This window comes from Durio zibethinus, chromosome 15 (assembly GCF_047325235.1).
Source record: "Durio zibethinus cultivar Kanyao isolate XHJ-2024 chromosome 15, ASM4732523v1, whole genome shotgun sequence".
Classification (NCBI taxonomy): Eukaryota; Viridiplantae; Streptophyta; class Magnoliopsida; order Malvales; family Malvaceae; genus Durio; species Durio zibethinus.
The window spans coordinates 18,401,701-18,515,698 of NC_143176.1; the positions used below are offsets into that span (position 1 = coordinate 18,401,701).

At 31.1% G+C, this 113,998-nt stretch overlaps 7 protein-coding genes and 1 pseudogene across 16 annotated transcripts; 4 read left to right on the plus strand and 4 right to left on the minus strand.

Moving 5' to 3' along the window:
* The first annotated feature begins 10,568 nt into the window (after window positions 1-10,568).
* LOC111301176 (rhodanese-like domain-containing protein / PPIC-type PPIASE domain-containing protein) lies at window positions 10,569-16,616 on the plus strand. 2 transcript variants are annotated; one of them, XM_022896652.2, is made up of 8 exons: window positions 10,572-10,876; window positions 10,962-11,078; window positions 11,566-11,657; window positions 12,627-12,727; window positions 12,811-12,921; window positions 13,581-13,689; window positions 15,351-15,401; window positions 16,239-16,616. In XM_022896652.2, exons 1-8 carry the CDS (start codon window positions 10,639-10,641, stop codon window positions 16,317-16,319), a joined length of 900 nt encoding a protein of 299 aa, XP_022752387.1. In that variant the 5' UTR covers window positions 10,572-10,638; the 3' UTR covers window positions 16,320-16,616. The 2 variants fall into 2 exon arrangements, with proteins under 2 accessions (XP_022752389.1, XP_022752387.1); XM_022896654.2 differs by lacking the exon at window positions 15,351-15,401 and having other exon boundaries at window positions 10,569-10,876; window positions 16,239-16,451.
* A 1,561-nt stretch (window positions 16,617-18,177) lies between these two features.
* Window positions 18,178-21,409, plus strand: LOC111302024 (calcium-dependent protein kinase 17-like). The gene is made up of 8 exons (XM_022897968.2): window positions 18,178-18,981; window positions 19,085-19,228; window positions 19,353-19,505; window positions 19,676-19,791; window positions 19,960-20,127; window positions 20,221-20,348; window positions 20,456-20,555; window positions 20,788-21,409. The coding sequence occupies exons 1-8, from the start codon at window positions 18,279-18,281 to the stop codon at window positions 20,878-20,880; spliced, it is 1,605 nt and encodes a 534-aa protein (XP_022753703.1). The 5' UTR covers window positions 18,178-18,278; the 3' UTR covers window positions 20,881-21,409.
* A 2,233-nt stretch (window positions 21,410-23,642) lies between these two features.
* LOC111302423 (flavonoid 3',5'-hydroxylase 1 pseudogene) lies at window positions 23,643-26,003 on the minus strand (annotated as a pseudogene).
* Window positions 26,004-61,998: 35,995 nt separating this feature from the next.
* On the plus strand, window positions 61,999-62,620 carry LOC149514735 (splicing factor 3B subunit 6-like protein). Its single transcript, XM_089744660.1, has one exon. The coding sequence runs from the start codon at window positions 62,069-62,071 to the stop codon at window positions 62,441-62,443; it is 375 nt and encodes a 124-aa protein (XP_089600786.1). The 5' UTR covers window positions 61,999-62,068; the 3' UTR covers window positions 62,444-62,620.
* A 137-nt stretch (window positions 62,621-62,757) lies between these two features.
* On the plus strand, window positions 62,758-68,263 carry LOC111301177 (uncharacterized). 3 transcript variants are annotated; one of them, XM_089744662.1, is made up of 5 exons: window positions 62,758-63,285; window positions 63,548-63,630; window positions 65,658-65,773; window positions 67,454-67,657; window positions 67,989-68,263. In XM_089744662.1, exons 1-5 carry the CDS (start codon window positions 63,245-63,247, stop codon window positions 68,034-68,036), a joined length of 492 nt encoding a protein of 163 aa, XP_089600788.1. In that variant the 5' UTR covers window positions 62,758-63,244; the 3' UTR covers window positions 68,037-68,263. The 3 variants fall into 3 exon arrangements, with proteins under 3 accessions (XP_089600788.1, XP_022752393.1, XP_089600787.1); XM_022896658.2 differs by lacking the exon at window positions 65,658-65,773 and having other exon boundaries at window positions 63,543-63,630; XM_089744661.1 differs by having other exon boundaries at window positions 62,758-66,143.
* Window positions 68,264-74,915: 6,652 nt separating this feature from the next.
* On the minus strand, window positions 74,916-82,897 carry LOC111301179 (dihydropyrimidinase-like). The gene is made up of 12 exons (XM_089744673.1): window positions 82,641-82,897; window positions 82,371-82,547; window positions 82,006-82,057; window positions 78,779-79,046; window positions 78,167-78,380; window positions 77,500-77,620; window positions 77,059-77,146; window positions 76,892-76,970; window positions 76,575-76,662; window positions 76,293-76,490; window positions 75,984-76,170; window positions 74,916-75,299 (listed from the first exon to the last, which is right to left on the minus strand). Exons 1-10 carry the CDS (start codon window positions 82,725-82,727, stop codon window positions 76,405-76,407), a joined length of 1,260 nt encoding a protein of 419 aa, XP_089600799.1. The 5' UTR covers window positions 82,728-82,897; the 3' UTR covers window positions 74,916-75,299; window positions 75,984-76,170; window positions 76,293-76,404.
* Window positions 82,519-87,578, minus strand: LOC111284832 (ABC transporter F family member 4-like). 6 transcript variants are annotated; one of them, XM_089744667.1, is made up of 3 exons: window positions 87,407-87,578; window positions 84,357-86,557; window positions 82,519-82,538 (listed from the first exon to the last, which is right to left on the minus strand). In XM_089744667.1, exon 2 carries the CDS (start codon window positions 86,542-86,544, stop codon window positions 84,370-84,372), a length of 2,175 nt encoding a protein of 724 aa, XP_089600793.1. In that variant the 5' UTR covers window positions 86,545-86,557; window positions 87,407-87,578; the 3' UTR covers window positions 82,519-82,538; window positions 84,357-84,369. The 6 variants fall into 6 exon arrangements, with proteins under 6 accessions (XP_089600793.1, XP_089600792.1, XP_089600794.1 ...); XM_089744666.1 differs by lacking the exon at window positions 82,519-82,538 and adding an exon at window positions 83,046-83,429; XM_089744668.1 differs by lacking the exon at window positions 82,519-82,538 and adding an exon at window positions 83,115-83,432.
* A 729-nt stretch (window positions 87,579-88,307) lies between these two features.
* LOC149514736 (protein CLT1, chloroplastic-like) lies at window positions 88,308-97,195 on the minus strand. Of its 2 annotated transcripts, none has more exons than XM_089744670.1 (10): window positions 96,507-97,195; window positions 93,052-93,197; window positions 92,445-92,482; window positions 91,681-91,796; window positions 90,656-90,755; window positions 90,525-90,560; window positions 90,351-90,401; window positions 90,100-90,226; window positions 89,255-89,380; window positions 88,308-88,870 (listed from the first exon to the last, which is right to left on the minus strand). In XM_089744670.1, exons 1-10 carry the CDS (start codon window positions 96,938-96,940, stop codon window positions 88,704-88,706), a joined length of 1,341 nt encoding a protein of 446 aa, XP_089600796.1. In that variant the 5' UTR covers window positions 96,941-97,195; the 3' UTR covers window positions 88,308-88,703. The 2 variants fall into 2 exon arrangements, with proteins under 2 accessions (XP_089600796.1, XP_089600797.1); XM_089744671.1 differs by lacking the exon at window positions 96,507-97,195 and adding an exon at window positions 94,481-95,160.
* Between the last annotated feature and the right edge of the window lie 16,803 nt (window positions 97,196-113,998).

A 113,998-nucleotide genomic window follows, 5' to 3' on the forward strand; every position in this document is an offset into this window, starting at 1 on the left:
TGTTTTAATAAGTTTAGATTTTTTTTTTAAAAGATTCTCATTCCCCAGACGTGGGAACATAAAGTAAGAATGATGGATTATTGAAGGCATTTTTTACTAAAAAAAGTTTTGAATAATCTTTAGAAAATCTTGGCATCTGGTTATTCATGATGTTTATAGTTAAAAATACATTGAATAATCCCTTTCAATTTTTATGAAGGGATTATTAAAGGCTTTTTTTTTTTTTTGCTAAAAACGTCTTGAATAATGCCCAAAAATTTTTTATAGAGGATTATTAAAGGCGTTTTCTACCAAAAACACCTACAATAATCCTCTTCATTTTTTATGAGGGGATTAATCAAAGCATTTTAGCCTAAAAAACATCTTGAATAATCTCTTACAAAAAAATTGAATAGGTTATTAAAGGCATTTCTAGCCAACGACGCCTTGAATAATCCACTTATATTTTTTTGAATGGATTAGTCGAGGCTTTTTTACCAAAAACACCTTGAACAATCTCTTTCAATTTTTTAGAGAAAATTATTCGAGGTGATTTCTGCCAAAAAAGTCTTCAATAATTCCCTTTTTGTTTTTAGATCATTCCAGGCACTTTTGTGATAAAATACCTTGAATAATCCCTTTTAGGCCTTTATGATGAGATTATTGAAAGCTTTTTTGACAAGAAAAATGCCTTAAATAATCTCTAACAAAATATTGAATGGGGTTAGTGAATGCGTTTCTGGCAAAAAATACCTTGAATAAATCTTGTATTATTCAAGATATTTTTTGCAAAAAAACACCTTCAATAATCCCTTCTCATTTTTTTTAGGATCATTCAAGGCATTTTTATGATAAAAGCACCTTGAATAATCCTTTGGGGTTAGTCAAGATGTTTATGACCAAAAACGTATTGAATAATCCTTTTCAAGCATTTATGAAGAGATTATCGAAGGTAATTTTGTTGAGAAAATGCCTTGAATAATCTCTAACAAAATATTAAATGGGGTTATTGAAGGTATTTCTGGTAAAAAATACCTTGAATAAATCCTGAATTATTGAATGTGTTTTTGGTCAAAAATCCTTTAATAATCCCTTTTAAGTTTTTAGAGGGAACTATTCGAGACATTTTCTATCAAAAATACTTTCAATAATCACCTCTCATTTTGTTAGGATCATTCAAGGCACCTTTTAAGGCGTTTATGAGGAGATTATTAAAGGTGTTTTTGCCCAAAAAATACCTTGAATAATCCCTAAAAAAAATATTGAATGGGGTTATTGGAGGTATTTTTGGCCAAAAATACCTTGAATAAATCTTGGATTATTGAAAGCATTTTTTGCTAAAAACGCCTTTAATAATCCCATCCAATTTTTTAGAAGGGATTATTCAAGGTATTTTTTACAAAAAAATACCTTCAATAATCACATCTTTTTTTTGGGATCATTTAAGGCATTGAAGGCGTTTTTCTGATAAAATGCCTTAAATAATCCCTTGGGGTTACTCAAAGCATTTATGGTCAAAAATACTTTGAATAATCCCTTTCAAGCATTTATAAAAAGATTATTAAAGGTATTTTTGCCCAAAAAATACCTTCAATAATCCTTAACAAAATATTGAATGTGGTTATTAAAGGTATTTTTGGCAAAAATTGCATTGAATTATTCATGGATTATTGAAGGCATTTTTGGCTAAAAATGCTATCAATAATTTGTGATTTTTTTATTAGGATTATTCAAGGTGTTTTTGCCCAAAAAATACCTTAAATATTCCCTTAAAAAAATTGAAGGCATTTTTTTGGTAAAACACCTTTACTAATCATTTTTAAAATTCATTTCCCTGTTTTGAACTTTAGAATCTCAAACTGCTATTATAAAGAATGATTAAAAGCTATATTGCAACCAAACCAGAACTCCTAAACCAATTTAGTTTGCCTTTTGGTTTCTTTATTTCTCTCATCGTTGTCGACATTTAACAACTAAACGCCGTCGGACATATCTTTTTATCGGTATGTCCTTATTTTATTTGTTTTTTATATTATTTATATTCTTCGATATAGGTTTTTTTGTTCTTTACTATATATATTTTTTATTCATTCTACTATCATCTTAGTCATCCAATTTCCCTTCATTGCATGTATGGTATTTTTTTTGTAGTTTGGTTTAAATATTGTGGTTTGTTGAATGGTATTATGAAAATTATGTGTATTTTTTACTCATCATTTGTTTTACAGGGAACTCTTATTTAAGATGAGAATCATAGTATGTATTGTACTCTTAAAATATTATTGGTTTGAGGATGTTTTACATATATTGGTGTAGTAACTGTAGTATGATTATTATGTACTGTGTGAAATTTAGAGAGACAGTTTAGTTTGTTTCATATAATTATGATCAAAATTGTAGATATTATGAAATCCAAACAACATACTTTTTCTGCTACTAAGCATGAAGATACACCTATAGTGAAAAAAAAAAAGCAAGGGGACGAAATAGACAAATTCAAGTGATTGACATGAAAATTCATGTCAACTTCAATCAAAGTGGGTAACTTGTGCCTGATGGAGCTACCAAGTTGGATTGTCATATTGGAATGGTCGTTCATTGTAGCATTTTTATTACGTATCATAATTGGTTATGAGTCCCTGATGATAAAAAAGATTGTATATGGGAGTCGGTTGTGGTATACTTATTTAACTATTTCATAAAATTTATTAAATAATCATTTAATTGAAATTCAATGTGTTCATACTAATTGTGTTAAATTTATTAGGATTGGTTTGACATCCCACTTGAGTGTAAAAAACTTGTATTGCAATCAATTGGAAAAGTATTTGAAGACTTTAAAAGTATATTGACAACCCAATATATTTTACCGTTCACTGATCATAATGATGTCTTGGTTGTTCTATCTTCGTCATATGCAGATGTTATAAGTTACTAAGATTGGATAAATTTTGTTTGAGATAAACTATCAGAAGAATTTTTCTTAGACATACCCGTTACAAAAAATTGTTTATAAGATTTTATGTAATATATTCGATATCTTAATATGTGATTTACGTAATTACGTAATTTCTTTCCTTTCTAGAAAATCAAAGAACAACAAAAGAACATTCAGACAAATAAGTATATCACCATCGGACATCGAGATAGGGTTATGCAAATGTTAAGTATGAGCTTATAAGTATTCACATACTTGTTTTATACTCATAAATGAATATTTTTAAACATTCATTTAATAGATTTTGATTCTTATATATTGTTAATTTATTAGCAATCATCTAGGTCAAGCACTGAAGTTTCTAAATGGGATATGTAGAAACAAAGACATATGCAAAATGATGGATTCTTTGTAGATAAAGTAACTGAAAAACTAGCTAAAAAGATTGTATGTATAACTGCTCATTATATCACGTATAATTGGTTTTGTACTTGGCATGACTCTATACTTGTATAGATTTGTTGTTATTGCTATCTTATTATTGTCTTTTAGGATGATATTACTATTAGAATTAAATTTGATAAATTGGCAACCCACTATGGTGAATATTCTTTGTCTTTAGCATTAGAAGTGAAAGAAGAACATGATCAAGTTCATAAGGTTGGCAGATTTGTGTTGCCATTAAAGCTCTTCAATAATCAACCCAAAACCCCTCAAATGACAAATGAACAATATAAAGTAATCATTGAGCAACAACAGCAAAGACTTGATGATCAAGAGTAATGCCTAAATGATCAACAGTAACGACTTGCAGCTTTGGAGGTGATGTTGGTAGCAATACAGCTTAGCATGCCTGTAGGCCAGATGGATAGCATCATCCAGCTAGAACAAGCTTCCATTGTAAGTTAGGTAGGAAACCCAACCTCCGATACTAACCATAAAGTATTATTTTTTTTATTCACTTAATTTTTATTTGTTTATTATATTTATTGATTTAGTTTTAATACTTATATTTCGTTATATATTGTAGCAGAATATTGAGACTCAAAGGATGACCTTGCTTAGGCTGCCATTGATGTGTTATCTAATTATATACTTGATCATTTATTCGGAGAAAACTATATTACCATTGAGTCCGATGATGGGTTATTTGATCATTCATCAGTTTTTTACATTGGAAGGCTTAAGATTAAGAAATTTTGTGCCTTAAATGAAATATCAACTGCTGATATTATTGTCTATATGAGGTTAGCTTATAAATTTAAATATGCAAAATTAATATGTATTAATCTATATTACAGTGTATTACTAACTAGTATTATTGATTGTTAGTATGCAGCTTCATATATAGAGAGATCAAGGTAAAACAACTGACCCATGGATTCAGATTCGTTGGCCCGAATTTCCTTAGTGAAGAGAGTGACACTATCGTTTTTTGTGATCATCATGTGGGTCAATGCTTGCAAAATTGGGTCAATTATTTATTGGTATTGTATAATGCTACGTAAGTTATATTCATACAAATAATTATTCCAACCTTACTCGAATTTGAAATGATGTCTATTCTGAGTATATCATTTTTATTATTTTGCACTCATCATTAGTAACTTATTGTGATTGATACTGATTCCTTAATGCCATACTTATTTAATTCTACTTAACCAATGGTGAAGCCTAACCCTGATATTCAAAATTTTATAAAGAGGTATTACATGTTATTCTATTATCTTATGTTTCTTCAAAATTATTTTTATTTTTGTGTTAAGTATTTTTTTTGTTCAATTTAGGGGAATGTCTACAGTTGATAAGAAAGCAAAGATAAATTAGGTGTCATTACTAGTAAATGTGAAATTTATTCTTTTATGCTGAGTTTGTTTAGATAAATATTTATTAAACCCATTAAATTTATTTTTCAGGTGCTTCCTTAACCAAGATATACTAAATGTGGATATTATGTCCTTCATTTTATGAGGGAGATAGTTTTATATGATTTTATGACCACACCATTCAAGGTTAGTATTAATTTCATACAATCATAATATCTTCCAAAAAAAAGCTAAACTATATTCTCGTTTATTAACATTTACTTTTGATTTTTTTTTTATAGTGGGAGAGTAAAAGAAGCTTCACGATAGATGAACTTGATGAAGTTCATAAAAAGTGGGCTGAGTATATATTATCGTTTGCTACACCTTGAGGTTGGAGATTGTTGGTTAGGTGTAAATATATGCATTTAATTTTTTATAATGTTTTTAACATGCCATGTTGAATGGATAATTAAAGTTTCTAGATTGGGGTGTTGGTTTAATATTAATGGTATATATTTGTTTTATATCAATTGGCAGCTTATTTGCATACACCTATATTGAGTACGATTATTTGAAAAAAGTATATTTATATGACAATGTTATCAGTTATAAATTGGATGTGTGGTCAATTTATTGAAATACTGCAATGTTCGTAATGTAAATTCCAAAATGTAATTCATAGTATCACATGTAAAAATCAAATGTTTTATGGGCATAAACCTACAACAGACTTGCATTCATTTTCAGAGGTGCCTTTCAAAATGCTAACAATTATTTTTCCATGTTTTAGTCAAGTCAAATGACTTAAATTGAATGCATTTTTGGTTAGAAATGCCTTGAATAAGCCTTTAATTTTTTTTGAGTAGATTATTAAAGGTGTTTTTGGCAAAAAATGCCTTGAATAATCCTTTAAAAAAATTGAATAGAGTTAGTTAAGGCATTTATGGCCAAAACCACCTTGAATAATTTTTTACAAAATATTGAATGGGGTTATTGAATGCGTTTTTAACTAAAAATGCCTTTAATAATCTACGAATTATTCATTTAGAGGGGATTGTTCTATAAAAAATACCTTCAGTAATCCCAACATTTTTTTTTAAATATTCAAGGCGTTTTTACTTAGAAAATGTCTTAAATATTACCTTAAAGGCATTTTTTTGCTAAAAATGCATTGAATAATCTATTCAATGCATTTTTAGCAAAAAATGTCTTTAATAATCTACGAATTATTCATTTAGAGGGGATTGTTCAAGGTGTTTTCTATAAAAAATACCTTCAATAATCCCAACGTTTTTTTAAAAAAATATTTAAGGCGTTTTTGCTTAGAAAATACCTTAAATATTACCTTAAAAAAGTTGAAGGTATTTTTTTTGTCAAACGTTTTGTGATCATTCTTAAAATTTATTCTCCTTTCTTAAACTTTGAAATCATAAACTGCTAATACAATTAACGATAAATATTATTTTATAAAAACAACTTTTACAAATAACATAGAAAAATATTTATATGAATATAAATACTACTATATATGTAGATTATTTATAATTTGACTTTCGATCTAGAATGATTTTAAAATTTTATGAAACCATATTAAAATTGAAAAATTAATTAAAACCAAATTAATGTAATATTTAAATTTAAAAAATTTTAAGTTTAATATTTAATTATAAATTTATAAATTAATATAACACTTACAAATTTTATTTAAAACTTATTATCATTTAAAATTAATTAAGTTACAAATTTTATTTATTAATAATTATAGCTTTTATCAAATTATAGTTTTTGAAAATTTTTATTAGCGGGAAATATTATGAGCTAATATTTTTTAAAAAAAAAATTAAGAATAAATTTTTTTTAGCTTATACTGACAATTATTATAACCATCAATATATAACATATTTATACCGATAGATATTTATATACCATCAAAAAAAATTTACCTATACCGACGGATTTATAAAGTGTTGGTGCATGCATTATCTATAGTGACAGTAACAAAAATCCGTTAGTATAGATTTTTTTACTTACATAATTTGACCATCAGTATAGATAAGTGTCAGTATATAACATATTTATATTGACGGATAATTATATACTGTCAAAAAAAGTTTATCTATACCGACGATTGTATAAAATGTTAGTAAATGTGTGGTATATTATGACGATATTAAAAATCTGTTAGTAAAAATCTTTTTTACTGACGTAATTTGACTGTCAATATAACCAAGCCTCAGTATATGAAAAATTTTTTGTAGTGTCCTTAGACACACTTCTCCCTTGCCTCTTTTCCTAACTTCTTTAGTTTATCAATTATTATATCATCTTCACAATTTGCGCTCATAACCAATAGTTTACCTATTTTCCATGTAGATTCTGCATCATTAGCACATAAAATCCTTCTTCTATTCGGGAAATCCCTGTCAGATAGAGACTTATTTACTATCAAATTTTTCTTTGATCTACTCTTACAAGCTTTTAATTCTTTTCTTAACTTCTTCCCTTTTCTCTTTCTTCCTTCAGGTAGTCTATTCCACAATTCCTTTTCAATTTCAAAGATTCTTCTCATTTTTCTCGATCTATTCACTCTGTTGTTAATGCCATCTACATTCGTTCCCATACACCTTAGTGGACTACTACTTCTTGATGTTGTGATTTCATTCTTCTCCTAACTCTACTTGCTTTCAATTGAAAAGCCACCCTCTATACCATTATTCTTGTTAATCGTTCCTAATAGTATTTCTTTCGTAGATTCAGCCACCACTGTTTTTTCCTTTTCATTTAACTTATTAAAATTTTCTCTTTCTTTCTCCATGCTATTAATTTCCAAATACCCAACCCTTTCAAAGAGTTGTCCCCATTTAATTTAACCTCATTCCTCTTGCAGCCTCTATTAATCCCCATGTATGCTTTCTTGTAAATATTAACATTTTTAGTAATATCTCTGCTTTCTGCATGAAATCCAGCTTTCACGTAGTCCATTTCCTCTCCTACCTTCCTAGTCTTTCCACGAGTCCCATTTTCTTTTACAATCACTGCTCTTTCCTTATATACTTGCGTCTTTTCCATTTCACCATCTTCTTCATAGTTTCCTTCCTCTTTTTCACTGCACCCTACATATGAAGCTTTGGGTTTGGCATAGCTCTGACTATTACATTAGCATATCACGATGACTTCAGTTCCCAATTCTGTCACCTTAATTGGATATTAACTTCTTCCACAATCTAACATGATTATCTCATCAATAGATTCCATTTGGTCTATCATTATGAACATAGCTCCTTTACTAAACTCTTCATTCCTTAGAGTGTTTTCCTCCATGTAAATCAATTCTCCACAAATACCAGCAATATTTTGAAAGTACTGTGATTCCATGCATGCAGAGGAATTCCATAACACATTACCCATGTTGTCCTAAACCTATACTCCAATTATTCTGGCCACTGTTTTCCAAATTTTTTTTAACTAATATATCATGCAACCCCTTTCCTTCTAAATTCCGTCCTTACAGACTTTACTTGATAATAACATCTACTAATACCAATCCTACACTTTTCCAGATTATGCATTATCTTCATGTCCACTTTTCCCATACAACTTCTACCTTTTTTCCTTTTTTGTATGCTTTCATGTCTCCTCTTTTTTACTCCTATATGTTGGGATTTACCTTGAATCTCAAAATCCCACATCGAAAGTTAAGTAAGTTTGAATTTGTCTTGTATCCCACATCGGGAGTTTAGTAAAGGTATAAAGGGTTTCACCCTTATAAATAAGATGTTTTGATTTTAGTTTAGTAATTCCAGAAAGTTAGATACCAAGAGAATAGCTAAGTGAGTAGGCTATTAAAGGGTGTAATTGGGTTTGGGGGTTAAGTTTTGAGTAAGAAGTTTTATGAGACTTTTCTCATTCTAAAAGTCTCACAATTGTAAAGATTTATTTGTTAGTGGATTGTGTTTGGAGTAGGCCATTTTGAGTTGAGCCAAACCAAATATATTTGTGTGTTCTTATTCTTGATTTGAGCTTACTATTTTGTGTGTGGTTGCTGCGCGTGGGTGTTGTTTTTCCCAACAAGTAGTATCAGAGCGATGTTCGAGGTTTAAGGTTCGTGGGTCCAAGAGATCGTGAAGCAATGTTTGAAGATGTCTGAAGAAGGTATGTCTGGTATGGTATGAATTTTAAATTTTAAAGGTATAAAATAAAATAATATGATGAATAATATTATATTAAATAATATCATCTTATTTTATATTTGATATATATATATAAATTATGATAGGATAATTTATTTATTAGTTAAAATTATCATTCGTAAAAAATGATACAATTTAAATTATTGATATAATTTTTAAAAGTATAATAGGATATGTAAGTTCAATTCCATGAATTAAAAATAATCCTCTCTACTTTGAAAGGATTGAATGAAACTATACTAAGAAGATGATTATTTTCTTTAAATACAAATCAAATATAATATAGAATGATTATCATTTTATCCTATTTATCATTTTATGTATAAAAAAAAAAACCTAAATCTATTAAAATTAATGATTAAAAAAATAGAAAACTTTTTTATGTAGGTTAATTCCTCCCTTTAATATATATATATATATATATATATATAATGAATTTTAAATTTTAAAGGTATCAAATGACAACGCCATTGCTTCCATTAATCCCGTCTTCCTCCTAAGTGTATTACAATTTATGTTTCTACGTACTATATAGATTTTTAATCTTGTTGGTTCTAATTTTTATTTATTTTTATTGTTCGTGTTGGACATATATCCAATAGACATGGATATAAAAATTTGATTCTTCATATAGACGAAAAATTCAGAAAAAATTGCATATATCCCTGTTAAAAAAATTCATATTCAAGCTCGGTCACCTTCCAATCCAAGTAACATAGGTTGTACTTGTATAGTTAAATTCAGAAGAAAAAGAATAATAATTATAATTTTTTACGCATCTTTTTCCCTCCTGAAAAATGAAAGCACAGTATATACAATAAACGTCGGGTCAAAATGAGAGTGAAATGAGAAAACCTGTAAGCCACTATTCATTTTCCAAGACATGTTGCTGATTGGAACCTTTCGCTTCGTGGGGTTGATGCAATGGAAGGCTTTTATTATTATTATTATTATTATTTTTGTGGAAACAAAAATGTGCTTTATTATAGACCCAAGAGAATAGCTTTTTTCTTTTTTCACCAGGGTAAAGATAAGCTTACGGATCAAACCTCTGCAAAGCTTTCAAAAAAAAAAAAAAGATGGTGCAATTGAAAGTTCAAGAAAAAAGTGGGATTTAAATGTTCGACTCAATAATAAATATACGTATTTCTGTAAAATTTTCCAAATGAAAAGAGAATGGAAAGAGCAATGTCATACATATCAATTCCCCTTTATCACCATTACCATGCATTTGCATGCAAAACTACAAATATTTTCTCATGGCACAATCAAGCTGACTTCACTTATGTTTTAGCTTTTTTTGTTTCTTGAACAAAAAAAATTTAAAGTTTTGTTCAAAATAATTCATTTAACATTTCTAATTTTTATTTGATAGATCAAATTCAAGATAGAAAATTACCCAATTTAAACCAAAAGAGTTTAGATGGTTTTTACTTTGTATTTTATACACAAGTGAGCTGACCAGCATCAGCCCGATTACCAAATGTGGCCTGTTCAGATCCATAACGTCCGGTTTTTGAGTCCAATTTGAAACAAGTCGATGTGGGTAAATCCATTTCTAAGTCCGCGATTCGGTCCACTCGATTGAATATCCAAAAGCCCAAAACCTATAATCCCTTCCTTTTCTTGTATAACAATCTGCCAGTTAAAACCGGTCTGCTCCTACCAATCCGATGAATCAGGAACAAACAAGTAAGCAGCAAATTACGAAAAGAGTGAAGCAATGTTAAGAGCAACTCATTTCCCACTCACAAGATACCCAACTGTCTTTGCTCTCAGGCAGTCTTTGGTTCCAATTCTCAGCATCTCTTCCTTCCCTTCTTCTTTTCTTCAGAAACTCTCCACATTTTCTGCTTTTCACTCATTCTCCAATCCCCTCTCACCCACCCGCCCTTCTCTTGTAGCTCTTACTCCCAGGCAACTCTCTCCCATGGTGGGTCATCCACAACTCAGACCATCAGGTTAGTGATTTTATAAAAACCCATGTTTTTTCTTTTCTTTCTTTTTTTTTTTCCTCTAATTTGGATTATAATTATTTTATTGTAGCTTCATTTAACTCTGAGAGTAGCTCTGGAGGTAGCAGAGAAATATTGGTTCAGCACTTACTTCTAAAAGAAGATGATCAGAAGCTCTTGTTGGAGCTTCAACAGAGAATTGCAGAAGGTTTGTCTTGTCAGATTCTAATATTGTTAACTGAATTTTAGAGTTTATAGTATGCTATTTCATGAATATCTCATTTAGGGGTTTGCTGATTACTACCACAAAAGAGGACTATGATTTTATTAAAGTAACTTAGACTGTAAAAATACAAAAGTAAGTAAATATTTTTGAAAAATAAATCTTAACAATTGATTTGTAAGATTAAAGTCAATTTTGTTGTATTAGAAAAATGTGTGATTTTATCTCTATATAGAATAATTGTATTAGAATTGGTGTTGTATTTAGTTGTTTGTTCAATTTTAATTAATTATTAATTTAACTTTCTATTATTTGCTTTTGCTTTATAGCAACTTTTTAGAAACAAAAAACCTATGTGCTCAAAGCAACAATCGAATACATCATAGAGTAGAGTCAATTTTGATGCTATATGTATAATATTTAATTGTCACAAATGTTTTAGCATTGATTTTTTGTTGTTTGTTTGGTGAAGGAGAGGATTTAAGTGATCTTGCGGTTGAATACTCAATATGTCCATCCAAAGAAGAGGGAGGAATGCTTGGCTGGGTGAGAAAGGGGCAAATGGTACATCAATTCACCAAATTTATTTTATTTTGTTTTTAAACATTTATTCTTTGAAGAGTTAAAAATATAGTAAGAATCTTAGCTAGTTAGTATTAAATTTCTGGTAGCAACATTCAAACTTTTATTTTTAGTTTAAATTGATGACTTTGTTTTGTTAATTCACTTAAAAAGGAAACAATTTTCAAGCTGTCAATAGACAGACCTGCTTAATTTTGAAGATTTTACAAAATTTTATTCTTGCATATATACCTGTGTAGTCCTATGAAGTGGATTTTACTGATTCAAAAATTTAGTCGGCTTATATTGAATTTAAGATTGGAAAAACTTGGAGTTAACTATGCTGATAATATTGGCCAAAAACTATGCTAATAATGCCTTTTTGTGTGTGTGTGTGTGGGAAAAATGATCTGTTAATTTGGGTTCTAGGATGCAATCTTATAAGGTAAATTTTTGTGCTGTATCTCCCCCTTCTGGTTCTTCTTGGACTCTGTTAATTTCTTGCATTTGCCATAAACTTCAGATAGAACCTTTCAACTATGAAGTGTTGTTCATGTGAGGGCATAGTTAATGGTCTGCTATTCCACATAGCAGGCATTTTGCACCAGATTTGCTTATGCATGATAGAGCCTCACTTACAAGAAATCTCCCCTAGATTCTGTCTTGATTGCTTCTAGATTGACCCCTTGTGATGCTTTGTGGGCTTTCTATGCATTTTATTGCCCCTGTAGCCTGTACAAAACGCTATCTGTTATTCGGATTTTGGTTCAGTTTAGGTTCAATGATAAGTCTGCTTATTGAAAATTTAACATTTATATGATTTAATTCTTTTTGATGGAATTTATGGCACGGTTTGTGAAATATGTTTATTCACATTTCTTTATGCTTACTGCAATTTAGACAAGAAGGCAAAAGTTTAAATTTACTTGCAAACATGTTTGATGGATCTTTTCTCTTGGTAAAATTGATCAGGTACCAGAATTTGAGGAGGCTGCATTCAGTGCACCTTTAAACAAAGTTGTGAAATGTAAAACTAATTTTGGATGGCACTTGTTACAAGTTCTATCTGAGAGGTATGCCTTGGAACACTCAGCCCAATTGAAACCTGTGCTTGATTAAGCAAAGCAGATTCTAACTCTCCTTTAGCTTGCTTCAGGGAAGAATCATTGCTTAAAGACATTCAACCAGAGGAGTTTCATGCAAAAATGCAAGATCCCAGTTTCATTGAAGAGGCACAGTTGATAGATGTCCGGGAACCTGAAGAAGTGTATGCCTGTGTATTTTATTTTGTGTGCTTCCATAACTGGAAAAAGAAAAAAAATTATGTGGATTTTCCAATTTTACATGTTTAAAAGATGAATGAGATGGACATCCACAGTTACTGTAATTACTTTTTCTTCTAGGTATAAAAATTATAGCAAAATTACAGCATAACAACTCTAAATGCTCAGAGTTTTAGGCGATATGGTAGGAAAGAATTTTAACTCTTAATTCATTAAGCATTGATATGAAGCTGTTAAGCATTAGGCCACGAGATAATATGCAAGAAAAATGGGATGGCATGAAGAGTTTAAAAGTTATAGTATTTGACATGGGTAAGAAAACGTTCCTGGAAATTTTCCTATTTATTACTGTACTAGAAATTGGAATCATTTTTGAAGTCTCTTTAATGCTCATAATTCTATTGTAGCATTTCAGAAAGCAGAATCTTGGTTGTTCCCGTTAGCTATCTGAAGTTTTATCTTTAGTAATGTTAGAAAAATCATGTAATACAATATTTACCAATAATTCAATTAGTGAATTATATCACCATAAGGCACTCTAGAGCTGGAACATTTCACACAATGGTCGTACACCTTGTTTTACCTTTGATGAGGATGATATCTGCTTTAAATTGATGTCTCAATCTTTTTGGCATCATGATAGGTCCCAAGCTTCTTTGCCAGGATTCCAGGTTCTTCCTCTCCGCCAGTTTGGAATTTGGGGACCAGAAATAACTAGCAAGTTTGATCCAATGAAGGATACATATGTCATGGTGAGTATTTTCTTGTCAGTCCCAAAGATTCAACCTTTTATTTTTTCTGCATTTAGCTAAGAAAAATGAATGGCATCTAAATCTGATTATAAATTATGAACAGTTTGTCTTGCTGAAAAGAATCTTTATCATTATTTCTTTAATTTACCTTTAAGCTGTTTTTTGTTCTTGGCAGGGTCATGTTTATTAGTATAAATGGAGTTGCTGCTTGGTACTAAATGATGTTAGTAGATTTGGCATTTGGTGCATAACCTGTGTCCTTGCATGTGTTATTACTTGGTTTCCACTCGTTTGAACTTCCTTGGAGAGGCATTGGTGGAAGAATAGGCTTGAATCTCCCATAGAATTTTCAAATTTTCTTAGTTTCAGCACTCCTTTTTCTTATAAGGCTATCGATGAATTGAAAATCTATTCTTCCTAGATTTTATAGGTTCCTACTTAGTTTCTATAGGTTAATTTTTTGGTGGGCCTGTGAAGCTAATTTTCTTGACTAACCAGCCCTGGAGTCTTTATTTGGATTAGCTAGTCTGTCTGACTTTCTTTCGGTGTATTGGATGGATTTTAAGTACTTTCTTCCATGATCACATGGTCGTTTCATGCTTGCCTCTAAAAGCCAACTCCAACCAGAAATTCAACTATTCTTCCATTGAAATTTGGATAAGCTGCAGATTGGGTGTGTCTTTGTTGAGGAGCTCAAATGTAGTTTTAATTAATGTGTCCATGGAAGTAGGGTAAATTGTCAGAGATCCTAAGCTTTAATTTTTGGACTTCTGGAAGCCAAGTACAGGAGATCTTATTGTGGTTGTGGTAATTGTTCAACTGAAAAGCCTTTTGTTGGAGCATCCCTAGGTTTTTACATCTCTTAATCGGAGGGGACTCTCTTCTGATGCTATTGGTTGAGTGAGATCTGGTTAATTATGTTTCTGGCTATACGCAAAGAGGATGTGCAAAGATAAAATTAGAAATCAAATAATCCTAATAGTAGCTGATCAAGAGAGCTGATTTTCTGGGCAAAGAAGGCACAAGAATCAGTAATTCTTTTGTGTTAATTTTTTTGTTCGTGTTTTATAGCTGTTTTCTGGATTTGGAATATTTCTCTGGTCACAGCTAGTCAAGGTTTTTCTTAGTTGATGCAATTACACTGGCTGGCTTCTGTCATATTGCACTGTGTAACCACTGATATATTACCTTTGAATGTACTAGATTGTTTATCTTTAAGCTATTTGTTATGGATTTCGGCAGGGGAGATTAATAATTGGTATCTATTATAGTATCTGGTTGCAGTCTTGCCCATGAATAGTTTGTTTCCATTATAAAAGGAATCTTCCAGCCATGAGCTTCTGTACCTGGTTTTCCCTTATTGTTCTGTTTTCAAAGGCACAATTTGTGCAAGATCTTCACTGTGTAAATTCATGGGATAAACTCCTTTCATTTCTATAAATCATTTTAAGTTTTGCTTTATAGATCAATAAAATGATTTTTCTTCTGATTGGATGCCACTGTTCTAAGGTGAGTTCTTTATTCTACTTGTAAGGATGCTTTTGACTGCAGTTAATTATGAATAGCATTTAATGTTCAATAGTCTCTCCTGTCTTTTCTTCTTGTTTCTTGCTTCTTTCCTTTTGATGTTGCATTTTAATATGTTAAAATTTATTATCCAGTGTCATCATGGCATGCGGTCCTTACAGGTTGCCAAGTGGTTGCAGACTCAGGTTAAGCTTATTATCATACATTCTCCCTTTTGCTTTACTTCTCTTTCACAGTTCTTGTATGTGTTTCTTTGGCATTCACATTCGCTTTCATGGGTTTCATTAGGACTCAAAGCTCCTCATTCCTCCACCCTCCCTTTTTAGAAAAACCAATGACCAGTTAGCCACTTGTTCTGTGCTGTAATTATGATATCATTGAATGCTTACATTATGCTTCTTATTGGATGCAATGTAAGTTTGTGGTATAGCATTGAGGGAGGTTAGAGAGCAACAACAATATTTTAACCTTGTCTTTATTCCATTCTCTAGATTTTAAAGCCAATATGGTCAGAAGGATAGGCAAATCACTCAATAACAGAAAAGTTAGTGTCTGCCTTATAGATGCAGCCTGTTTTTCCAGAGGGCCATCTTGAAAAAGGTTAAGCGCATGCAAAACATTTATTAAAAGGTCTATTGTCTTTCAAACAGAAAAGGTTGTCCTTTTATTGGGTTGGATTTGTTGTTGGGGTGGAGAATTTGAAAATGGTGGAAAGGGGTTACATTGTTTTCTTTACTTCTCCTTTCTACTGACTAGTTGGTTCGTGTATACATCACAAGATCATGGAGAATAAGTTTAGATGAAACAGAAATTTTTATCTGATTAAATCCACCATCTGGTTATTATTCTCTGCCTTCTTGTGCGTACATTTTAAGTTTCAAGTTGAGACCATTCCAGTTTCTATTTCCTGACCGGTTTATTTTGTTTGCGATCATCTGAGGTTTCTTTCATGCCTTTTTTTTCTATTTTGCTGGTTCTTTCTTGACTAAATTATTTATTTATTTATTTATTTTGTTGCTCAGGGATTTAGGAAAGTGTTTAATCTATATGGGGGAATACATGCTTACGCGACCAAGGTGGATCCTTCAGTTCCTACTTACTGAGATTCTCTCACGCAACCCCTGCTCCTCTTTTTCCAAATGTTTTATTCACAAAATCTTAGCTTTATACTTGGAGTCAAATTGCATATTGAGGCTGTAATAACAATGGATCAATCTGCTTTCCCTTTACAAAATATATTAGGTTCCTTGGGAAACATGGTTTCAGAAGCCATATGCAGATCTGAAATGGATTTAGTCCATATTTTTGTCTTTGCACTCCCTGTATCGTAAGCACTCCGAGATATACAGTTTCATTGACAATAATTATCAAGTGGAATAAAAAATGAAACTTTAGTTATACTTCTATTGTTGCCTTTTCTTTCCCCTCGAAATACTTCGTTATTGCTTAATTATAATTATTCTACTATAATATTTGGAGTGAGTTTTACATAAAAACTTATTACAGATACTTGGTTTTATTCATAAAACCTTTATCTCATTCCTTCTATTGTTTTTTTTTTTTCCATTTTTTTAAATTTTTATTATGTGTGATATAATTCTCATTTCTTATTCTATATTTTTCGTAAAAACATACACCATGACAATTATAACTGAGTGTTGCTTTTTCATAGATGGAAACGTTAGAAAGTACAAGGAAAAAAAATAAAAAACACCTGTTATACTGTTACAAAATAGATTTCGATAATTGTAAATATAATAAAATTTTGATATAAAAAAGGCATAAAATTGTTACTGTTTGAAATTGACAAAAATTGTATATAAATTTGATAAAAAATAAAAAAAAAAGTGTTTTGTGTTTAAGTGTTGATATGAAAATTATATATAAATTTGATAAAAAAAATGTGTTTTGTGTTTAAATTTTGATGCGAAAATTGTGTATCAGTTTAACAAAAATAAAAAAAAAAATTTTTTATTTAAGTGTTACACAAAATTTGTATATGAATTAGGTGAAAATAAAAAATATGTTTTGTGTTTAAATATTCATACAAATTATAATATGATAATTTTTAAATTTAATACATATTTAATATAAAATAAACATGAATATATACATGAATATATAGAAATTGTCAAATATATCCAAAAAGCAAGGAAAATCTTGCTATTGAAACAACCTTTACAATCATTGGAAGCTAATGCTTGCTCCCAAGTTCCATATCCAAATTTTTACATGGTAGCTGACACATTTGATAAGTATATTGGAATTATTTAGTATTTGCAATGAAAATTGTTTTAACTTATTTTTTAAAAGAATAAATATCACCTATTCACATATTAAGTTTGCCCCTACTAACCATAAATACCGGATGTTGGATCTGCCCCTAGATACGAATCCATGTATGTTTTGAGAAGACAGGAAAAACTGGTATTTTTTTCCCCATAAAGATAGCTAGCAGTGTTCCTGGAAGATGCCAAAGCAAGCCGGCTTAATTGAAAATGGGTTTGGGTTTGCCTGAAATAGATTTGATCATATTGGGAATGGCTTCACGTTTTCAAACAATAACAAAAGCTCGAATATATTTCTAAGTAAATTTGACAGTCCAAAACAAAACCCAAAAGTTATGTCATGAAATGACGGGAGGGGAAATCTAAAATCTTGTCATAGCAAGAATGAAGGCAACTCTTAACAGTTGCAGTCCTTTTCTCTTTTTAACCGTTGGTGGAAGTCCCTAAAAGACAGGAAAACAGTTTTTCAATATATGGCCGAGAAGTCCTCTGGACCTTTGTCTCAAAAAAAAAAATGCATTTCCAACAGCTTCAAACAATGACTTTTAACAAAATTTAGACACGCTTAATCCTAAAATCCCTCACTATCAATCCCCTTCAATTTCTACACCAAAATCCAAGCTGGTGTACTAATCTTTCAACCATTTTTTCTCACTCTATACATTGTCTCTCTCTTTTTGTAGCAGGTTTTTCTTCAGCCTTAATCAGAATTTCTAAAATTCTCCCTCTGCTTAAGGCCTTCAAACCCCCACCTATCTCTAGCTCCCTTCCACAATGGGGAATTGTTGCTCTCGAGGCAACCCTGCCGATGCCCCTGACACCAATGGAAAGGGAGACACCACTCTTGATAGTGGTAACAATCCTAGCAGTTCTTCCCTGCATGAGAGTTCCGCCCAAAACCAACCAAAGCATGCACAAGCTTCACCCTCTCCAGGAGCCTCCTCCAAGCCTTCCAAGCCTACCCCTATTGGACCAGTCTTAGGCCGCCCCATGGAAGATGTCAAATCCACCTACAACATTGGCAAAGAATTGGGCAGGGGACAGTTTGGAGTTACGCATTTATGTACCAACAAGTCAACGGGGGAACAGTTCGCATGCAAGACAATTGCGAAGAGGAAACTTGTTAACAAGGAGGATATTGAGGATGTTAGAAGGGAGGTGCAGATCATGCACCATTTGACGGGTCAGCCTAACATTGTGGAACTCAAGGGAGCTTACGAGGATAAGCATTCGGTTCATTTGGTGATGGAGCTATGTGCTGGAGGAGAGCTGTTTGATAGGATCATTGCTAAGGGCCATTACACCGAGCGTGCAGCTGCTTCTTTGCTGAGGATAATTGTTCAGATTGTGCACACATGCCATTCTATGGGGGTTATCCACAGGGATCTCAAGCCTGAGAATTTCCTGTTGTTGAACAAGGAGGAAAATTCCCCTCTCAAAGCCACAGATTTTGGTCTATCAGTCTTTTACAAGCCAGGTTGACATAATTTTATTCATCTTCGCATTTTTTTTCTCCTTAGTTTCCTCAGTTTTGATATGTATGACAATAAACAATATGATTTTGCTTGCCTTCCGAACAGGTGACGTATTTAAAGATATCGTTGGTAGCGCATATTATATTGCACCTGAAGTCTTGAAGAGGAAATATGGACCAGAAGCCGATATATGGAGCATTGGAGTTATGTTGTATATTCTTCTATCTGGTGTTCCTCCCTTCTGGGCAGGTAAGTAATTATATTGTCAGTCTCATTCCCCTCCTTTTTTTATTCAACCTTTTGACAAAAGTAGACAGAATCCTAATAAATGTAATACTGAAGCTTGAAGCTTGATTATTTTTCCTGACCATAGAATCCGAACATGGAATATTCAATTCAATTTTGCGAGGCCACATTGATTTCACGACCGATCCATGGCCTTCAATTTCACCACAAGCAAAGGATCTTGTCCGGAAGATGCTAAATTCGGATCCCAAGCAGAGGTTAACCGCCATCCAGGTTCTAAGTAAGTATATGCCTTCAAATTCAGTATGTAGGATTATCTGGAAATATCCGTATGCATCCATTCTATTTGCTTGGGAAAAAAAAACAAGAAAGAATATCTGATAGGGAATGAACATGTCTCCCCTATCTGGACATTATGCATGACATGTTTCTGTGTATGGCCATCAACAGGTCATCCATGGATCAAAGAGGATGGTGAAGCCCCTGATACACCTCTTGACAATGCAGTACTAAGCAGGCTCAAACAGTTCAAAGCAATGAACAAGTTCAAAAAAGTTGCTTTGCGGGTACTGAATCCTTACTAACATCTCATTGATTAGACTTCCCAAAAAATTCATAACGATTTAATGAAGGTCTAACTGCTTCATTAGTAATCAAAAAAATGTACGAGTATGCTTGATAGATAACTCCAGGAAATTTTGTTTCTCATCAAATTTTCCTGAAATTCTTGGTAGGTCATTGCGGGCTGTTTATCAGAGGAAGAAATCATGGGATTGAAGGAGATGTTCAGGGGCATGGATACTGACAACAGCGGAACAATAACACTAGAAGAATTGAAGCAAGGTCTTGCTAAGCAAGGAACGAAGCTATCTGAATATGAAGTTAAACAACTAATGGAGGCTGTAAGTCTTTTCCAAAGATGTATACCATCTTTCTTTTTTGTCAATAAGATAAATATATGGTGCTTTTCTTAACTTTTACATCTTAAAAAAAAGGCTGATGCAGACGGAAATGGAACCATAGACTACGATGAGTTCATCACGGCTACAATGCATATGAACCGAATGGATAGAGAAGAGCATCTGTACCATGCCTTCCAGCACTTTGATAAAGACAATAGCGGGTAATGGTAGTAATAAAACTCAGCAACTGCAGCTAATTTCATTTATGTTCTGCATTTTTTTTTTTTTTGGTTTTAACTTCTGCATAACTGTGTAAGCCTACTTACAGTTACATCACGACTGAAGAACTAGAGCAAGCTCTCCGTGAATATGGCATGCATGATGGCAGAGACATAAAGGAAATCCTTTCTGAAGTTGACTCTGACAATGTAAGCAAAATATATATAATCCATTCCATTTTCAAACCAAAAACAAAGCAAATTCATCACCATTAAATCAATAGAAATGGTCATAAGCGCTTATGTCAAAAGGTTCCAATTTCCTATTTCCTCTCTTTCCCTTCATTTCAAGTTAAAAATCATGATGAATACACACAGGCATGACACTATAAATTGTTAAAACAAGTATTGCATAAATTATAAATGTTTGACATTTTTGCAGGATGGAAGGATCAACTATGATGAGTTTGTCGCAATGATGAGAAAAGGGAACCCTGAAGCAAACCCGAAGAAGCGGCGTGACGTATTCGTTTGATTTTGGTGTTGGTTTAAGGAGGGTAAAACAGAGAAGGAGATCATTGTGAATATTCCCTTAGAAGGCTAATGAATGGCGGAGCTGATGTGAAAATATGCATGCATGAAAATTTTTAATACAAATTCTTGCAAAGGGTAATGCATATTTTTACATTAACTATACAAAATCAAGAGAACATTGGCAGATGATATGGTTATTGAGAAGATGGCTAAAAAGAAAAGAATGTTTGATGGCAATTTGAGGATTGTGAAATTCCGTCACCGTTTTATGAACATTTGCAACTGTGTCCACAAAAAAAGTCATTGTTTACTAATTTTTAGGAGATTTGAGCTTCATTGATGTCCACTTTTAGGAGTACGCGCATTACAATTTCTTATCTGTCTAACTGAAAATTACTCGAATCTTTTCATGTGTAACTTTTTAAATTTTTTGTTTGAGAAACTTTCAAACTATACTTTGCTGTTGCATTGTATTCATATACAAAATTTAATTAATGACAGTGATATAATACAATGGTACATGTTTTTGTTTCCTTTGGATGAATGGTTGAGTACTTTTGAAAAGAGAAGTTAATACTTTTTGGTTTTTACCAACCTTAAATATCTGTATCATATTTTAAATCCATAAACTTTCTTTTTAGTGTGAAGAAAAATTTGAAGTTGGCTCTTTGAATAAAGGATACATCATACATGCCCTTACAATTAAGTTGATCGAATGCTCGTGCTAAAGAAACATTTTTTTCGAAGAAAGAAGATATATGCATGCAAGTATACCATGCATGGTCAGCGATCAACACGTAATTCGTTGTCAGGTGTGATCTTGGTGCCAAATACTGACACATTCGGGATAGACTACAGAAATAAAGAACATCTTCTCTGAGCAAGGCAATCGGCTTCCTTTTTTCTACCATTAAAACCTAAAAGTTTTTCCTAATTTTTAAATTATGCTTATAAATTTTCCAAACAATAATTGACAGATTAGTTTGAAAATATTTCTCCAAAGTTGAGTCAAGTCAAAGAGGCCCATGTTGTTTGGCCCCACATTTAATCTAGTATATAGAGCGAAAAAGGAGGAAAAATTGGAGAGAATTGGAAGTTTCCCTGAATGGATTTCCAAATGACAGACTGCCAGTTGAAATTTTTACGAAAAAATTCTAATTGGTATTCCTGTACTCTTAACAGTTATTTTTCTTGTACAGATACAAAATTTTTTTTCTTGATTGTCTATACACACGAACTCAATTGTTTACCACGGTTTCCGACTACGAGGAAGGAGAAAGAGAGTTTTGCTGCTACCCATGGAAACGGCAACCGCTGCAAGTACAGTCTCCATTGAATCAGCCTGATCATGCGCTATCCAAAATCCTTGGATGAGCATTGCTGCTACAAAATTAACCCTCTCCATAATTAATCTTTTCTTTTTCATGAGGCACCAATAAATATGGCCATGGTGCTCTCCCCATAAATGTTAACTGCCTGATCATCAGAACGTATCGTATTTTGGGATCAATTCAATATTCTGATCAACAAACGTTATCGATATTCCTTCCTATTTTGGGATGAATTCACCAACTGACTAATGCCAAAGGCATTTAATACTCTATTCGTGCTTGTCTCACGACAAGTCCGCAACCTGTGGAAGAATCACCACCCTGGCAACACTTCTCCTGCTTGTTTTAGGATGAATCCATAACTTGTCCCTAGATGAATTCAATACCCCCCCCCCCCCCCCCCCAAAACTTCTTCCAATTTTCCAGGTAATTAATTAATGGTATGACTCCTCTATCTGAAAACAATAGACGAAGAGGAGAAAAGAAGAGCTTGATTAATCTCAAGCTTTGAGTTATCATATTTCCATTTACTTGACAACTATAAAAATTTCTTCTGAGTTGAAACGTAGATAAAAAATTTTACACATGATACGATACAATAAAAAAATGAAAATGAATTTAATAAAAATTATATATGAATTTTATAAAAATAAAAATATATATTTAATATTTCATATATTAACAAATATCATAATTTTGTAATTTTTATATTTTACACATGTTTTATATAATATAAACATAACACAAATATATAAACTACTACATCTATTGAAAAGGACACGAGTCAAGCAGGTGACGAGTATGTAATTAACTTTCTATCAATAATAATAGATGATAGATTTCTGCTTAGCATTGTGAAAATACACTCTGTAGTCCGTAGGCTTCTCTATTTGTTCTAATAGGCCTTGAACATCACTATTAATTTCATTTTTTTATTTTACCTTTAGATATTTACAATATGCAAAGAAATATAAATATACCTAGCTACTTAATTATTTGATTCAATAAAAAATACATAAATCGATACTGTAATAAAAATTATTTATTAAAATTTCTCAATCATTTCTTGCAACTGCTTCATGGCAGTTTAAAACTTCAGATCGTTTGATTGTCAACTAAACCCACTTACCTCCATCATTCCATTTAATTCAGAGGCAAAATGACAATTTATATTTTCTAAAAAAAAAAAAAAATTAGCGTTTACTCATTTCTATCGGACAATCAGACTGAAGTTTACATGATACCCATTTTATGAGAGCTTAGAATGGAGCTTAGCTTACATACATGGATTTGACTGTGAAACTTCGCCTAATATGATCACAAGAAGGAAAGTACTATTATTCATTGTAATAAAAGTACAATATAAATCTTCAATTTCAGATGCCTTAAACCAAAAACTATTATGAAAACCATATATAAAGTTGACTGCAGGTCAGAATTTGGGGACATAAGCAGTTGGGGCGAGCCGTGGGCGAGCCATGGCTGAAAGAGGCACAGCCTTTTGCAAGGCAAGCCCAAAGGCCTCGTCCATGTTTAATTCCCCACCATTTGGTAGCATCCACTCGAAAGAGTGAACCAACGTGCCTAAAATGTACCCAACTAGCACAATTCCCATCCTGGTTCCAGCACAAATCCTTCTTCCAGCACCAAATGGAATTAGCTCAAAATCGTTTCCTCGTGGATCGATTTTTGCATGTTTCCCATTCAAAAATCTTTCAGGTTTGAAATCTAGTGGATTTTCCCATACATCGGGGTCACGACCAATTGCCCAAATGTTGACACTAAGTCTAGTGTTTTTGGGGATATAGTAGCCATTAATCTCACATGCTTGGGCGGAAACTCGGGGTAAGTTCAAGGGAGTTGATGGATGTTTCCTGAATGTTTCTTTGCATAAGGCTTGAAAGTATGGAAGTTTTGGTATGTCAGATTCTTGAAGCCTTCTGTTTCTGCCAATGACTTTATCCATCTCTTCATGAGCTTTCTTGAATATTTTAGGATTTTTCATCATTTCAGCTAATGCCCATTCGATGATGCTTGAAGATGTGTCGGTTCCAGCGGTGAATAGATTCTTGCAATAGAAAGAAAATTAAAAATGAATTAGAAGATGGAACTTTTTTGGTAATTAGATTGTCTGGTTTTAAATTACAATATTGTCTCAACGGCAAAAAACATGCTTGTAATATAAGTTTTTATCTTCAATTAAATTTTGTCTTAAAACTTAAGTTTTACTCTAGACTTTTTTATAATTAACATATATGGTCAACGAACATGAATTTAAAGAAGTTAGAAGAAGTTCTATAAAATTTTTTCTTAATTTTAATTATATGATTAAATGCTGGAGAGGTTTTAGATGAGTTTTCTAATTCAAGTTTTTTAATTTTTTTCATTAAAATTGATTAAACAAAAATTAAATTTAAAAATTAAAGCTAATAAATTAATAGTTTAATGAAAATAAAGATATATAATATGTAAAAAAAATTATTAAAAACAGTATTTACGCAAAAAATTTCTTTACAGTAAAAACTTTTTATTAAAATCTTTAATAAAATATCAAAACATATTCAAATTATTTAAAATTTTGTAAATTTTATCTACATAACATGATCTTTCCATATATTGATTTTGATTGTGTTTTAATTTTTAATTTTAATTTAATTATTTTTAATAAAAACCTCACAAACCTCATTTAGAAAATCTTATTTCAGGATATATATATATATATATATATATATATATAAACACCTTTTGTTTTTCCCGAATATACATATATTCAATGGGTGACTAAACTTTCAGAGCCAAAGAAAACTTAGCTCTGCGGGGACGACTCACCAAAAGAAGGGCCTTGACATTGGTCAAATTGAGCTTTTCTCCCCCAGAGTTTTCTCTGCTAGCCATAATAATATCAAGAAAATCAGGTTTTCCCTTCCGCTCTTGAGCTGTTTTGGCATGCTCTTCCATCATCTTCGTCAACAGCACATCCCATCTTTTATTTAGTTTCTTCATCTCACGTTCAATCCCTTGCAAATCCATCCATGCAATGGACGGTATAAAGTCACCGATATTGAAAATTCCGGCAAAGGTCATGAGCTCCACCACCATGTCTTTGAATTCATTGGACTCTGACCCTTTTGTCACGAAAACACGCCGACTGAGGATCACTTGGCCGATCATATTGGCCATGCTATATGTTAACATTTCTGGCACAACCACCGGCTCACCCTTTTGGCTAGATTCACAAATAGCTCGAAGCACATGGCCTAGCTCAACAGCCCGGACTTGTGACCAATCCTCAAGAGCTTTACCACCAAGCAAGTGAAGATTGCTTAATTTACGAAGCAATTTCCACCTGGGACCATAGTCCGCAAAGACCATGTCTTGAGAGTTATAAGCTAAGTGGGTGGCACCAGCGTTAGCGGGTCGATTGGAAAAATTTAAGTCGACGGTCTTAAGGAAAGCTCGAGCAGCGTCTGGAGTCGAGGCCACCACCATGTTGCATGCTCCCATTTTCAGATACATAACAGGTCCATATTTTTTGGCTAATTTGGCCAATGTGACATGGGGCATGGATCCTAAGAGTGGAAGAGCACCGACAACCGGCCATCCTTTTGGGCCTGGAGGAAGCGTTCGGTTTGATTTTTTGAGAAGAGCACGAATGAAATACCGTGTAATAAAGAAGAGAACAGCTGCTGCTAAGAGCTCCCGGAGGAGGAATATGTCAAGTGCCATTGTGAAACGTCAAAATATTGCAAAAACTAGTGTTTGCAAAGTGTAAACAACAGCTATGCTGCTAGCTTGGGGCAACGTAAATTTTTATACACAGAACAAAAAGAACTTAGAATAAATTGAAGGCAAATTTGGGTTAGAGAAACCACGTGAAATTGAGCTCCGCCTACCAAACATTGTTTGGAATGCACATGAACAAGGCAATTAGGAGTGATGTACTCTTTGAATTTGTTTGCACCTCTTTCATAGCTTAAATTGGCCTTAGTCTACGAAGCAAATTGGAATAAATCGGATTTGTATCTTTTGTCAATTTGGGATGAGTGTGTCAGACGGAATTATTCAATGAGCACAGAGCTTAAGATTGGAAACTGTATGTATATATTTTAATTAAAAAAAATGTCTTGAGTGGAAATTCAAAATGCCTCTAATTTTTTTCTAAATATTGACCTTAATTTTAAATTCAAACATTACTTTAGATTCAATTTCAAACAATGTATTAAATTGTTAAGATTTTTTTTTTTTAAATAAATACATTCTATTCATCAAAGAAGTAGACTAAGTTTGTTAACTAAGCTCATTAAAAACTAAAACATTACAAACTTAAAAACACTTAATTAATAAATCCCTAAGAATGGAAGAAACTATTCCTAAAGGATATAACTAGCTGAGGCCGGGGAAAGAAAATTTGTTAAGAGTTATATCTTTGGTTCAATTGTTATCTCGTTTCCTAAAAATCTACTATTATTAGTTTCGCGTTGCATTTTCTAATGGCAAGCTTGAATTGAGAAATGAATGTTATAAGGTTGAAGGAAAGTTTTGGCTTAGTGATAAAGAAAAGATCTTGAAACTTTGAGGTATTATTCAAGTTTCAACATGGTTTGATTCAATTTTATTTTGAATTTATTTAGTTATGTGCTGATTTGTTTGTTAGTTAGTCTATTTGATTTAATTTAATAATTTTTTTATGTAATGTTCAATTATGATTGTAATTTTTCTTGCATTTGTAATTTAATACAAAAAAAATTTTTTTTGAGACCTCAATTTGAAAATCTTAGAAAATGAAAAAAAAATCCTAAATTTTACCAATTTATTTAAATAAGCTTTTATATTTTTATTATACTCAAATAAATTCGTATTCTTTGATTTGTATTAAAGTATGTCATTATTTCTAATAAAAGATTGGTTTATGTTAAAAGTTTATTTAAATACAAATTAAAGTATAATGATTTATTTAAATATAAATTAAAATTTAAGTGTTTATTTGGGTACAAAGAAAATATTAAAGATTTATTTAAATATAATAAATATATAAAAATTTATCTAAATAAAATAATAAAATTTAAGAATTTTTTTATTATTTTAAAAATTTTGAAATAATATAAGATTATATTTAAAATCATATTCAGCATTCTCAACAAAAAGGAACAGGAATCCATTTATAGACTATAAAAGTTTTTTTTTTTATGCATGTAAATATTTGTGCGCAAGATTATGAAATTAATGCCACAAGTAGAACATCAAAGAAAAGTACGTCTAAACACTTTTTCTACGAGTTTTTCTCCCGTACGAATTACGCTGAATTTAATGGACGTAAATTGCGGATGATATCTACATCCCTAATAGATAAAAGGGAGGTGAATGTGCAGGTTAAGAGAGTTGATCTTTCGGGGGTTTTCGGGTTGGCATGTGGAGGGATTTTTTTATTTAAATATTTATTTTTTAATTTAAATAAAAATCATAATACTTAAAAAAATATTTATTAAAAGTTTATTTGCTCCAAGTTTATTTTATTTTTTCTTTTGATTTTTTTGGGGTATAAGAGAATTTTTTATTATATAAAAAATATAGATATAATTTGGTTAAGTTCAATATTTAGATTTTATTTAATTTTTTATTTTGGATAAAATTTATTATAATGACAATTTTTGATATATTTAACAAATTTTAATGATATTATAATCACAAATTAAAGTTCAATAATTTATTTAAAAATTAGGTAAAAGTAGATGTGTCACTGATGTGACTAATGAAATAGCAATCATATCATTTTTTAATATACTTAATAAAATTTTTGTGTTCTAGATGCGATAAATTTTAAAATTTACTATTTTAAATAAAATTTGAGTATAACTTAAATGGTTAATGATGAAATTTATCAAATGTTTTGAACATTTGGAGGGTTTTAGGGCATGAGATGTGGCTAGACTTGATAATTCATATTTTTGTATCATTTTCGTATTGTATTTGATACATATAATAACATGAATTATTAAAATATGAATATAATATGAATTATAAAATGTATTTAAATCTTAAACACGAACATGATAGATTTATTATACATATTACACGTGACATAACATGACTAATACATATATAATTAATCTGTTTAAATATAATACAAATAAATACAAATAACATTAATTTACATAAATAAACATGATATACATGAATAACACTGCTATACACAAATACATAGTAGATACAACATATCATCAAATTTCAAACTTTAAATATCATACCCAATTCAAGACATACCAACCTACTAGTTTCAAAGTGTTTAAAAAAACAACAATAATTTAAAAGTTATTCAATGAGTCAGTACAACTCAATAGAATTAACTTGAGATGAAGTAAAACAATTTATTGAAGAAAAACCTTATTTGCTAAGATTCAAGTTGATGGTACCATCTATCATCTCATCTAAAAGCTTTCATCAACAATTTCTCCAAATAAATAATTCTTACAACAAACAATAACCTCCATAATTTCTAGCTTAAGTGAGCTGCAATATTGGTTGTGAACATTACCACCAACACTAAAAGCAAATTCAAATGCTACCGTAGAAACAAGAATGCTGAAGATATCTCTCTCCATCGCAATAAGCTTGGGATACCAAAATTGGTTTTCCTTCCAAAATTGCAAAATATCCAACTTTGATGTCCTATCAAGCTTTTGTTCTTCCAAATACAACTTTAATTGAGATTTTTATATGGTAACACCATTATTAACGTCAAAAGTGTCAAACTCCTAATTAAAAATTTTCAAATGTATCAGAATTTATAACAAAATATTACAAAAAATTAAAAAAGTAATAAAAAATTAAATTTTAAAATAAGCGAATTACCTTTCAAACATCCTTTTTGCATGAACTTATAGCTATACTAGATCCCTCATCAACAGTTTGGTCATTAGAATTATTAGAAATAACCAAGAAAGAACTACAAATAAAGCCTTGATAGTATCAGCATATTTATCATAAAGAGAGAATAAATTATCTTTGATTGTTCTGAACTCTATTGAATTATTCCCATAAAGCTTTTTATAACTCCGATACATAAACTGTAGCTTGTAACGACGATCTAATATCACAGTTATAGCTAAATTCAAACTAATACTTCTTAAACTTATCAAAATCATTAAAGCCATATCTTTTACTGCACATCATTTCCATTCATGTGTTCATTCAAGGTTAAGCATGCCCAAAAAATTGAAAAGAAGAATAAATTGGTAATAAGGTACTTTGTTCCAAAAAACACAAATGTCATAAAAAATACTTAAAAATTGGCTCAGTTTCTCAATTTTATCCTACTTAGATTTAGATGGACAATTATTATAATTTGAATAACCGATTTCCAAGTGAAAGAAAGTCATACGAAAGTAAAGGGCACTTTGAAGTATAAGATGTGTTAAGTTCCACCTAATTGGAAAATCTTGTCTTAATCATCTATTTGCATTTAAATTAAGTAGGTTCACATATTTCAAAAATTTTTGTTTTTTAACTTAAGGCCCTTTCACTTAATATTTTCCCTCTTTTTTTTTGTAGACTCATCAACCTTTTTCAAGCCATCTTCGACTATCAAATTTAGAATATGAGCACTACATCTTAGATAAAAAAAATTGAACATTTCCTACAAATGCTTTATGTACATTCAATTGTAATTTCAACAAATCAACAAAAGTATCATTAGCAGTAGCTTTATCTAATGTCACAGAGAACAATTTATTTTCTATTTTCCATTCAGCCATCAATGAATACACTTTTTCACTTAATGCAACACCATTGTGTAGAGGTGACATAAAAGAAAAATTCAAGATTTTTTTTTTTGTAAATTCCAATCATGGTAAATAAAATGAGTAGTAACACATATATACCCATCAGTATTGATAAAAGTTCATAAATTAGAAGTCAAACAAATCCTTCCAAGTGTTTCTTTCAGTAGTTATTTCAACTTACTTCTTTCTTTTTTATGCATTTTCATGATATTAAACTTTTCAATGTTCCTAGAGATTAAAGTCACATCATCATACAAATAAGAAAATAAATCCCTAATGCCACTATAGTTCACAAATTACTAGGACAGATTATGCATAACCATTACAACAACTAACTTTTCACAAAATTTTTTAGAATCATATTTGCTAGATCTCACTATCATAGACCAATGGTCTTTAGAAAGTATCATTTGACCTACATCACGCGTGTCTCTCTTAGAATAATTATTCATATGACATTTGAGATTACCATTCCCAAACTTGGAATCGTAGTTCTTAACTTCTTCACCATACTTGCACTTTACCATTTTAATACCGTTAACTTCCTTTTTAAGCAATACTTCAAAAACTTTTCAGGCATCTAAAATTAGTTTCTTATTTCTTTTACGCTTCATTTTGCTCTTTCTTGTCTCAACATTATCTTGTTCTAGTATATCCATAAAATCATTATCTTCTACCAAATTCGTAATAAGAGAATTTGATAGAAATATAGTGTTGATATCATCAAATTTCATCTACTAATTATATCAATAAAACATTAAAATTGTACATACGTTAAACATATATTAAAAGTGTATAAGTCAAAAACCTATTCAAACATTTTCTTAGGAATTAACATAACTAAACAATTATTAAATGAAAAGTTCCAACCACAACATATAATAGTTTTGGCTCCAGCATTGACATTGTAAACCAAGTAAAATGCATGACATGCTTGGTATAATCACCACAAGATAATGACTCTTATCTCATCAGACATAATCCTTTGCTAGCTTAGGCATATGACCCAGAAGCCAAAAGCTAGCTAGAGATAATGGACTACCAAGCATCAAATGCGTAATTAAGTTATTTCAGAATCCACAAGTCATGACAGCTAAACTATAGCTACTATAATATAAGAATTCACATTAATTTACATTAAAAGATAAAAGAAAATGTTAATAATTATGCAAAGATCATTTTGATTTTGAGTGCAGTAATAGAAATTGCTTTAAATTAACCAACATTTTAATTGCTCAGGAAATTTGAGTGCAACTTATGAGAATAATAATGCTAATTTTAATGAAACCTAGCTGGCATTGCAATGCTTATCCTTCCAAAATCCCAAAATCCATAAATTCCAAAGATCAATTTCAAATTACTTCTTTTTTCTTCAATAATTAGACTATTTTTCCTTTAATAATTGGCCTAAATTAATAAAAAAAAAATAAAATAGAATTTTACTTCAAGTCTTTCTAAAATTCTATAGTGGTTTAGCCAACAAGATCTTGTGATTCCAGAACCTAGCACTTTAAGACTTTCTTATGTCACATATTTGGAAGAATTAACAGAGAAAAGTGCCAAACTTTTCTTGTCTCATTTCTACAATATATATTTTTCACACATAGCTGATGTTCAAGTAATAATAAGATAGTTATGCTCAGTGTGACAAGAGAAAAAAAATTACCTTAGTTTTCTAGCAGGAATGGTACAATGGAAAGGATACAATGGCTATGTCGATTGATGGATCAATTGCTGTTGGTGGGTTAAAGATGAATGGTAGCTACCTGGCTTGCTAACTACCCGAGGAAAGAGGCAAAAGTGGGTGAAAGGTGAGTGGTGACTACTTGGTTGAGAAAGGAAGAAAGGTTGTTATTTGGTGTCTACTTGGCTTGTTACAGCCGAAAATCTAAAATGAAAGAGTGAAAGAGGGAAAAAGAGTTTTAAAGTTAACCGGTTAGGTAAAAAAGTAAGAAACTTTAGTAATTTTTAATTAAAATAAATAAATAAAAATATGAATATAAAATTATGAATATATAATAATCATTGTCATGACATATAGATCTGAAAATCTATAGCTAGACTTAACAAACGGAGTTGTAACCAATCTTTTTACTAGGTGTGATTAGCTACCCAATAAATCTATCCCTTTAAAGAATTTCTAAGCTTGACTAAGGGTCCCTAAACGAATAGGTTCGAGTTTACTAATCAGAATAAGGTTCAAGAGTTTGGTTATATATGAGAAAGGTTATAGCACCTCCACATGTCCATTTGAAAGATGGTACTATTTTATTTTAAATTTATCTTAAGGTCTTGATTTTAATGGCCTTAAATTATTATGTTGAATATTGAAAATAATTCTTTAAATTCTCTATCAATCTGGTAGAATTCTTAAAAATATTTTCTCACCTCAAAAGTATTCAAAAATTCCATTTGTTTTCTTAAAGAGGCTCCATCGTCAGAAAAAAGTTTAATATTTTTTTTTATTTTGGTTTTTTTTGTTTTTATTGAAAATATATCTAATTATTTCACCATTTGAGCCAAATTAGAAATATCTTCTTTTTTAATTTCTAAATTTTTTATCATTTGGGCTTATTTAAAAATTTTTCTTTTTTTCTTTTTATCTTTGGAAAGAAAATAATATGACAATTATTTTCATTGAAATTTCATTAAAATTTTTCACTATTTGGGATAAATTTAAAGAAATTTCTCACCTAGAGATTTCTTAGGAATTTACCATTTCAAATTTCTAAGATTCTTATCATTGGTTAATTGTCAAATATTTTCAACCAAAAATTTTATTTTTCTTATAATTATTTTTTCTCTTTTTTTTTTGTTTGAAAATAAATATTAATTATTGTTATTGAAATTTTCTCTAAATTATTCTACCATTTGGGACAAATTTAGAAAAAAAGTTTCTCACTTTGAATTTATAGAAATTTACCATTTGAAATTTCTAAAAATTTCATTATTGGATAATTAGTATTTATTCTCAAAAAAATATTTTTTTTATTTTTTATTTAATCATGTAAAAATACTCTTTTAAAAAACAAATAAACAAACAAACAAACAAACAAATAAATAAATAAATAAAATACCAAAAACAGAAATGGCTCAGCTCAGCTTAAGGAATAAAACATGAAACGGCTTGGGATGATGGCTCGGCTCGACTTAAGACAAAGGCTGATCACGGGTCAAACACAGGTCAATGCTCTGGTTGGATTGACTTGAATAGAAACACGCGGATCCTAAGAGGTTGCTTAACGCCAAAATGATGTTATTTTGACGAGATATAAATAGTAAGAATCCTTTTTTCTCTTTAGATCTTCTCCTCTCGATGTTATTTTGACAAGATATAAATAGTATGAATCTTTTTTTCTCTTAAGATCTCCTCTCATTCTCTTTCTTTTTTTTTTCTTTCTCTCTCTAAAGTTGAAGAACTCTAGTTGAATCTTTGCCAAATTTTGGAAAATCTCATCAAAATCTAGGTTTGTTTGCCTAAAGTTCATCAAAAAATTCAAAGTTCATCGAAATATTCAACCAGATTCTAGAAAACCTGCCAAAACATTCAACCAATAGCAAAAAATTCACCAAAAAATTCAACCGGCATCAAAAAATTCACCAAAAACTAAAAATTTTTCAAAAAAATTTCTAGAAAAAATCTTATTTTTAACCTAAAAATCTCTCAAACTTTTTTGACTGCCTTTTGGCTTCCTTTTGCATGATTTCCTTTATGTTTTTTTTATCTGTGTTTTTCTATTCCTCTCTAATTCTTGTGTGTTTCCTGTATGATTCAGGTCTTATATTTATAAGGCAAAAAAATTAGAAGAGTTTCCTTTCGATTATGAGTCCACAATTGATAGGAATTCATAAAACCTAAGATTTATCTATTACAAATTAAATCGATCTAGAACTCTACCAACATTTATCCACGACAAAAATTATTTTTATTATCTTTTTACCTTTTCTTTTGTTTATTAAATGTGTTATCTCCTAACAAAAAAACTAAAGATAAGTCAATTGAAAAAACAAAGATAAATAAAACAAATAGTTGAATTATAAACAAAAAGATAAGACCCTAAATAAATAAATAAATAAATAAAATAACTAAAATATAAAATAAAAAGTAATTGGGCCTAAAATTTTCACACTTTCGGGCCAAGCCTAATGAGTTTGAGCTAGGATCAAATAAGGTGTCTACAGCTGTTTCTTTTTACACATTTCCTATGAAATAGGAATTGTACAAAGATGTAGACACCCCTATTATCTAGATAGTCATCCTAATACTTTTTTTTTAATCAATCACTCAAACTTGCTGAATAACATAAAACTTCCATAAGCAGAGGCTCACAACTTTTGAAAAAATAAATACGGCTCTTCTAAACAGAGGCTCAACAATTTTGAAAAATAAATAAGGCTCTTTTAAATGAAGACTTAACAATTTTGGAAAAATAAATATTGCTCATCTAATTAAAGGCTTAACAACTTTGGAAAATAAATAAGGCTCCTCTAAACAAAGGCTCAACAACTTTGGAAACTAAATAAGGCTTCTATAATCAGAGGTTCAACAACTTTGAAAAATAAATAAAGCTCCTCTAATCAGAGGCTCAAAATAAATAAAGCTCCTTTACAATCATGTCTAAAGGAGTCATAGATCATGTCTGAAAAACTTTGTAATGAAAACTCAAAGATTCACAATTTAAGTTTGAAATTCAAATGTGGGTAATCAAAGATTCACAAGAACTTTTCAACTTTGTAAGAATTCACCAAAATTTTGATTCTAAAAATTTTAGTTTCACAAGAATTTGATTCACAAAACTTCAAATTCCTAAGATTTTTCAACTTTGCAAGAATTTAGACTAGCAAGATTTCAAGATTCGCATTTGTGAGTTTCATATCCAAAATTTTAATTCAACAATTCACATGCAAATTGCAAGGCTCACATCCAACATTTAAAGATTCAAATTCTAGAGATTCACATTTGAATTCTAGTGATTCTCACCTAAAAGTTGAAGATTTTAAAAAAAAAAACTTCAGGATTCTCTTTCCAAATTTCAAAGATTTTGATTCAAAACTTTCTCATTTAAAAACTTCATTATTTCATCCAAAATTTCAAGACTCCACATTCGATTTCAAAGATTCACATTCAATAAAACTTAGAGTTTCACATCTAAGTTCAAAGGTTCTCATTCAAAAATTTGGGGTTCACATCCAAAATTTCAAAGCTTTTCATTCAAGTTCGAATATTCACATCCAATAAATCTTAAGGTTTCACATTTTAAATATTCCCATTTGAAACTCAAAGATTCTTATCTGAAACTCAAAGATTCTCATTTGAAAACTCATAATTTTATCTTTTAGAGACTTCATAAAAAAATTTAGAATTTCTTTTTCAGATGACTTTCAAACTTTTATCAAAGTCAAAATTTTGTATGTAATGAATGTCATGATCAATGATGCAAATGTAACAATCTGGATTCTGACAATAATGTAGATGTCATACTCTAAGTCATAATTCAAATGTTTGTTGGCTAATGCATGTCTACAGAAAGTTTTAAATACTCATCGAATTATGCCAAGCATTATTCAAATGACGATGCAAATATAATGCATGTAATGCAGATAAATGTCCTAAAATTCTAATTAATTATGGTAATATGGTTCTTAAGGCTCTTCCATCCCATATTTTCCCTTTTCAACTACTCAACACTAGCTATCCCAGAATAAATTCTATCAACTGACTCACATCATTCGCATCAATTGATTGTAACTTACAGGCTTTTTAGCACTAGTAATTTCAGCATAAATTTCATTTACTGATCCACATCATTTTCATCACTTGACCACAATTCTCAAGTTATATCAACCAATTCATCATTATATTCATCACTTGGTTATCTCATATGTCTTTTCAAATCATCTTTGAGATTCTTGCCATCTCTTTATTTTTTTTCCCTCATCATCTTAGATTTCTTTTCAAAGAAATACAAGAATCTTTCATGAACATCATCATTCATTATCATTTCAAATATAATGCAATCATACATTTTCTCAAATTATTCTAACGATTCAAAAATAAAAGAATACAAGGTGAATTGAAAGAAAGATAATCAATGAAGAGCAAATCTAGTACAAAAATAAATGAAAAAAGAAACAGGTTCGATGCATGTCATTGGAATGAATGGTATATCCAAACAATGAATATTTGATAATTCTGAATATTAATCCAGAATTTTTTTAAAAAAAACTTATTTCATTGACTATCAAAATCATTTTGAGCTCATCAAAATTTGCCTCAACTTTGGAGGATTTCAAATTAATTTTTCATATATTGAACTATCATTTGTCTTTCAGCTTAGATATTTTTTACCCAAATTACTCTTTTAGGTTTTCAATTTGAGTATTCTTTTTCTCTCATTTAACATTTTTTCGTTCTTTCATTTTTTATTTTTTTATCTTTTTTTTATTTTTATCTTTATCTTTATCCTTTTTTTATTTTTTTTATTTTTTTTTCATTATTGATATCTTTCACATATCAATCTCTAAAACACATAGTATAGCACAATTTCATTGCTTCATCATAAGCAATCCTTAGCCCAACATATGATCATTCAATTCGAGCATTCATACTTGATCAAAATGGACTTTTAAAGGTTGTAATGTAAGCTATGGTGATGGGTCATGAAAGAAATAGATAAAACAGGCTCAAAACACATGTTTAAAGGGTTCAAAACCCATGTTTAAAGGGTTCAAAACCAAATGATCATTTTATGTAATTTGGTACTTTGTCCCATTCCACATCATTTCACTACTTTTTTCTTTTCTTTTTTCCATTTTATTTCTCTCAAAAAGATTCTCATTACTTTGCCCCACATCATTTGTGGCATTCTTTTTTTTCCTTTTGACACTTTATTTTTAAGACCCTTTATGATCTTTTACCTTTTTCCATTTTCAAGTATGTTTTTCTCAAAATTTCCCCCCTAGTATGGAGGGTAATCCTTGTTTGGGGTTCTTTAAAAAAAAAAATCTTAATAGGCTTAAAAAGGGTAGCAACGGATGGTTTTCAAATGGTAAAAAAAATATAATCATTTTTCATCTCAAATGTGAATGCTTTCTTTGAAAATCATCTATTAAACAAAAATAAACTCATGAATCTTTATAAAGGATTGCATATTTCACATTTACCAAAAACTTGCTTCTTTTGCTCAAATAGTCTCCATAGATTGAACTTTATCAATGTGAATGAGTTTCTAAAATTAAATCCTAAAATTATTGTTATCATTATCTAAACATTCATCATTTAAAATTTGTAAAAATGGGAATAAAAAGATGTGGCAAATAGCAAAGCATGGAATAATGGCTTGGATGAAAGAGAAAATGAAATGAAATACATCCACTTGTCTTTTATTAAAATGATAACAAATGAATCTTATTACATAAAAGAATTCCTAATATTATTCTGAAAGAAATCTTAAAATGACAAGCAATTTTCAACCAACCTTAACATCTTTCTTAAAATTATGTCGCTATGTGATTAGGTGAAAGATTTTTATTGACATCTTGCCGCTCTAATTCGTCGAAGCTCACTAAGCCTTTTCAGATCAAATTTTACACCTTGTGTTTGAAAGCTAGGTAGGTTTCAATAGAATGACCCACATTTCCATTATGATAATCGTATATTACATTAGCATCATACCATTTTGGATAAGGTGGCTTCAATGGTTTTAAAATAACTGAAGATACCAAGTTGTTCATAAGCAGCTCTAGGAATAACTTAGTGTAAGTCATGAGGATAGGATCAATGTGTGCTCTGTCTTAGTTATCTCGAGATCTCCTTAAACCACTCGCTTGGTTGTTAGGCTTTAAAGCTAATGTAATGATATGACTAGACCTATATGTAGGTATTTAAAAAGCTTATTGGTAGGTTAGTGGATAAATTGGTTGCGAATATGGTTGGTAAGGAGCCTACACAATACTATTAACTGTGGGATAGTAAACAGAATAAACTGATAGTGGATGTGGAGCATGGCTTCTGTATTATTGTCCATTAAATTCATAGCTTAGGCTTCGACTTCTTTCTTTTTAGGCAACCCTCATTTCTTGGTGGTTTCTCTTTCCTAGAGCTTGCCACTCTTAATGGCATTTTCATTAATTTTTATAAAATTACCATATTAGCAAAGTTTTTCATTGTATTTTCTATCATCTTTTCATAATAAATAGATTTCAAAGTATTTACAAACAGCATTGTGGTCTTTTTTTCAATCAAAGGTGGCTGAACTTGAGTAGCTATATCTTTTCACCTCTGGGTATACTTTTTAAATGATTCAGTCGTCTTTGTCTCCTTATTTAGTAAGGATAGACGATCAGGAGTTAAATCATGATATGTTGATACTGACTAATAAAGTTACGGGCCATATCACTCTAGGACTGAATGCAAGTCCTGTCCAACTGGACATAGCACCTAGTAGTAGAGTCAGTAAGGCTATCTTGGAATACATGCATTAACAATTCTTATTATTAGCATAGGTAGTCGTTTTTCAATAGTATATGGTAACATGGGTCTTTGGGTATTTTGTACCATTAAAAATTTTAAACTTTGGCACTTTGAATTTTAAAGGAATAATAATATTCAAGACTAAACAGAGCCCAGCAGCATCCATAAAACCATAAAAACCAATTCCCTCTACTGTTCGTAACCTTTTTTCAAGCAAATTAATCTTCTAGTCAACTTTTTAGCCTTCTAAAGTCTCCTTCCCCTTAAACCTCAACTTCTCTTTCTCTTCTGAATCATCCAAGTTGGGGATTGGTATCGATTCTACTATTTTTTTAGTAAAAATAAGATTTACATAACACTGGTAAAGCCTTAGATTTAAAGTTGGTGACATTCTGAGATATCTATATCTTATAAGATATGTGAACTATTGTGGTGCTAGATCTTACGTGGATTAGGGTTGATGCGGTTTAAAACCAAAAAGATACAAAGGGTCAGCCATCTTTTGTGAGAGATAGTCTTAGGGCTAGTATTTTCTTCTATACCTTTTTCCTTGTTCAATTTATTCAAGGATTTCAAAATCTTACTCAACTCCCTTTCTAGCTTTTCTTAAGCTTTCTCTATCCTCTCGAGACAATTGAAACTTTCTTGTTCCATTTGTCTGGCTTGAGGTTTTGTAGTGTATTGGTGAGTCAATTGTGTAGGGTTTTTGCTTGGTGGAGCTATCTTTGAATCTTGAGTTCCATAATTACATTATTAGAAATGCTATGCTTTGTGTTTGATATTTCAATGCATGCATGGAATGTAAATTTTCATAGATGAGATCTAATAAGTGACAAATATTTCATATATGAAATGATGCAAATACATAATGTGAAATATGACAATGAAAATGATGCATGATATGATAATGTAAGCACTAATTGAACTGATGCAAATGCACAAAGTCAAGCAAATAAACTAGTTAGATCATAAATTGTTCCTTTTTGTGAAATAATTTTATGATACATCTATCAATGGGTAGGAAAGGTTTTATCTTAAAACTGGCCTCTTAAGTGTTGATTAGATGTAGGGTTAGGTGATTTTTATCACTAAAGGTTCTTAAATTGTTCCTTACATCATTGTCCATCACAAACTACTAAAGCATTCCAATCCTCACCCATCACAAGTTACTTACGGAAAGGATTCAATTTGAGTGAGAGTATTTTGCTAGCCATTATGGAGATTATCTTCTCACGAGAGCATAAGTACTTTACTCCCTTCTAAGAAGGATAGAGCCCGGGTATAGAGCTCATGTAATGCAAATGCATGTGATAGTGTGTGTGTGAAAGAACATATAATTGTCAACCATAATAAATCAAATGAGAGACAAAAAAGAAAAAAAATTAGTAAACAAATAATTACAATTCAAAACCATTATATCAAAGGATAGGATAAAATTAAAATGTTATGGCCTGACTCTCTATAGCAGTCCCCAGTGGAGTTGCTAAACTATCATGATATATAGATCTGAAAATCTATAGCTAGACTTAACAAATGGAGTCGGCACCAATCTTTTTACTAGGTGTGATTGACCACCTAATGAATCTATCTCTTTAAAGAATTCCTAAGCTTGACTAAGGGTCCCTAAAAGAATAAGTTCGGGTCTATTAACCAGAATAGGGTTCGTGAGTTTGATTACATATGAAGGAGGTTATAGCACCCCTACATGCCCATCCAAAGGATTATACCATTTTATTTTAAATTTATCCTAAGGTCTTGATTCTAATAAATTTTTATGTTGAAAATTGGAAATAATTCTTAAAATTCTCCATCAATCGGATAAAATTCTTAAAAATATTTTGTTACCTCAAGAGTATTTAAGAATCTCATTTGTTTTCTTGAAGAAATTCCATCGTCGAAAAAAAGTTTAATTTTTTTTTTGTTTTTATTGAAAATATACCTAATTATTCCACCATTTGGGCTAAATTAGAAATATTTTCTCTTTTTAATTTTTAAATTTCTCACCATTTGGGCCTACTTAGAAATTTTTCTTGTTTTTTTTTTTTTTATCTTTGGAAAGAAAATAATATGACAATTATTTTCATTGAAATTTCATTTAAATTCTTCCACCATTTGGGACAAATTTAAAGAAAATTTTCACCAAGAGATTTCTTAGAAATTTATCATTTGAAATTTCTAAGATTTTCATCATTGGATAATTGTCAAATATTTTCAACCAAAAATTTTATTTTTCTTATTATTTTTTTTTCTTTTTCGTTTAAAAATAAATATTAACTATTGTTATTGAAATTTTCTCTAAATTATTCCACCGTCATAACGTATAGATTCGTGGATTTATCGTTAGACATGGATTAAAGGACTCACCACCAATCTTTTTTGTTTAAGTGTGATTGACCACCTAAAGCATATTTTGATCCATGAAACCAGATATTAAGTTAGGGAGTTGGTTACGCATGGGAAAGGTTATAGCACCCCTACAATGCCCATCCGAATAATAGTACCAGTTTGATTCCAAATTATCCAGGTCTTGATCATATTTGTAATTTATCGAATTAATTTAATATTGAAAATCAATCTTAAAATTGTCTCAATAGTTTGGTAGCAATTTAAGATAATTTTCTCACCTCAAGAGTATTTATAGAGACTAGTGTCCCACTATGAAAAGGCTCCATCGTCGGATTTATTAATATATTTTTATTAAGAAAAATTAATAAAGTTTCTTAATAGTTTGATAAGACCCAAAAATAATCCTCCAATAGTTTAGAGGATAAAAAAATATCTTTCATTTTTTATTTTTTATTTTTTTGAAAAGAAAACAATTTATAAAATTTTTCAATAGTTTGATGGATTCCATTTAAAAAATTAACTCATGAAAATTCTTTAATAGTTTGGTAGAATTTACTGTGTAGGGATTTTTATTCGAAATTTTTTTTTGAAAGGATATTTATTTTTTGAAGACTTTATTTGAAAAGATTTTCCTTTTTTTTTACTTGCTTTATAGAATCACTTTTCTTTTTCTTTTTTAGAAAATTTATTTACTTTTAGAAATAAATGGCAGAAATAGAATTTCTTAAAAATAGAACCCGAAAAATAATATATAAAAAAATAAAATGGGTTAAAAATAAAATAAAATCAAATCAAAAATAAAATGAAAGAAAAAAACATGTGATCAGGTCGGGTCAAAATATGGGTCAACGCGCAGGTTGCCGAGTCAGAGCACAGATCTTAGGCTACCTAAAATGACATCGTCTTGGCCTTGTATAAAAGCTAACCCCAGGGTTTTTGCTACAGAATCCCCTCTGCTCCCTCTCTCTCTAGACCGAGAAGCTCTAAGTTCTCTATAATATTCCCCTAAGAAATCCACTGAAAACTTTAATTGAAAACTAAGAATTCCATCGATTTTTAGAAAAATCGTCGAGAAATTCAACCGAAAACTAGAAACCTATCGGTTTCTAGAAAGTTGGCCGGAATATGGCTACAAAATTCAATCGGTCATCGAAAACTTCGCCAAAAAATTCAAACCTTTATAAAAAAAATTCATCTCAACCCAAAAAAACCCAAAAATATCCATAAAGACATAGATTTCTTCCATTTTTTTTAGATTTCTCCCAAATTTTGCTCCGATCACTCCCATAATAGTCTAGAAACCTAAAATCAAACCCACAACTTCATATTGAACCCAAAATCCCAAAATTAAATTCTCAGAATACCCTAATTGCCCAAAATTTTCCAAACCCTTTTCCCTTAAAATTTCTGTGTGTTTGTCCTCTGTAAATCTAGTCCAATTTATAGGCAGTTTTAGGATCAATTTTAGGAAACGAACAGAATCAACCTCATGCTTGAATCTTGGGATTGCATTCTATCTAATGTGATTTTTGGTCCAAAATTTTTGCACTTGTGTTGATTGAACTTTGACCAAGGGATTCTGATCTTAATTCCCTTTCCTGTTCATGTGCTGATCAGAACAAAAAAGGAAAAAAAAAGAAAAAAAGGAAAAAATGAAAATAAAATAATAATAATAATAATAATAATCATCATATAGTAATAATAATAATAATGACATTAATAATGATATAACACAATACCATATAATATATACTATAATAACAAAAATATAAAGGAAATAAGTCCAATTAGGCCCGAACATAAATGGGAATCTACAGCTCCCCCTCTTTGCACATATTTATTAGAAAGGGATATTGCAAAGACCTAGATACCCCCTATATTCGAGTCAAATCAGAAATGATCTGTAAATCCAAAAATGATCTGGACTGAGTTAAGATCGGATGACCAGGACAAAACCACAAGTCAAAGTGAAGCGATCAAGACTAAGTCGAGGCAAAAAATGACTGGAACGAAACCACGAATCATGAGAAATAATCTAGACTGAGCCAAGATCAGATGATTGGGATAAAATTATGAGTCAAAATAAAGCGACCAAGATCAAGTCGAGGTAAAAAATGTGAAATAAAATCACGAATCATGAGAAATAATCTGGACTGAGCTAAAATTAGATAATCAAAACGAAACCACGAGTCGAAATGAAGCGACCAAGATTGAGTCGAGGTCAAAAATGATCTGAACAAAATCACGAGTCGAAATAAAGTGACCAAGATTGAGTTGAAGTAAAAAATGATCGGGATAAAACCAAGAATGATCTAAACTGAGCCAAGATCAAGTGACCTAGATAAAACCACGAATCGTGAGAAATGATTTGGAATGAGTCAAGATCAAGTGACTGAGATAAAATCAAGAGTCAAACTAAAATGACCCAGACCGAGTTTAGATCGACTAGGATGAAACCATAAATCATAAGAAATTATCCGGATTGAGCCAAGATCAAGTGAATGATATAAGTGCATGCCATACCTAGGATGCAAATGAAATATTAATTACGGTACTAAGGCTTCTACATTTTCATTTTTGCACACCTTTGGCAAAGAAACCATCCTTCATTAACCTGAATATTTAACTTTATCCTAAGGAAAACTATGGAAACTATTTTGCTTTTATTTTGAAAGAATTCATCTTTGGTCCTTATCTCCTTTAATCCTTCAAAGTAACACACAACATCTTATGACTTTGTTCAATTATTAATCATTATCCCAATTTCAAAGTGTGTGATGCAAGTTATGTACTTATTCCATTTATGGTAAGGTATAAAGATAAAGGACAAATTAGCAACATACAGAACAATAAGATTTATTCGGATAAATTATAAATGATGGTATATAAACAATAAGAAAATGTACAAGAATGGCTATTTAGGGTAACAATGCCCTAAGAAAAATGATCAAATAACTGTGATAACAACTCTTGGATCTTCTTCAAAGACTCAACCAAAATACGATGCCCCGACACTTCAAAGCTTTTTAAAATTCATTGTCTCTGGTATGCCTTCCAAGTGATGTTGTATTTTATTCATCCAAGTCTACTTTCATTCAATTTAAGTTGCCTCTCAAGGTTTTCAACTCAAAGCTTTTTCTTTGGGTCCAAGTCACATTTTCAAGTTTTCAAGTTGAACTCTTTTTTTTCTTGGGTTCAAGCCTCCCTTTCGGGTTTTCAACTTGAACTCCTCTTTTTTTTTTTGGGTTTAAGCCTCTTTTTTTAGTTTTCAACTTGAACACCCTTTTTTTTTTTTAGGGTTAAGCAAAGTACTTCTTCACAGTATCAAAATTCACAAGATTAGGAAGTTTAATTCTATCTATTTCTGACAAAATTAAGGTTCCTCTCAAAAAAGCTCTCTTTACCACATATGGTCATTCTCAATTCGAAGTCCATTTTCCCCTATCATCATGCCAACCTAGAAGAATTATTTTCAATACTAACTCTCCTTCTCGAAATTGATAAGGTCTGACCTTCTTATTGTGAGCTTTCATCATTCTTTTTTGGTATAATTGGCCATGACAAAGTGCCACTAATCTTTTTTCTTTAATGAAGTTTAATTATTCATTTCACTCTTAGACCCGTTCAACTTCTTTTAATCCCACTTCCCTTAGAACTCTTAGGGATAATATCTTTACTGCTATTGATAATATAGCTTTCATCCCATAAACCAAGGAAAAAGAGTTGCTCTAATAAAAGTACACATGAAAGTTTGATATGCATATAGGGCAAAAGGTAATTTCTCATGCCAGTTCTTATATGTTTCGATTATCTTCTCTAGAATCTTTTGGATGTTCTTGTTAGCAACTTCCACTACCTCATTCATTTTTGGACTATATGGAACTGAATTTTGGTGTTTAATCTTGAACTAAATGCATACTTCTTGCATTATCTCGCTATTCAAATTTTTTGCATTATCTGAGATGATTCTTTTTGGAAGCCCATATCTATAAAATTATTTCTCTTTTGATGAATTTACAAACCATTGATCTAGTCACAATTGCAAAACTCATTTAGTGAAGTAATCAATCATCAAAAAAATAAATCTATTCCCATTTGAGGCCTTTGGGGTGATGGGACTAATGACATCTATTCCCCACATGAAAAATGGCCAAGGTGGTGCTATAACATGTAAAGCACTAAGTGGAGCATGAATCTTGTCAACATAATTCTAGCATTTGTGGTATTTTTTAGCATAATCGATGCAATCTTTTTTCATTTTCAACCAATAATATCCAACTCGTATAACTTGTCTTGCCATTATATGCCCATTTGTATATGCTCCACATATGCCATTATGAACTTCCTTAATGATCCTTTTAGCCTCAGAGGCACCTACACAATGTAATAATACTTGGTCTTTGCCTCTTTTATACAAAATTTTCTCATCTAAAAAGAATCTCATAGCCAACCTTCTTAAAACTCTTTTATCACTGTCTGTTGCTTGATTTGGGTATTGCTAATTCTTTAGATATCGCATAATATCATGATACCAGGGGGGGCCATCTTCTTTCTTTTTCGAGTTGGCACAATGTACTGGTATATCCTTGATATCTAGTTTGATAGGCCAAATTTCAATAGTATCACCAATCTATACTATTGTAACTAAAGTAGCCAAGGCATCTGTAATTGATTTTCTTCACGAGGTAAGTGTTCAAATTGAATTTTTTTGAATTGTTTGCACAGCTCTAAGATGTATTTATGATAAGGGATGAGTTTTGAATCTCTTATTTCCCATTCACTTTTTACCTGATAAATGATGAGAGCTGAATCCTGAACACCTTTAACACTTTAATTTTCTTATCCAAAGCATCATGCAGTCCCATAACACAAGCCTCATATTCAACTACATTATTTGTGCAATTGAAGTTCAATCTTGCTGTAATAGGATAATAATGTTCTGTTGGAGATATTAAAACTACTATAATCCCATGCCTTATGGTATTGGCAGTCTCATCAAAATACATTCTCCATATATTTTCCTCGTCATTATCTTTTTCTGACCTCAAGATGGCCATTAATTCTTCATATGAAAAATCTAACTTCATAGGTTCGTAGTCATCAGTAGTTCTATCTAACAAAAATTCAGCAATGATGCTTCCTTTGATTGCTTTTTGGCTCACATACATTATGTCATATTCTGAGAGCATCACTTGCCATCTTGTAATTCTTCCTGATGGTGATGACTTTTCAAAATGTATTTGATGGGATCCAATTTGGCTATGAGCCAAGTTGCATGGTAAAGCATGTATTGCCTGAGTCTTTTAGTTATCCAAGTCAAAACAAAACATATTTTCTCCAGTGATGAATACTTGGACTCATACTCTGTGAATTTCTTAATCAGGTAATAAATAGCTCTCTATTTCTTACTAGATTCATCTTGTTGGCCCAGCACACATCTAATTGATTCTTCATGTACCATTATGTATAGGATCAATGGTTTTTTCAAAACAGATGGTGCTAATATTTGAAGGTTTGATAAGTATTGTTTAACATTATCAAAAGCTTCTTGACATTGTTTATTCCACTCACCGAGATTATTCTTTTGAAGGAGTTTGAAAATGGGATCACATTTAAAAGTGACTTGAGAAATAAATCGAGAGATATAGTTCAATCTACCTAAAAAGCCTCGAACTTTTTTTTGTGTGCGTAGAGGATACAAGTTTGAATGGCCCAAATTTTATCTAGGTCAACTTCTATTCCTCTTTCACTAACTATAAATCCTAAAAGCTTCCTTAACTTGGTTCTAAATGTACATTTAGCTCGATTCAGTTTAAGCTGAAACTTTTTCAACTTCTTAAATAATTTTTTGAAATTGACAACATGATCTTTTCCTTTTTGAGATTTAGTAATCATGTCATTCACATATACTTCAATCTCCTTATGCATCATATCATGGAAGAAGGTTACTATTACCCTCTAATAGGTTACCTCAATATTTTTCAATCCGAAAAGCATGACCTTGTAACAAAATGTTCCTCACATAATGATAAATGTGGTCTTTTCCATATCATCTTGGGTTATTTTTATCTGATTATAACTAAAGAATCCATTTATAAAAGAAAACACTACATGTCGGGCTGTATTATCTACTAGTATATCTATATGAGGTAAAGAAAAATTATCCTTTGAACTAGCTTTATTTAGATCTTGATAGTCTATACACATTTATACCTTTTTATCTTTCTTAGGGATAGGTACTATATTAGCCACCTATTCAAGATATTTGGCCACTTGCAGAAAGCCTACATCAAATTACTTTTTTACTTTCTCTTTGATTTTCAATAGCATCTCTGGTTTCATTCTTCTCAACCTTTGTTATACTGGTTTGCATTCTGGCTTCAATGGTAGCTTATGCTCCATTATTTCAGTGCTAAACCCAGGCATATCTTGATAGGACAAGGCAAATACTTTCATAAACTCTTGGAGTAAATCTTTTAACTGCTATCGGTTAACCGCTAAGAATGAAGTACAAATCTTGACTTTTTTCTTATTTTCAACATCACCTAAATTGATCAATTCAATAACTTCTTAATGAGGCTCAATAGACTTACTTTCCCACTTAATTAGCCTTATTAAATATGAAAAAAAAGTGTATTCCTCAGAATCTTCTTCAGTATCAAGTTCATCGGTATTAATTGAATTTTTAAAATTAAACCTTGGATCATTGTCATGGTTACCTTCACATTCATTTGGGGACCCAAAAGTTAATGGAATAGGAAATATTGGCAAGAAACTTTGATGAGATAATGAATGGAATGGAAGAAATTAACAAAATACATGCTCCTACTTTTATTGAAATAATGAAAAATAAAAAGCCTAAATATAAGAGTTCATCCCAATGCTTTTGGGCATAAGCAATTAGGAGATGTGATTACATTAAAGAAAGATTAGAAACAATAGGCATCCGAATGACCCTTCAATTTTAAAATTCATATCCAAGTGGGTAAGGGTAAACCAAAGGTTCCTCATTTTGACTTTCATTATCCACTGTACGAATGGATAACTTGGCAAAAGCTTCCTCATATTTTGGTTCTTATTTTATGTCCTCTTTAACTCCAGGGTTTATGTACCCTTTAAGAATGAAAGTTTCATTTAAGTAGGGAAAAATCATCAGTCCATTATTTGCCCTTCTGCTATTGTTTTACATTGCCTTAGTTTTATAACCTAATCCTGATCTACAACTATAATCCTCAATCTGCGGGAGCTCTCTTATCCTTTGAAGGTTTTTGCCCAAGCTGAACCCAATACTCCAACCCTTGTTGATTATCTAATTTATCATAATCTGATTGAATTTGAGTCATTCACCTACTACATTAATAGGCTCAAAAGATTTGTAAAAATATTCTAATTACTCTTCTACTACTTCCATATATGGGGCATTTATGGCTTGGATCACCAATAAATTTTTTTCTCCAGCCACAATCACTAGTTGTCCTTCTACATTGAATTTGATCTTTTTGATGCAATGAAAAAATAATGGTGCCTGCTTTGTGGATCTATGGCTTTCCCAATAAGCAACTATATAATAGGGATATATCCATGACTTGAAATTTTATGTTGAAGACACACGGCCCAATTTGTATAGGCAACTTAACATCCCCTAAGACTTCTTGCCTAGTCCTATCAAATGCTCAGACCACCATCTGACTATTTTGGATATGGGCCATGACAAAAAGGTAGTTTGGCCAAAATGGACACAAGCATAACATTAATTGCTGATCCATGACCTTAGCTACTATATGGCCTTTACATTTAACGGTGATGTGTAACACATTGGTGCTACTCTTACTTTTAGGCAAAATCTCATCATTGCTAAAAGAGATGTGATGTGGTACTACTAGATTTTCTACCAAGTAATTCATATACTCTACGGATACGTTATGGGCCACATAAGCCTAATTCAATACCTTTAACAAGGCATTACGATGTGGTTCAGAGTTCAAGAAAGGTGATAGTAGAGAAATTTTAGCTGACATCTTATTTAGTTACTCCACCATAGAATATTCACTATGCTTGATTAGCTTCAAAAACTCACAGGCTTTTTTTTCAGGTACAAACTTTGGGATTTTTTTTTGGGATCTCTAATTTAGTCTGCTTCTTTTTTTTATTTTCTCTAAAGTTTTTAGAGTATAACATTTTTTACTTTTAGTTATGCCTTTTACACATATTATATTGATAGTTTTACTTTCAGTATACCCTTTTGCTTTCTTTAAATCGTTACTTCACACTCATATCTCTAAGGCATTACTTTTTCATCTTTGTATAAAATGGATGTGAGACTTTGAAAGCTATTAGTTTGGGAACAAACTTATTCCCAACTGATTGTGGTTTCTTTTTATAGTATATGGTGATAGGTTTTGGCACCCATATGTCTGTCATAGCCACCCTAAAGTCTTTTAAGGCTTCTGACTCTTTATATAACTATATTTGGTAAGAGTTTATTAGCTTTTGAACTTTACCACAGAATTGCTTACAAACGTCAATTGAGTGTCCTGAAGCCCCGTTGTGATACTTACATCTTTGATTAGGGATGTATCTTTCCATACAAGTGCATGAAGCTATTGGATGTATGATTCCAACTTTATATAGGGCTTTATATAGCTGGTCAAATGGCATATTAACATTTTCTACCTTTTTTTTCACATGTTTTTCACCCGTATCGAAAGTATTGACTGTATGATTGACAAGGGATTACTGCTGACATTGAGTACTGAACTTTCACTAGTATCAAAGCTTATAAACCCCTTCTTAATTAGACTTCATACCCTATGCTTGAAGGATACATAGCTCTCAGTAAAGTGTTTTGCTACTCCAAAATGGTAATCACAGTGAGCATTAGAATCATACCATTTAGGGTAAAAAGGTTCAAGTTGTATAGTAGAGACTAAAGCAATTAGGTGGTTTTTATAAAGTTCTTAGTATAACTCAGTGTAACTTATGGGGATAGGGTCAAATGTAGGTTTTTCTTTATTTTGTGGTTCTCAGGCACCACTTGTTGCATCAACTGGGTGAGCAAGTGATCGTGGTGAAGACGGATAAAAAGGTTATATAGTCGGTTGATAAATAGATGCATGACTTGCTGTGTGATGATATGTGGGATAGATTGGTTGAGGGTAGCTTTTGAATTACTGCCTTTCAAGATTCCTAACTTGGGCCTCATTTTTTTCTTCTTATTTGCTCTTTTCGAAAGTTGTCCTCCTTCAAGCTTACCATTTTTAATGGTATTTTCAATGATCTCTCCCAAAATCACCATATTAGTAAAGTTCTTAGTCGTATTTCCTATCATTCTTTCATAATATGACAACTTTAAAGTACTCATAAATAGCACTATAGTTTTTTTTTGTCAAAGAAGGTTGTACCCGAGCAATTACATCTTGCTACATCTGGGCATATTACTTGAAGGATACAGATGTGCTTTTTCCATTCTTTGTAAAGAAAGATGGTCTGGGGCCATATCGATAATGTGATGATACTGATTAATAAAAGATCAGGTTAAATCTTTTGATGTTTTTATACGGGTCTCATCTAACTGGACATATCATCTTGCTGTAAACCTAGTTAAACTATCTTCAAAGATATGCATAAGTAGCTTTTCATTATTGGCATGTGTCACCATCTTACGATAATACATTGTGATATGTGTGATAGGGCACTTAATGCCATCATATGTTTTGAATTTTGGCACTTTGAATTTGGGCGGCATCATCACATTTGGTACTAAGCAAAGTCCTACTGTGTCTATGGATCTGTAGAAATCAATTTTTTTATGGCCTGTAATCTTTCTTTGAGCCTATTCATGGCCTGATTAGTTTTAAAATTTTTCAAAGGTGTAGCTATCAGTGGCTTTTCTTTCTTTTTTACTTCATCCAAAATAAGGAGTTGAATGGGCTCAACTGTTTTTTTTACAAAAACAAGATTATCATAACTCTGGATGTTCATGATTATGTGCATATGTCATTCCTGGATAATTATACTTTGGAAAAACTGCTTATAGAGGTTAGAATATTGGCTAGTTTGAGTTTGTTGTGGACCAAAATCTAGAGGATATGTTGACTTAGTAGCTTTTGATAAGGTATTTTCCTCTATTACTTTTCCTCTATTTACCTTTTTTAAGGCTTTCAGAATCTTGCTCAATTTTCCTTCCAGTACTTCTTAAGCCTTTTCTATCTTTTCAAGATGATTTGCATTGTCTTGCTCCATCTTCCTGGTTTTAGCCTGAGTATTGTATGGATGTGTAGCTATTTTTGCACTTTTGTACCATAATTAAAGATCAATAATGATGCTATGATAATGAATGAATGAATGAATGTGATGCAAATGCATGAAAAAGAAAAGAAAAGAAGGTATTTGCCCCTTAAAAATTTAATAAAATAAATTTTTCATTTATTCCATAGGAGTCTATTTTACATCAAATATAACACTGTCCCCCTATAAAAATGCTTAACTTGCTCATATTAGTCTTTAGCCCCCTCAATGAAGTTTAATAGTCTCTGTCTATGCTCTTCTACTAGTGTAATCGAAGCTCTCAATGCCTCAACCCTTTCTACCATCTTACCTGATTTGATCATTGTTTTGCCTATTTGAGCTGTGAAGTGCTTTATGTATCTTTATCTTTCTAACCCTTCTCTTTTGCTACACCACACCTGAAAGATAACTTTTGTGCTTTTTTATGAGGGTTCTGACACGATCTTCTTGTTTATTCAACTTCAGTGTCAGAGTTAGAATATATTTTAAAAGCATTTCTTTTTCTGTTGAACTTCTTCAAAATCATCTTCTATTTGTGCACATTCTTTTTTTAACTCTTCATTCTCATGAGTTAGATCTGTGTTGTTTATTTCTTTGGCTTACACTTGTATACACAACCTTTTGTATTCTTATTATAGCTTCTTCAATTCCTTAAGGGCATCATCCCATTTTTTGATAACTTTCTGGGCCCTGTTGTATTCCTTAAAAATCTTGTGGACTTGAATTTTTGATCTTTATGCTTTGTTCTGCCATTGGTCTTTTTCTTTTTAAAGCTTCAAAATTTCTTATTTTATTTTTTTTCTACTTTATATTCTTTTCTTGCATATTTCGATTCTAAAAGCACATCATCTGTCCCATGGTCCACTGACTGGCAATGGTCTTTAGGTATAAGCGCCACTTTCTAACCTCTTTTTGCTTTTCAAATTAAATATTTCTAAGTGGCCTTATCAGTAAATGATCTAGGGCTTATCTTTTTAGGCCTCTTTCAGGCTTTGATCACACTATCAATCTTCTAAAAAGTTTGGGGCTCCCCATATGAATAATTAAACTGGTTAAGCTTATATGTCCTAGGAGTAAACTGTTCAGCTTCATATGTCTCGTTACCATCAGCAGTGCAAAACTCGTTGACCTTCATAATCCTAAAAGTGGAACCTCTATCTCATTCTCACATTGATATAACATTGGTTCCTTGTTCATCTATGAAGCTAACCATTTTACTTGATCAAATGTGAGTTCTTGCAACAGATTTGTCCACTCCTTCTAAGTCTTTGCTTTTGGCCAACTACTCCGATAGAACTCTTTAATCAGGTTTTGAATGTAGAAATAAAGCTTGGAGAAGGCACTCTTTTTACATTCGAAATGGCTTTTCATCCTCAAATATAGTAGTGGTATGTATCCCATAAATCTTGCCTTGTCATTTTGTCTACAAAAGCTCAGAGATCTGATGGTTTTTGCCCAAATAGCTAGAGAAAGATTACACTCTTTTTCAATCTACTCAGAAAGATCAACCACTTTTATCTCAATGTGGCCTAAAATCTTGAGAAAAATGACTAACCCATATATGGCTAGAATAAATACATTCATTCCTTGATCATTATTTGAATGCTTGACAATGAAATCTTAGAGAATCTTTTATTGGATACCTTTATGCTCTCTTTTTTCTTAAATGTAAGAATCTATGATCTCTTTTCCCATTTTTAGAATTTGGCTCAATTTTCTGCGATTCCTCGATTTATGTTTTTTCACATGTATTCTGTCTAGATATAGTAAATGCATGCCTATTAAAGTTGAGGACTCCTCTATTGTTGGCACCAAATGAACCTCATTAAAGATGAAGCAATAGTGGGAAGGATCCCAGAACTATATCATTACCTTAATAAGCGAGTTATCAATATTTACTAATAAGAGATATGCAATATACCCAAACTTTTGATAGAAAGCTTCTTACCTTGGAAGAGTCATGTTGTTCCATATATCTACTAGGCTTTTCAAGTCATTTTATTTGAGGAGCAAGCGAACTTCTTTTAGTAGTGTAGAGATATGACCAAGCAGCAAACAATCTCCTTCTTCTAGCTGTTTCTTCTCTGATTCTATCTTTACATCTATGGGAAAGTCACCTTTGAATAGTATAGATAAAGCATAAACCTGACACTCTGTAAAGTCCATGAGAGCTTTTTTTTAAATAACTTTTAGGGTAAGAATACTATGCAATATGTAAGCATGTTTATGAATATGCATAAAAGGAAAGGAAACAAAAGAAGACAAAAAAATTAGTTAGCCACTTCAATAAAACATATAGTAAACATCATATAGCAAGTAAGATAACAACGTGACCTTGAATTTTGGATTGACTATAAAGGGTGAGAAGTAGTGATGGCAACGGGTCGGGTCGAGGCGGGTTTTTACTCTTCCCGAACCCAACCCACTTTAAACATATAAAACTCATACCCGTACCCGATCCGATAAATTTTTTTATTTTTAATATCCGAACCTGATCCAATCCGACATTGTATAAAATCAAATTCGACCCGCGCCCGACCCGAAATTAATAAAATATTATTTTAAATATAAATATAAAATTAAAAAAATAATTTTTTTATATATATCAAGTCAGGTAGGGTCAGGCCTAAAATCCGACCCCGACCCAACCCGAACTTTTTTTATGCTACCCGACCCGATACCCGATTTTCAAAAGAAAAAAATTGACCCTAAGGGGTCGGGTCAAAACCCGTCGGTTTCGGGTATTTTTGCCTTCCATAGTGAGAAGTAAGGCTCTATCAATAGTTGGGCTCTTAAGGTTGACTATATGTGACTTTGGTCAATTCTAAAAGGTTTCCAAATTGTTCTTCACATCATGGTCCATCACAAACTAGTAAGACACCCTAATCCTTGCCCATTATAGGCTATAAGTGAAAATGGTTCAATCTGAGTGGGAGTGTTTCACAGACCCATGCGGAGACATGAAATCTCACGATGGCATAGGTATTTCACTCCCTCTTAAAAGTAAAGCCTAGGTGGAGGGTTTATGTTATGCATATGTAAATGAATGACAAATATATATACAATAAATAAATAATTAAGCAAATATAAGCAATGAATAAAAAGAAAGACAAATGAATAAACAAGTATACACAATGAAAAGGAAAATAATAAAGCAAATATAAGTAATAAAAGGGAATAGAATAATTTCAAATTTATTAAGCGAGGCTTGGATAATAAGAAATCATTTACTGACTTAACTCTCGGGATTTTCGACGGAGTTACCAAACTATCATAATGTATAGATCTATAAATCTACCGCTAGACATGGATTAGAAGAGTTACCACTAATCTTTTTTGTTTAGGTGTGATTGGCCACCTGAAGCATATTCTGATTCACAAAACCAGATATTAAGTTCGAGAGTCAGTTACGCATAGGAAAGGTTATAGTACCCCTACAATGCCCATCCGAAGGATGGTACCAATTTAATTCAAAATTATCCAAGCCTTGATCATATTTGTAATTTATCGAATTAATTTAATATTGAAAATCAATCTTAAAATTGTCCTAATAATTTAGTAGCAATCTAAAATAATTTTTTAACCTCAAGAGTATTCATAAAGACTAGTGTCTCATTCTGAAGAGGCTCCGTCATTGGATTTATCAATATACTTTTATTAAGAAAAATTAACAAAGTCTCATAATAGTTTGGTGGGACCCAAAAATAATCCTCCAATAGTTTAGAGGATAAAAAGAATATCTTTCATTTTTTTATTTTTTATTTTTTATTTTAAAAAAATAATTTTATGGAATTTCTTAATAGTTTGGTGGATTCCATTTAAAAAAATTAACCCGTGAAAATTCTTCAATAGTTTAGTAAAATTCATAAATTTATTTTGTAAGGATTTTATTTTTCGACAGTACATGATAATATGAGTTTTTGGGCACTTCGTACCATCATATTTCTCAAATTTTAGTACTTTAAACTTTAAAGGAATGACTATATCCAGGACTAAGTAAAGCCTAGCACCATCGACAGAATCATAAAACCCAATTTCTTCCATAGCCCGTAACCTCTGTTCAAGTATACTAATATTTGAATCTTCCTAAAATTCCATCACTTTTGCCTTTTCTTTCTCTTTTTCTTTCAAGTCATTCAGATCAAGAACTTGGATCGGTTCTACTACCTTTTTAGTAAAGACAGGATTCACATAACTATGGTAATACATTGGGTTCGAAGCTGATGGTATTTTAGGGTATACAGGATATGTGAACTACTGTGGCGGTATATCCTATGTGGACTGGGCTTGTTATGGACCAAAATCGAGAGGATATAGAGGATTGGCCACTTTTTATGATGGAGGGCCCTGTTGGCTTGTGTTCTCTTCTATCCCCTTTCCCTTGTTTAACTTGTTGAGAGCATCTAAAATCTTACTCAACTCATTCTCAAGCTTTTCCTGTGCTTTTTCTATTTTTTCAAGTCAATGAGAGTTTTCTTACTCCATTTGTCTAGCTCTGGCTCTTATGTTATATCTGTGAGCAAGGTTCTTACTGGATGGAGCTATCCTTGAACCTCGAATACCATATCTTAGAATTAGAAAGTTTATACGACTATCTTATGGTTACTTTGTTAAATGTACTGAATGAGAATGCAATGAATGAAAATGCATGCATTAAAAGAACATTTGCCTGAAGACAGTGCTCAACCAAAAGATTTCATTTATTCCAAAGAACTCGATTTACATAAAATTTATCATCCTAGAGTTATAACCATAAAATCGTTTGATCTGCTCATACTGATCTTTTGCTTCATCAATGAAATTCAATAGGTGTTATCCATATTCCCTTACTGGGGCCATCACTTACTTCAATGCTTCTGCCTCTTCGATCATTTTTCTTGTCTTACATACCTCTTTGTAAATTTGGATTGTTAAGTGCTCAATATACTTCTATCTTCTCAGGTTTTCCTTTTTACCATACCATACTTGGTATGATAACTCTACGTGCTCTCTAACCAATACAACAATATAGTCTTCTTGTTCATTTAACCTTTATCTCAACCAGCTTAGGAAGCTGTTCAACATGTTATTCTCTATCTGTACCTGGGTACTTTCTTCTTTTAATTTAGTATATTTTTGCTTCAATCAGTCATTTTCATTGGTCAGCTCAGTGATTGTTATCTCTTTGGCTTTTACTTTCACACACAACCTCTTATATTCATGGTATAGCTCTGTTAGGTCTTTAACAGTTGTATCACATTCTCTAGCAATCTTGTAAACTTTGATTTCATGTTTTTCAGCCCTATCTTTTCACTGATCTCTCTCTTCTCAAAGTTTCTGAATCTCTTACCTTAGCCTATCCTTTTCTATCTCAAACTCTTTTGTCGTTAGCTCTAATTCTGATGGTGTCTATTCAAGCTTTCCTCTTGTTGGCAGTTGAAAGCTTTCATAAATGAATACCACTTTCTATCCTTGTCTTGCTCTTCAAACCAAGTACCCATAAGTGATCTTATCATTAAATGGTCCAGGATTCACCCTACGGAGGTTTTTCCATGCTTTAATCGCCTCATTCATTCTCTGAAATGCTTTTGGCTCACTGTAAGAAAAATCTTATTGATGAAGCTTATACGTCATAGGAATGAATTGTTCTGCCCCAAACTGCCTTCTCACTAGAGGTGGCACATAACTTGTTACTCCTCATAAACCTCAAAGTGGGATCACAGTATTATCTTCACACTGATATAGCATAAGTTCATGATTCATCCACAGGACCAATCATTTTACTTCGATACTTGTCAGCTTTTGTAAGAAAGCTATCCATTTTTTTTAAACTTTTGTTCTGGCCACTCACTTTTGTAGAATTCCTTGATTGAAACTCAATTACGGACATAAAGCTTTGAGAAAGCACCTCTTTTACACTCGAAGTGACTTTTTATCCATAAGTACAATAACTGTATGTAATCTGTAAAATGCCCACTATTTCTACAATAATAACTCAAGGATCTGATAGTCTCTGCTAATATTATTATTGAAGGGTTGCAGCCATTAATCACACTTTCGAAGAAGTCAATCACTGCTATTTCAATATAACCTAATACCTTCGAAAAAATCACCATTCCATATATGATTAAGGCAAACACGTCTAACCCTCATTTTTTATTGGTATGTTGTATTAAAAAATTATGAAAAAACTTTCAAAATAGACAAACTTGCCATTGTTTCTTCTTTGCATAAGAATCCACAATCTCTTTGTTTATCCCTATAAAATGGGCTAGATTCTTATGAAATCTTGTTTTATGTTTTTTTACATATATCTTGTCTGGAGCCTCTAGAGCTTGGAGGTGCAGACCCAATAAAGTTGAATATTCTTCAATGGTCGATGTCATATCAACTTTATTGAAGATGAAACACTTATATGAAAGATCTCAAAATTGCACTGCAGCTTTAATTAGTTGATTCTCAACATTCACTACAAAGAGGTGTGCTACATGTCCATGCCTCTGCAAAATTCCTCTTGTCTTAATGGACTCATCTTCTTCCATATATCAAGCAAATCCTCTAAATTATTTTTTTTGAGGAGGATGGATGTTTCTTAAGACAAGGTGGAAGCATAGCTAATTGGTAAACAATCCCCTTCTTTTAGTTAAATCCTTTCTGATTGGACCTTTACTTCGTTGGGTGACTCACAATGAGCTAATACAGACAAGAGCAAACTAGTCATCCTGTGGAATCCATGAAGAACTTTTTGTTGGAGACCGTCTTTCAAGCAAATGTTCTTTATGTAACTTTATGATATGAGCATGAATCAATGCAAAAATGAATAAGAGAAAATGTTAGTATACCAAATAAGGAGAAATAAATAAATAACTAAATAAATTAAAACATCACACAAAATAAGAGAAATGAATCATATGCTTTTGGTCAATTTTAAAGGGAAAAAAATGGCTCTATCTATAGGTTAGGCATTTCTAATGTTCACTATATGTGGTTCAAGGTTAAAGTCTAAAGGTTCTCAAATTACTTTTTACATCGTTTTCTATTATAAATTAGTAAAGCACCTCAATCCTTACCCATTACAGGTTGCAAGCGAAAAAGATTCAATTTGAGTGGGAGTATTTCGTTAACCACTACAGAGGCATTAAAACCTTACGAAAGCATAAGTGCTTTACTCCCTCCTAGAGGGACGGAGTTCAGCTATAGAACTCATGTCATGCACATGCATATGAATGACATAATTATCAAACAAATAAACAAAATGAATGCATAAAAAATCTTTACAAAAAATTCAATTTTATTAGGCTTTTGGATAACACAAATTTATTTGCTGGCTTGACTCTCAGGCCATTCTAAGCAGAGTTGCCAAGCTATCATAACGTTTAGATCCGTAGACCTATCACTAGACATTGACTTAAAGAGTCACCACCAATCTTTTTTTTGTTTAGGTGCGATTGGTCACCTAACTGAATCTATCACTTTTAAAGAGGGATCCTAAGTTCGACTTAGGTATTTCTAAAAGGTAAACTCAATGTCCGTGAAATCAGAACTAGGTCCGGAAGTATGGTTACGTGTGAGAAAGATTATAGCATCCTCACAACATCCATCGAAAGATGGTACAAGCTCAATTCTGTGTTATCTAATAAGCCTTAAAAATTTACCAAGTAATTAATTATTGAAAATTATTCTTAATTGACTCTAATACTTTTGACAAAAAAATTAAGAAAATTCTCTCACCTCAAGAGTATACAAGAAAACTATTATTTCTCTTGTAAAGGCTCCGTCGTCGAATTATTTAATATTTAAAAATTATCCAAAGAAAGAAAAAGGAAAAACAAAAATGATTCGACTTTTGATATAAATCTTCTTTTTGTTGTTTTATAAGAAAAAAATTCATTGCTTTTATACAAGAAAAATCGATACTTTTAACTTTTCCTTAAAAATATTTTCTTGATAATTTTTATCTTTAAGAAAAACTGATAATTTCAACTTTTTCTCAAAATATTTTGTTTTTGAAATTTTAATTTCAAGAAAAATTGATACTTTTAACTTTTTCTTAAAATACCTTTTTTAAAAAAATTTTTGTTCTAAAAGAAAATTGATACTTTTAACTTTTTTCCAAAAATATTTTTTTAAAAAAAATTATTTTTAAAGAAAATTGATACTTTAAACTTTTTCCCAAAAATATTTTTTTTTTGGAAATTTTTATTTTAGGAAAATCATTGACAAAAAAATAAAAATAAAAATAATTAACGAATACCAAATAATTCTAATTTAATCAATAAGCATAAATAATAATAATAATAATAATAAATAAATAAATAAATGAAAAAAAAAAAACATTGACACAATTAAGCTCAGCGGTTGAAAGGGCTCGGTTTGAGGCACAAAAACAGCTAGAAGGCATCGTTCAGGCGGTTCAGCTTGGCTCGGTTGAAAGTTTGGTTAGAATGTAGGTAAACCAAAAGCGGGTTACGCCTAGGTTGGGTTGGACCAAATGGAAACGCGCGATCCTGGGGTCCCTTAACGCCCAAAACGACATCGTTTTACAATAGTATAAAAGGCTAAATTTGACCTTTTTCACTAGATTGCTCATCCCCCTTCTCTCTTTTCCCCTTCTTTTCTTTCCCTCTCTCTCTAAGATTCAAGAACACCGATTGAATCCGTCATCGGATTCTAAAATTTTTGCCAGAATCTGGGTAGGGTCACTGAAATCTTTGCCTGAAGTTCACTGATTTCTAGAAAATGGTTGCCAAAAACTTTGAATTTCGTCGAAAAGTCATCGAAAAATTGCTTGAAATCTAAAAATTTTTCAAAAATTTTTCAGAAAAAAATGCCAAAAATTTCAAAAAAAATTTTCCTAAGAATTCTAGAACTACCTCTGCTCTTCTAAACATTGTTTTTACTTCTATTTTCTCCCTGTTTCTTTTTGTGTCCTTCTACTTCTGATCAATAGGTATTTATAGGGATCAATTCACAGAGTTTTTGATTAATCTGGATTCCTTTTTTGATTAAGTTTCTAGATTATTAGACTAATCATTGAATCTATCCTATACTGGTTTAATCCAATTATGATTCTCTATTGGCCTTATTCACGGCAGAATTCATTCCTATTTTTATTATTTTTAATTATTCTGATTATTATTTTCTAACCGAAAATTAATCTAAAAAAGAAAAGAAAGAGGAAAAAGAAAAACAAATCAATAAATCAATAAATTACATAAAAAAATAATTAAGCTCAAATCTTTGGGTTTGACTGGCCCTATTGGATCAGGCCCAATTGATTCGAGTCTGAACCAAATTGAGTGTCTACAAATACAATTTTATCTTTTTCATTTAGTTTAAATTCATTAGATTATTTTACATTATGTTTATTTGCAAAACAATATCATATTTTCTAACTATGTTTTGATCATATTCTTTAAAAAAACCTGTTGCAATGTAACATCAGTTAAAATCTAGTATACAATCTATAACATCAATATAAAGCAAATTGGAATTGGGCTATCTAGTTAACACATCATAAATTATTTATTAGTCAAGTGACAATTTTTTATTTAAATTTCTTATTTTATTTTCTTTATTTTTGGCATTTTCAATACATGGCAAAAAAAGAAAATTAAAAAAAAAACAAAATGTTAAAGAAAAACGAGTCAAAAAAATATCATCCTTCTTTTTAGACTTTCCTCTCCACTTTAGCCTTTTTGACCAACCCCAAAATAGCATGAAATAGCATGAATTGATAGCACAATACCATCTAGAACTCCTTTACCATGACTTTTCCTTTGTCTACAACATTTTAGCCATTCAATGGCTTATTTGTGAACAAATACAAAGCAATCAACAAGCAACCTAGAATGTTAAATGCCAAAATAGTGGTTTAGGAAAGGGAATTAAAGGTTAAGGTTTTGTATTTTCTTTAGTGGGGTTCAAATTTAAAATTGAAAAAAGAAAGAATAAAAGTCACTACCAACACCAACAATGGCAGCATTAAGGAAAAGGACAAATTGAAAGTTTCAATTAGGTCTTTTGGATGAAAAAGAAGGTTTTCACTAGAAACAATTGATAGAAATAAAAAAGATAATGAATGGAAAAAAAAACGATGGAGATAAAGGATTTTCCAATGATTACATGTAGCTTTCAATATCGATGGACAACGGAGACAAAATTAAGCCTATGAAATTAAAGATAGTGAGAAAATTTAAAATTAAAAAATTAATGAACCGAATTGAATGAATAAAATTTGATTCGAATCAGATTAAATAAAGTTTAATTTGAATTAAGATCAAATTTTAAAAATTTATAATTTTATGTATTATTCAAAAAAATTGAATAAAATTCAATTTGAACCGTCATCACCTTTACTACTACTTTTTAGTCTTTAAAGAGGGGGAGTTACAAGATTGGATAAAAAAGTAAATAAAAAAGAGAAGATGTAAAAAAGAATAAAAAAGAAATACATACATATATATATATATATTATAGTGAGGGTTTAAATCTTTTGATTTGATAAAAATATCTTGTCAACAAATAAAGAAAAAAGAGAATATACCTAATACAACTCAAGTGTGACCCATATGAACCCAATAAGCAAATATTTTCTTATATTGTTTTGTTTTTTTTTTTAATGTGTTTAATTTTTTATATACGAGATTGTTTAAGAATGATAATGTTTAAATAACTTACAGGTTTGACAAATTAAAATAAAAAATATATTAATTATTATTTAAATATTTTCTTTTTTAATACGGACATTAATCATAGGATTCCACCCTAAAAAAACTATCAGGGCTTTACAAGCCCACATACTTAATGGATTCCATCACTCAATTCTAGTCCAAGCCCAAACTATTAGACATGGGCCAAAACCAACCCTGCCCAACAATTCCACCGCCCTCAAGATGCATAAAATTCCTCCAATCCCTAGTCCTCTCAATTTTCTTTCAATCTCTGAAAAATCCCCCAAAACACCTTAACTCTTGCTTCTTCTCTTTCTTTCCAATGACGACAATCACTCTCCGCAAGGGCAACACCCGGCTTCCCCCAGAGGTCAACCGGGTCCTCTATGTTCGAAACCTTCCATTCAATATTTCCAGCGAGGAGATGTACGATATCTTCGGAAAATACGGAGCCATTCGCCAGATACGCATTGGAACCAGCAAAGAAACGCGCGGCACGGCCTTTGTTGTCTACGAGGACATCTACGATGCCAAAACGGCTGTCGATCACCTGTCGGGTTTCAACGTTGCCAATAGGTATTTGATTGTGTTGTATTATCAGCAGGCTAAGATGAGCAAGAAGTTTGATCAGAAGAAGAAGGAAGAAGAAATCGCTAGAATGCAAGAAAAATATGGTGTTTCTACTAAAGATAAGTAAAATATATTATTTTAATGATTTGGAATTTTAGGGTTTTGCGTGAACATTTTAATTAATGACTTAACATAATCGTATATGTTGCTACTTAATGTTTGTTTAATAATTATATGTTGTTTTGTGTTGTGAGAAACAGATGATTTCTAATTTCTGAGTTACATGCCTTTTTAGTTTTGGCCATATTGAAAGTGGTGATGTTTGCTGAATTTTTGCTTATTGATAGGTTTTTTTTTTAAAGCTAATGATTTTATTTATCTAAAGAAGCAGGATTCTGCTGCATCATAACTGGTCTTACAATTTAGAAAAAAATTAAAGTTAGCTGAAACAAGTGTGAAGAAGTACACAATTTAAAGCACACAATAGTCGTACTTGGATCATTACTCTGTTTTCCTTTTCGGATTTTAGCTAGGTATACTGCGTCGCAAAATCCCTCAAGACCTTAGGATCCTAGGCCGCTTGAACCTAATCCCAGAGGGTGAGCATAATACTCCTTAATGACCCTTTAGGATTGTAGGCTCATCAAAAGCACATTTTTCTTGTACAAAGAAGACTTTAATCTGGGGAAAAGAGAAGAGGTTGCAGTTACTGGGATTTGAACCCTAGGCTTGTTGGATGCTACTTTTCAAGGATGGCTGTATGAACCAGCTGAGTAAATTTCAGGTTCACATCAAAAGCACATTGAAAATTAAATTAAGTACACTTGTAATCACACCTAATCTTGCTCAAAGGTATTTGTGGAGGCAATGAAGGTAGAGGAAAACTTGGAGATATTTTGGAAGGAAATTGAAGTCATGAAAGGATGCTATGTGCTTTCTCAAGTATGTTTTCGGCTCTGATTTGAAGAGGTAAGAAACCTTTTTAAATAAAGAATGGAGGTAGAGAGATGTTATAAGTGTATGATGGAATTGCTTTGTAACAGCATATTCCAAAAGCAAGATCTTTTAGGTCATAGGTGAGAACATTATTTATTATGGTGGTCCACTTGTCTTCTATAATTGTTTAGAAAGTTCAGGTATTCCTGGTTTTCTCTGTTTACACTTTCAAGTGGCTCAAGCTTTTGTTAAAATTACTCAAACCTGGCTTCCTTTTTGGCATATTGGAGGGAAGGAGTTCCTGGCTTAAGTTGGAAACAAGAACAGAGGAACAATCTAGTATTACTCAAACAAAAAGTAAAAGCTACACCCATCAAGGTAATGGTCTCAGGAGGCAAGCCAAGTCAAGTAATCTTTTATAAACTGTATTTCAGATATTTAATGTAAAAGATAGGAAATTTACTGACGATGTTAGAAGGAATTTTAGAGATTAAAGAAATACAAGAAAAAGATTTTTAGAAATGCTAATTACAGAAATATACTTCAAATTAGGAAAACCAAGTATAAAAGATGAATAGGGAACCATGTTAGCATCTCTCTAGATGTCCTGAGAAAGGAAAAAAAAAAACAACCAAGTACTCTGAAAAATAGAGTGAGAAACTGATGAATAGAAGAAAAAAGAAAGATGATCCTCTGTTAATTTAGAAATAAACAGAGTGGCAAATAGAAACCTAACACTTGTTTATAGCCCTCCTTGCTACTATTATATAGTTAAAACTAATGCCTAATCCTGATGAAGTGTTTGCCTTTGCCAAATATGATGTAGAACTATTGTAGAAAGACAAATGAACTAACAGAAAAACATAATCCTCTTATCTTATTTACAGAAATAATCAATAAAGTAAAAGCAATACATCCCTTTTCCTCTATTCTCTATATATGGATGATTTTTCCTTATTCAAATTAGAGCTGAATATAATATTTAGAGAGCATATAGCATCCTTCCAACTAAGCAGTTTTGCTTCCCGAAAATCTCCTACCTATCCTTCCTCGTCCTTTTCTAATATTGTAAAGCAATATTTGGGTGTGCTTAAATGTGATTGTACACCAAGTGGAGTGGTGCTTTCGCCTTTCACTATGCGCAAATATCTTAAACTTGAAGAACACCGGAATTATATATATGTTTGTGTGAGTGTGTGTGTGTGTGTGTGTGTGTGTGTGTGTGTGTGTGATGAGAGATTCACTTTAGTATAATTTTTACATTGTTTGGATTCTTTGATCAAAATTAAATCTGTGATTTATTTGAATCATTTTTACCATTTATATATATATATATATATATATATTTGAATAATGCTTTTGAGAAGTTTCTATGTATGAATCAGAGGTAAATGCCCCTAAAATATGCGACTGGTTGATTGAAAATTTTAAATGTCTCGATGAGAAGGCCTTTTTATTTATCTACATTTTTTTTTTTTTGCAAGTGTCAAATTTTTAAAAATTGCACAATCGCATAAACAACTCATGCATGTTCCAATGGTTTATATATATATATATATATATATATATATATATATGTTATATGATGATAGATTCAAATAAAATTGTCTCCATTCTAGAAAGGTTTCCGTTCTTTAATTGGATTTTTTGTTTTTGGGTAAAACTGCAAACAAAAAAAAGTAAGGCATTGCCAAAGCAAAGGTCCACATGCAGTGACAACAAGGGCTTAAACCCTCAAAGCTCAAGCCATGAAAATTACCAACAAGATGAAACCTGGAGAGAATCCCTCAATGAACTAAAGTGTAAAAGCATATTTTAATATGGACTTAATTTAATTTTAACTTCCATCCCAACCAAAGCCTGAAAGTACCAATGGTAAGCCGACACGCCCAAGGAATGCTAGTAGATTTAAGCAAAGCAAATTTTCATTATGCACCAAAAAATTAATGGCTACCATTTTATGATTTTCCTTGAAAAAAAAGTTTTGATTGGCTACCATTTGGCAACCAATTAGGGCCTTGATTGAGGCCTTCATTGAAAAAACTTATAGACGCGAGCGCGCATATATATATATATATAAATAAATAAATAAATAAAAGTTATCCTCATTTTACCATGATAGAACAGATAACTAATGTCTTCCAAAAAACAAAAAAAAAATCATGGGTAATTGTGGAATAATTTGTCTCCCTCTTTTAACAAAAGCTCACGGTTGAAAGGTTCATAAATTAATGGGTTGGGTCTTGATCCACTTCTTGCTTTTCTTTTTTAATCTTTAGATCTTGCGATTGGCCTTTCTCTGCTTTAATTTTTCTCATTATAATTTTACATTAATTATAAAATTCCTTATTCAAAATGTATATAAAGTTTTTTTATTTTGTTAAATATTAATATTTTTTATCCAGTGCATTGTGTCACGGGTCGAGACTTAAGCTCCGAACCCGCGCGGCTCCGGGACTCGGGCATCCACTCTTCCGACGTCCCGAATCAACTTAACTGTCACGGTTCACACTCTTGTGAGGTATTGTCCGCTCTGGCTCCCCTGGTCTCACGGTTTTATCCTACAAAAGGCGCCTCACAAGGCAGAGGTGATGTGAACCCTTTTATACCCCAATAACTCTCCTATTATGTTCGATGTGGGATTTAGGACTTCCTTTAGGTTCGTGACATTCTTCTGCACCCAACATCGTGATGCCTTCGTCACGGAGGCTGACCACTCTACCTACCTCCCTCGAGACGCTTGGCGTGGATCGAATGGTTTAGGGTTGGCTCTGATACCACTTGTCACAGGTCGAGACTTAAGCTCCGAATCCGCGTGGCTCCGGGACCCGGGCATCCATTCTTCCGGTGTCCCGAATCAGCCTAACCGTCACGGTTCACACACTTGTGAGGTATTATCCGCTCTGGCCCCCCTAACCTCACGGTTTTATCCTACAAAAAATACCTCACAAGGCAGAGATGATGTGAATATTTTTATACCTCAATTACCCTCCTATTATGTTCGACGTGAGATTTAGGACTTCTCTTAATAACTTCCTATAGAACTTTAAGATTTTCAATTATGTTTTTTAATTAAGAGAAAAAACTTGAAAAATTAAAAGAGAAAAAGACAACTTAAAATAAAAATATTAAACACAAATCTAAACATTTAATTTAATATTAGATGCATGTATTTTTCTACTCAAAAAAATTCAACATCTACTTATAGCCTACACAGCAAAATTTCATTTTACATTCCTACTTCTATTAGTTTATGTTCGCTTTATGGTAGGAACCTTCATTAACAGTTACTTGTTTCCCAATTTCTTTTTTTTTTTTTTTTTTTTTTTTTTTTATTTTTTTGGTAATTAACAGTAATCCAATTTAGGCAGTCCTTTGACAGATTAATTAAAATATTCTTAATTACCATTGGTTTCTAACTGAAAATGGTTTAATTAGTTTTAACCAACCTGCTTGCACGGCTGGAATAACACACAATGTATCCAAATGATGCAGAGCAGCATCTAACCGAAAAACAATTCATAATTCCCACAACATACACATCTATTAATTAATTCTCATCTTAAACATTCCTGCTCCCACCATCTTCAATATTTTTTGCCACCATGGCCCACCCGACAGAGGTAACAAGCCTCAACATCAGTGTGTCATGCAATATTTTTGTTCATGTCGATATGTTGCTTTTGATTTTTGTTGGCTTTTTCCGTTTGCCTGGCTAACATTTTGAGTTTCTTTTCCGGTATATGAAATAATGATGTTTCATAGATTTCATTAGTCTAGAATTGTTCCAAGTTTTCTTGCTGATCACACCCATTTGATTTCCTTTCACCAAAAATCATGCTATGTTTATGATTAATGAGAGTCATAATTCATAATTAGTTTTGCAAAATCATGCTGTGCTTAGAAAGAAATTTGAGAGAGTAAATTTAGATTTTATTTGCTATATAAATTGTGAGAACTAAATGCACGCACTAAATGCATAAATTATTTAAAATTCAGTATGATTATATTTGAAAGGTATAAAAAACATGCATTTCAAATTCACAAATACTTATAGGTATTTCAAACAAATCATTAGGTCGATCCAACCTAGGACATAGTGTTATTAATTGTTACATGTATGTCTAGTTAAACTAAGAAACAGAAGATAGTTTTGAGCTTGTAAATAAACATATAGTAAGTTATTGTTTCAAATTGACAGAACAACGCATGGATGTCTGTTCCTCAATTTGGAGGGTGGGATCAGAAAGGTCCAGGAGCTACGGACTATTCGATGGTCTTCTCGCGAGCTCGGGAAAACAGGAAGCAACAAAAGACTGATGCTAGGCGTAGCCTAGGAAATGAGCAGGAGTTCATTGCTGCTTCACTACCTCAGCAGCGACAAGAGGACGAAGATTCTATCACGGTAAGATTTCCATTTCACTAATTGATCCCTGCTTGGGTCTCCTAACTTGAGTGATTAGTAGTGCGTGAAACACCCACATTCTGCCGATGAGATTAATGGAGTTAGTAAGATTGGAATATTTCATTTGTAAAGCCTAGGTTTGAATCTCACTACGAACAGTCTTCCTGGCGATCTTAAATCTAATGCATGTAGACATGCGATCTGTTCTGACTCTCAACTAGAAAAATCTCCCCACCACTCTAAACTTCATGTTTGTTTCTGTGGCAAAAAAAAAAAAAAAAAGAACACCCACATTCTCATTTCTAATGTCGCCAATTCTATTACCATGCAGAAGAGAAAGAAGATCTTGACCTACATTAACTGCTGTATCAGGCCTTGACCCCAGCCATGCATTCTGCACATTTCCAGTCATTTGGCGTTGTAAACAGAATTAAACTTCTGGCATATTTAGATTTACAGGCGCTCTGCCGCTGGGGAACAAAGCTGAAGTTTCCAAGCTTTAACCATGATTTGCCATGTAAATATCCTTCTTACTATGTATAATTTTCTTCTCCAAAACTGATTGTACTAGCATGATAATTATATCGACTTCCGAAGTTACCTATACCAATGTTAGTCGAGCTCTTTTCTCATGTTCTTATCAGTTTCCTTCGCTCAAGCACAATAGAGCATAATTTCAATTCAACTTCTGGATTTGAAGCGCTTTGGTGGACCTTTGGTGCTAACCTATCAGCGCATACAAAGAAGGGCGGTTCTAAACACACCCTTAATATTTTTCTCCACACCCCCCACATTTTTATTATACATTTAACCTTAAATAACGTTATTTAATACCCTTTAGTAAATTATATTTTTTTCTTCCATACACCTTCTTCATCATCTTCTCTTCTTCTTCTTCCACTTCCCTGCATTCTTCCATCAGAAACCCTAAATCTACTCTAATATTAATATTTTTTCTATATTGTCAAAATGAAAAATGAGCTTGAAAAAAACACATGCAACAATGAAGATTGCCGAATTGATGATTAGGTACGTCAATTTCTAAGTTTTCGAATTTGTATTTTCGAAAATTTTTAAAGATTTTTTAATATGCATTTCACGAAATTGTTGGAATATTCTCAGTAATAATAGATCACATGAATTACATATGATAGTAAAAAGTTATGTTTCTTTAAAAAACATAATTATTTGTTAAGAGTTATGTTTGAAAATTTGTGTATGCATAAATAAACACATATTTGAGCTATTATGTCTATACAAATAAACATCTATTTGGATAGTCATGCATGTGCAAAGAGATGTCGATTTTATTATAAATAGATTTTGGATTTTGGAAAGTATAACAATTTTCAGATATAGCAATATTTAAATAAATTTCAAATTACTTCCATAAAGCTTTGCTGTAGAAATTCTTTATAGAAAAACGATAATCTTGTTATATGCTATAAATATATAGTGGATTGATTTCGTCAATATAAAGTGCAATCACTCATTAGGCTTTATTATATCTTCGAGACTTATCGCTGTAACTTTTTTGCAAACAAATTAATCAAATGGTGGGGGCGAATAACACCTTAAAGAAATTGGTATCGTTATACGCATTGAAACCTTTCTTTGATCTCTTATATTTTTCCACCCTAGGTTCTAATAATTTTAAGATTTTATTTTCGCAAATTTATAAAAAATTTTATTGAAAGCAATAATGGTAGACAAGGACAATATGTTCAGATTAAAACAAAAATTTATTCAGATTTGTTTTTAATTTATTCCAATGAATTCTTTTGGGATAATAAATATTGGAATGATGTATGCCAATACAATAAAATCAAGAAGCAAAGAAATTGTTTAGTGTTGGTTGATTTTCGGTTAGTCTACGAGCAAGTTAATAAATTATTTTTCTTCTTTGATGAATCATATTTCATGTTTATCTTTTCTTATCATTTGAGCTGAAATTTAATTAATTAAAAATTCCGAGAGTTCTCTGAAATGGATACAAAATTATGGCAAGTCTCAATGTAAAAATTAATGTGACAAAATTTTCTTTCTTATATATATATATATAAGAATGATATGATGGAGACAATATGTCCATCTTCTATCATCCAGTTAATACATGACTGTTTTTAATGGCTATAAAGACATATTTCTTGTGCTCGGAAAAATAGTCATTTGCACGCTGCTAAGTCAAAAGTTTGTCACACCACCACCAAATGGTTAGAATGGAGATATTCGATTTTTTGTGACCCTCTTTCATTAGCAAACAAAGAATTATGTTTCAAATCTCATGAAAAGAGGTAAACATGAAAAGATCCTTTCCAAGGGTTACAATTATTGAAAGAAAAGTTAATTTAGTAAAAGCATCGCAAGTATCAATGCCAGCTTTCGTGTTTATGAATGATAAAGAAAGAACGTAATTTCGTGGAAAACATGAGTAAGATTTGCTAAAAATAAATAAAGTTTGTTTTAATGCAAACATAACTTCATATAATTGTAAAGATATGGCATTTATGTGGATAGAATTTAAAAGAAAAGTGTACTAGTTTCATGGCTTTCTATAGTTTCGTAACAAGGATGTGTAACGGCTATGCACTATGTGTAGGCTAGATAATGATATTGGCTTTTCAAAATAGTAAACCTTGGATTTGGCAATTCAATAAGCTATACATTGTGAACTTGCTATAAGTATTTGTTTGAATAGCGTTATCTCACAAATTTGATTGTGAAAGGATTTGAAATTAGATTAAAATATTTATGGAGTTTAATTGCACATAGGTGTATCGATGCTATGAGTAAAGTTTGAATTTATTATATTCAAATTATTATTATGATCCATTTAGGTGGTGGACATGATTTTGAGAAAGGCATAAAATGATTAATAATGCCCATGATAAAGGAAGAATATATATATATATATATATATATTATATTTTACAATCACTTGATATGCCTATTGGTTGTCTTCTAATTGACTATATTCTAAAAGGGTATATGAAATATCCTTGTGCTTATATATAACTTTTTGACAAAAAGTCTTGTTATATATATATATATATATATATATACACACACACACACACATATATATACATATATATATGTTCCACCAATGGATTTAAGGCCTCTTTACAATAATTTACTTGGTGAAAAAGATTATATGATGTATGGTTTAAAAATTGGTGGCAATGGCATTAATTTCTTAGGATATTAAAAAATATATAAAATTAACAAATGTGAAACTATCATGATAAGAATAAAGTCAAAGTGATCACTATGAACTAAAAAAATTTATGACAACTATACAAAGAATATCCTTAATAGCTAAATTACTATGGAAGAAGCATTCTTTAAAAATTGTATATGCATACATGGTGGGGGTGTTGGTCTTATAAATCTTCAAGATACAATAAATATAAAAGTTTCACCATGTGGTATAGAAAATTAACATAGCTATGTTAAAAATTTAAGGATAAGTTCAAACATATAATATAAAGTCATCTATAATGGAAACTCAACTCAGCACTTGGTATAACATTATGTCTTGAGTTCAATAAGCCAAAAAACGAGATAAGAGGTAAGGAACATTTTGTATTTTTTCTTCTTTCATTCCTTTCTTTACAAGTAGGATTGATTGTGTTACCTTTTACTGTCCCAACAAAAAGAATCATGCTACTCGGGTCTTTTACTTTTTGGCTTCATCACTTACAATAGGTACCTAGTCGTTTCACGATAACTTTTAGTTTAGGGCTTGAAACTATAAGCTTGAGTGATTTGTTTCATACCAAATTTCCTTTTTCTATTTGCAATAGAGTTGGCCTTCTGTTTCTATATAGATGATCATCTATATATGACTGCAATACTATAATCTTATATTTTCATCCTAAGTGTTTGGTACCTGCAATGATTAGCAAAGGATGAGGTTATACTCTTAATAAACCCATAACATAAATATATTAAAATGTTATAGTTACGAGAACACTTTTGATGGGAACTATCTATGTGAGTGTAAAGTGTGGTTGCTTCTTAAGAGTTTAAGGGCTTGGCTCTAACAGCAATTCTAAAAAGAGGATGTAGACACACATGGCCAAAATAGTGTCTATAGATATCAAGCATTCATTAGATGTTGAAATCATTGTGTAAGATGAGTTTGGTTAACCAAATGGAATAGCTGGTTTAAAACATAATCTACCATGCAATTTCAGTTAACTTTAATTTATTTTTACTAAGTAAAGGTTCAAATCATAAGATACTTTTATTTATGCAATTAATTTTAAAGATTACCATAAATCTAGATTATTGTAAAAATAGTGAGGGATTGTTGGAACATTTTCAACAATAATAGATCAAATGAATTACTTGTGATAATAAAAAGTTACATTCTTTTAATAAACATGATTATTTGTTAAGAGTTGTGTTTGAAAAATTATGTATGTCTAAATAAACACATATTTGAACTATTATGTCTATACAAATAGACATCTATTTATGTTAAAATTTCCCTCCATTGTTTAAATAAATTTTAGATTACTTCTATAAAGTTTTGTTGTAAAAATTTTTAACAAAAGAATGATAAACTTGCTATATGCCAGCGAATGCTCAATGGATTAATTTCATCAATGCAAAACAAAGTTAATTATTAGGCTTCGTTGTATTTTTTAGGTTTATCATCAGTAACTCTTTTGCACATGCCAATTAATCAAGTGGTGGGGACGAATAAAACTTTAAGAAACATAGCATTGTTACATACCCTGAAACCTTTCCTCAATTTCTTATGTTTTTCCAAACCCCAGGTTCTAACAAAAACTTTTAAAAGTTTTTGAATTCCAGAGATCTTAATTCGAAAACTCTTAAAAGATTCGAATTTGCATTTTTGGAAACCTTTAAAATTTTTTGGATTTTCATTTTTAGAAACTTCTAAAAATTTTAAGATATGCATTTCTAAAAGCTTCTAAATGTTTTCATAAATGCATTTCTAAAAGCTTTTCTAAGTTTCTGGAAATGCATTCCAAAAGCTTTTTGAAACTTTCAAAAATACAAGTTTGGAAGCTATGAATTGCAATATCAGTTGACCATATTTTATGAAATTAAACAACATAATCAAACGAAATCAAAACAAAATATACAAAATTACCTCTTATTATAAGCTTTTTGACCTGATTTACTCTGTATCTTTGTGATTTTATGTTGATTTTGGTTTGAAGGAAGAGAGAATCGAAAGAGAGTGTTGTTGTTTATGGGTTTAAAGAAGAAGAGAATGGGCGTGAAAGAGGATGGCTATGAAGGCGTGTAGGTATGAGTAAGGTGTTCATGGAAAATGAGAGTTAAGGTGTAGGGTGTAGTGAGTAAAATATAAATTTTAGATTTAAATTATGGTGTTTTTAGAAATAAGGTGTAAAAAGTGTTTATAGGGTGTATTTAGAATTTACCTGAAAAGAAATAGGACTAAAGGTGTAAATGAACAGAGTTTTCGATGAATTATTCATAAATATGTTCTATTTTTTTTCATTTATATTCATTTATTAAGTTTAATAAACGATCTTGAATAATATTTTTATGTTCGTTTATTAAATGAACCAAATACGAACAGAGGTCTTTCGATTTGTTTATATTCGTGAACAAACTCATTTAAAGTTTGTTTAAAACTTACACGTTTATTGTTTGTTTGTTATTCGTTTACTATTCGTTTATAATAATACTAATAAAATTACATTGTTATCCTTTATCATAATCATATTTTAAGGTTCATTTACATTCATTTGGGTTCGATTAGGATTTGTTTATTTAAATTTATTTTATTATAATTTATGTATTCTTATGAACATGTTTGTTTATACATGTTTGTGAATATATTTGTTTAATATTCACATACATTGTTTAACTTAATTAAATTAAACACGAACCAAACGAGAATATCCTATTATTTAAACGAACCAAGCTCAAATGAACAAAGTGATTTTCTTACCGAACACGAACAAAACCCAAACATCTCTAAAAATAAATGAACAAATCACAAACATATGTTTGTTTGTTTATGTTCGATTCGTTTACAGCCCTAAATAGTACTATGTCTGGAAAAGATTAATGTTTTGAATAGTTTTAAACTATAATAAAATGTTTAATCTAATTCTTAAATTTTAAAAATCTTTGATACCTAAATATAAATCTTTTAACTAATGCAGTATTTATCCCTAATGTGATTAGCTCAAAATAATGACGCATGACTGACAAATAATTATTTAAGTATCATGTTAATTAACAGATTTATAATTCAAATATCACATTAAAATTTTTTTTCAAAAATCACATTGAATATTTTACTATAAATCTATTAATAGACATTAACTCATCTATAAACATAGTTCACAATACACTATCACACACTACTTTCTTTGCCATGTTTTTATCAAAATAATTTTTTTAATGATATATGAATTATAGTTAAATATTTAATATGATAATTGAATTATAAAAATCTCTAAATGATACTTGAATTATGAATCTATTAACTATATTATAATATTTGAAGTGTTGTTTATTAATTACGTGCCATCATTTAAAAATAACGATATTAAAAATAAATATAATATTAATTAACAAATTCAAAAATTATGTATTACATTAAAAAATTTTAAAATTCAAATATCTTATTAAAAATTTTACTATAATTCAATTCAAATATCATTCTTAATATTAACCTTCTATCAGATCATTGTAAAAAGCAATGACCAACAAAAAGGTTATACCACCTTCTCATCTGCCAATGACAATTCTCAATGGAAACTTATCTCCTAAAATCCATACTGTCAAATCTCAGTTTAAGTACGGACCTCAATATCAACTTTCATTAAGTACGAAGCCCTTGCCAAAATTCCCCCATTAATCTAAATATGAATTTCCCTAGGGTAACACCAAACTGTCCTAGTCTCCATAGAGCCAACTTCTCAACAAAAACATTTGCACAATAAGAATTGTACCAACGCTCTTTATTGAAACCCCTCGGGCAATGCCTTTCAACCCCGGATCATCCATGTGGTCCTGGTGGTGGTGTTAAAGCCATAGAAAAAGATAGTCCGGATAACTCAAAACCCAAGAAATGGTAGCCAGGCAGCCTATTTCTCTTCAAGCATTGCAGCCTTTGTTTCAAGCAAGATATGCCCTGTCAGAAGTACAGGGCTTTCCTATCTGTTTGTTTGCACTACTCTATATGGTGTCTCGGAGTTGAAAAAGTACAATGATTTTGTGCTGTTGCCGAAGGCCCATGTCGGATGAAAACTTTTCAGTACGTAAAATTATTTAAAAAGTCCATTTCCACAAATAGAGCAGTACCCAAATTCGTTTTAGCAAACTGTTTTCTCATGGTTTTATTCATTTTCTCGGTTCAAACCAAGATAGAATAATTATCCTTCCGATTCAAGTGACAGAAAAGTAAAATACTAGTGGTAAGTCCCAACTAATTAGTTGCAGATTTAAAAGCACTTTACTGGAGCGTTGAGGGAAGACAAGTACTTAGCGTCGGCCTTGTCAATTCCATTGAAAAGATAGCTGAAGGGAGGCATTTGTATATACTTCCCAGAACCAGGGATTACTTTCAGCTCATCATGTTGCCAAACCACTCTTCCTCCAGCAATTGTTACTCAACTTTTACCTGACAAAAACATATCAAAAACATTTTCAAACCTAAAATGGATGAAAAGGACTACTGAAGAAATCTTAGTTCATTAGATGTACTGGTTCTCGATATGTTAATTGTTAAACCTTTTTTCAACTTATAACTACTAAAATGATTGCGGGTAAGTCACTTGGCAAACGTGACAGGATATGAAAATTATAATAAAAAAAAAAATGGAAGTCACACAATTTAAATTTTAACATAACCGTATATGATATGACAAAATTAAAAAAAATGTATATCATATTTGATATGTCAAATTTTGACATAATAATTTTTATATTTATACGAATTTGATTTAAAATAGACAGAACCATTATGATAAGTTGACATAAACAATAAAATGACTGTCTATAAAATCTGAACTTTATGGTCATTATTTAGAAAGTCACATAGATTATTAGAAGATTTTATGAACTAAACATGTATTTCTTGAACATTTTTTTCTGTGAGAACAAAATATTACTCACTTGATCAGCAGAAGAAAATCTTTTATGTATGGGAGTAGTTCAAGTTCTCAACTTGCATCTCTGATGGTCTTATTATACCTTTATTAATTAAGCTTTTGTTTACAAATTATGAGTCTTTAAATAAGCTTAAGTATTGGTATGAGCAAATGGAAAATAAGCAAAATAAAAATAAAAAAAAGAATGAAATTACCTTTCCTTTCCTACCATCATAGACATTTGTATCAGTTCTAGAGTGGTGGGAGCTGGTACTTATTTCAAAGCTCGAGTTAGGATTGAATATAATGATATCTGCATCAGATCCAGCAAGAATTGCTCCTTTTTTGGATAGATATTGAAGATCCTAGCACTGTAAAATCTCCATCATTAAAATTGGTTTCCTAGCAGGCACCACGAAGTTATTGAAAGAAGACAGAATCAAGATTTGTCCTTCGTAATGTCATGAATTCGACAACAAACAGACAGGTTATCTATAAAGTTAAATGTTACAATGAAATCATACCATTCAGTGCTTGTTATCCGGACATAATCAGAGACAGAAATTTGGCCAGATTCCTGGAAAGTCATATTTGAGAAAGCAATTCATCCGTCGAACCATATTCTAGGTCCAGTTGTCAACTTTTAAAAAATTTTAAGTTGAAACTTCGACTATAACTCATCACCATCGTATCCCAAACCAGGTGCATCCTCTCTTCAATCCCTAATTTCCAAAAGCATCACAATTTAAGTAGAAGTCATACAAGAATGCAAGTTCAGAAATGCCATGAATCATTGTTTAAATTACCGTTTACACCATTGTGAATTTTCCGGAAATCATGTATGCCAAAAGCCTTTTGGGTAGAATTAAAGGTACAATGATCAGTTCCTACAAGCTGCAAGTAATGAAAATGTAATTTAAATGTGCATCTTGCAAATCTTTTGGTTGCTGACCAAATTCTACAGACAACATTGGAAGCATAGTTATCGAAGACAAGTTGCCCAAAAGGCTCATATGAGCAGCGTTTGCAAACCATTTGGTTTGAAGTTCAAACAACCTTTGCAAACCTAGATCATATTGTAACAATGTTTGAAGTACTTAAATATCAATGATGAAAGAAAAACCTGCAAAAGTCTATTTGAAAGGGCAACCTGCAGAGCCTTGTTATGTCCTGATTCTCTGATAGGAGGGCTCATGACATACCTGAAATGTGAGAAGAACCTAACACCTCAAAATACATAAATAATTGTACGATGTGATCGAAGAGAAAATAACGAGGAAAGGGTCTTGCTTTGCTGCAGTGATGAAGTCAGGATCCCATAGCCCAGAATCATCAAGGACCAATCCAGAAACCACAGGCTCTCCAATAACCTTCTGCCCTGTAACAGGAAAAAAAAAAAAAAAGACATTAACAATTACAGTTATGTACAATGTGCATCAAAAGTTACATACATTGAAGATCAAAGAAAATATGGGACAATCATATCACTTCTGATATCCCATTGTATTGAAGAAAAAAAAATATGGGAGAATCACATCACCTTTTTTGACACATCAAAGTAATTTCAGCCTCCATATTAAAGACGGTTCTAAAAGTTTATAGCATTCCATATATTTAACATCAGGGACAAAGGCATCATAAAGACTCAGCTGATGATGCTCAATAGCATTTATTAGGATAAAGATGATGTTTATAAGAAAGAAAATACTAAAAGTGAAAAAAAATTAAAACCTGATTTTCGAGCTTTAGCTATTTCTTCCATGGCATCAATGCTCATCACGTGAACAACATAGACAGGTGTGTTCACAAAACTCGCCAAACGAATTGCCTGTGCAGTTGCCTCGCCTTCTAGCTGCATGGAATGAAACTAGAAACTAAATTATAACGACAACAAAAATGAAAAAGAAGAACACATCTATTCAATAAGAGTTTGGCTGATTATAAATAAATAACTGGATGCAGTATACTAAAATTAGTAAAAGGGAGCAGATGCAAGAATGTTCTTGCCTTCTATCATCTAGCTGTAATTACCAGATAATCAATCTTGTGGTAAAGATATGGCAAACTATACAAAAGATACAGATATCCGCTTAGTCTTGCAGATTATGCTTCCCACTTAATAACCATACTTGTAAGGTACTTTTTATGAGACAAAGCCGATGAGACTTTCTGGTCAAAACAGGCAATACCTCATAAGAATGATGCGGGTCTCCACACAATCAGAGATCACAAGAAATTATCAAAAGATGTTAAACCTATCTGCTAGATTTAACAAACTACCAAAAGTTTGAAAGGGCCAGGACTAAGACTTGTCGTTAACATAGTATACAGCAGCAAGAGCAGGCGCTAGCAGAAGGAAAACAATTTAACAAAACTAGAGAATAATTTGGATAATTACCACTGCAGGCCTAGAAAGGGCATGCCCTTCTGGACCAGTAATACCAAGCTCAATCATTCTTTTTTGTCCTTCAAATACAGCATCTCCATTTTCAGCATGGACCATAGCCAAGGCACCAAGAGACTTACACATCTTCAGTCCTTGTAACAGAAGGTCGTCATTGATCATGAAAGACCCCTTGTATGCCATGAAAAACTTGAAAGAGTTGATACCTACAAAATTGGAAAATTAATGCACATCAAAAAGCACCAGATTAGAAGAAATTGTTCATTTCTTTCCACAACTAGAGGCACGATAACCTTTTAGTTAACATACACAGATAATGAAGTGTGAATTGCAGCAGCGTATGGAGGATTTTTTTTCGGGGTGTCCACTTATATATAAAAAAATTGCCGATGGATTTACTAATTTTATTAACTAAAATATGTCGAGGGAAAATTTTTGGGAGTGTCCGGTAAAAAATTTTCTTTCAAATTTTCTCATTTTTTAATTTTTGGAGTGTCCATAAACACCTTACTTATACATGTGGATCCACCTCTGCTGAAATGTCAAAGAAGCTTGCAGGCAGACAGACCGTAAAACATGAAAATCTGAAAGATAAAGAAGCTTACCCTCTGCTTAACCATTATTTCCATTTCTCTTGAAACAGATTCATCCCATTTTCTGATTACCACATGGAAACCATAATCCATACAAGACTTCTTTGCTTTCTTTTCATAGGCTTCAAACGCTGCCATTAAACTACCATTAACTGGGTGAACAAAGTCAATATGCATTGTTGTTCCACCTGCTAATGCCGCAGCCTGACCGCTGAAGAAGTCATCAACTGCCACAGTCCCCATAAACTCCGCATCTAGGTGGGTGTGAGGATCAATTCCTCCTGTTAATGTTACAAAACCAATGAAATAATGGAACACAATTAAACATATTTATCTACTACGGTGATCAGGAAATAACTTGACAATGCCTTGAATGAGGTTGGTTTAAGGTTAAACAACATAACACAATTATGAAGAAGTTGTAATTTCTTGTTGTTATGTTCCAAGGAAATGAAGGATTGTAGACAGGAACGAACCATCTAAAAATATCAGGAGGCAAGAATTTAAACACAAATTAAGCCTTCCAGGATGCTATACCACATCAAAAAGAGACAATGTGAGTATTTACATGATAAATGTTATATATATAAAAATATATATATATATATATATAAGTAGGGATCTACTTAAACTAGTGTAATTCTTACATTTTTTAAATCATTGGATCCAAATTATTAAAATTTAAAATTATTATTTCATTCAAATGAGTCATAGATTTAATTTCGATCCAAAAATTCAAAAAAATATATATAAGAGTTACACTAGTTAAGTGGATCCCTCCTCTAAATGTATAATTTCATCTACAATTCTTTTTACTACAATCTTGTAATTATTCAATCACAATAAAAAATTATGTAAAAATTAACCACTTATAAGTATGGATATCATATAAAATTTTAATAAACTACATATATATAATTATGAATTGTGATTAGTTAATCATAGTGTAATGATTGTTGGTATCATTGTCATGGAACTAATTATAGCTTTAAGCTCATATCCCCTAAATTTTCATTATGTGCTGTTTGTTAAACCAAAAAAAAGAATGTGTAAGGAATAAACATAATAAGATTATTTTACCCTTCAATACAAATATTAATAATTTATTCGAATTTTCAACATAATTTTTTAATTTCTTTCTTTTACTTTTTCCCTCCATATCCATATCTTTTTCTTTTCTGTTCTATCCAATTTGATAATAAGGAGAATTGTCATCGTTGTTGATGATGAATGAAATTACTGGCGATGATAAGGTGCTTCCTACAACTAGAGATGGTAAAACTCAACTCACCAGTTTTACTTTCAAAGTATTTTTCACAAATATTTAAAATATATTTTATATATATTAGATTCTTCTTTGATTTTTTTGATATCAAAATATTATAATTATGTTTGACGTATAGGATGATGAATAAGATAACGTAATAATCATTTATATTACATTTAATTTGTATCTAATAAAAATAGATAAAATTATAAGAAGACTTATTATCTTCTTCGTATAGAATGATTCAGTCCTTCCAAAATAGAAAAGATTATTTTTAATTTATGATATTAAACTTACACATCTTATTATACCCTTAAAAATTATATCAATAATTTAAATTATATAAATTTTGAGGAAAGATCATTTTGATCAATAAATAAATTATCCTAATTTAATCCTTGTACAAATCAAACATAAAATAAGATGATATTGTTTAATCTAATCTTATTTATAATATCATATTATCCTATCATATTATAATCTTATATATCAAATATGAACTATATATATATATAATGGCTCGCAATTGAACAAAAATATGTTTTGATTGTAAAAGAAATCTTTGATTGAGTAAATAACCTTGAATTTTGTAATGCACAAAGCTGTTGTCAATCTTTTTGGTGCTGTAATTCTGCTATTACACTTATTACATATGCTAAGAATAAACAAGGAATTATGAAGCAAATTTTCTAATTTGTTGGCCTTAATGACTAGAATTCAGATGAAGAAAACTTTCTCCATTCAATTGATCTAGTCAAAGACAATGAAGATGATTGTAATAGAATCTTTCTCCATACAATTGATCTAGTCCAACAATTAAAAAGTAAAAGAAAATAAAGCTCAAGATTGAATGATTTCAAATTTAAACAATCAAATGACCTAAAGTTGAAGGTGAAATTTAAATTGACCAAAAATTAATGATTTTAGGAAAAAATGAATAGAAGAAATTATTCATATATTAATGAAATGCAAATGTAAGTGGAAATGAGTCTTTAAATAAAAGGTCAATTTGTTTTATCTGAACTTTAGTATTTCTCATCTGATCCACATCCATAAAGAGTTGAATAAATTTTAATATCATTTGCCACAAGCTCACATTTTTAATTCAAGAGATATATGTATTTGATGAAAAAATTCTGAACTTATAAATTTAAAATTATATTCATCTCTTTATAATATGAGATTCGAGAGAAACTTATTCCATATGATTCGAATCAATTATTCCTTGATTTTAGTTTTGCTTTTAATTTGTTTTTAGATTGAGTTAATTATAATTTTAATATCTAAGCTTTGAGAAAACATATAAATTGGTACTTAAAAAAATTAAATGTACAATTTGAATCCTAACCTTTTAAATAATGTATAACTTGCATTCTGAATTTTTAAAATATGTATCATATTAATTTAAATTCTAATTCCATTAATTACATTAGTTTATACATGCAACATTTGATAAATATTATCTAGTTATATGATTATCACATATATTATCAATATTTTTTTTTAATATAAATTAAAAATATTTATATTTTTTTATTTTAATCGTAAAATTGTCTATAATTAATCAATCATTTTTTGTCACATGATATCTATATAAAAATTTTTACAAAATATTTAACACTTTATTTAACAAATAATATACATATAACAAAATTATATTGATTAAATACTATATAAGCAAATTAAGTTAACAATATTAAATTTTAGATTAAAATAATTCATTATTTAAAATTTTAAGATACAAATTATACATTTAATTTTTTTAAATATCAATTTATATATTTTTTTTTAAATTTAAATACCAAAAATATGATTAATCTTTTAATTTTAACCTGAAGGTCCATCCCTCGGAAAAGTATTCCAAAAAAAAAAAATCAAATAGGATACTTATCCGAAATAATTTCGAAAGGATAATGGCTAATTCCATGCATCTAACAAGTCAAAATGTACATAACCGGATTATAAGTAATAACCTGGCATGACGTATCTTCCGGTGGCATCAAGCACGGTAACCTCATCACCAACCTGCCAAAACCATTTATCCAAAAACAAAAAATTAATATGAAATCCTACAACACGATCATCAAATTACACCTTACTACGTAATTGGCATACAATATTTTTTGACACATGTCTATATATAAATATATCTATGCTTAGTAATAAAAAATAAATTTCAGAAATTTAATTTAATTCGTTTTTGTAATTAGAGAATAATATTTATATTTAGTAAATTTAAAGTTTAAATTTTAATATTTGTAAATTTTTTTTTTATTTTTCGAGTATCAAACTATGATCTCCATTGTAAAAAAAAGTAAGAAACAAAATATGTACTAACCTTGATATTAGGCTTGACGGTAGCAATGATGCCATCTTCGACATAAACATCAGCTATCTCCTGCAGGTGATCATTCACCACAGTCCCTCCCTTAATCAACAGCTTGGACGATGATGACGACGAAATTCTACACGTTGAATTGCCATTTCCAACTCCAACTTCACAAATCTGCAAGGACTATGGTTATTTATAATTGCTTTGATCAATTAATGTTCTAACGAGCCAAAAGAGACAAAATTGTAAAGAAATTATGAGAAAATTTTGTACTACCAGCTGCTGGTTTGAATGTGATAGGGAAAGAGAGGCGAAGAGAGGAAGACAAAGTAAAAAGAGAGAAACTATTAGAGAGAGAGCCATGGAATTAATCTGTGAAGCTGGGGCTCCCTCGTCAGATAAGGTTAATATATGTATATATCCGTATTTATGGACGCTGCCTCTGTTAATGCAATCTGTTTTTATTCCGCCCGCAAAATTATTTTTCTTTATTTATTTTGCGCAGGTATACAATTCTTTAGGTAGTTCACTACGCTTTTTTATTGTAATTCATGAAGTTATTGAATAGTAAATTATAAATTTTTTTTTTCTCAAATTTTCAAATTAGAAAAATTTATCAATATCTATTATGTGCTTCAAATTTTTTATGTACACGTTATTAAAAAATAAAAACTACCTGTATTTGATTTTGGGTAGAAGGTAAAAATAAAGAAATTGGATTTTTTTCTTTTTTATCTAAGTTTTTCCTCGTTCACGACCATAGCTCAATGGCTTTAATCAAGCTTTTCCCCATGAATCCAGCTAGGGGAAGGCCACATATTTGGAGCAACATGAGGAAAGAATTGAATGAGGTCTGGATATTAGCAAAGTTGTTCCAACTTTCGCTGTATATGCTCCTTTGGGTAACAGTAAGGGTCCTTGGTGGCCTTTCCCAGCAAAGCTTAGCTGCGACTTGAGAGGTGAAGATAGGCTAACCAAAGGAAACATGGCCTAAAGTGACAAGCATCTGTGCCACCACACAAAATGAACATCATAACCTCCAATAGACGGACACAATCGGTAGCCCTGCTGTCAATACAGTAATCTCAAATTCATCACTTCTATTACCTAAACATATATACGTTCCCGTATCAATTCATTAGAAAAGGTTGTACAAAAGATGTACAAATATTCGGTATTCCATGTTCAGATCCAACAAACAGAAAAGGCAAAGAGGAACAGGAATAATACGGCTATGAGCCTATGAGCTTGCTTTTGCAGTTCAGTAAAGTTTAAAAGTTAGAGAAAACCCAAAACACAAAAATGACCATAAGATAAGACCATATAAGAGTTGTAAAAGTAAAAGAAAATTTTTGAAAACATCAACAAAATGGCATGCTAGAAGCCTTTCTGCAGAAGCTTCCGCTTGTAGGATGCAGACAGACTCAATCAAAAGCATTGATAGGATGTTGTGACAAAAGCTTCTTCTTGCCAAGAACAAACTCGTGAAGCTACTAGCCTTCTCGAACACGTTTTATCATAGAAATGCAAAACATATATCTACAGATTTCAAGCATCCTAAGTAACATTACAAGTTCATTCTTTTCCAACTGTAATGCAAAATATGTAACAAATATGAACCTTAAAATGCAGAGTCTGACTTAAATCTACAAACTTATAGAACAGGGAATGTAAAGGAAGCAAATCGGCCACATTAAGTTGTGCTAGATAATCCGGAAAAATATAACTGTTCTAACATCCTGAAAAATAATTTCATAGCAACACAACCCAATAGAACTTATTAACTGATACAGAGCTTGCATTTTTTCCTGGCGTACACTGCCGACTTCATAGATTAACTGGTTCTGAATTTCAAACAAATCCGCAATACAGGAGGACACTCGCATATCTTCCAGAAAAAGTATAAAAAAGACAAATAAATGTCAAGAAAATTGCAGGTCTTAATGCATTTATAAGACTAAATATAAATATTATAGGAAACTCAGCACCTACATTAATTGCCGCATCAATCATCAACCTCTGCTCTAATCTCTCTTTGCAGCTCGTCTTTGTAGTCTTCAAAAGTACCAGGGAAAGTGTTCACAGTCCCATTATCTACCACCCAAATTTGACTCTTCTCTTCATCTTCACAGACACGTGATATGAGCCTAGAGTCATGACTTACCAGTACAACTCCACCAGTAAACTCATCTAGTGCATCAGCCAGAGCATCTATGCTTTGCATGTCCAAATGGTTTGTAGGCTCATCCAATAGCAATATGTGAGGTTTTGACATGGAAATTGAAGTAAAAACAACTCGTGCTTTTTGTCCTCCAGATAATTTTGCAATTGGAGTAAGGTGATTATGGCTGGGAAGTCCAAATTTCCCAAGTTTGGCCCGAACAGCCTCCTGCTTGCTGAGTCCCTCTTGATCTGGATGAAGACGAAGAAGATACTGCACTGGTGTCTCCTCCATAGTTAGTAGATCTACAAAGTGTTGTGAATACCTCCCAATCCTCAACTTCTGACTCCTTCGTACTTCACCCTCTGTTGGAACTAGATCACCAGCAATAAGGTTCAAGAGAGTAGATTTACCAGCTCCATTAGGCCCAACAATGGCAACCCGAGTTCCCATATCAATACCCAAATCAACATCTGAGAGCCTGAAATCCTCCCTATTAGGATAACTGAAGCTTACATTTATTATCTGCAAAAGAGGCGGTGTTAGTTCAGTAGGCTCAGGGAAGTGGAACTCCACACTGTAATCTCTCCACTTCTTTGGGGCCTCAGCTGGAGCTTCATCCTCATCAATCTTGCCCTTTCCCTTGTTTTTGGCCACTTCTTTTGCTGCTGCAAACTTAGCTCGATCTTTTACCTTCTCCTGCTGAACTCGGTTCCCTGACCTTTTTGCAGCTTTTACCTGCTTCTCATAAATTTCAAACTTCTTATTCATCTCTTTACGACGCTGCTCATACCCTGATTCAAAATCATCAAAGTTACCTCGGTAGAACTGGAGCTTCAAATCATGGAGATGAATAATTTCAGTGCAAACCGTATTAAGAAAATCTCTATCATGAGAAACAACCACCAATGTTTTCTTCCACCGGTATAAATATTCCTCCAACCAAAGAACAGCTCTAAGGTCAAGGTGGTTAGTCGGTTCATCCAACAACAAAAGCGTTGGTTGCACAAAAAGTGCCCTAGCCAGAGATATTCTCATCCTCCAGCCACCACTAAATGACCGAGTAGGACGACCTTGCATTTCTTTGGTGAAACCCAACCCAGCAAGAATCTTTGATGCCTGAGCTTCAGCAGCATCTGAACCCAAGATCTGCAACTTTTCATACAGTTCTGCAAGCCTTTCTCCTGCATTATCCCCATTAAGATCATTTTCATCCTCTCCTTCATGAGGAGAAGATGAATTTTGCAAAACTGATACTTCTTCTCGAAGCCTAATTAGCTCTTCATTTGCAGAAACAACCGCCTGAAGGGCAGTTCTATCATCACCAACCACTTCCTGTTCAACCAAGAGCACATCAATATTTTTCGGCACTGGAATCTTCCTCCAAGCAAGAAGCTTTAACAAGGTAGACTTGCCCATCCCATTTGGTCCAACCAAACCATATCTTTTACCATGGGATATCTTAACTGAGGCATTCTTTAGAAGCTCTTTTCCACGAGCTGATACAGAGAAATTGTCTATGGTTATATCCTTCACATTAGCATCTGCTTCATCCTCACCATCAAGGACAGAAGCCCGACTGCCAATAACCACCGTGAAAGCATCATGATCATCTTTAAGGGCCTCTTGTTTTGCATGCTCAGCAGCTTGGACAGCAAGCATTTCCTTCTTTTCACGTTTCTTCAGCTCCTTATCAGTTATGGAGGTATCAAGTGGCTTCAAGACCTGCCTCTGGTGTCTGTTAGACTGTGTTTGCTCTTCCTCAGAGGCATACTCATCCTCCTCCTCATCTGAGGGTGGGAGATCAATCCCATCAGTATAAGATAAAACCTTTGGGCCCTTTGCCTTGGGTTTAGCAGAAGTAGAACTCATAGTGGATACCCCCTTTTTCGTTTTATCAGGTTTCTGGTCCATGCCAGCAAGCATAGCTGAAACAGAGAGTTTCTCTTTTTTCACATCTTTGCCGCTTCCCTTAACTTTTGCAGTAGCACCACTCTCCTCTTGTTTTTTCTTTCCCATTGCAACAATCACTCTGCTCATGTCAACAGGAATAAAAAGAATTTATCAAATAAGCTCCAATTATAGTTTCTTTATAACAGCTTTTATGCCTTTTTTACTATTTTCTTTTAGGTTATTTAAACGTTGCTAAAAAGCAAAAGCAACTAACAAAAAATTGAAATCATAATTTATTTGAATTGAATAAATAAATAAGTATAAAAATGAATCAGCACATCGACTAATTTATGTTTGTTGGGCTGCTCTTTTTCTTTCTTTCAAGTATGACTTGTATGATGTTTCACTACCAGAAGAACAAGAAGAAAAATTAGATTTTATGTTTCAAATGATATACTCTTATTATTTACTATTCAGTTTCTAAAAGAATCACAGGCCCTTCAAAGCTTATAGTAATCTTTGAATTTAATACTAAAAGGTTGATTAAAAAAATTCCCAAAAATCGTTATAACTATAACTTTCCGTATTCCTTAATCCTATTACAATTGCAAAGTCTCCTAATTAGGGCAAACATCTACAGGTTATATCAAAGTAGTAGATCATATAATACTTAATTAATTTAAGAAAGAATAATTAGGGTTTACCGAAACCTAACCTAAAAATTAATGTCTTGGCTCAAATCTTTCACTATTAATCAAAACTTTGAAAGTACTAGCAAGAATTAAATTAAATTCTCTCAAACTTTCTTTTTCTGAGCGGCCAAACAACAAATAGCTTAAAAGGACAAATACCCTAAATTTGTCGAATCAACAAAAATTTAAAAAAATAAAAGAGAACAAATGAATCGATTAAGAAGGTTAAATCATCGCCAGAATCCCATTAATATATATACCGAGAAAATAAAGCACCTGTGTTTCTGGTTACACACCTATTAGCTGAATCGAGGAAGCAAAAGAGAAAAAGAGAGCCCAACTGAATCTTCAAATTCTGAAGTGAAAAACTTAATGCAATCGAAACTGAAGTTAATAGATCTTGAAAAATAATAAACCGGGAACAGTGATAAATATGAAAAGGTTTTTTCTTTTTTGCTCTTCCTCGGTAAGAGAAAGAGAGCACGGAACGTTTTTTTTTAATAAATATAAAAAGGTTTTTTCTTTTTGTGCTCATATTTGTCTTCTCATCTTAATTAAAATAGTAATGGATGGAAAATTAATAAAAGGCCCAAATGCCTAAGCATAAAGGCCCAAACTCATTCTTAATTTCACATCTGGACTAGTTGCTCAGTTAGGCCCAAATTTAATTTTCTGTCCTTTTAAAAATACTTTATTTATGAATAATTTATATATATTTTCGTATTTAACACATATAAAATACAAAAATTATTATTTCACACAAAGCATATTTTTTTGTTTCTACTATTTTTATTAAAATTTTAATTCATTCGCATTAATTTTTTTTCCTATCATTATAGTATCTAAAATTATCATATTTAACTTCAACCCAAGATCAATTAAAAAATTCAAAACGAGTTCAACCAAAAAAAAAAATTTTTATTCCGTTCCATAATTTTTAGTTCTTTTTTTTTTACTTTTATTTCAATTATTTTAAAATTTTGATTAAATTAAATTTTAACAAATCTCTTTTTTTTTGCCAATTCAACAAATATCTATTTGGAAACTATTTTATTTAAAGTTTTGAAAGTATTTTTTAATTTTAACTATTAATAAAAAGCAACCAAACATAAAAAATAAAAATAAAAAAATTAGTAAACTAACACTAATTATAGGACTGAGAAAATAGTTGTACATCTGTTCCTAATTTCTGCAACATCCCAAACAGCAACACCCTATTATAGATGTATATAATACTACAATTTAAAAACTCGATTAGATCAGCGAGCAACTGACCTCGAGTCAATGTTAAAATATTTGAATTTATTACATTAGCTGAACTCGATTAAGAGTCTGAGCTTATCAGACCTTTGTCAAGCTAATCTTCTAAATTCTAATAGTAGATACCTTTTTATTCTTTTCTTTCACCCCCACTTGCATAAAAAAGGATGATGATGCAAACTAAATATTTTACAACAAAGAAGATTACAAATACAAAAGCAACATTCTCCCTCCTCTTACCGAATTTCTGACTTGCTGTGCTTGTTGCTTGTTATGATGATCATATTCTTGAAGGAGAAATGGCAATTGATGATAACAATGGGCTCTCACATTCTAGCTGGAAGGTGATGGCAAGGCACTGGTGGAACCAGACGGTGACCAAGCATAGATAAGCAACCCCGTGACAAGGATGATTGCTCCTGCAACAAAACCAGTTGGCAGCAACGATGCAACACCAAGATATGGCAGCGGCAGTGTGAACACATAAACTGAAATAGGCACTGCAATGCCAAATTCCATAACAATATTTCAGTCGTACAAACCAATGGCAGATTATTATCTATTTAATTAGGTATTCGTTGGAGAATAAGGCTACTGTTTAGACTGTCATAATGGCATTCATTCACGTAATTTAACTTGGCAAATCAGATTAACTTCTAGCACTTGAGCACTACTAAAGCTTCAGGTTCAAAATCTTGCCATAAACACCTAGGCAGCACAAACACACACACACACTACGTGTATACGTAAATACACACACATATATATATATATTTTATAAATGGACAAGGACATATAGGTAAAGTGAAGCTTTGATCAAATCGGCTCCCTGCAACTAATAAACTGATATTGAAAAGGATAACAGAGGAAAAACAAAAATATACCTGAAATAGTGGATGCAAGTGAAGAAACCACAGCAGAAGATATCTTGAGGAGATGTAGCAATGATATGTTAAAACCCATGTTGACAATAACAAACAGCAAAGGCAGTACTGGTGCACCATCACATCCTGTGGCCAGCGAAATTTAAAAGTAACTAAATCAATCGCTTGCTCCATTCAAGACACAATCCAGTCACAGCAAAAAACTTATGGTAAAACAGAATGGTTAATAAGAACGGCAAGCCAACTGCATAAGTAAATAAAATAACTTCAATCAATTCTTTTTTCTTAAGTACGTGCAACAAAATTCCCCCTTCTCTGATCTTTGGTTTTGTCTTGATATCCTGGATTTCTGCTTGAGAATTTCATTGTTGAAATAGCAATAGGCTACAATTACCGATAGTACAACTCCATTTATATCATTCTCAAAAACTCCAAATTTTCCACAGGTGCTACATTACTTTTATGTCAAACCAGATATATTTTTTCCTTACCTTTACCAAGATTTTAAATTCATAATTGATATTTCTAAATGTTTAATACATAGTATAAAATACTGCAGCTTTTTCTCTCTCTCAGCCAAGCTCTGAATCTGATGATGAGCAACCTTTTATCTCATATTTAAGTGTGCTCATCAGTTGGGATCCAGGCCCTGTACTAGAGCAAGAATCTAGTAAAATTTTTCTAAAATGTCTATTTCTTGCAAGATGTATGAGATGTGCAGTTTATGGGACTATTCATGGCACACCATGCTTTCCCATTGAAATGCAATCATTGCCTACACTACACAGTATGGAATAAGTTGACCTTTCCAACAGATAGTAGATAATGAAACAATCATGGCTTACCATTTGATAAAGTACCACCAATATTCAAGAAGCAAGCTGCACCATCTTTAAGATAGTTTGGAAGCTGACAAAATGGAACGCCCCAAAGTTTTGATAAAAAGGGGAGAAGTAGGCAAATGAACAATGCCTGCACTAGACATGGTACAATCACATTAACATCCAACCAAGATCCACAATAAAAGGCCATGGAAAAGGACTGTAAGTAAAAATTGCCACAGAACCTACTAGTATAACTCAGTACATGTACTTACTTGAAATGCGGATCCATAGGAATTTACGACAAATAGATCTACTGAACCACCCTGCAACAAATGCAAGAAAATAATATTTAATACAATGCATGCACTCACAGAAATATTTCTCAACTTCTTATATCCAATTTGACCCACAAGATAGAGGGAACTTTTCAACAGTAAACATCATACTTTTAAATGCTGTGCGGCATCCAAAAAGATTACTTCCTGCAAATGATTAAAGTATCACCTGTTACATGAATGCATTACAATAGAACTTGGAAATTGTTAGATACTTAGATTTCAGTAAGAAAGCCAACAACCTTCAGTACAGTATCAGCTGCTTGCAACAAAAAAGAAACTATCATCAATAGACTCCAAAATATGCCAGCTCCCATCAATGAATGACCAGTGCCAGATCCACTGCAGAAGTAAACACGGAATAAATCTAATTCTCAATGTCCGGTATAGGAACAATCATTATGAGAAAACTAGTAGTACACATTATAAAAAGGTAGCAACTGTGTCTCAAATCACCATGATTGAAACTAATAAAAAATATATATGTATTATTTCAATTAATCAGCAACTATAATGGAGATTTGCCTTCAAAATAGTAGATTCACATAAAAGACGACACTAAACAAATACTATGAATTAGTGATGCTAAAAGAAAGACCATTGACTAGTTCAGCTGGCCTTTAAGGAGGAAGGAAGCAGTCAAAAGCAATAACACAAGGAAAATATCATCCAAAATATTTCCTTTTCAGACATTTTTAACGTAACCAAATTTAATGCTCTTGTCATATGAATACAAAAAGACTATGCCTGCTAATTGATTCGAAAGAACCTTCAGAAACAAATTCGCCAATCAGTAATGATCAGTTCAATTTACCATTAAAAACAGAAAGTCATTCACACAATTATAGTGGTTGGATTGCTAGCTAAAACAGAGACCAGCAACTTCTAAGGTGGTCATAGAAGAAGACAACTGAGAATGCCCATAAGTCTAAAATTTCACTCATACTTCCAAAATGTTTTGAGCAATAAACGGTCAATTAGTGTTTTCATTATTCTGTTTTAATCATCTTAAAGGAGCTTTGATGTCTCAAGTTTTTATACCAATCTCTCTCCATGCAGCTAGACCAGTCAGACTATGCCACTTTTCATTAGATTTACAGTAATTAAAATCCAATAAAAACAACATCTCTTGCTAGGGATTTTGACTCTCATTCAGTTTCAGGGCCCTCTATAAACCAGGAAGCTTGAGGAGATATCTAGAAATTGCATTAAAAAAATTCATACATGTATCAATTGAATAATAGAATTCGAAACAGTTATAAGTTACCTTGCTACAGTTATGATTACACCAACAGCTACAAGAAAGCATCCAAGTAGTTGATTTGCTCTATATCTCCTCCCAAGAAAAATAATGGACAGGAGAATTTGCCACACAAGAAATGTCTGCAGAACTCATAGACCAGAGTAACTATTCAGTGCTTATGCATAAGACAGTTTAGTGTCACAAGCTATAGTGAGCGAGACAATAACCACTGAATGAAAATCAGTATGAGAAAACTTATCAGATTATGGGATAAGTACATCAACTATTGTTTCAGATGAATATAAATGAAAACACGTTTTTTTCCTTCAACTTTTACGTTTCTGGCCAATAACTTTGGACACTTTTGGAATTATGTGATAGTTGAGTTCATCCAGCTACACTTTTATAAAATCATCAAGTAAAGTTTAGAGCCTAAAACAACCTTACAAAACCCAAATAGAAAAAACCAGCACAATTGTTCTGCTTCTTACATGTATAAATCTACTTGGTTGTTTTTAAGATTATTTTAGCTATTATTTCTATCAAAAAGATTTGGGTTTACTATCTTATCCTGTTCTGTCATTAAGGCACAGAGGTAGAATCTGCTTTCAAATCAATAACTTTTGGCTCTAACAATTCATACTTGAAAGCAGCATTTCTGTTGAAAGCCAATGGATGGTTGGCTCAAGTAGTAAAGAAAGTGTGCTCAACATTTCTGGCCTAACAAATTGGTTTAGCAAAATGGGGGTTGCATTTGACGCTGAACAGTAGAAGTAAATATTTCTTACCTGAGACAAAATTGGAATAGATGCCCCCGATAGATTTGCTGAACAAAGAGAAAAATGGATATTAAAACCAAAAAAAAAAAAAAGGAAGCTAAAAGTTTAACAAAACATTATAAACTCTATTATTACTCCCAACAATTTATGTTTACTCCAACATGAATTACGAAGAAAATAAATATAGGGAACTACTTCACACAGGGTGGCACAAGTCTGAAAGCCACTGACCTAAAGGCATTTCACAAATATTTTCAATGAAGAACTGATGTTTACTGACTAGATCCAACAAATAGAAACATTCAGACAATATTAATAAATCAGCAAGGAGTATTTAGAAATTTGATAACTCTAATAGCTACCTTCTAAAACCTACATTTGTGCAGAACTGTCTCTGCCAAGATGCTAAAAGTCCCCAACAAAAAAGAGACCTCATCTCAAATGGTAATAAAATAAAACAGATGACCCTCCCATATTTGGAGGCTCATTTTTTCTGTATCGAAAGGGAAGTCATTTTATACGGACAAACATATTCCAAAATCACCATGCAAACATGTCCTAGAAATATTAGTACGTTAAGTGAACGACATTCAAAGACATCTAAGCATGAGCTAACCTCCAGCAGCCATTCCAGTCGCAGCAACAAGAGCCTCCAAAAGGCCAACAGCAACAAATGGAGCTTTTGGCATGGAAAGCATCTCATCTGTAACTATACCAGCATGATACCGGAGATTCAATACAGAAAAGTATACAAGTACATACCTGGACAACAACAAATCAAGAGTGAGAGAGGTATTAGCCTGGAACAAAGTTTCCAACTAACATGTATTTTGCTCTCTTAGAGTTAATGGAATTAATTGGTTATGAAAATTCAGCAGCTTTAATTCATTTAACATATAAGAAACAATAAATTTTTGAGAAATATACGTTTCATGCTACTCTTCTCTTTAAACTCCCAAAGGAAACGTTAAAATTACAAGAGGAAAAAACTATTCATTTTGAGTGAAATAATAGAAGTTTTTAGCAAAACAGAAGTTTTAGAGGTAGGGTCATACCAACTTGGGCTCGATACATTCACTGTTAAATTGAGTTTGACCATTGTAGACCTTTTGTCTAGAAAGGTATCAGGTTCTTTGACAGTTAAGAGAAGAATGAAAACTTTATATTAGTAACAATGTAGACCTTTATCCACTATTTGGAAGGTTCTCAAAATAAAAGCACCATTAGAATCTTTTTTGCCTAGAATATGTCAGAATAAGTGTTTATTGAATTCATCATTCAAAAAAACTACTTTTTTAATTCATTAATAAATTGTGTTAAGAATGTCAAAATTTTCAATTTAATAGTTAATTTAGGATTTTATATAAGAGATATAATAAAATTCATCAACAGATATCATGGTTGAAATCATCTAAGAAGTTTTTCTCTCTCCTAAATCTAGAAGCTCACCTCTCCTAACCGGCGCCCAGCTAAGTCTATGTTTCACATGTCCAAACCATCTCAAGCGGCCCTCTTTCTATCTTTTCCTCAATTCGGACTACCCCTAATTTTCATCAGATCTTTTCATTTATGATTTTGTCTCTTTTAATCTTACCACACATCCATTTAATTATCCTCATCTCAACAGAAATCATGCCAAAATGGAATGCAATTTTAAAAACTTTATATATTTGATTGAGTAAAATTCTTAAATGATTTCAACCATATAGATATATTTATATCTGATACAAAGACAAAATCTAAGATATTTTTCAAAATTTTGGTATTAAAATATTAGTATGAATATTGATATCATTCTTTTAACAGATAATACTGAGACCCACAAAATATTAACATATTTGTTGAAGAAATTTAATACCATTATTCAGTGATATAAGATGTACTGTCCACAATAATAATTGTTAGTGCCCCAAAGATATATATAAATTTATTTTGAGAATAATTAGAAAAAAGTTTTTAATGTAAAAATATGTTTTCTTTTCATTACAATAAAAAGAAATACTTAGAGCTACAATTCAGACAAAAGTTAATAAAAAGGACTGTACTTTATGGTGATAAAGGATAACCCCCAAGCTATGGTAGGAGCCAGATTTGCACCCTGGTCCTGCAAGATCAACCCCAAAAGGTAGGATATGAGCCGCTGGGCCACAGCCCCCAGCTCATTAAAAGGAGTATACTTGTACATGAACAATATGTGATTACTTTCAATAAAAATATCAAAGTTATTTGAATTTAACATATAGTAATAAAGTATACATACTGGTATAAGATATACCAGAAAGGAAATGGCTGCTCCAGAACCACAAGCCAAAATCAAATACGAAAGCTACTCTGAATGGGTCAGTGTCTAAAGTAAAGGTAAAGCTACTACCTTGGCCCACCACAAGTGTAATAAGTCCAGGTGATTATATCATATCAATCACTTTTGCCATAATGGAAATCAACGTGTGGCGCTGCGCAACTGTCTGTCCGTTTTTCGATTTCCTCCTCTCTTTAGTATTTGACTAATTATACCTTCTCTCATCTATGGGTTTCGTTCCATTTCAACTCTCCACTTGTAAAGATCAATATGACTTACTCTTTCCTTGTCAATCCTACTTACTTGTTCTCATTTTTTTTAATTCTTCTTTTTTCTCCTATGAACTTCCATTTTTAAACGCAACAAGAAGATTAGGAATAAAAATCTTTGAATAATGCACATAAGAGGCTACAAAGAGCATAGCACTAGTATTGTAAAAGAATTTTCTTAATAAATCAGAGGTAATCTAATGAAATTAACATATATAAATATAAAATGTATTAGTTTCACATGATTACAGATTTTCAAACTTAGAGAACCTTCTAAAAGTAGTAAGACTGCTTCTAGCATTGTCCATATGCACCAATCAAAGCCGTGCACAAGCAGGGTCAATCATCTAACCCCGTGCCGCACTACAGCTTTAAACATAAGTTATATTCCAAAGCTAAATTCATCATTGCTCTTTAAGAGAATATTCCCTAACCAATTCAAGTGGGTATTAAAGGCCACATGGCAATGATTTACCCATAAAGTCTTTCAAGCCATCAACGATGGTTCCTGAAACAACATTCTAGATTATATAACTTGAGAATATCTCTTAAGCCTTTTATTTAATATATAAGAATAAAAATTCATAACACAAACTAGCTAAAGATCAAACACTTTCTTTTTATTATTTTTTCTTTCATTTCTTTGTGAATTGTGATATATCCTTTGATGGGATGACTCTGAGGTCCATTTTTGATTGGGGTAAAGTACGAGATGGACATTGAAAATTGGCCAAAAAGAAATGCATGGACAATGGACATTGAAATTTAGATGAACTGGAAATAGTGATCCATTATAACTTTTCTCTGCTTCTCACTGTAACAGGAGTGAAATTATTCCAAAACATTTATTATTTCTTTATTATATAGGTTTTCTACTCTTCATCTACCAAAAATAAATAAATAAATGTAAAACTTTTTTTTATTAAAACATATTTGCTATAACAAGTTTTTTGTTTTAAACAGCACTCCAATCCCCGTGTGAAAAAATAAATGCCAAAACATATAAATATATGGAAAATTTATTTATTAGTTAACCATTTATTGCAATTTGCAAATGAGTTTAAAAAAAAAAAAAACTTTCGTATTTTCTGTAACTGTTTTTTTTTTTTTGGATAAATATCTCAAAAAGAAAGTTGTTTTCAGCCTTAATGTCTTGTCAAACGGACAATAGACAAAGGGGGAAACAACACACACAAAAAAACAAGTGTTTTTCACATGCTCTGTTGTTTGCTCAAGGAAAATCTTAAGCATTGGATGGAAATCCGGTAAAAGGCTAGGCCTCAAAAAAAAAAAAAAAATTGGGGCGAAAATTTTGCCACTATTAACACACCTAATAGAACACAATTACTAGCGTGGAAACAGCGAAAAAAGCTGTGTCCGTAGTAAGACTTCAAAGAAACTTTCCAAAAATAGGGGCACACTAAACAAGAAACAATATTTGAAATAAAAAAAGGAAAAAAAAAAAAAAAGAAGCAAATCAGCAATGAGAGAGTTTTCGAGTACCCGAATGTGGCGAGCTGAGCCAGAAAGAAAGGGTAATGCTTGAGAGGAACCAAAGCCAGCTTATACAGCACCCGATTCCCTACTCCCAACACCACCGTCACCCCCACTGCAACCAACACCTCCACCTCCCGATTCCTCTCTCTACTTCCAATCCCCACCGTCCGATCTCCCACCCTTTGATCTCCCACCGAGTAAGAACACAGCCCTGGTCCTTGTCCCGCTCCCCCCTTCTTCGAGCCATCTCCGCCCTCCGATCTTCCTACTGGCCCCACCGCCTCCACTCTCCAATACTCTCTCGACCGCAGACGCCGTTGATTATTGTAGGGCCTCCGAGGGAACACAGGAATCTCAAACGTAGATTTGAACTTCCGCCGTTGAACCGAAATCACGGGTACCCTTGGACCGGCCGTTAAACGGCAGTAACATGAAGCCATGTCGACTGATTTTTATTGAAACGAAGAAATTAAATGTAAAAAAAAAAATACTTAAATAAAAAAAAATTGTCGAACAGAGGGAAGGAGATTTTAGAGAGATCAATTGGTGAGTTCTGAGAGGTTGTTGGACAAAGGGAGAGAAAGGGAGGGAAATTTTGCTATATAAAATATTTATTTATAGTACGACATGACATGACGAATCGTTGTCCGCGTAGTAAAATTTTCTTCTGCAACTCTTATTATTTTATTATTATTATTCTGTCCTTTTTTCGTTTAGCTTGCATATTTAATATATATTTACTCAATTTAATTATAAAATATATTTTAAATATTAATATTAGATCAATTAAATACTAATATTTAATAATAATAAAATAATAATTCAATATACATAAATAGATGCACGATGAATTTGCATTTACTGACTAAAAGGAAATTATTTTTGCTGAGAAAAAAAACAAGGATGGTTGTAAAATTAAATTTGCAATAATAAAATAAATATATTTAAATATAAATGTAAAATTTTTTATTTTTACAGCAAAATTACCGACGATCTTACAAAAATAATTGATTGCTCAAAATCAAATTATTTATTTTGGATTTTCAAACTGACTGACTAGGCTTGGCAGTTGGGACTATCCTTTATTTAAGATTTTGTTCTTTTACGAGAAATCGCCGTTTCCAGGAATCCCACGGGTGATGGCAAAGAACATTTGCCAAACGCTTGGCAGTTGGTACGAAAAGTTCAGGGTAATAAATTGTTCAATGTCGGGATAAAAGGTAGCATTTGAAACAACCTTAATACAAGATTAACGAATAGGCTTGAATCAAAATTTTTAAGTGGAGGTGGTGAACGAATTTTATTAATAAAATTAATTTTTTATTGGTAAATGTGAAACAAGATTATCAATTATATTATTCTTCATTTTTTATTTTTTTGATATCTTAAAATTTTTTTAATGTTTAAAGTAATATTTAGTATGAATGATTACTTAAAAAATCATGAAAATTTACATATTATGTTAAAATCGTTATTTTTGATAAATATTTGATAATTTTGTAATAATATTAAATTACGAGAATGATAAATGATATAATTCTTATTCAAATGAATGAAAAGTTTTTATTATTAAGATAAAAGTGATATGTAATTATTTATTTAATATGTAAATTAAAATTTTAATTTTTTTTAAATTATAATTCTTTTATATTATATTTTTTATGTTTTTCAAATTAATATTCAAAACAAGTTTAAAAATAATTTATGTATTTTTTAAATTTTTAAATATTTTATATATAATATAATTTTTTTTGTTTTTTATTATGGTTTTAATTCAATATTTTTGTTTTCTAATTCAATTTTTTCTTGCATAATTTATGTTATAAAAATTGGTTTACCTAATAAATAAATATATTTATTAATTTAATCATTTTTATTATAAAATAAACAAAATATTATTATATTTTATAAATTTTTATTTTATCAACTCTAAAACTATTAACTTATATATCTATTACAATATGCATAGATATTTTCATAATTTTAAATAAAATAATATTTAATTTTTAATAATATCAAATGAAGTGATATTTAATTTTTATGAATTAATAATTGTTAACCAAATAAGCTAATTTCAAATCACTAATGATAAAAATCATCTTGATAATTACATTATTATGATAATATTAAAAATACACCAAACACTATCAAAAGTAAAAAAAAAAAATAATTAATTCTGCAAAAATCAATAACAACTAAATAATTTGAGAGAAAAAAAAATAACAAACAAAAAATAGTATTTTTGGCATTTGATTGGATAAACTCAAAATAATCCAATTTGAATGACTTAAAAATTATTTTTCTTTTATTTTTTTTTTTTGTTTAAAAAACCTTAAAATTTTAAATTTTACTTATTTAAATTACCAAATTTTAAATATTATTAAAACTAAAATTTCATTACTCTGTAATAAATAACATAACTATTAGTTTTTTTTCATAAGTTAAAATTTGCACCCAAAAAATAATAATAATAAAGTAACAAAAACTTGAAGCGAAGTCCGGTAGAACAAACAAATCGCCTTACTAAATTCACTAAAAAAGCCAATAATTTGGAGTCAATGTAACCAAATCTTTATCCACTAACCAATTACGGTCGTTATCGTTTATCCCATTTCTCTCTCTCTGTGTCTCTCTCTGTCTCTCTTATTCCCACTTAAATTAAAAAACAAAAAACTAATAGTGAAATAGTGAAGCAATATTCTAAACACAATCTGTTTGTTGTCAGGAGCTTTGTTGGGCCAACCCGCAGGCCTAGTGAGCCGCGTTAGAACGATGGACCCAAAGCCTTTTGCTTAGCACGACTTAGGTGAGCCATGCGGAACAGGACCCACTTCATTCCACTCTGGTTTTAGGCTAGGCTTTCCGGCATATAATATATCATAATAATAATTAAATAATGAGAAAGTACTAAAATATTCCAAACAAAAGATTATATATTAAAAGATTTCAATAAGGCATTTCGGCGGTTATAACTGATGTTCAAGCTTCAAATCCTGAAATAAAAACTATGCAAAAGTTTTTCAATGCTAAAATTTTTCCGACCTATAATAAAATTTTAATTATTTATATTTCATGTGAGTGTAATATATACATATTAGATGGATGGATATAAATTTTTTATAAAATTATGTAAATACAATAATTTATGTATTCATATCATATTATATCAAATATGAATAATTGAAATATGAATATAACCAATAAATGATTGGTTTAATTTATTAAGCTTATTTTTTTCGACAAAAAGGTCTTGGATTCGAGTTCTGATGTTGGTCACTTGTTGAGATCATCTCGAATACATGACTTATAATCACCTGTTTTAAGTTGTCAAGACTAAATAATCTATCTATTTTCAAATTTTTTATAGCAAAAAATATGAATATAAATAAATAATTAAACGTATAAAATTTTTAAATATAAATACAATCGTTTATTTTACATGTTATAGACAATATGACATAAGTAATATGTTTAAAATTAATTTATTTAAATATTATATGATATAATATGATTAAAAAAATTTATCAAAATTAACATGATTAATAATGTATTTATAACTTGTTTAAACCAAAAAAATATTTTCATTAATAACATAATTTTAACATAAACAAAAATAAAATTATAACTCGGTGAGAGTAATGGCACTGGTGAAGTGGGAGAAGATAATGAGCCTGACGGTTTCAAATAGAAAAGGAAGAATGAAAGTTATTAGGTTTAGAGTAATATAGTAGGATTTATTGCATTATTACATTAGTGACTTTCTAAACTAATTTCAAATTTAAGCGAATATATTATATAAAATTGGATAATAAAATTTATCAATGCTTTTGTTTGCTTTAAATTCATAAAAAAAAAATTCTATATTAATTGTTAAAATGTTAAAATAATCTTTTAAATGTATCATGACATATTAATACCTAATAAATTAATATATGCTATGCTATTTATAATAATTTATTATGTTATAATATAAGTTATAAATAAGAAAGTTTTTATATTAAAAATAATGGAATCAAATGTGAGTTTAGGGTTCTTCGCATCCTATATATAAAAATAATATATATTTATTATTTATTTTTTGTTTTATTTTGATATATATTATATAAATAAATGGATTATTTAATAAATTAATTTAAGAAATTAATTTAATAACCAATGAGCTTTGGTTTAGTGGGAAGGAGAATGTTCTAAAAAAATGAAGTTGTTTATTCAAGTCACATTACATGTGAGTTTAATTTAATTTTATATTAAATTTATTTGATTATGATTTAATTTATTAATTGATTTATTTATTTATTTAATAATTTTTTGTATATATATAATATTTAATTATAATTATAATTTATACTTGTAATCATTGTGACTTGAAAGAATAAAACAATGACTGTCCTAAAATAGAGATAATACCTAAAAGCGAAGCTAGACTATTTGGCGAGGAAGCGGAGGAACAACAACATAGCATCAAGAAGATTAAGGATTCCCACCCTGAGGCAAAAGAAGCTCAAGGTAAAAACTCAACAGTGGCAGCTCAAAAGAAAATCGTATCTTATCGTGATTCTCTCCTAGGAGTTGCTTATGGAGTCCAAAGCCAGTCATTGCTTAAGCTAGAGGATGAGACTATGGAAACAGCACGAACGAAGATACCCAGGAACAAAAAGACACGGACGATGAAGGGGAAATCAACATCACCTTCAGCAGGGAAGAGAAAAAACAAATTAGAGACAAATAGGCAAAAACCCTAATGGTGCATTTGGTAAGGGAAAATATGGTATTTTCTTTTAGAATATTGTTGTTAAGTATTTAAATTCTTACGTTTAATTCATGGTATTTAATTTTTTAGAATAATTTTATATTTTAAATTATATTCAAAATTAAAAAAAAAAACCCTCATATTTTATTGTAATTTTTTAAAGTTTAAAAAATAATTACTTTTATCTCAAATTTAATCTAAATAAAAAAAAATTTTATTTTATCATTTTGAGAATCGACGTATGGAAAACTTTTTTTTTTTACAAATGTTATATTAAAAACAAAAAAATACAAATATTACGTTTGTTGAAACTTTAATGTAATATTTGAGTAATAATTTTTTTTATTTTATCAGTTAAGTATTATATTTGTATGTTTTAAAACGTAATAATGAATATTATTTTATGTGTTTCTTTTAATGAAACACAGCATTTGTATGTTTTAAAACATAATAAATGTTAATTATTTTATGTGTTTCTTTTAACGAAACACAGCACTCGTAATTTTTTAATATATCATTGACTTTGCCTCGAGACTCATGCCGATCGGCCTTGGTTTCTCCTGCCTTGAGATCAGTTGCAGACTCTGATGCTGTGTGGGATGCATGTCGATCGCCATCATTGCTTTCATTGACAAAGAAGGACAATTTTTTCATCCCTCTTTTCATCCCATTCTTATTGAATGGTAGCATGATAAGCCTAAAGTTGACCCTATATCAACTTTTAAAACTTTGTAATACAAGAATATTACATCTTTTTTACATGTATTTTAAGTGGAAATTTTCAAGGTGAAATCAACTACTGCGTTTAGTTTAAGCTAAACGCAGTAATTGTTAATTTCTTATTTTTTAAAACATGTTAAAAGTTCAATTATTATTTTTTAAAGATAAATATAGTAATTAATTATTATAATTTATTTAAAATAATTAAATAATATATATTTTTAAAATTAAATGTAATAATTATTTTTTGTAATTTTTTAAAAATAATTAATTATTGCATTTTTTAAAAGCTAAATGTAATAATTGTTTATTGTAATTTTTTAAAAATATGTAAAATGCTCAATTGCTACTTTTATTTGAAGCTAAATACAATATGTAGTAATTGTTCATTGTAATTTTTTAAAACATGTATATAATCAATTATTATATGAAATTAATGCAATAATTGACTACTAATGATTTTTTTAATAGTTGGACACTTAAATACTACATTTCTATGATTTGAAATGCATTATTTGTCGATTATTTTTATTTGATAAATTATTGTATTTGTTATGTAGTGGAGGATATTATAATAAAAATATAAGATTATGTAATGTCATATTCTCTCAAACCAAATACAGAAATCTAAAAAATGATACCATAAAAAATCACACTTTTCCCTTAATTAAATTTTCCTAGAGATCACATTTTCTTTTGAAAATTTAAAATTTTGTGAACCAGGTGTCTCCTAATAATTTAAGTCTTTTAGAAAAATGTTAGATATCAGTATCTAGTTTTCAAGCTAAAACAAATTTGGAAAACCCAGGATAAGTCTTTTGCCATCAACTTTGAAAGTGATTATTTCTTAATTAAGTTTCAATACCTCGAAGACTATGTATATGTTATCGAAGAAGGCCCCTAGTTTGTATGGGGGAGGTTTATGACTATCAAGAAATGGACATTAAATTTCAAACATCTAAGGCATATTTCTCATTTATGGTTGCATAGGTCAAACTATATGAATTTATATCAAATATTATAATGTCAAAATCCTAACAAAGATAGGTAAGCATATAGAGGTTCTGTTCAGAATCGATAGTCATACCTTCACAGAGGAACAAGAGAAATTTGCACACCTATGCATCCAAGTCAACTTGGATAAGCCTTTAAAGAGGTTTGTTTATATGGAAGGCAAAAAATAGTCTATTATATACGAAGGGATTAGTATGATATGCTTCAGTTATAAGAAGATAGAACACAAGAAAGAGTATTGCCCTGAAATGCCATGTACACTAACCCTTTAGTAGTAGATAAATGCTAAAAAAACCAGCAAACCAAGACCCAAAATCATGCAAAAAGTCAAGATGGGTGACAAGAATATGTATGTTGGTCCAAAGGAGAAAACCTAGACATAAGCAAAAAGCTATGCCTACCCTTCAAACAGACTAGCTAGTGGCAAACACTGGTTGCAAAATGAAAGTGCATGGCTAAGAAACTAGCAAGAAAAATATACCTACCCACAAGAAAACTCTCTGGGTCAGGACCTCTTAGGTTTGACACAAGGTATCAAGGACATGTCCCCATCATCTCCTAACAGACTAAAAGTTAAATAGAAAGGTATGCACCAGTGGCCCATATAAAACAAATTTCTAATTAGTAGAAAAAGGGAATGATAACCCAAAAGCACGTTGGCTTAAGCAAAATACCAATGAGACATGACAAATTAAAATATACATTCAACAGTAAAGAGGAAAAAGTAAATCTTTCTAAAAGCAAGGAGTTGAAAAACACATTAAAAGCAATAATCCTATTTACATACAAGTTAATAACCCTATACAGGATTACATACAGGTTGAGAACCCTGTGTAAGATAGAGTGAAGGTTGAAAACCCCATGCAGGATTATGTGCAGGTGAATAAGGCAAGCCATCAACAAGGAATCCTCAGGTTGGGATTAACAAAAGTTTGGACTCATCAAACATTGTTCACCACCCACAAACAATACCTCATAGAAGCTAGTTAAGATGTCATCCTCATGAACCATTGTTGTCTCCAAAAACCAAAGTTCAAGGGATTGAACACCAGCCAAAAATGAGAATCTATGTCAACAGAAGGCTAAGATGACAAAAAATGCAACAGTTAACTCTTAAGGTCTTTTTCAAGCATCAACTTCACCTTTAACCTTCTTGGAGATAATCTAGGACCCCTTTAAGCAAGCCCTAAGTGAGATCAGTGTGAGTGACAATTTCATAAATCTATTTCACCCAAAAAAATACTATTCTTAAGAAGTACAACATACCATGACTTTATTACGTTACCCTAACTTTTCGTACAACTATGGACAATCCCCTATTATCGATATCTCCCTTTTTTTTTTGTATATCCTTTATCATTCTAGCTTTTTTAAATAGACAACCTCTAATGGATCCATGAATAATGCCTTTCTAGATAACAATATTACTATTGTCTTTGTTTGCATAGATAACTTTAGAGATTCACATGAAGAACACCCAATGCTCGACCATCAAACTTTTAGTAGACCAAACAATCCACCAGTTCAAGATCTTTGTCAGCTCATTGGTAATGTAAGGAATAAAGACCTTGTCTCACAAAATCAAGGCCATACAAAGAATGGACCAAATAGCCACTATTGATTCGAGCATGGATTTTTTCACGAAATTTCTAAACCCTTCAATCCTATGTAATGCCATATCTGTTGTCATATGGAATTGTTGAGGAATGCAACACTTAGATTTTTTTAAGACTGCTAGGGATCTTATGATTTACCACTAACCTTTTTATCATGGTGATAACTGAAACAAAGACATATGGAAAGGGCGTTCGTCACATTATCGACAAGCTCTTATTCGACACATGAAAGGACACAAAAATAATATGATAATAAAGAGAATTCTAGATGCTATAGAGATTATACTTGGTCACAGTGTAGGAATTTTACTAAACCAAGTAAGAAATCCATTTGACGGTTAAGGTATTATCTTCAAACTCCTCTTGGATTTTTTTAGCTATTTATGCTAGCCTTAAATTGAAAGAAAAAAAATCATTATGAGACAACTTTAAACTTGTGGCCTCAAAAAACAAACTACCTTGACTGGTAGCTAGGGACTTTAACGAGGTTTTCTCATTAGATGATAAAAAAATAGGGATTACCTATGTTCTCAAGTAGGTTACGAAAATTTCACTATGTGTTAAATGTTTGTAACCTAATGGATCTTGGTTTTAAAGGACCTAAATTTACATGGTTGAATTTTTTATATGCCCACCATCTGAAACAGAAATAATCGACCATGTTTTGGCTAACTCAGCTTACAAGCTAATGCACTTGGAAGCCTCTATCACCCACCTTTCAAGTGTAAGATCAGATCACTGTCCCATTATCACGGTCCATACTAATTTGTGAGGTATTATCTATTTTGACCTGTTGACCTCACGATTTTATCCTACAAAAAGTACCTCACAAGTTGAAGGGGTGTGAATCCTTATATCCTAAGATCAATTCTAATACACAATCGATGTGAGATTCATGGCTCCTTTCTAGGACTATCAAATCCTCTCTCACTCCAACGAAAGCCCACCGTCCTTGGTGAGACATCACTAGTACCCCAGAGCCAACTTTGATACCAAATGTCATGATCCATATAAACTTATAAGATATTATCTGTTTTAGTTCGCTAGCTTCACGATTTTATCCCACAAAAAATATTTCGTAAGTTAAAGGGGTGTGAACCCTTATATCTCAAGATCAACTCTAGTACATAGCCAATGTGGGATTTATGGCTCATCTCTAGGACCATGACACCCATGCTTATTATTCTTGAAAGTAACAATACTTCCTTTAATGGCGAGGTTTTTAAATTTCAAGGAATGTTGCTTGACCATCTTAATTTTCAAAGTGTGTTAGCTTGTCTTTGGGATACAATTGACCAACCTTTGGCCCCATCGAGGACTTCACACAATGCCTAAAGGTTTAGAACAACGAGACTTTTGTAAGCATTTTTCATAAGAAAAGGAAAATTAGTGCTAGATTATAGGGCATTAAGTGAACCCTTACAAATGACCTAAATGATTTCCTTTTGATCTTCTAGAAAACTTTGATGCATGAGTACCAAGGCAATTTTAAACATGAAGGACTGTTGTGGGCAATGAAATCAAAGGTTAGTTGGATGATTAAAGGGGAAAGAAACACCAAAATTTTCCACCTCACAACATTTGTGTGAAGATACAAAAAAAAAATAGGGTTATGTGATCCTAACAGTGCTTGGACTATTAAAAAAAAGGATAAAAAATTGTTATGGATTTCTATTCTAATTTGTATCAAACCTTAAACTCTATGGAAACCAGAGTTTTTAGACCTTTAAATATTAGATAGGTCACACTTACGAGTGAGCAAGCCAATACCTTTCAAGCCCCAATCATCGAACCTGATATACAAAAGGCCCTATGATTTATGAAGCCATAAAAAGCCCCTAGCTCGAATGGCCTTCACCTTATCTTCTTCCAATGTTGTGGGCTAAAGGTGAAGAAAAAAGTTTGTGAGGTTATTATAGAAGTTTTTAACTTATGTAAGTTCCTTAAGAATATGAACGAGATCCTAATCCCAAAGAACAAGTAACCTACCAAAATATTTCATTTTTGACCCATCAGTCTACTCAACACAACCTATAAAATTGTCACAAAGTTGTTAGTGCAAAGACTATGAACGTTTTTTAATAAACTCATTAGCCCCTACAAGGAAGCTTTGTCTTAGGAAAACAAGTGACGAATACACCATCATTATATAAGAAATTATCCACTCCACGAAAAAGAAAAAAGGAAAACATGAGACCATGGTTTTGAAATTGGACCTTAAAAAGGCTTATGACCAGTTTAAATGAGGATTCATTGAAAAAATGCTCACATTTTTTAATTTTCTTGAATAGTGGGTCAACCTGATCATGTGTTGCATCTTAACATTGAGTTTTACCATCTTAGTCAATGAGGGCAAGCTTGAAAAATTCTATCATACCAGAGAAATTCGACAAAGAGATCCGTTATCTTCTTTTATTTTCATTCTTTATATGAAATACCTTATACCTTCTAATCCAAGATGCTTGTGACAAAAAATGTTAGTCCTTTATTATAGTGTTTAGAAGATGACCACCTTTATGATGTTATCCTATTCTCTAAAACTAATAAGAAATCTATGGGTACCATAAAAAAGGTGCTTAACTTTTTTTATGGTAGAATTGGGCTAAAAGATTAACTTAAACAAATCAAGAATTCTCTTCTAAAACAGGACATGACCAACAAGAATGGATCACGAACTACTATAATATTAGTAGTATAGAAGATCTGAAAAAGTATCTTGGCTTTCCCATACACAATAGTAGACCAAAAAAGTAAGATTTTAATTTTATACTTGAAAAAGTGAGGTCAAAACTTACGAGTTAGAAATCAAAGCTCCTTTCCCCAATAGGTTAGGTGGTGCTCATCTAATCTATAATGGTTTACCAACAATTACTTGTTTTGAATTGGATAATTAATCGTAAGTTCTTATGGGGAAAAAAAAACTCCAACAACCTTCATAAAATTAATTAAAAATAAGTGATAAAACCTAAAGAGGAAGGAGGATTAAGTAAACCTCATAACTAACCTCTCTTAATCAAGCTTTGTTGACGAATGGTGCATAAGCAATAGGATCTTTGGGTGTAAGTCTCTGTGGTTAAATACCTTTGTGGATTAAAGGGTGTAACCAAGTATGCAGTTACGTCAACTACTTTAAGAGCCATAAGAAGCTGTCACCACCTGATAGAGAAAGGTATTCATTAGATTATACAAGATGGATTAAGCAAAAACTTTTGGTATGATAATTGGATTAGGCTGGGATGCATTAGATCTCTTATTGCAAAACCCTTTCAACGTGAAGAATACCAACTCACTGTTAGATAAGCCAAGCAATGGTTTGATAATCCTAGCTAATCTTTCCATTCTTTAACCTTTTTGAAGATATTATTTAATGCATCACCAGTTTTCTTTGTACACTTATAGATGCTAGTAATGACATAATCTATTAAACTTTTTCAGCTTGGGAAATTTAACCTTAAGCAGTGCTTATAAACTTGCTGCTGGCTTGAACACCCGAACCACTTAGAATAAGAAAAAAAGGTAGAACAGGATATGGAAATAGAAAATCTCTTTCAAACTTTAATTCTTCACGTGAGAATGTGTTCAACAAATCCTACCAATAAGATCATTCATTATCAAAAGGGGGATGGCTGTGCACAATATTTGCTTTTTTTTGTAATACATGTGAAAAAACTCTACCACAATTGTTTGTCGAATGTCAAGTTATCCAAAATTGGTGGACTCAATTGAAACTACCAGATCGATATTTCTTTCATTGTGCTTCTAATTGGGAATTATGGCTTAAAGCTAATGCAACCACCAAATGTTGGCTTGACAGTCACACTGTCCCATGAAAAAAATTATTCATCTTTATGTTATAAAAAATTTGGATGATTAGAAATGTGGTAATCTTCAAGGGCAACCCTATCCATAATGAAATGCTAAACAAGGCTGTGGAACATGCTATTGAATACTATGCTATCACTGAGAAAGTTAAAAGAAGCTCTCATTCCACCATCATCGAGGTCCAATTGAACCACCACAAAGATGGTACAAGCTTAACATTGATGAAACTTCCTCAAGCAATCCAAGAAGGGTAGGGGTAAGAGTGGTGCTAAAGAACCATGATGGACATTAGATCAAAGGGACATCGAGGCATATTCCTAGAGCTACAAGTGTTGAAGCTAAACTTTGGGCACTCCAAGATGGGTCAAACCTTGCTTTATAGTCTAATGTTAAAAACCTGAAAATTGAATTTGATGCCACTAGTAATTAATTGCAACCTTTAACCATTTTTAACAACCTTATAATGTGATTAATTGCAAACCTTAACCATTCTTAACACTCTTGTAATGTGACTATAAGACTCTGTTAAGGAGGTTTCAACAAATTATTTGGAACAATAACTCAAATTTTATAAGAGATTTGTTTAAAATTTGTTAGATATTACTTGATGGACAAGAACACTTGCAAAAGAAGAATTCTAAAAGAAAATTGATTCTTAATAGACAAGTTTGTGTTGTTATAAATAGGTAAAGTCTCTACATGGTTAGGTATGAGAAAAAAATATAAGAGAGTTATTAAGTTTTATGAGTAGATACCCCATAAAACTACTAAATATTTATGTCTTATGGGTGTGTATATTTATTTATAAGTAGACTAAAAGAGACTAAAAAGGTCCATATAAGTATGATGTATAAGTGCATATGGGTATGTATTTATTTGTGTTGAAATGGTGCACATGAGCATGTGTTTGTTTGGTTGAGAATATTCCATAGGACTAGAAGAGATTGAGAGGGTCTATAGGTATTGATTGTTGAGTGGTTGACATGTTTTGATGTATGTTTGTAATTCTCTACAACTAATAGATCTTGTTTCTCATTTGTAGATATAGGTCAATTGGATTGAACCACGTTAAATTGTTATATCTTGTGTGTTTGATTAATCGTGTGATTTCACTTTCGCTGGTGTGATTGGATTAAGGTTTTTAGCCTAACAAATGGTATCAGAGCTATGGTGATCCCTAATAAGTGGTATCAGAGCAGAAGGTTCAAGAAGTAGAAAGAGCTAAAGGTTCAAGCCATAGGAAGAGGCAAACATAGATGAGCTTGATTCAAAAGAAAAGTTTGAGGTTAAGTTTTGAGAATTAAAGATCAGTTTGCATAAAATGTGAAGACATACAAGAGAAGATGATTGTGAGACTTTTATTGTAGGTGGAACTAAGTATGTCTAGTATGAAGACAGATGATTTGATGAAATTTGAGTTAAGGTAGAGATTGTTTAGAATAATGATTTAAATCTTATAAGAGATTTATTTAGGATTTGTTAGATATTACTTGATGGACAAGAAAACTTGCAAAAGATTAATTCTAAAAGGAAAGAGATTGTTAATAAGCAAGTTTGTATGGTTATAAATAGGTGAACTCTATACAGGGTTATATATAAGAAAAATATGTGAGAGAGTTGTATTATAAGATTTTATGGGTAAACATCCCATAAAACTATTGAAGATTTATGTCTTATGGGTGTGTATGTTTGTTTATGAGTGAATTAAAAGAGACTGAGAGGGTCTACATAAGTATGATGTATATGTGCATATGAACATATATTTGTTTATGTTAAAGGGGTACATATGAGCATATGTTTGTTTAAGTTGAGAATATTCCATAAGACTAGAGGAGATTGAAAATGTCTATATGTATTGATTATTGAGTCATTAATATGTTTTGATATATATTTATAATTCTCTATAACTAGTAGATATTATTTTTCATCAATGAATGTAGATCAATTAAATTAAATCATGTTAAATTATTATCTTTTGTATGATTTATTAATTATTTTATTTTATTCTCGCTGATGTAATTCAATTGAGGTCATTTGGCTTAACACAAATAATGATGAAACATATTTTCTGCGAAGGAAATCATTGCACGAATGCATTAGCCAGGCAAGGAAGTGATGTCAACAATTATGGTGCTATCTCAAATGCTTTCTATTTTTGAAACTTTCAGAGTTGCTCTGGAGTTTATGTCCCATGTTATATTAGTTGAGGTTAATGGGATTATGATGTACCGCACTATGTTTTGATTTATTAATGCTACTTTCTCAAAAAAAATCTATATCCATAATTAAAAAAAAGATTATTTTAATAAAATAGTACAATTATATATAATTAATATTAAAATATAATAAAAAGCAAAATTTATACAAATTATATTAAACCACAATCTTTAAATTAAAATTTGACTTATACAAATTATATATATATACTTTTTCAAATCAGGATCAAGCATCCAAAACAATAATTTGATGTCACAATGAGACGATTTGAGTAAAGCTATTAGACAGATTTGAATCAAATTCGGAGCTAAAACCGTATTGTCTCGTTGCCATCTGCAATGCCAGCATATGACACTTCTAAAAGACCTTCTTCCAATTACCATTTACGTGGTCAAGCAAGCATCTGTGCTGCTAGTCTCATTGCCATAGCTTTAGTAGCTTCCATAGATGCTGCCGTCTCCTGCCAAAATCAATCATTCCATCCAGCACCATCCCTTCATAATTGCTGCCCCAAGCTGCAATTCCCATCCTACTTGATGAAGAGCAGAAAGAAGCATCACAAATGATTTTAACCACATCAGGGGTAGAACACCGAGTTTATGTTATTATGTAGTTAGCTGTCTAGACGTTCACGGTCTGAGCCGAGTTCGATTGATTTTCGAAATCCTTTATTCAAGGCTCATTTTGGCCCATTGACTGCATTTGTTAAACGCACAACATATCACTCGTTAAAAATTAGTTGATTTATTTATTTCTTATATGAAACAAAATATGTTGTGTTGATTATAGTTTTTAGTACACATATAATTTTATAAATAAGTTTAGATTAAAAATAAATATTTTTTATTTTTATAATATGATTAAGAATATTTTCAAAATTTTTTTAAATTAATCTTTTAAAAAAATTTAAAGGTACGCTTTTTACATTCAAGGTTTTATTTGTAAAATGCTAACAAAACAATCAAACTTCAATTGACAAGAAAGCGAATTTCTTTCTTTACCAGCGGAGTTTTGTATGTAAATATTTTATTAATTTTTAAATTAAAAAATAAAAAATAATTAAGAGTTTGACTCCACCCTTTATTTTCTTAAAATTATATCAGGGTCTAGACCAAGACCACCTCTCAGATTGTTTGACAGGTGAGACCGGTAACAAACCGTCCTCAAGGACAAGGTTGTCAAACACAACGTTCATTCCCATAAATCCCATTGGCCATTGGCCGAAAGGGACAAAAGTACAGAGCAGCACTACACCGGTTACCGCTTACTTCAGTTAAAACACGAGTGGAAAACCTCTCACTCTCTTTCCTTCCTCACGTTCGCACGACAAGAGCGATAGGTGCTCTGGTCCAGAGTCCAACGTTCAGTTCAAATTAGGGCTGTAAACGAGTCGAGTAGTGAGAAATTTGAATTCGAGCTCGACTTATAATTTGGGGTTCGATATTCGGTTCGAGCTCGATCGAGTTTTATTTTTCAAGCTCGAACTCGATTCGTGATCGAATTCGAACTACTCGAATTTGTTCGATTAATATGTAAAAATAAGTTCGATTCGTATACTCGACAAGAGTTCGATTATTCATGCTCGAACTCGAACTCGAACTCGAATTCGAAATATTTTATTAATTAAAAAAAATAAAAAAATATTTAAATATAAAAGCTCGATTAAGCTCGCGAGTTACTCGAGTCAGATATAAGAATACTCGAATTCGACTCGATCGATAAGTCAAGCTACTCGAGTTCGAGCTCGACTCGACAATAATCGAACCGAATTCGAATTTTTTTCAAATCGAACCCGAGTAACTTACGAATACTAATGTATCATTTACACTCCTAGTCTAAACCCCACGTTCTCGTGATTGTAATAAATTGCCTTTTATGCGATGGACTAGGTTAGGCATATCGAGTTGACACCAAAGAAATTTATGCCAAATCAGCATTTAACTCAACGGGTAGGCTCAGTTAATTACACATGTTTTGCGTTTTATGGGGTCATAAACATAAATTTGGTGGCGCTATAAAATCAGAATGACTAAATGCATTTTATTTTTGCAACTACCAAAAAATGAGTCTTAAATCTTGCATTTATTAAAAAATAAAATATAATGCTTTTGAAAAATATATAATATTAAAAACTTACAAGGCTTGTAAACAACAAGATTTATATATTCATAATTAAAAATATAATCAAATTAAATTAAATTGATATAATTTATATTCTATTCAATTTGAGTTTGATTAAGTTTTATTTTTCGTATTCAATAAGTTTGGTTCATAATTTAATTAAATTTTTTGAGTTTGGTTCAATAGATTTGATTAGAGTTGAATAAAATTATAAATATTGATATTAAATATTATTATTTATTTTTATATAAAAAAATAAAATACAATTAAATTCATGAATAGCTTGAATAAAACATTAAAGCATTTGAATTCGATTAGTTACTTTAATAATTTAAACACAATTTGATAATGAACTAATCAAATTGAAATTCTTTTAAAATTAATAAAATTGAATCAATAATTTATAAATAATTTAACTCATTTGCATACTTACTTATAATTAAAAAAATTGTTTGATACTGTGAGAAAATCAAAGAAAAGGAGGAGATTAGAATCTTATATCTAACTCTCCCAAAAAGTAATGATAAATGGAGCAATTATTTTTACGTAAAAGAATTATATTTAAATTGATATTAAGTTTTAATTATTTAATAAAAATATTACATAACCTTTTAACCTTTTTAACTACATTCTTTTATAGAAAAATTTTGGACAAATAAAAAATAAATAAGGGAAATATGAGCTAAATGTTACCAACTTGCAATCAATGAACCCAAAATATTTCAAACTTTTTAAATTGATTTACTTTTACTAGAATTTGACACATGTGAGTAAAAAAAAAAAGTGGGTAATAAAAAAAAATGTATCCATAATTTTACATTTTTATAATAATTCTTTTTTTTTTATAAATAATTTTAACTTAGTTGATATCATTTAACTCATCATATTTACTTAATAAAAAATTTTAGTATTAATATAGATAACAAAATTTTTTATTTTTTAAAATAAAAAGGGAAAGATAGTAAATATCTTAAATTTATTGCTAGAATTCCTGGTCATATGCATTTTTTTGATAGATAGAAAACATGCAATTTCTTTTTTAAGTCAATTCTTTCTATTTTTTTAACGAAACTGTTTTTTTTAAATTTAATTTTTTTTTTAATTTTACTTCTCGTAGCCATCTCGGCTGACGACGTGGCTTGTTATAAGTGGTGAAAGAGTAGAGTTTGGAGTAAAACTGACTGTAGATGACCGTAGCTCTTTCCTCATCCACCGCTCTTTTCTCTCTCCAAAACCAG

Coding starts and splice junctions, on each gene's coding strand:
- LOC111284832 (XM_089744667.1), bottom strand. CDS start 86,544: ATGGGAAAGAAAAAACAAGAGGAGAGTGGTGCTACTGCAAAAGTTAAG.
- LOC111302024 (XM_022897968.2), top strand. CDS start 18,279: ATGGGGAATTGTTGCTCTCGAGGCAACCCTGCCGATGCCCCTGACACC. Junction 19,792..19,959: donor TCAAAAAAGTTGCTTTGCGG/GTACTGAATCCT, acceptor AATTCTTGGTAG/GTCATTGCGGGCTGTTTATC. Junction 20,349..20,455: donor TTTGATAAAGACAATAGCGG/GTAATGGTAGTA, acceptor GCCTACTTACAG/TTACATCACGACTGAAGAAC.
- LOC149514735 (XM_089744660.1), top strand. CDS start 62,069: ATGACGACAATCACTCTCCGCAAGGGCAACACCCGGCTTCCCCCAGAG.
- LOC149514736 (XM_089744670.1), bottom strand. CDS start 96,940: ATGGCTTCATGTTACTGCCGTTTAACGGCCGGTCCAAGGGTACCCGTG. Junction 90,561..90,655: donor CAGCTGATACTGTACTGAAG/GTTGTTGGCTTT, acceptor AATCATTTGCAG/GAAGTAATCTTTTTGGATGC. Junction 88,871..89,254: donor ACTTGCATCCACTATTTCAG/GTATATTTTTGT, acceptor TTGGCATTGCAG/TGCCTATTTCAGTTTATGTG.
- LOC111301177 (XM_089744661.1), top strand. CDS start 65,880: ATGTTCGATGTGGGATTTAGGACTTCCTTTAGGTTCGTGACATTCTTC. Junction 66,144..67,453: donor ACGGTTCACACACTTGTGAG/GTATTATCCGCT, acceptor TCAAATTGACAG/AACAACGCATGGATGTCTGT. Junction 67,658..67,988: donor AGGACGAAGATTCTATCACG/GTAAGATTTCCA, acceptor ATTACCATGCAG/AAGAGAAAGAAGATCTTGAC.
- LOC111301176 (XM_022896652.2), top strand. CDS start 10,639: ATGTTAAGAGCAACTCATTTCCCACTCACAAGATACCCAACTGTCTTT. Junction 10,877..10,961: donor TCCACAACTCAGACCATCAG/GTTAGTGATTTT, acceptor ATTTTATTGTAG/CTTCATTTAACTCTGAGAGT. Junction 11,658..12,626: donor GGGTGAGAAAGGGGCAAATG/GTACATCAATTC, acceptor AAAATTGATCAG/GTACCAGAATTTGAGGAGGC.
- LOC111301179 (XM_089744673.1), bottom strand. CDS start 82,727: ATGGCTCTCTCTCTAATAGTTTCTCTCTTTTTACTTTGTCTTCCTCTC. Junction 77,147..77,499: donor AGCTAAAGCTCGAAAATCAG/GTTTTAATTTTT, acceptor TTCCTGTTACAG/GGCAGAAGGTTATTGGAGAG. Junction 76,663..76,891: donor TTTCAAATAGACTTTTGCAG/GTTTTTCTTTCA, acceptor CATTACTTGCAG/CTTGTAGGAACTGATCATTG.